We start from the raw sequence: 138,706 nt of genomic DNA, 5'->3' as shown, positions 1-138,706 counted from the left end.
CATCGCATTAATAACACGAAGATGCAGTGAAACCAGCGAATATCTGGTATCTGGGAGGTGGAGGCGAATCCATCAGTGGGCCCAGATGGAGGAACAAATGACCGTCAACACTCCGACGGGCAGGGCAGGAACAGAACAGTGAAGCGGGATGTGCAGGAACGGGGAGAAGAGGGAGAGTCCACACAGGAAACGGGGATCCGAGCCTGAACCCTCTGCACGTCAGCCGGGAAACGGCGCGAGTGTCGAAGGATACGCATCAACATCAGCAATAAAACAACATCTTTCCTTCATTTGCTGCTGTCTTCACACGAGCAAACAGCGGATTAGACCATCTCAATCAGCTTGATTAATTAAATATTCACCATACCTTCTATAATTAAAATAGCTCTGACAAGCAGATCAGATTTTGGAAGAATTTGGCAGGATTTCTATGAGCATACAGGAGGATTTTGTATCTTTTCCAGCTCGAGGAGAGAGAAATGGCGATGCTAAGTGGGAGTCAGGGTAATATGTCCATTAATAATGATTAACATCAGCACTAATAATATCAGTGATAAGATAGCAAAAACCTCCAATGTAGCTCCGGTTGCTTAAGTCAATTAGAAAAAAAAAACTAAAATAAACTGTAATTATGGACAAAATGAGGCATCCCTTCTCCATAGCAACCATATGCTATCATGTGTGAAAATACGTTGAAACATCAGAAATCAAGCACCAAGTCAATTTGCTTTTCTTTTGTATTTCCTTCTTATTGTATTCGCTTGGTTCTGAATTTCCCTCCCTTCATATTTGCTGTGAATCTTTTCAGATTGACTCTGCCTCTGAGAGGAAATCCTAACAAACAAAGTAAAACCAGATTCGGGGCTGTCGTGACAGTAGCGCCAGAATCTGATCTGCCCTAATTGCAGCCTGTGATACGACTATAGTGTAATGAAGACGCTCTGTAAGTAAGCTGTTATTAACTGGAGCATCAGTAGCTTTGTTTGGCAGCGTGCTGTAGTTTCAGTTTCAATTACATTCACATTACCACATTTTTGTAAGCGACTAAATGAACAATGAAGATATGCGCAACGTTTTGCTAGTGATGCTGTAAACAGTAATAGTGTAGTGGTTTCTTCAACAAACTGTAATAAAAAAAACACATCTGGAAAAAGAAAAACTAGTCGGTTTCTTGGCCTTAACTTGCAGCTGTCATTCAGCTGCAGTCATTCAATCTCTTTCTAAAGACACGACATCGCCCCCTGCTGGCGTGGAGACTCATCACCGCCCCACGAGCATCGTCGACAGGATCGGATGTTGGTTTTTGGTCCTGTCAAACAAAGTAAAACCAGTAGGTCAGTAGGTTCTTGTACTTATCGTGCAATGGGAATCTTAAAATAAGAAAAACGTAAAACCACTGAATTAGAAATAAGTCGTTTGTAGTTAGTTAGTGTAAAATTAAAAATAAAATTAGCAGGTGATGGTTTTCATGTTGCATCAAATAGAACAATTCTGCCAATAATAACTACATGTGCTCAGTAAAGGTGAGGAACAGCTTCCAGTGGTGGCCCACATGAATAAAATGTAAGTTGTTTGACATCCTCTTGGTGTTCCCAGCTTAAAACCACAATATCTGCTTCCAAATAAATTTGTCCATCTTCTGACAACTTAAAGTTGCATCTAATGCAGCTTATTCAGAAAGCAATTTGCATTTAAAACTCGAACAGCTTCATAACAAAACATCATTAACACTCTTAACACTTCAAACACTTGCCTTTTTCTCCACTTTGCTGACATTGATTCACATCTTTTGCATCTAAAACATCTCAGGAAACACCAACCTTTCCTCGCTTTCAGTCACGAATAAGTAAAGCAACAAATCTTCCTCCTTTATTATTTTAATTAAACTTCCACTGTTTTCAAATAGTTTATCAGTTAAGCATTGTTTTTCCCCACAAACCTGAGTGTGTGTGTGTGTGTGTGTGTGTGTGTGTTTTGCCACATCTGTTCCTGTGGTGTGAACGACACAAACGTCACTTGGAGGGAAACATCAGGTGGGATCTCTGATTGTCAGGTGGACCACAGGTCAAACTGTGACGCTCCGACCGGAGCGTCCGCATCAGATGTGCCTCCGGAGTCGGATTTTGCAGGAAATGTGACAAAAGTTGTGACTGCGTCAAAGGGCGCTGAACTTGAGTTTAATGGCCGCTGGGCCCTGCGAGGGGCCCCGGTAGACGTGTCATTGTTGTAGAAAGATGCCTTTGACTGGAAGTATGGAAGCTAGTGTTCCCTGTATGACTTATTTTATTCAATATTTGTTTTTTATGTACTGAAAGTACTTTTGGGAACACAAATCTGGTCATTTAATGTGAGAAATGTGATAATCAGACAGAATTCGAATGAAAGCAAAGTATTCCACGTGTTCAATCATTCAATCAACATGTGTCCAAATACTTATGCAGTCATTTCTCTCCTGGTGAAAGGATGCGTATGACGGAATTCCTTCCCGTGCCAGCTGTCAATATGACATTAACATTACGTTACATTACATAACATTTTTAAAGTGATTCTTGCAATTAACTTTGCAAATCTTAAAAAAAAGAAACAACTTAATTGCCGAAGAACTATGAAGTTTAACCATAAACAGTAAACTAGCCATGGTAAATACGATGAAATCATTCTTTTAAAGATAACTGTCCATCTCTCATGACTCACTCTTGAGCCTCCCCCCCGTGCACGCCAACAGCAGGGCCTCCGAGCAGATCCTCCGTCACCTCTGTCAATTTCCTGCTGTTTCCGCCACAGACATGAAGGTTCGCCCTGTCTGAAGTGACATTTAGCAACGCTGAGCCTTAAAATTGTTACAGCAAAAATCGCAGGTTCTGGTTTATGACAACAGAAACAAATGGCAACAGGTAGATGAGACCAAAGGAATTAGCTAATAGAAGCTAAAATAAACAATAGAGCCAGAAAAAAAAGAACTTCAGACTTCAGGTGCTGAGCAAGGTACACATCATGATGCAATAATATTTTCTGTTTTATAATAAAACAACATTCACCTTGTTTTTATCTGTTTGCGGAAATGGTCACTGGGGTAATTTGGTGCCTCTTTGTGTGGTAATTGCAAATTTGACATCCTGTGCCATTCTGGGGAACTGTCGGTCGACAGGAGTGTGGTTTCCATGGGAATAGGGCGAGTGGAGTAGGCATTCACTTCAACCAGAGGTCCACCTAAATTACCTGCATCCTGCTAAATCGGGGGTTGCTATGGAGAGTCAATTACCTTAACCTGTGATTGTGCCACAATAATGTCCCCTTAACATAATAACAGAAAGACTCTTCACCGTTGGAAACGGATTGGTTTAAGGCGACCGTGTGGAGATGATGCCGTGGTCATCTTGGTTATGCCGTGAGTGTCAGCTTTCAGATGGGATCCCTTCCGCTTGCTTCCACTTGATCTCTCAGCGTCAGAGACCCAGGTGCATCCGTGCCGCTCATCACACGTGGCCCCACTTCATTCTCCTTACGACCACCTGTCCAGCCTCCAAAGGCACAAACACGGGCCGTGTTATCTCAAGTAATGCTAACATTCGGACACAGGTGACTTGAGAAGGACCGGGCGCCGCCGCCGTGATACTGATCCTCTCTGACTCGCCACCTGCCAGGCAGAAGCATCTGAGTGGGAGCAAATCCTCATTTAGATCTCCATTAATTCTATTGGAATATTTCCTGAAAGTGGGCCGCCGGTGGAGAAAACGCGGCCTGCTTTGGTCTCTATTCACGGCGTGGATTAAATCAGTTCTCATCTGCCGCGAGAAATGGGATTAATCAATCGTAGACAGTGCACCTATCCGCCAATTAAGACAGGCGCTCATCACAGAACGCACAGCTGCTGTTATTTTGGTGACAAGTCGCGTGGGCGGATTTCTCTCGACAAAAGGGAGCGAAATCGCACAAATCTCAAGCGGATGAAGTGACCATGCAGCCTGTGTGGGCCAGAAATGACGCACTGCTGCAAAGATTTAAGACGCTGAAAGACTGGGCGTTCTAGCAGATGATTCTAGGAGTTCTCACCTTCTCCCCAGGACTGTGTGGGTTTTCTCCAGGTGCTCTGGTTTCCTCCCACATTCTAAAACCATCTACATTACGTTGGTTGGAGACCGTAAATTGCCCCTCTGTGTGACTGAGTGGCGTGTGCGCGCTGCTGGTGACCTGTCGAGGGTGTATTCCTGTCTCGTACCCAGTGAGCTGAGAAATAAGCTTCGGCAATCTGAGACAATAATTAGGAATAAGCAGCGGTTGATGGGAAAAGAGCAGAAGTACGAGATGCTATGACTCCTGCTGTCCACATCAGGATGATGTCCTGTAGGGAGAAGCTGTCTTTGCTGCCTGTCTCAGTCATTTTCCCACTCACATCACTGGCCTCCAGTCACGTGCGCAGGACGGACCAGGATTGTTGCTGTGGAGCAGCAGACGGAACGGTTCAAACTTCCTGGGCTGATACGGGAAGCATATCCGCTGCGGTGCCGCGTTGGAGGGTGAGGTCACCATCTTCAGGTCGGGAACCGGCGGACGATGGCTCCCAAAGACTAAATAATTTCACCACGTTCTGGGTACATCTGGTTTTATTATACAACAACTTCAGGCGTGCAGCATAGGCGCTACACTGTTCTCTGCTGCCCTCACATGCCTCTCACAGGAAGGTTTACAGGATTTCCCCTTCCACAAATCTTCCTTTTAAAGTCCATGGCAGACCTTACCAACGCAACATCCCAAACTAGGAAAACACGTGTATCATGTCATTTGAAATGGATTTCTCACGAGTTGCTAGTTTCCAAAGAAAGATAACCTTCACACAAGGAGCTGAACCCTGTCAGTCCCCCCATGGCGGCATACGGGACATCCCGGCCAACTGGTCGACCACGTGCCTCCCTCTCTGATTTGGTCTCAACCTGCCAAAAAAAAGGTTACCATGGTTTCAACTTAAAACCTGTTTTAATCGAGGGACTGTCTGGATTTTAGAATGTACTCACCAAGGTCTGATGAGCAGAGCTGGGCTGCCCACACCCACAAGTCATGGTACTCTGAAACCCCCTACAGGAACCACCTAAAAATAGTATTGAAAATCATTTTAAATATTTATGTGCTATTATTCTTGAGGCGGTGGAGATTTTGGACGGACATTTTTTGCAAATGTGGTCAGCAGTTTCACCGTGATCCTGGGGTAAATGCTTGCACTTGCAGCGGACATGGTTGGAGCCAATCTGAGGAACATATAGATAAGCAGAGCAGCGACACCCTCTGACCCTGCATGGCAGGCTGAGCGGTCGCTCACATGGAATCTCCTCAAAGTCCACCTTATGCTGCTTGTACCTGGACAAAAAGACAGTGTTCTTACATTTGGTGTGTTTTAAAATACAGAGAAGAATTGCAAAATAATTGGTAGTACTGGATGTTACCTATGTGTGCAGAAGCACTGTGTCTCAGGCCCAATGAGCTTGCAGTCTATACCTCCTGGCACACCAAAACTTACATACAGCCGGTTCTTTGCTCGCTGAGGCACAATTTTGCTCTTGTATGCCTCATATTCCTCTGGTGTAAAAAGTTTTCCTCCATCATCATCACCAACAATTCTTGAAATGTAAAGAAAAATGGGAGGAAACCAAAAAATCTACTTTAATAAAAAAAATGTATGTGTGTGTGTTTCTGGGCAGCTTGGCGTGCATGCGTTCGTGTGTGTGTGTGTGTGTGTGTGTGTGTGTGTGTGTGTGTGTGTGTGTGTGTGTGATCCTAATGTATTCAACATGCATGCAGTATTATTGCTACAACAGGCTGAAAAAATAATTCCGACCTGCAATCAAAAGACAACGGGCTCTAGTAGCAAGACAAACCTTTTGTATTCCAAATAGTCATCCACGGCCTTTTGGGCTGATTTGTCCAAGCTTATTCTATTCATTTTTCAAATCCATCAATATTCTCTGAACAAGGGCAGCGTTGACAATGCAGTTAAATGTTGTTGAAGGGCAACTTGAGGTTGCTTGGAAACGGTTGTAGATGCCCCTCTAACGGTGGACAACGGAATTACGCCAGATTACCCAAAACGTGCACAGAGCGCAGGTGATTTCCGCAGGTATTGCGACTTACACCCGTAGTATAGTTTACATACTAAAATATAGGCAGCAGGGTTGCACGCCATTGTAGGGCGCTTTATGAACAAAGCCCCTTGCTGTCTTTGTAGAAGAGATCATATTCCAAAGATCCTCCTGGTTCCGGAACATCATCAAAATCATGTGTTCCTTGGACCTTTCTGAAAATTAGATTAAAATCTGTTCGTATTTTTGGGGGTTATTTTTGTTTCCAAACGAATAAAGCACCGGCTGCCGCATAAGTTTTGTGACTTCATTTCCCACAATGCCACAGTATGACGCACGTGAAAGACGTCCAGGGTGCCATGACAGTCAGCATAATTTCTTGCGTGGAGTTTTAGCTACCGACTTACGAGAGGCGATGGATCAGTGGAAGTGAATGCCAAGCATCAGTGACGGCTGTCTCTGGATTATGAGAAGTAAGTTTTGCGGAGTTCCAACGGATATTTATTCTGGCGACAGCCGAGACAGCTAAGGGCCTTCCAACGTCAGCCGTTCACCGGAGCCAGAGGCGCAGGCTGCAGCTGCAGTAGCGCCGCTTCATCTCCAGCTCTTTTGGCATTACTGACACCTCAAGGTAGTTCCACACTCAGACAACTCACTCAGCACGCTTGCGCTGGGATTTATCACACTTGTGGTTGGTATTTTGCGATTTGTTAAGCGCAAAGTTTTACCTTTTTAACAAACGCGCTAACGTGCAGTGAATTTTAGCTTCCAATCAGCTCGAGCAACTACTGACTGTTGATGCTCATTTCAATGTTAACATGCTTTAGTTCGTTTTATACCTCGTGTAATGGCTTTACACTTTACTGTGTGTTTAGAACGGTTGATTACTTGGACATTTATTGAATATTCACGTAGTAAATAGTTGTGTGTATCAGCCGATTGGTCAGCTTGCAGACTGTTGAGTGACATTTATTTAACCTGCGTTTTTAATGTGTAACTGTTAGAACAGATGGTTTACTGCCAGTCTGTGCTTTATCACAGCCAGTCATCCCATTAAGCACTCATTTAAATTCGCTCCTGAACAAGTCAAACACCAATTGCCTAAAACTGCTGTAGTTGTGGTTCTTCATGAATTAATGATGTGGCTCCTACATAAGCTTCAAGGCGTTTATGCACACTAGCTGTAGGGCAAAGAGACTTTTAGGTGTAGATTTGTAGATGCCACATGTTAACACATCTGCAGTCTGTTTCGGAACTTTTGTCTGCTTTTATCGCCACTTCTATCGTGGCCTCTTTTTCTTTCCCTTGGGTTCAACAGCAGATTATTTAAATGACACGATACTGGGAAGAATGGCTCAGAGGATACTGTTACATTTCTTTTCATAATTAATTCCCCAATTCACTGTCCTCTTTTTCCTCTCAATAGGTATTGTCACTCCCACCCCTGGGAGAGCAATGATAAAGAGCGTGGTGACAATTTTTTGTGAAGTGGGAAATTGGCTTGTCTTTAGCCCTGAATCTAGCTTCCTCTGTGTGTGCATTCTTCAGCCACACGCTGTTTGTCACTCAAATTACCTTAGTGTTAATTTTAAGAATAAAATACCTCTTGACCTGTACATTATACTCTGTCTCTGGTGTCGCAAAGAGGTTTTTGTGAAATCTAAACCAGGAGAATGGTTTCTGTTCTGTCAGGGCTGATAGACATTTAGAATGGGCTATTGTGATATTGGCCTGTCTGAGATAAGCACTTTAGTCTAGCTAGGACATCCCTTTTCTCTTGTCACAGTGCCAATAATATTTGGGTTGGGTTTGTTAGTCTTCAGCATATCCAGAAATCCTCAGTCATAGTAATACTGACCTCTGTTTCTTGGTTTTCTGTCCAGATAGGGGATGTAGGGGTCCAGCTTTTCAGAATTGTAATGCATCACCATTGCTGCAACACATCAAACACATCCATGTTGTGGTGAACTTTGGTGTTTTTGTGCGACTCGTCGATCTGCTAGGTGTGCAACGGTCCCTCCACATTTTACCTCAAGGACGACAAAAAAACTTTTATCACCCTAGTTATAGGATCTTCGGGATAAACTAATATATATATATATTTTTTTTATTTATTTTTTTTTTTTGTCTTGTTTTTTTCTCTAATTTCATTCATCTTGTTTCTCCAGCACAGCTCACCATGTCCCTGGACCCTCTGCTTGAATGCCGTGTAGGAGTTTTGGAGTCATAATCTGCACCCAGGGCACCTTTCCAAGATCCCATGACTGCTGGAATTACCTAGTATTGCTTGGAAGTGGGCTGCGCGTCTATAGGATTAGCTGGTGTAAGACACTCTTTCCACTGTATGGATGACAGGCTAACACATTTATTTTGAGTGAGGCTCTAAAAACATGCAGTTTAAATTATGATTTCTTATTGACAAGACAAAAGAAGAGATTTTTGCAGCAGAAATTTAAAAAAAAAAAAAAAAATTCTAGAAAACGTATTGATATACGTACTGTGTGAGCCTTAAGTTTGTACTTTTTAGCTGACTGTCACACTGTACAATGCTGGGCACGCTCCTCCGGAGAAATATGTCTCAGAAGCTAAGCCTGCTGCTGCTGGTATTCGGACTGGCGTGGGGACTTATGCTGTTGCGCTACACTGTGCAGCAGCCCCACAATCAGAGCAGTACAGAGTTACGTGAGCAGATATTGGAACTGAGCCGACAGTACGTCAAGGTCCTGACAGAAGAGAACCAGAATGCGCTAGGTGGGCCGCAGGGAACCTCTATGGCTGGCTATGGTATGAAATTAAATATAAATAAGGATTAAAGGTTAATTCCTCATTAAATTCACCTTCTTTTCTGTTGCCCACAGCTGATTTGAAGAGGACTATAGCCGTGTTACTGGATGACATTCTGACGCGGCTGGTTAAGCTTGAAGGGAGGATCGACAACACAACCTCCACCAATACTTCCCATCCAGCAAGGGGCGCCAGTTTGCCTGGTCCTGCTGCCATGTTGAGAGCCAAGAGGGAGACACCTGGCGGCCTGCTCGGGACGTCACGGCTTCACCAGCCTGTACCTGTTAGACCCCATTAAAAAAGGAAATCCCACTGCGACGGACAGGATGATCCGTCTGTGATTCTGAGCACATTAGACTTCCTCCATTGTTTATTGATGATAAAAATCATCAGTGAATGGAATGCAATACTAAGACTTGGATAATGCAGATTTTTGCGCGATAGATCTGATCTGCCTGCTCAGAGACATTAAAGTGGACTTCTTTGTTCTATTTTCTATCATATATCAATATTTATTTATGCATACCAAGATTATCTATTTGCACTCTCGGTTACTTTGCCTTCATTTTTTTAAATGCCATATGTTGATCTATTGACTGTTAAAGCTAATTTAGCTTATTGTTTATTCTTGAAACTGCAGATGATTCATACTATCACAAGAAAAGTTGGAAGTTGTCCCATATTTACTCATTAACAAGGCTGCTTCATTAAGTTCAATTTTACTATCTTAAAAATATAATGGGTTTTAATAGCCTTGGTTTCTTAATACAGTACAGAAGATTGTACCTTATTGTACAACCCTGGTTTATAGAACAGCTCAAGCATAGTTCATAAGGAAAAGATAACCCAAAGAATATTTGCACTCTATCTGATGAAGTTCATCATTGCTGAGTGTTGTTTAAGCTCTTAGGATGCAATGATTCCTGTTTGATGCTGTATACATGTTGAATGCTGATGAATGAGGGGATATGGAGGAGTGGGTCATGTTAAATGTATAATGTGAGCAATTTTGTAGCCCTGAGTTGCTGTTAAGATGACTGCTGTGCCTTGTTCGGGGTTCATCTGATGCTGACAGTCATTTTTAAATACAAAAGAAACTTAGGCTTTAATGATACCTGAGGGTTGTGGACATCAGCTTATATTCGTTTTTATTTTGTACAGGACACATTTCTGACAGTCGTTTTGATGAGTAATGGTTCCAAAATGGGACACTGTTGAGGTTAAGACATTTTAGGCCTGATCCACACTTGCTAAATAAATAAATGCTGAATCTACAGAAGAGGTAAAACGGGCAGCTTTTGTGAGAATCATTCTTATAGTATTTTCTTTAGACTTTGTTTTAAAGACACTGCAGTTGTATCGTGGTCTGATTTTTGAGTACCGGTATCTTAAAAGTAGCATTTTATGTGGGCAGACGAACGTTGGGACCGGTTTTAACAGAGCACTTCCGGATTGCCAAAGAGTAAAACGTGCCCGGATGTGACGTCAGCACACAACCACTGTCCAGCCTCGCAGCATCTTCCGTCGCTAAGCGGTCAAAATTAAACTGCACAACACCGAGGAGCTGTTCACTTCCTTCATAAATAGTCATTTCTTAAATGCACCGGACACCAAGTGGCAAGGAAAGTGGAAATCACGAAAGGCTGGTGAGCATCCTGTTGAATGGTACAAATATGCGAGTTGGTTGGGTTTTTTTTTAGCGCTTTTCTTTTCTTCGGTTTGGCTGCTGAAAACCGACACTTAGAATGCAAAATTATTGAAAACTCAAAACGTCGCAGGAATTATTTAATTGCTTTGAATTATGGTTTAAATCACTTGTAGTTTTGCCTCGAATCGACAAACTAGAAGACGGCATCCGATTCATTGCCTTCGAATTGGGTATTTAAGGTGGATAAGAAGCTGCAGGCTACTGATAAAAGTAAATACCAACAGTTCCCGGCACAATTCTGCAAAACGATTAAATACGGAAACCCAGAATAAATCTTCAATCATATCCTTTGCAAAGCAGTCGAGAAAATCTGACTAGAAGAAATGCTGAATATTATTGCAATCACAATTGTACTTTAAACGGAACACAAGTAAATACAATTAAATTTAAAGAGCCCCTACTTTACACCTATGATTAGGTTGCGTAACTGTAACATCGAGGAATGAGAATCTATTATAATTTAATTTAAATTTAACTCTAAATCCGTTTTTTTTATTTCTATACTGTGTATTTGAAGGTAATTCAGTAAATTGTGTTATTTAGAAAAGTGGTGTGCACCTCATGTTTGCATTTTCCAAAAATCCTCTGCTGTAGTTTATTTTAAAATGGTTTATACCAAAGCCCAGGATACTAAAGAAAAGCCTGTGCAGGAAAAATTCTTTTTAAAACAGAATATGGTCTTAATTTTCTTGAGTCTTCTTTTTTCATTAAGGTTATTAATCATGAAGGATTTGAAGAGATTTATCCATGAAAGATGAAGGAAAAAACTCTAGAAGGCTAATGAAAGAGCAAAACATGGAAGTGGAACGAGAGGAAATATTGTGATGGAAGAATGCTCTCAGATAGAAGCACAGGAAAGGGAACAACAGACCCGGGATCGGGAGCAGGTCCCCCCTCCCGGAGCCCATCCAATCATACAGTATTCAGATCCCACTCAAGGTATGTTGTTATTTCTTCGTCCTTTTGCAGAATCATTGTACAACCACGTGCCTCCTATAGTGATTATTTTGCCGCATTTGTTGTTTTTAACACTGAGAAACATTAAACCAGCTGCTAGGTTGGTAACTATCAGCTGCTGTGTACAGGCGGCCTTTCTGAGCACATCCTCCTCATTTTAACCCTCATTCTACAACTTACTTATTTACAGTCGTGCAAAAATCTCTCCTCAATCAGTGGTTTTCATGGCTCACTCTCGGAGGCACTTAAGTCGCCACTACAGCCGTCCGGGATCTCAGTTCCCATTCTTTCCGGAGGGGGTCGTGTTCTCACTCTTACGGCCCAGAACACTGCTGTTGGAGCAGCCGCAGTATTTCTCCTGAGTCGGACCGGCGCCACACTGGCAGCAGGGTGAGTGGAGAAACATCAGAATTGACAGCGTGGGTTATTAGACTGGGATCATTAAACTAAACCTGTGCGTGCAGCCATTTTCAAAAGGGTTTTGGGTGGTGGGAGATTTGCTGACCTTTGGCAAATGATTCCGTTGTCAGCTTTTTCACTATTCTTTGCACGTTTATGTTTCTGCGGTCATTATTGCACGGCCCTGGATTTTATAGCCTTTTATAACCTGCCTCTTTTAAACGGAGAGCTGCTTTCACACCTTAATCAGAGCAGTAAATCAGCGGTGTGATTCATGTTCAGCGGAGAATCGGAGCAGGTTGGAGCTGTAGTACAGGACAGAGTGCACAGCTGGGGGTCTCTGCGATGGTGCCACCTAAGAATTGGGATTTCCAGAGCGCTACTGTGTTCAGTCTTCATCTCGACCCCTCCAGGTAAAACCCGACACCAGCACGGGTCTCTGTGTGCTCTTTGCGAGTCTCAACACCTCAACACCTGAACGAGGGGTTCCCCGCCATGGTCCCCTGAGTGGGGGGGGGCAGTGCGGTGTGTCACCAATGCTCAGGTCACTCCTGTGGCTTTGCTTTCATTTACATTAAGGATTCCAAAGAGGTAGGAGTTAAATTCTTCTTCCTTTGCTCACAATCTGCACGTTTTTGCTTTGTAAAAATGTGGTCAGGTTGTGATTCCAGGACAGCACCACTAGGTGTCTGCCTTGCTACTGTTCTCACTCGCGCATCCTATACGAGGAGGTTTTTGTAATGTCAGAGGGCTTTTAAAAGCATCTTTACCTCCAGCCATGGTTTGTATCTACCTGCCTCTTATGTTCCACAGGCAGAGGAGCAAGACCACAGCATGGCGCTAGACAGTAGACAACAGGGCCGCCCAACTCGGTAAGACCAGCGCCACATTTAAAAGCGTCACGTTTTGGGCCACACGATTTAAAACAACTGATGCTACTTGTGTTGTAAATAAAGGCCTTTTCGTTCCAACAGTAGCGGCGGCGGCAGCAGGTGGGGGAGAGATTTGTGCAGTCAGATTCTATGAGTGAGGTTGCTGGAGCAGGTGAGTTATTCATGAGCAGAAGAGGTAGTCTTGGAAGGAAAAGCATTAAATTCAGTCTCTTTGCAGAAGCAGAAGCTCTCCTTCACCAGACTACAGCCGATACAGGTCCCGCTGGCGGTCTCGCTCCGAACGGGCTACGTAAGTGTAAAAAGGAAATGCTACAGGCATCGCAGATCAGCGCTCTGTTGCAGGACCTGAAATCACGCAGCTGTTAGCACAAGTAGTGTCCTTACGGCTTTTTTTTTTTTCCTGTTTTAAGGGCGATATGAAGACGCTTCCTCCAACTTCCCAACAAAAATTGAAGTTCAATCCTCCGGGGTGTTTCTGGTGGGAGGGTTCATGTGAATTGGTTGGTATGATCAGAACTTCTCCATTGGTTGAGGTCTTTCATGGTCCTTTTGTAAATACAAATGATCAAAAACTCTAAAATTCAGTGTTGTTCCTCAGTCTAAGGGTGCATGAAGCTGAGCTGTGTTTGTAGGTGGGAGCGTTTCCCTGAAGACGACCAGCACTAAGGTGTAAAGCATGATAGGTTATACTTTATGAAGGCGTTAAAGTCGCCCCGGAGCCACGCTTCCAACCCAGAGGTTTCTCTTATTGAGGCTGCCCAGACAGGAATGAACAGGCAAGGACTTCTCGAGAGGTTTTCTTGATGTTTATTGTAATAATCAGACGTTTCACATTCTGCATACATTCCACACATGTTTGATCTGTTGAAGATGGAGGTGATGTACATTCTATATTGGTTTATTTCAAAACTGTCCACCTAATGAGTGGGTGAGATGTTGACATTGGACACAATCCTGAAGTTCCTCACAAGTTTTAAAAGAAAGGAAGGCTGCGAGTCAACCTTCCACCCCCAATTACGAGACTCTTCAAATGAGGGTAATCACTGCTGCTGTGTCATGGGGGCCCCTTGTCCTTTCACACTGGCTCAGAGATAATGCATGAAGAACCAAGGTAATTGTTTGTTCGAAGGGTCAAAGTATGAGGTCTCCCCCCACCCACTGAAGATCCAACACATGAGGATCTGTCACCAAGGTTTCCGCTCTAACTGGGTTAGAATCACCGGGAATTCATGTATGTGTCTGATTAAATCGGTCGACACGACAGATTTCAGCTGATGTTAATCATTTAAAGTTATGCAAACATTCCTCAGTGGAGTAAACTTGGTTCAGGCTGCAGAAAACATGGATTGTATGTGTCGTACACGTACAGCGTTGTCTCACCTGTGGTGCTCACTCGTTGGACGCACACACACGTGGGTTTTGGGTCAAAGAAAGGACACGCATCTGCTTAAACACACCGCAGCCGTAAAGAATGTTTGGAGTAAGTGCATGTTCCAGTTTTGGTTCAGGAGCTTCATCAAGTCGTTGGTGCAGTTGTTCCTGTATGCAGGTTAACGGCACCACCTTGATGTTGCTGTTAAATCTTTAGGTTGCTGTCCGGTGATCTTGGTTGCCCGGTTGCTTTGGACCGTCAACACAAGCTGAGTCAGCAGTCAAGCTTCAAGGAGGTGCAGGTCCTGAAGAAGACTTTCCAACATTTTAATTTATGCTCACTTAAAGTTTAAACGGTGGCAAAGAATGCAGCATAAATACATTAAATATCTCCATGTTTGATGGACAAACAGCTTTATTGTGCCAGAAGTGTTGATTTTGAACTAGTGTGGCAAAATATTTAACCATACATTTTTAGTTGGGTAATTAATCTTTTTCCTCACAACAATGATCCAACAGCAATGAAACAGTTTGCCAGAACTTAGTACGTCTTGTTTTTAAAATCCTTCTTAAAATGCCAGTAAACATTTTTTCATTAAGTTAATTATATAAACAATATGCCCTTTATGATTAAATCATAAATAACATCTATTAAAAAAGAACAACAACTTAGAAGTCAATTAAGATGTAAATATGTTTTGTAATAAGATCAAGCTTTTTAAAAATGCAAACATTGAAACCTTTTTCTTTTACATATTGACTATTTTGGCACATTTTTTTTTCTTTTCAAACCCTTGTATAAAAAAAAAAGCAACAAAAGGCTGAAACTAGTAAACAACAACACGTGAAATATTCCCATACTGAGGAGACAAATCTGCCAAAGGTGCTGTTGCGATGCGTGAGTCTGTAAATATTCATCCAACGGTGCGTGAAAACATCAACGTTGTTAAACGTGTTAAACTGCCTCGCAGCAAAAATTCACTGCCTTTAATCACAAAAAACTACATGTGGAAATAAAAAGAAAACACAAATTTTCCAAACATTTCTGCGTCTTTACAACTGAATCAGTTGGCTTGCAATTAAACGTTTTTTTTTATTTTTTTAAAAAGTGGAAATAGTGCAGCAAAATGGTTAATATGATTTGAAAGTTTTTTGTTTTTAAAAAAAATATCTACCTATTTACTGAAAAACATCCGTCATTTAACAACATTTAATTCTCTGTGTAACTTGCTGATCCACAATGTGTAGATACGGATTTTGACCAAACTTTTGTTGAAAAAAAAAAAAAGGTAAAGAAACTTGAAACAAACATTGATCTCCAAAATAAGTTGTTATATAATCCAAACATAATTAAAGAGTCATATTTAACTTGTTCTTTGGACAGCTGTTTGAAAGAAAAGTATTTTGAGGCCATAAAGTGTTTTGAAGAGGACATAAACCGCCATTTTCTAATGAGATGAAGGGTGTCACCCCACATGACGGTCTGAAACCACTTTCTTTGTCTTGGAGATTGCTTTAAAGTTCCTTGGTGGGGACCAGAAAACGCAAACTGCCGTGTCTGGACTCCAAGAAATTAGTTTTTCCCCATTAACCTCGCTGAGGAGCAGCATTTCCATCAGTCATCTGCAAAGTTCCAGCTTCGCCTCAACATGGCGTTCACCACAGAGCTCCCTGACTGTCCGAAGCGGTCAGGCAGAGGATTTAATGCTTACTATTAAAGTGGTGGGGTTTTTGATTTGTCCCCTACACAATGCAGCAGGAAATAAATATAAAGCATTCTCACCAGAAAACAGAAATCCTTTGATTCAGTGGAGCCTAAAGGTCTTTGGAAAAGAGCGAATGGCGACGTAGAGCCTACTTCTTGGATTAAGTCCAGCATCTTAAACTTTCTCTATACGCCCAGATTTACCTTAACAATATTTAGCAGCCCCCATCGTTTAAGGGTTTCTTCAGTGATCCCTGGCTATCTTAAACCTCTTTTTTTCCTCCCCTGCACAGACATTAGCCGCAGCTACTTCCCCAAATATAGGATGCAGTCGAGCCCGAAACTTTATGTCACTTTGGCCCTATGGAATTTGTCCATCGCGAGGAAAATGGGGGCGGGGTGACTTTTTCTGTACATTCCTCGGCGATACATTCACTTCTCCTCCTGCAGCCACATGCGGAGGAGCTCCGAGGCTGCAGTCGTGCATCCGTTCGTTTAAGCCGACTAAGCTCAGGCGAGCACTCGCATGACCGCCCGAGCTATACGTTACATGCGCCAAAACAAGCGATTCCTGCAGCGGCTCGCATTTGTGACGCGTTCCTGCGCGCCCTCCGCTGTTTAATTTAAAGTGAAATATTTTAAATCGGTACAAAAGCGGTTAAAAACTGTACGGGCGTAACTAGGCCAAAGGGGAGCCTTAAATGATTAGTATAGAACTAATGCGTGTATAGAGATGTATAACAGATGTAAAAGCTATTTCTAATTGGGGACTGGGTTTATTTCTATATGACATTTAACCGTAAACAATCAGCGCATTCGGCTCTATAAGTTTATTCATCTATATTCATTAAATAAGTTTAGTAATATGTTTGCCCCGCCGAGTCTTAACTCCTCCAAAATTGTGAACAGCTGTTGCGCCAGCATCGAATTGGGACGCAGCCTTGCTTTTCGTTTCATCTTTACAGTTTACAACAAAGCCGGAGGAAGCAGAGGAAGCACGGGAAAAACGCACAACTGGCGCGCTGATTCATATAGAATATTCGAGCCGAGGAGCCAATGAATGAGCGCGCTGAGGCCGAGCCAGCAGCGGTACTGCGGAGCGGGCATGGAGGCTTGTGATTGGACGGCGTCCCCGACCAATCACACGGCTCGCTGTGTTTGCACAGCAGCAGAGGGGTGAACCCACCGAGAGAGCCGTGGCCCCAGTCCGAGCCAGTGGCCGAAGGGCGCACTAAACCAACACTGGCTTTGTCACCGGCTCTCTCCACACCTATGGGCCCATTCAGCGCGGGGGACGCGACACATCACGTCTGCTCCAATCGTGGCTCTTCACTGACAGCTGCATGACAGTTTAAACATCACCAACTGTGATTTATCAACTTTCCCCCTATGCAACAGTTTGAATGACAAATACTGGGATGTCAACTGCAAAGACATGCACTGATAATTAATATTATATATGAAAGTTGTAATATGTAAATCAGGCTACCTTCATATTTCCTTGTAGCCTGAACAGTAGAATTCTCTGGGATTAAGACTTTTCATTTGACCTCCTTGTTCCTGTTATGCAGGCCATTAAACTTGGACGCCATATTCTAAATTATAATGCATCATGTGCATCAATCACACGCAAAGACTTTCATAGCATGAAGGAAAGAGAATAAGTTGAACTCTTATAGGGAATCAACACACCAGGTTCGTATTGTTTAATGCATATAATCAAAACAACCCTAAGACAGACAGACAGGCGGACAGACAGACAGACAGGCAGAAGCCTGTGAGCTGGAGACCCCTCCCACCATTCCTTCCCTCCCCCAGTTAATGCAAGGCCACGCAGGAGGTATGGCGGAGAACGTTGGCCATGTGCTTTCTGTCCACATGCTCACGGCCTCCTCGCTCTGCCATACGCCCTGAAAGTTGGAGAAAACATGTGGCGGCACACTTTTGACTCACACACACCCCTTCGCTGCCACCCCATTCAGGCCTGCTGGATTCTGCGTTTTGGGTTTGAGGCGGGCACAGCTTGTGGAAGAACATGGATGCCGTCATGTGAACGGTAATACGTGTCACTTCCATGTTGCGCAGAGGAGGAGGAGGAGGAGGAGGAGGGTCTTCACCGGAATCCAAAATCTCAGATAGATCAGATGTGCAATTTAGCAGTTAGTGACAGTATACTAACTGATCATTTCTGATTGGTCCCACCCCCCTTTTCGTGCTCCCGTGCAATCAGCGTTGCGCACTTATCGCAGCCGTGCGCAAAAGCCCCGCAATAACAGCGTCTCCCCGCCATGGGCGTGCGTTAGCGCACCGCCGTCTTACTATTCTCCAACCGGCCAATCAGAATCCAGGGTTTGCAGGAAAAGGCACAGAATGTGATTCTAGTAAAGATACACTAGGTTCTCACGGAATCCCTTTACGCACACAGCTCGCCGGGTTTTTTTTTCTCTCTCCCCCCAACGCCAATCCACGCTCCCCCTCCTTTTTTCTCCACCCCCCTCTGCTGTCCCCACCCCAGATTCCCGTGCAATTTTCCCCAATCCCAAACACTTAATTGAGCAATTGGGATTCCTCACGTGTGGGCTGATTTGTAGTTTGAACACGTGGCTCATTCAAAAAAGCCGGAATAGCAGCGGATTTTTTTTCCTCCCCCCTTCTTCCTCTTATTCTAGGCAGTGGAGTCAGAGGCGGGCGCCAGCCTTACCGTGTGTGTGACATTCTCTGTCTCTTTGCCAGGGGGTTTGGAGGAAGACACAAAGTAGTTTCTCCTCCTTTTCACCCAGCCCGCCATCGTTTGGAGAGACGAGATTAATAATTGAGCATTTATTTATTGCGCGATAGAGACAGAGGGGCGAGGGAGAGCGAGCGCACTGTGAGGCTGCCAGTTTAAATCTATCTGTGGCTACAACGACCAGGAGGCACGCCACAGCCACTCCGTAGTAGTAAAGGCGATTTAGGCTCCAAACACTGCACAGCTGCGCAAGCAAAGAACTATCTCCTTCAGCGCAACGATTGTCCCCCCTTTTCCAGCGCAGAACATGAATAAGCTATACATCGGCAACGTGAGCGCCGAGGCGAGCGAGCAGGACTTCGAAACTATCTTTGAGCAGTGGAAGATTCCGCACAGTGGTCCATTTCTTGTCAAAACCGGCTATGCGTTTGTGGATTGCCCGGACGAGAAAGCTGCTATGAAGGCCATTGATGTTCTTTCAGGTGAGCTGGGTTGGGGTTGGGGTGGTGGTGGTGGTGGAGGGGGGGGGAAGGCAGCGAGGTGGGGGGGTGAAAAGTGATGATCTGAAAAGACGCACGAACTGCTGCTATTGTGGAAATTGCCTCTACTTCAGCCATGTAGGGTGGCGGGGGTGTCGCAAAGCAATATTTCCCCCGCTCTCCCGCAACCTTTGCTTGGCCTTTTGACACCGTGGGTCCCGACTAACGGGCTTCCTCCGTCAATTTCAGTTTCGTACATTTTAAAAGTGTGTATTCAACCCAAACGGCCGGGAGTGTTTTGGGCTTCGCTGGCGCAGGTTTGGGGGGGCACAACGGCGCTGTGGACGCCGTGAAGTGAACCTCATTGTGAGCTTTATCTCACAGCCCACTTTGGCACGATGGGGAAGCCGGGGCCGCGGTGTGTTGCTGCTTTAACCCGTTAAAACACCAAGTTGAGGTCTCGTCTAGTTTGCAAACTACGGGCCTCCTCCGTTGGCTTTATTGTGAAGCCATTTCGTCCATTGTTACAAACCAGGTGGTTTAAACGTTGGTCAAATGTAGGCCAGAGTAAATCACACCGCCATCCGCTCCTTTTAAACGTATATTTTAACAGGGTTCGGTATCACTAAACTTGCATTACGCTTTACGGTCAATATGGTTTAGTAACGAAACCAAAGTTGGGATTTTTCGTGCTGAACACGAAAGAATTGACGCAGAATCCCGTTTGGTTCCTGCGTCCTGATTTATTTCAATAAAGGAAAATAGCCGTATTGAAAATAACTGCATGTGTTTTGCTTGCGCAGCAAGTTGCATAAAACGGGCATTAAAACTTAAAATAAGCGCTTTAAATGCAGCCACGAGCTCTGCCTCGGGAGGTCAAAGAACACACCACACTTACTGAATTTATTTTTCATTTATTTTATTTTTTATTTTGTAGGTAAAGTTGAACTTCATGGGAAAGTTCTCGAAGTGGAACACTCGGTCCCGAAACGTCAAAGGTAGGTCGAGTTTTATTTTATGATGCTCGGGTCAAACTCGTGGGACTTGGGACTTTTTCAGAAGAAGCCATTTTCCACCAACTGGCGTTTGCTGCTGTTCTTAACGGTGTGTGTGTGGTGTGTGTGTGTCTGTGTATGTATGCGCACTGTAATTTAGTTTTAATGTCATTTTTAAGAAAGAGGGGTCAAATAAAAAAGGGGGCGTATGGTTCGTCTATAGCTCTACCCTCCTCCTCCTCCTCGTGTTCCAAAATCGTGTGTTTGCCTCTTTTTTTTGGGAGCACATGTCTGTTTTCGCCACCATAGCTTTTCGCCCAGCTGACATGGAGGCTCCAGGCTCGCTGGGAGCCGTGCACGGTGGTAGCACGCTGCTTTGAAGGCGCACAGGCCTTGTGGTGTCGTCCATTTGAGAAGGATCTGCCCGTCATTCCGCCTGCTTCCGCCCTCTTCTGCACATTGTGCGGCTGTTGCATGAGATGGACTCCCAAACGCGTGTGCGTTGGGAGGTGTTTTGGGGGCCCAGGTCACGGAAATGCTCGGGTGGAGACCGACCCTGGTGTGTTTTTTGAAATGTAGCTTTCCCCCCCTGAGCTGGACAGCAGTCTGTGTTCGCAAGGTGTGCGCAATCTGCGCCAAGGACGTTGTATCATGCGCCTCTTGGCGTTGCTTACGATCTTTATGTGGGTGAGGCTGTTCGGTCATGTCTGTAAATTTTCCTGAATTAAATTTCTAAATTATCTCGCTTGCTATTTTTTTTTCCCCCCTCAAGTTTGCTGGTAGAATTACGCAAAATTTGGACTGATTTGTGTGGGGGAGGAAATGCGTTTTTTTACGCAATCGAAGAGAGAATTTATTGTAATTTACGTTTTAATCAATCGTATTTATTTTAGAAACTCCCGACACAGTGTCTTTACAAACATTAATTCTTGTATTTCGCCGCAAAATGCCCCTACAGCTTGTGACAAGCTTTACCAGTCAGCTAGCGGGTAGATCAACACTGCAGCTCCTTCAGATACACCAGGTGATCTGCCGGTGGTCTCCAGCAGACCTGGAGACCTTCTCCAGCTTCCCCTCCACTGCTGAGGTTGAGCTTCCAGTGCAGCCAGCTTTGTTGGCCGAAGCAGAGTCGAGTTTCACCCTGACTTTAAAAAAACAAAACAAAACCTAAAACACTAGAACAAGATGGGAGCAAAATTCAGGCTATAGACTCAACACACACACACACTTGTACGAGTGGGGGAAGGGGGCTGTGGCCCTCTGCATTCCAAACCTGCAAATAACTGGGGATAGGGACCAATCACCGCGGTTTAAACTTTGAACCTGGCAGGAAGGGGAAGTGCTGCAGCAGATGGCCAACAAGATGGCGATCGAGGGCTCATCTGAATTGGATGAATGGTCATAACGTTGGTGCATATCTGCTAAAACATGGCCGCCTGGCTTTACGTCTTTTCATAGCATCTGTTGCTATCAGCACCCGTCCAGTAAAATAGGCTTTGCTCATGAATTCTTTGAATTACAGTTTCAGCCATTTTAGCTAAATTTACGTGTAAATTTGCGTGACTTACCCCAAAACGTCTGCACATTGCTGTTTGGTTGTTTGTTTTTTTTCCTCCCCCCCCAATGACATTTAAAGATGACACCCACACACTCCTGACAGCAGCTTGCACTTTTTTATCCTGATGAATCATGTAAATAAAGTGGAAATGATCAAAATAAAAAAAATAAAATCTGAGATTGAGCACAGCCTGTGTCGGTGTGTTTGGTTAAAATGCATTGACAATTTTTATAATTGAATCGTGTGTTTTTAAAAATGACGTCTATTCTCTTGTGCCGTGTTTTGAAAAGAGTGAAATGTATTTAGCTCTTTAGTAGCACGTTTTAATATTAAATGGACGCATAAGTGTCATTGTGCACGCAGTTTCTGCTGGAAATTCTTTGCATTTAACTCCACGTGGCCTTTTTTTGTTATCTTCATATTTGCTGCTTTGAGTTTGGTATTTTTGGCTTCTTGCAAAGTTTTAATTGCAAAAACGCATCTGTAAATTGAGACAATGGTGCAGATGGAATTTGGTGCTGTTTTGATACTTTCTGCCTCTTGTCGTCAGAATTCTGGGTCATGGAGTAACCGTGGGGCCCCACCTGCAAAAAAAAAAGACCCATTTTTGGCAAATGCAAGGGGGGGGGGGTGGTATCGGGAATACAAATATGCCCCCTTGTTTGAAACAAATTCTCTGGTTTTCTCTCTTGGAACGTGGACAAGTGAGCAGTTGTCCTGGTGGAACTCGGGTCATTAATTTCTGATGGTGGACTCGCTGGAGTTCTTGAAGGGAATTCCAAACACGTGTGCTGACTGTAGCTCATTGGCCGCTCGGCGTGTATGTAAAGGCTGTGACGGGGCAGCGGAAACCAGGCCGCGCGAGTTCAGTCACTCATAACCCCTGCACACTGCGGAGGCGCTGGCTCTGGAGGACGGCTGAGCACATCCGCGGGTCCCTCGCTGTCCCTGACGGTGTTACTTTCCTGCGAGCGTGGACAACAAGTAACGGCGTGGCGCCGCCTCATCCTGCGTCTTCAAACACCCGCTTTTTGGGCTGAACATTATGGCATTTTCATTATTAAGCGCATAAGGAACGCAGCCTTCTCCTGGCCATCACATGAGCCAAACCCCAGTTACTCCTGGCCCTCCCCCTCCCACTTTTAACCTCACTCTCCATGTTCCTGTTAGTGGACTTATTGGTGTCCATGGAAACGGGGGCCCCACCCCCACGGGGCAGAGAGGGCCCTTGTTACCCTTGCCTGAAACAGAGCTAGCACCCCCCCACGAAAAAGGGAGGGGAAAAAAAAAAAAAAATCAAAGGCTGGGGACTTGGAATGTATACTACCCCCACCCCATAGCCTAGCTGAGTTCTGTGTGTAGGGCTATACGTTATCCTGGAAGCGCCTCGTGCGCTTGCACATTTCGCATGGCGTTCCCACCGCAATGCAGAGCGTACACAACGTACAGGGAGAGGGGGCCGGATAAGGGCTGAAATACCTCTTGGAAATTTAGTTGGGAATCTTTTGTCCAATTTGCACAGTTTTGTAATGGTTCAACTTAAATATGTTAATGGGCTGGTGTTGCCTTTACGGTGAAAGGACGAAGCCAAGGAATTTCAAGTGCTTTGCCTCTTGTTGCTCATTTGTGGCAGGTTTTGCTGCGTAGATCTCTCCTCTGCACTCCAATCTTTGCCCTCTTACCCCTCCCTTTGTCTTTGCTTAGTCGGTTTAGAAGTGCTTGTTTATTTTCGACACCACAAAATAGAAAATGGCCACTAGTAGCGGGCCAGCTGCATTTAAGGTGTCACTTAGCAGCTTGGGGAGGGGGGGTGGCGGCATGATTTGTGGCAGTAATGCACCTCTTCAGCTGGAAGGTGACAGAAAATGGTGTCTAGAAAGTTTTGGTACTGGCCGAACATTTCAGGTGCACGAGGAGCTTCGGAGCTATATGTGAAGTTTGTTCTTGATGTGCCAACAGGGAGGGACCTTAGCACGGCCTTTACGCTTCCTTACATTTTTATCCAGTTTGCACATGCAGGCGCAGTTGTGAGTCTTGGTGACTCACAAGTTGCGTAGTCTCGTGACCTCCACGTTTCCACTGTGCTCGTGCTGCTGTAGTTAGCTAAGGCTAACATGCTATTTACGCGAGTGAATTGGAATTAGTCGGCTTTGCTACCAGTTACAAAAAACAAAATTCAGGATTTATTTTTTTCTTGGTCTCCTGTGCGTTATTTACAGCAGCAGTTACTATTTATGAAGTTCTTGACTGTTAAACTCCAACAAAAAAGTAATGTGGAACATTAGTGCGGTTACTCGCTGCAAAAGGAACTAGATAACTGGATAAACGGGCATAATAAAAAATGTGCACAGTCCGATGTGCTAACTTTAAAAGATTTACCGCATTTATCTTTTAGAGCATGCCAAGTTTTATTTAAAATTTAAAGAAATGTTAACGCTGGATTGGAATGGTAAATAACAGATAACCTTCCCTTTTACAGAGAAATGGAATTTTAGGCCCATTTTCTTAATCGCTATAATTGATAAGATTTTTTCCTAATCTATGAACCTTAACTGGAGATCCTGGTTATTTCAGTTCGTTGTGTTATAGGTCTCATTTCCTTTAGTCTGTCTTTGGCGTTATTTGAATGGCCGCTTTAATGTCAGGCCCCCAATCTTTCTGCTGAAACAAAGCCTATGAAGCTCCCGGATTCTCCACAGGAATAGAATCTGCATCTGCCCATCTGTAGTTGACCACCAGTGATTCTGAGCTGTTCAGATTAATGGTTGTATTTGAGTGACACCGTGTGTCTCTATTGTGATTGTTCAACCACTGTAGCTTCAGGCTTTTATCTAAATTATGTCATATGTGGACTATTCTGCATGACCCTGTGCCTTCCTGTATCAAATCCACCATTTTCTCCACCCACTGTGTGCACGCGTGAATATATTTAAAACGGAAACAACTTTACTGATCATTTTTATTCCACTCATCTCTCGGCATTGTCCACCGTTTCCTCCTTTCCCCTCTTTACTTCCTTCCCTCCCTTTTATTCAATCCCATTCTCTCCCTCTCTTCTCTCTCCAGGAGCTGTAAGCTGCAGATCAGGAACATCCCGCCTCACATGCAGTGGGAGGTGAGTGCTAACAGGCTGCTAACTGCTTCCAGGGTGGCCCATTATCAGGATTCCCAGCTAGGCTCTTGTTCAGGGGTCTAGAGTCACCTTCCCCTTACCTTCTTTTGGGTTTCTATTATGGGGTGCTTGATGATTTCCCCCCTCTGAATGCGGTGACAGCGGTTCAGGTTCACGTACTGAGGAGCAGATGGAGCTCAGACTGGTGGCGCAGAAATGATTTCAGGGTGGATCTGTTGGGCACAATTGATGCTGTTTGTGGGGAAACGGGCTGTCAGGCCATCCCTCGGTAAACAGGCATTAAAAAAAAAGTTCTGTCTTTGTCTGTTAATGTTGCATGAAAGGGAGGGGAAAGTGTGTGTGTGTGTGTCTCTGGCATGTTTGCAAAGTCTTTGTTTTGAATTGATGTGCGTCTGATTTATGGAAACATGTGACTTAATTGTAGAGTCATGGTGTTGCCAGCACTGGTCACATGTACTTGAAGTTGCACAACTTTAGTTTTTATTCATGTATTTTTCCTAGAAATCCAAAAATATATTTGGCCAAACTGTGGCGAGGAGGGAAAAAAAAAAAGTGCTCCCAAAAGTGCTATCTTTTTAAAAAAAAATAAAAAAAAATTCAGAAGTAATTCCTGACATCAATACCAATTTACTTTTTATTCAGAGACCATGTTCTTTTTTTTTTTTGGTTGCAAACGCGTCATAGCAAAGTAAATTGTCCGATAAGCTCCATCATTGTGTGATTTAAGGCCACTGATTGTGTAACAGTGATTGTATGATCCCATCTGCCCTCACTGATTTGTCAGATGCCACAAGTGTCGGCTGTTTACATTTCATCGACGTCTCCTATATTCTTGGAATGTTCAATGAAAGTTGCTGGTGTTTTAGATTGAGCTGAACTTCAGTGAACAAGGTTGCGTTGCTGGAGCCGCTTCCCTTGTGTTGGACGAGCCTCTGATACATATTTATGAGAGCGACTGTGGGAAACGTTCGTCTTCACGTCTGGAATTCGACTGCAAGTTATGACGGTGCTTCTTCGTGTCTTGCACAACACGAGCCGCACGCCGCCGCTACACTTGGTTGAGGTGCGGAGCAACGGCCACGTTTTGTGCATTGCGTGTCTCCTCTCTGCAGGTGATGAGCCTTTAATTTGAAAGACTTGGTGTCGGCGTCACATACTGTAATTTTCAGCCTCAAAGTTTGACAAATATCACAGAAATGTCATGTGACAAGCTGAGGATCCGGTTAAAAAAATATGGCGGTAACATGTTAGCTTTGCTCACTCGCTGTGAGCAAATGGCCAGAGACGGACTTGGCGTTTAATTGTGGGCTTGTTGCCCACGCGTGTCCTTCCGCCACAGCCTTCCCTCCTGCCTTCCTTGTATGTATGTTCAGAGAGCTGAAATCTAACAATAGGATGGAATAGGAGCCTTTGTCAGAGGCCTTGAATGTATCTTGTCAGGTGGAGAAGACAATAGGTCAGTGTGTGCGCGTGTGTGGGGGTGTAGTCTTCAGTTGGAATCAGTGCGACGTACACAAGCGTGAGTGAGTGGGTGGGCCTGGACTGTTTCCCCTTCCTTCCATGTGCTCTTGATTCACAGAATGTGTAGCATGAGCTCATACCCCTCCCCCCCCAGCCGTCGCTTCCTGCTGGAGCGAACCCCACCCTTTCCTGCCTGGCCCGGATTCTCATTGGCCGGCTCCACCAGATGGGCGGGCGCTGCTGCCGCCCAGCGAATGGCGGCTCCTCTCCCGGAGCAGCCAATTGTCGGGAGCGGAGACGGCGGAAAGGCGGGAGGCCGGTTTTGAGTAACGAGGAGCTGGAACACCCTCCTGTTGGCTGGAAAGTGGGGTTGAGCTTTTTGGGGAGTGTGTCCCTGCCTTTGACTAAGCATGATCGGATGTCTTGGCTTGGAAGCCCCCCCCCCCCCCCCCAAAACCACCACACACACACTTGGTCACATTGGACTTGAACTCAATAGTCTCCAGATTTAGACATGCGACTCCTTTGAGTGCTCTGCTAGCTATATGTTAAATATCTTTAACATTTTACTGCTCTTCCATTTATTTTTTTCTTTACAATAACTTGTTCTCAGAGGGAGAATTTTGATTTATCCATGTGTTAGGAATTCAGTTGGTTTAGCTCTGTCTCCCCTTCATTCAGGTGTTGGATGGAATGCTAGCTCAGTATGGAACAGTAGAGAGCTGTGAACAAGGTAAATGTTTACATTTTGGGTATATATATATTAAAAAAAAAACATTTGCTGATTGTGCAATTTGAGTGGAATTGAATCTTTCCTGTAAAACTGCGGTTTAATGGAAAAAAAATCGACCCGACTCCATTTAACCCCTAATATTTGGCTGTTTTTAAAAGCAGCATCTGGTGTTAAGTTGTGATGCTGTGAACTGACGTGTGTTCTCCCACAGTAAACACTGACACAGAGACGGCGGTGGTTAATGTTCGATATGCAGCCAAGGACCAAACCAGGCTGTGAGTATTTTTATTTATTTATTCTATTTAGTTTTTAGCATTTAAATGCTGCTGATTTCCTCATGCCAAAACATTTGGGGGTTGTGTGTGTGTGTGTGTGTGTGTGTGTGTGTGTCAAGTGAAGGGGTGTAAATGGTAAATTAGGCATTTGGTGCCCCCTGTTGTCCACAAATTATACATTTGTTGCTTTAAAATGGTTGACGGAGGCCCCAAGTGTAATTACTTCTAAATCCTGGAGACGGCATGTCCAGCCCAGCATGTTCACACACAGGACGAGTGCTACGTCTACCTGTTGGAGGTATAGCGTGTGTTTGAAAGGCATGAACAGCATGATTACCAGCATCAGCCTGGTGGTCAAGACAAAGGGGGGGGGAGAAACTGAAGTTTACAAATGTACCTGCCTGTAAATCCTGTGCAGTGAGCAGAGCCAGACCCTCTTTGCTGTCCCCCAGGGCGATGGAGAAGCTGAACGGATATATGATGGAGAACTATGCGTTGAAGGTGTCCTACATCCCGGATGAGACGGCCAGCCCTGAGGGTCCTTCAGAGGGTGGCAGGAGGAGCTTTAACGCCCGCGGACCCCCTCGGTCCGGCTCGCCCAGCTTGGGTGCCCGGCCAAAGGTGCAGTCGGACATCCCGCTGCGAATGCTGGTGCCCACGCAGTTTGTGGGGGCCATTATCGGCAAGCAGGGAGACACTATTCGGAACCTAACCAAACAGACCCACTCAAAGTAAGTACGGAGTTCAGGGCGCCATGCTACAATGCAATGCTGCTGTATCTAAATGGGAGGAAATGAAACTGGGTATAATGTATGCAAACATCAATGCACAGAATGGTTCCAAAAAGCAACCAAATATAGGTTCATTATCTTATAACTGCAGGTAATTTTGCCATTGACGCCCTAGAAATGCTGTAAACCTTTAGTAACTGGCTAAAAATAAGTTGCTACATTTTTAGCTTCCTGATCTATTCTGACAACAGATAACGTTAGCTCGGTGTCGCGGCGCTTCGTCTCGCTGTCCATGTGGCCACGCTGTTGAATCCTTCAGCATTCCAAAGTTCCACGTTGTGCTTTCAGCTTTACATCCAGCTGATGAGCATCATGCCCTCGGGCCGGTTCCCGCATTAAAGAAGCGCGTACGTTTTCGTCTCATCCTCAAATGTCTACCGGCTTTCTCAAATATTTCCCGCATTGTTGTGAAAGTGTGCAGATTCCATCTCCGACCTTTGCTTCTGAATCACTGCTGCCATCCTTTTTGAATGAAGACTCAAAGGAAGACGTTCAGCTCCTTTGCTAACACCAGCCTTTTCTGCCACCTTGTGGTTGATGATTGGGCTTTTTGTAGACTGGCGTAACGGTTTCTCAAAAACCATCTCGACCTCCTAAAGTCTTGAAATGCATTTTTTTTTTTTTTGGTTGGCGTGCCAACGGTAAAATAAAAACAAGCCGAATTGGGCGCTTAAAGGCTGTTTGACTGTTTAAGTCCTGATTAATTTCCCCAAAAGTTCCAGAGCGATGCTGGAGCTGTTCTCCATCGGTCGGCAGAAGATTCTAATTTTCGGGTCAACTATTACAGGCCCACATCGGATTCGTGGCCGTATTTTAACGGAGCTTAAGTAGACCTTCAAATTCAATAAATCCTATCCCTGGTGCTGCAGAGAGAATTTTAGAGTTTTCAACTGTAACCTTCGTTCTTTTATTCCATGAAATGGTTTAATTGGACCCATCTGCTGTCTCACTTCAGACCTTTGTGCCTCTGCTCCTATAAGAATAGGAGTGCATATAAGCTCGTCTCTAAAGTTGTATCTTGTAGGTTATTTTGTATCTGGAAACGTTCGGTCAGGAAATTGCAGCGCCAACTTGGTCCAAATGTTTTCTAAGCCTGGTTAAGGAACATTTTACAAGGGTTTATTCTACATTTGTGACTCCTGTGAATCCTTTCATCCAAAAAAATCTGTCATGATGCAGACAGATTTGTGACCAAAGGTGCTTCTTCTCTGCTGCAGGATCGACATCCACCGGAAGGAAAACGCAGGCGCGGCAGAGAAGCCCATCACGATTCACTCCACGCCCGAAGGTTCTTCCAACGCCTGCAGGACCATCATGGAGATCATGCAGAAGGAGGCCATCGACACGAAGTTGTGAGTAGATGTTCTTCCAGCAAATCGGGCTGACCGGAATGGCGTTAAACATGTGGCTCCGTCTCGTGCAGCACCGAGGAGATCCCGCTGAAGATACTGGTCCACAACAACTTTGTCGGTCGGTTAATTGGGAAGGAAGGACGCAACCTGAAGAAAATTGAACAGGACACGGGGACCAAGATCACGATATCATCGTAAGACGCCTCCGCTCCTTTGATGGGACGTGCAGCCGTTACTGAGTTGACCTCATCCCCCCGCCCCCCCCTGCTCCTGTGTCCAGGCTGCAGGATTTGACTGTGTACAACCCAGAGAGGACCATCACGGTGAAGGGCGCCATCGAAAACTGCGGAAGAGCCGAAGAGGAGGTGATGAAGAAGATCAGGGAAGCTTACGAGAGTGACGTGGCTGCTATGAACGTAAGTGGTGGGAGGTTTTTTCCCCCCATTAAACTTTATTCTTAGTAAAGCAAAAGCCAAAAATGTCACTGTTGCTCGTATTTACGTGGGGTTTTTGGCTGGAATTGTGACCAGTTGATGCTCAGTGTTTAATAGAAATGTTCAAATGTCTCTGCAGCTCCAGTCCAACTTAATTCCAGGCTTAAATCTGAACGCTCTGGGTCTGTTTCCCAGCGGCACGCCGGGCATGGGTCCCTCGATGTCCAGTCTCCCGCCTCCAGGAGCCCATGGCGGATACTCGTTTGGCGTGAGTTGGCCTCCGTTCCTGCTGATGCTTACTGCTGAGTGTATATTTTGGTCAGGACAAGCTCCTGAAGCTGAGATGCTGCAAGACGTGGGGCAGATTGCTGTCGCTACGACACAGTAAAGTGTGTCATGTTTCTTTTTTCCTTAGTGCAGTCCTTATGGGGTTGAGGGGCCACTTTGGGCTTCTATGATGCCGGCGAGCAGCCAGCCCCCCGCTGTAAGTCACCCGTCAAAGTGCTTTGCACGGCTTGTGGCTGCTCGCTGTGGGGTCAGTGTTGATGCTTTAACATAGACTAGATGTAGGAATGTGGTTTTAATATGAACGACCCACCCTTCATGGAGAAACACTAGTGTCTCCCAATGAGCATTAGTACAACTGGTGACAGTTTGTGTTTGAGGCTGTTTCGCCCTCGTGAGGATGGACTGGTGACCTGTCCAAGTGTTCAGTATTCTGTCCCGTCACGTGGTGACTGTAGGGAAAAGCCTCCAGGGTTTCTCCCTGGCGCCGAATAAGTGTCGGTGAATGGAATGGAGGGATCGGTCCCACTCAAATCAGAGCTGAGTGAGGTTTCTAAAAAAAAAATAGTTGTAATTGCTGGACGCGAGCTGCAAAATTGTGCAAGGTTTTTCCATTTAAAGGGGCGTCATCTGTGATACCTCTTCATGGTAGACTTGCCCTCCGGTGCTTAGGTTTGGTGCTAGCTGGCTGGATGGAAGTCTGCGAGGCGTTCTGCGGCGCTGCGTGTGTGCGCGCGATCTGCTGCTAACGTGCTAACGTGTTTGTGTGCAGCAGGGAAACCCAGAGTCGGAGACGGTGCACCTTTTCATCCCAACGCTCGCCGTCGGGGCCATCATCGGGAAGCAGGGCCAACACATCAAACAGCTGTCGCACTTTGCTGGAGCGTCAATCAAGGTGCGAATTGAGCTGCTCTTATTAAACCGGAAAGGTTTTTAACACTGCCGGTCTGCTGTCCTTCAGATTGCCCCTGCAGAAGGAATGGATCCCAAACATAGGATGGTCATCATTGTTGGACCTCCGGAGGCTCAGTTTAAGGTCTCCCATCAAATTTAAATGTAGGCCTGATTTGAAGAGCGGCACATTTCATGTTCTCTACTATGCACCTGCAGGCTCAGTGTCGCATCTTCGGGAAGCTAAAAGAAGAGAATTTCTTTGGGCCCAAGGAAGAGGTGAAGCTGGAGGCTCACATCAAAGTTCCCTCCTTTGCTGCCGGGCGAGTCATTGGGAAGGGCGGCAAAACGGTAAAGCATTCGCTGACTGGGTGACTGCGTGTGAAGGAACGACCGTGGAAACGAGACGAATCGTCTTCTCAAGTTGTCGCTCTCCTGGTTGCAGGTAAACGAGCTGCAGAACCTGACTTGTGCTGAGGTGGTGGTGCCCAGGGACCAGACACCTGATGAGAAGGACCAGGTTATAGTCAAGATCATCGGACACTTCTTTGCATGCCAGGTGTGTTTCTGAAAGGGGGTTTTCTACCGAACCTCTTTAAGTCTAAATAAATTAGGGACAGGTGGGGGAAATTGTATTTAGGTTCATAATCCACTGACTGAGGTTTGCAGGAAACTGCTGTTCTTGGTCCTATATGAAGCAAAATTTATGGATGAGCTGCGTATTTGTGTGGAATCTACGTGGTTGCAGCCATTGCAACTGATCATTGTTGGTCTTTTACCAAGTATGAGAGCTAAAATCTTGCTCCTGGATCTGTTGTTGGCTCAGTGGGTCATTGTAAATCCTGGTATTCCGCTAAGACACCTTTTTAAAGGTTTGTGCTGGGATCTGATTCATCTCATTTGCTTCTTGTTCCTCAGCTGGCCCAGAGGAAGATTCAGGAGATCCTGGCCCAGGTGAGGAGGCAGCAGCAGCTCAAGCCCGCGCCTGGAGCCCAACCTCCACTGCCCCGCAGGAAGTAGAGATCCAGCGGACCTGGAGGAACGGTGACTGAATCTGCCGGAAGACTCGACAGATGGACAGATGCAGCAGAGTCCAGTGGGAGAAGAACAAGACAAGGGGTTGTAACGCTCATCTCAGGGGTCAAAGGTTCCCGGGAACCTCGGCAAACATCTCCCCCCCTCCTTGTCTCAGGTGTGGCTGAACCCGCTGCCTCTCAACTCTACCCACCTCGCCTCTCTGCATCTCTGAGGATGTGCTTCTGAGGGCTCCCAACGACGTCACCTGCCCTCACGTGTACTCGCCCCTTAACCGCTCTCCTCCCCACCATGGGTGTCTTTTTGTTCTCTCTCCCCCCCCCCCCCTTGTTTTACTCTTTAAAAGGAAAAAAAAAGCAACAAAAAAAGTCACACAGAATCCCTCCCCCCCCCGCCACCTCCTCGGTGTGGTACTTCAAACCGGACCTGAGATGTTTTGGTTGATTCGATATTTAGTTTTTTTCCGTGTTTGGTTGGTGAAGCTTTCTCATGAGTTTTTCTGTGGAAAGGAAGGCATTGCTGTCCAGGTCTGGACTGACAGGTTTATTTTGGGGGAGGGTTGGCTCAGAGGGTGGGCCGTGTTTAGGGGAAAGAATCTTGTTTCACAACAGGACCCCCTGAAGGGTGGATTATATTGGGCGTCCTGCCCTTGTAACGATAGTGGCATTTTATAAAATTGGATGCATTTTATAAATAGACCTATATAAATAGATGAATATATATATATATTTAGAGGTGAGGGCAGTGCCATGACTGACACTTAAAGAAACTAAATGCTGCTGCCCAGGAAAACCAATTTAATATGCATTTTACTTGACTACCTCAGGATCTAGTACCTCAGAAGAGAAAAATGATTATATATAAATATATATGAAAAAAATGTTCCTTTTTTTTTTTATTTTGCTTTTGTGGTATTTTGTATACTTTATAAAGCTGATAGTCTTTGAACATTTTTATTTTTTTAAGAAAATTAAAAAAATTTTGGTCAGCTGCCAACTGACCTTGCCTTCAACTCTGGTGCTTTAGGTGGCATTATTCATGTGTGTGCACGACTTAAGCTGACCCTGTACATAGCAGCCCCGGAGCCGAGAGTTGGCGCCCCCCTCAGCTGGCGGCTGACAGGAGTATCGAAACTCGTCTGTTTTTCCCCTGAGGGTCCACCATCTTCTGAAAATTACAAACAACTCTGACATGCAGTTGATGCCAACCGTGCATAATTTCAGCAATGCCATTTAGTTTTGGAATCGACGTTATTAATGGTACTTTTTTTTTTTTTTTCCCCCCGGCCTTAGGATGGCTGTCGGGGTAGCGTAGCGAGGACTACAGCGGTCTTAAGCTGCCCTGCATTGTCTCCTTTATTTTCGTCTTGCCCCCGGACCATCTGCCACCTTTAACAAGTGTCTTTGCACGGTCCAAGGCCGCTTCGGTTTGTCGTCAGGGCGAGGTTCCTCATTTCCGAGTGACCCTTGTAGCCAGATCAACTCGTTAACGTGCACGCATGCATGGTGTGGGCAGGGGGAGTCGCAGATGAACACTTTTTTTTGTTTTTGCGCAATAGAAAGACGGCTTAAGTGAAGGATCTCCAGAAACCTGCAGACGCCACCGGGAAGAGGGCGAGCGAAGCCTCTTGGAACCCAAAACTCTTACGTCATTTGTCTCTTCATGCTGAATGTAAATACGCTGATTGTGGTCAACGTGCTTGAGTGTACCCATGCTTCCACAGTAGAACGCCGTCTACCTCAGCTGAGGGGGTCGGGGATCGGGTTGGCCGTTGTTGTGGCACTAAGCACCCCCTCGCCCCTGCCCCCACTGAGTGCCAGTGCGCACCGATACCTCAGTCCCCCCCCCCCCCCCCCCCCACACCCTGGAACATTTGTCGGCACGGGCACGCCATCCTAACGCAGCGCTGAGGGGCACAAGTGACACTTAACTCATCCTCCCGACCAGCCAGACTACCACCACCCACCACCCCCCTCCTCCAGTTTGTTTTCATCTACCTCTTTAGATGCATATTTGAAGTTGAGGCATTCTTCTGTTTGTTAGAAATTACCCCCCCCCCCTACCGCCCTTGATGCATCATTTTTTGTCCCCCATTTAAAACTAAAAAAATAATCATGTGCTGTTTAAAAATGACAGAATAATTGAAAGTGAAACAGTTTTTTCCTCTTTGATTAAAACCAACTATCTGCTCTTTTTGGCTTAAATGGAAAAACATCTTTCTGCTTTCTAATTTTGGTGGTGTGGCTTTCATGTATTGAACTTTTGCTTGGGTTTTTTTGGAAAAGGTCAAATCACGTGTTATTTTTGCATTCAGTAGTTTAAGAAAATACAGCTTAAAAAAAAAAAAAAGGCCTTTTTGTTTTCTGATTTAAGACTTCAAAATAGATACAAGTCATGTCTTTTTTTTTTTTGTTTTAATGCTACACTCACTTGCTAATTCTTTTAGTAACTTCTTAGCTTTTCTTGGCTGTAGTGTGGAACGTCTCTTGGTATGACAGATGTGCAGCAAGAGGGACTGGATTTTTTTTTTTTTTTTTTAAATCTTTGGAAATATGATCTATGGTCGGCATGATTCCTTCTCCCTTTCTGCAAAGATGCTTGTGCCCCTTCACCCCCCCCCCCCCACACACACACACACACACACAGCTCCACTTGTCAAATGCCTCTGAATTAAAAGAGAAAAAAAAACTTCTCCTTGTTTTTTCGTTGTCCGATCGGTGATTACGCAAATGCGGTGGTGACTTTTGTGGTGCCAAGAAAGAAAGGTTTGTTTTCTTTTTTTTTTTCATGGCATTTTTGGAGACCTGCTGTGTTGTGTAATCATTAAATGCATTTCTCATTTGAAAGCATTGGTGATTGCATTTTTGTAATGTTTAAATACACTGCCATTCTAATCATTTTCCATTTTTATTCGTCCAAAGCATTTGGGCAAAAATTGATTGGTTTGAGTCAGAAGTGAGTAACTAAAATTGGACAGTTGCACAAACAATTCTTGGCGTAACAACCAGACAGCTGCAAATTTACCCTCTTCTAATGATTGGCCAAAACACTTAGAACCCCTTTAATAACTCGTAAGGGTATTGGTTTGAAAGACGCCAACACTCTGCTAAAATCTCTGCCACAAAACGGCACCGTTACAGCCTTCATTAGCTAATCTTTCATTTGGTTAGTATTCTCACTAAAAAGGTCGGAACTGCGTTGCAGCGTCTTGAGGCGCCTACACGGGACGCCTCTCGGTCAGCAGGTGATGGCTCTCCTCCCTGGAGGGGAAGAGCGTCTCCCTTAGATGCACCACACGACCCCTGACCCCACCGCAGCGCATGTTGTCCAACAGTGGCCCCCTAATGGGGCGGTACACCTTGTAACGCCTGGAGAACAGAGGGAAATATTGATACATGGGTTCTAGTCAATGGATTTGTTTTTTTAAGTTGGTGCATAGTCCAGATTACTCACCGACACATCAGATAAGCGATAAACGCAAAGACCGCCATGAGCACAGCAGCTGAGGAGAGCGCCACGGCGGCGTTAGAGCCGCGGGACGCTACAGGGACACAAGCAGGACGTCACCTTTCTACATGCTAAACACTCTGACCATGCATAGATGGGAAGAAATGACCAACCAGGTGCATCCTGGGACTTGTTGATGGTGACGGTGGTGCTGGTTAGGGCCATGCTGCTGGAGTCCTCCAGGGTGATGTTGACGCAGTAGGTGCCGGGCTCCGCAAACCGCCGCCGCAGGTACACTTCACACAATGAAGACGGCGGGACGTCGTCGCACGTAACCGCCCGCACCTCGGTGCAGCTGGGGTCCGACACGATGGTGCAGGCCGAGACGGGGATGCTGGGGAAGAAGGTAAAGATGTGTTAAAGATGAATGCAGAGCTGCTTTCAGTGGGGGGGGGTGAGGTATTTAAAATAAATGTGGTAGCGTTTATGCTTAAAGCTATAATGCTCTCACTTTCCCAGACATTTCACCCGAAAGCTGATGTCTGTTTGGGTCACGCGGGAAGCCGACACGTCCACGATGCGACTTTTTGGCTCGCTCTTTAGTGAGGACGGGGGCTCTGGAGAGCAGACGGGGGAGAAATAACCACTAAAAATCTGTTTAGTTTTAGCGTTGAATGAATTTAGCGTCTCCACCCACCGATTATGGTGATGTTGCCAGAAAAGGTGCCGTGGGCGTATCGGAAACACTCCTGGCTCCTGAGGCGCCTGATGTGAAGCCAGGCCCGGGTGGTGGGGTCAAACTCCGGGGTCACGCTGGCAACGGTGGATGGCAAAGAGTCTGTGGTTAAGGCGATAGAGGTAGACGAGGCCTGGCTGGTGCTGGGTTGTCCTGGGGGAGGGCAAAAACAGATCTGTGTGATGCACCTGTGTATCAATATTTGGTCCCCCTCAGGTATGAATTTCCTGTTTGTTGGTCACCTCATGGAACTCACCCTGGGTGGTGTCCCGACGTATGGTGACGGCATGAGTGGGGATCTCTGGAGGGACACAAAAATGCTTTCATCACATAAAACCGCTTCTGTGGACGGGAAATGTCGGGAGCGGATTCGACCGTTCCGATCAAGTAATTTTCCTTTGCTAACTCGAACACGACAGATCAGGAAACCCGTCATGTGAAATGTGTTCACGCGGCCTGGTTCTGTCGGTAGGTTAGCTGCTGTCTGAAAAGAGGAACTTGCTTTTAGTAAACTGGGAACAAAAACCAGCATTGTCATGAAGACAGTGGTGTCCTTTGGGGGGGGAGCTTCCTCGCAGGGTCACCTTATTTGCTAAGGCCATGTCAGCCATGGGCCCTTGGATTGTCCAGTGTCCATATTTAAGTTTCTCTCAGTACCTGTGGAGGGGGCGGAGGTGGGTGGACATTCTACCGGGAACGCCGCCTCCACCACCAGCTTCACGTTCATGGTGCCCAGCCGGCTGTAGGTGTGCGTGGTCACGTTGCGGTGCGTCACCAGCTGGTTGCCGTCCCTGAAGTCCCAGATGTAGTCGAGGGCGGCGGCCGTTTTCAGGTAACCGCTGGGGTCGTGGAGATGGACTCCGAAGACCACGTCCTTGCCGCGGAAAAAAACGTTCTCCGACTGGTTGACCGCTGCCTTCTGGGAGATGTGGACGGCCACGGGGATCTTGTCTGGGAAAAGGTGTGAGAGACTAATGAATTCTGAATTCTCTTGGTTCTGTAGATAAAAAGGGTCAAATGTGTCTCCACCTGTCACATAGAAAACCGTGTTGTCCACACTGAGAGGACTGTACTTCCTGCGCTCCCGTTTCCTGTACACCATGACCTCCATGATTTCTGCTCCCAGAGGGATGTTGGTGGTGTTGATGGTCACACTGGAGGAGGAGCCGTCGCATGTCTCGTAGTACTGGCCTGGAATCGGGAGGAGACGAACGCGAATGTAATACGTAATAAAGAAAAGGTGAAGTGGTCCGCGGTCTCACCCATGGTGTGCCAGACGTAGACGTAGCTCTTGCGTCTCCAGTCGTTGCTCTGAGGGAAGGGCTTCCCGTCTGGGAACACGTTGCATTTCTTGACGTCCGGGCACTTTCCAAAGCCGTAATCATCCAACCAGGACGTCCAGTTGTACACGTAGCCAGAACGGAGCTGCCCATTGGCTGCTCGGAGAGAAGGGAGAAAAACAAACGGTTCTGATGATGTCATTTCCTAACGTGCATATTTACTTGGGTTTATGTTTGTTTTGATGAGGTGATGGTGTTGAGGGGCGTGGCCTGGCTGGGCTCTGACAGCACCTGAGGCCTCCAGCTCCGTACCATCCTCACAGTGCTCATCCCAGACCAGGTCCCCGTTGGCGTCCTCCTTCTGACACGGCGGATACTCCAGTTTGGCGGTGAAGGTGACGCAAGAACCGTTGAGGGCTGGACTGTCGCTGGTCAGGTGGACCTTCGGCTTACCTGCGCAAAAGTTTCAGGTAAAGCAAAACATCCAAAATCTAAATCCAGAGGAAATTCAGCGACTCACTGTGGTGGCGCGTCAGTTCATTTGCCTTTAGATTCAGTGGGGGGTAGAGATAATCGTCCCATGGTTTGGTGTCAGGGTCCCAGCCAGGAATTGGCGGAATGGGGAACGGAAACTTGTTTGATGCATCATGTTTGTGGGGAAAAACGGCACCAAATGCTGCAGGTGAAAGAAAGTCCAGTTAAAAAGAGGCTGAAAAGAGGCTGAAAAGATTCCCTGATGGCGGGAAAAGAGACGGCAACTCCAGTAAAGCCTCTCTTTTCCAATGGTTTTCAAAGGGAACGATAATGAGAATCATCCGACTCCTTCAGTGGTGTGGCACACTGTACAGCAATTATGAGATGTGGGTGGGGGGGATTAACTTTCATCTAAAATACTATATTTGAAACAGAAAGTGTTAAATATAAGCCCTGCACTGGGGGGGTCAAATAATTTTAAAAGCTCAACAGTACTGGCATAATTAATTTAGGGCAGTCAAAAATAAATGTCAATTTAAGGGATTTTAATAATTTTAATAGAATGTTTGCTAATCATCTAAGGCCTTGACAAATAGGTGTCGATCTATAAAAATGTATAAATGTATAAATTAGAGCGCAACTCTCAAACTCGGGTGATCTGATTTCGCAAAGCTTCACCATAAACTCATGGTTCAAAACTGACTTTATCATTTATTTAGTGGCAACGGCTCACATGAGAAAATTTAAAGGTATTTGGTCATCTATTCTCACCTTTATTACATAAATGAAGCCAACTTTAAAGAAACGCCACTTACTTTTGCGTCCATCTGCTTGGCAAAGAAAAGAGGCACCGATCAGGAGGAAAACGCAGCGGGTCGCATCCATCTCCGCACTCACAGCAACAAAAATAAAATCAGACGATTCTGGACTTGATTTCCTACTGGACAGTCCTCGCCCTTCTCTCTGCTCGTCCAGTTCTCGCAGTACTTTCCCTTATTTGTCCTGATGTCGCCTAATTTAATGTGAGCGCACAAACATGTGACGTTTCCTAACAAGACGCAGCTCATCCCTCATTAGTTTCCTCCCGAGCGCAGGAAACTCATGAGGAACGCGCGCATATGTTCACGCTCGTGTGAGCCCAAAGGTCACTTGGGAAAAGCTCAGTTTAAATACCAGAGAGTTACAGAAATATACCACCGTTAATAAATGCTTGATCTGTGTTTTGCAGTATAACATTGATTGAACATTGAAATCGCAAAGTTACATTGCTAGAAGTTTGTATTTAGACCTTTTTTGGTGGCTAATAACTTAAAAACTTTCGTGTGATCACGTAGCACATGACTCAACTATCCGATGGTCTGTGTTTTTGTCATCCAACTGAGTGCCAGATTGCGCCATGACGCAGCGCATCCACGAAAACCAGTCGGGCAGCGTGTGTCTGCATCTTCTCCCTGCTTCATCATGTGATAAAGTCCTTCCACTATCACGAGGAGAATTTGGAAACTGCACCAAAGGGCTCCCCAAAAATTTGTAACGTGACTTTTAACTGGCGTTTTTATTTAGAGAAAAGGGTGAACGCCAACATGCCAAATGGGCAAAATTGCAGAGATCGATGGACTCGTTTAGTTAAGAAAAGGGTTGAACCAGACTATGGTTTTTCTGATTGCTCCACCTTGAGGTTTATTTTATTTTATTTTATTTTTTACCCCCGTTTTGTCTCAAAAACACGCAGAAACGCCATGAATAGTCAAAGTCTCTCCAGTAGAGGGCAGCACCTCTCCGCAGATGCGTTCATGGTTCGATTTCTGACTCCCAACTCATCAAACTGAGGACTTCAGTAAAATATGACACTTTTGGAAATAGTCCGGCCTACTGTTGAGAATCTGGCGACAATTAATTATTTATACGTTTTAGAAAGACAACTGCGTTGTTGGACACCAGCACATTTAAATCCTTGAAGTTATTAACTTATTTTAATCTATTTCTGTGTGTGTGTGTGTGTGTGTGTGTGTGTGTGTGTGTGTGTGTGTGTGTGTGTGTGTGTGTGTGTGTGTCATGCTTCGCCCACCACACGAGAGACAGTGCTGGCTCATATGTGAGCTTCGGAATGCAAAAAAAAACAAAAAAAAACGGAATGTGGCCTGTTTTGTTGGCAGTCGGGGGATAAAAAAAAACTCCATTTCATTGTGAGCTTTGGCTGCGTGTAGGAGACATAGTTCTAGATTTTTAACTGTGCAGGAAATACTTTGAATCGACCTGGACGCTGACCATTTTCTTCAGAAGTTATTGAGATCACAGCTCCAAGTGTCTGTAGGATCTGTGCAGTTTCTCGTACTACCACAGGGGGGCGACATCACTCGTCTACGCAAAAACAAAACAACAACAACGGATCTTGACAGTTTATGTTGATCTAAATTCTTGTACCTGCCGAATGCGGAGAGTTTTCATAGTAATGCTTGTCCACGTAAATAAATCAGGACAGCACATAATTCAAATTTTAAAAACTGCAGAGACGAATGTGATGAAACTGCCCCATCAAAGAATATTTGCACTCCTAAAAGTTATCTAAAAGTGGTTCATTTCAAGTTAAGTAGTTGAGGTTTTCTTTTAAAACAATGGGGATAGTGTGTAATAAAACGTGTTAAAGCTTGAGTTAGTGGACGTTCTTGGTTGTGCTCTTTCTCATCGTGGCCCATGAACGTACTGTTTTCCCACAGGAACAGTCAGACTCCATCTCTTCTCTGATCTTATCTTCCTTTTCATTTCCACCCTAATCTTGTCTTCTTCCAACCCCTTTTTTTGTGCTTTTAACTTGCCCGTCCTTCTCCCCAGGTGTCCCCTCCCTTCTCTCCAGACCATAATCACAGAACTGTCTGATTGCTTTCCAGTCTGTCATCCTGAGAATGGCGGGGAAGGGGGGGGGGGGCAGTATTGTTGTGCATAATGGTAGGAAGAAAGGAAGATGCTTCCACTGACCTCTTTTAATAACAAGGGTCACCAGTCATCACCAGGGTCGACGGGTGATGGGTGGAAACTGTTCTCATCGGCCTCCAAACTGGCTTCAGCAGCCAGACTCCAAACGGTGACCAGAACTGCACTTGGCCACACAGATCCGAGTTCTGTGAAGCTCATGTGTGTGTGCACACAACTCTGCAGCCTGACCTCCTCCTCCAAAAAAAAAAATCTAACCCTGATGTCCTTTGGAAAATATTTGTCAAGTATTTGGATCCCTCTCCTAAACTTCTTTCTCACTGTGGGATTTTTGTGGCATTTTCTTCTCCGGGCCCGTAATCAACTTGGACACAACAAGGCAACTTTAACCTTTCCACTAAAAACAGAGATAAATGAAGGAAAACGCAGCAAACCGGGGCTTCTTAGGGTCTCCGTTCAGCTGAAAACAGCTGCCTGCATGTGCTGGCAGGGACTGAGGCGACTGCCTCACTTCCCAGCATCAACAGACGGTCATGGGACTGCCAGGACCACCGCCAGCTGGCAGAAGAGAAGATCTTTGATGTGTGACACACCGGGGAGTTTTCTGCTGAAAGAAAAACTCAGAAGCTGGAAGTAATGAAAGAAGAAGTTGTTGAACAGCAGGGGGCGCTTGTTCCAACCGAAGGAGCGTCTGGTGACCTGTCAATACTTACGTTGATGCATTTGTTTTGAAAGTAGTGACTCCTTTATTCCTCCAAAACTAACAGTTTATAGAACATACTCTGTAGAAGTAAACTGCAGATTAAGAGTGTGTTATTTGTCCCCCGAGGGTCGTTTTTACCCGTGTACATAAAGCAGGGCCCAGTCACCACTCGTAACAGGAGAATCAGAGACTTCAGGGTGCAGGTCTGTCTGCTGTGGGAGGGTAAATCTGGGGGTCTGAACCCTGAAAGTTCAGGTGTTTCGCTTTGACCAGGATTCTTGAGTGATTTTATAGGTGTAAGTGTTTTTCACTGCAGACATCTTGTGTCGTGCAGACATTCACTTGCTCCATTTCTTTGTTTCTTCATAGAAACGGACATAAAACAGCGGTTGTCAACATGCTTGCAGGTGTAACGACAACCTGAGAAACATGGTTATTGAGGCAACATAGGCAGACAGACCATTTATGTTGTCCTTTTGGAATAAAATCACTATTTTCCCAGAGTGAACTCTTAATATTTTCTACTCTACTGAGGCCTTCAGGTAATTTCCCCCAGAATAATTTTCCATAAATCTTTGTAAAACTCTGACTTCTTCTTGGATCAAGAGCACATTTTCACATTTATAGGCCCCTCTTTCCCCTGGAATGGACAAAGTTCCACCGACGTAACACATTGCAAATTTTAGTTTTACTTAAAAAAAACAAAACAAAAAAAACAACCTCTGACTTGTTTATGAATTTGATGTCAAAATGAGAAATATGATTCCTTCTCTCCCATGTAAGATTTTGTTTTAGAGGTTTATTGAATTTCAATGCATGTGGATATTTTAGAAACCAGTCTTTATAGATTGATATGAATAAAGCAATTGGAGGCTCTTTTTTGTTAGATTTTTCCATCCAGCAGAACTTTTAAAACATGTTTTCAAAGGGCTGCTATCGACCACCGTGTTAAAAGAATGAAGTTTACTTGTAAGCAAATCTCTTGGATTTCTCGGAACAGATGTTCCGGGGCTGGCTCGGGCTTTAGGACCGCGGGATGAGCTGGTTCAGATACAAACTGCGCACCTTCGCTGTGCTGAATCTCGGAGTTTGTTTTTTCGGTTCCTTGACGCTCGCCCTGTGACATGATGCGCTTCTCCGTCAGACTGGGGGAAAGTTTCACTCCTTTGAGCTGAATAATCACCTCTTTGGTCGAAAGGATTCGACTTTAAAGTTGAGCCAAAGTTCCAGAATGAGGAAATGCAGCTTTGGGTGAACTGAGGGCGGCAGCGGTCTTCGTGATGGGGCGGTGGAGCAGAGCTGTGCGCAGGAGAACCTTCTGTCTCTGGCTGCTGCTCCTCGGCTTTGCCCTGTTTACTCTGGCGATCTCCGACCTCTTCAGCAGGGAGCGGGATTATAATCCCGGCGCTCCCAGCCGGTCCCTCTACCGGATTCCCAGTGCACCCGACCTGGAGGTCATCGTGGACTCCTGGGACCCCGCGTTAGAACTTGATGTTGGTCTGCCCCCGCTAAAATCTTTACAAGAAGATCAACTTTTATTCGTGCCATCTCTGGAAGGCACCAAGAACCCGTCGCAGAAGAAGGGGGGTTACAAGGTGCTTCTGCCGGGAACAAACAAAGAGAACCGCGACGTCGCGTCCGCTACGCACGGTGAAGTGGGTAAAGCGGCGCGGCTCGATTCGGAGGACACGGGGAGGTATATGGAGCCCTCTTCGGTGCAAGAATATGGCTTTAACGAAGCTGTCAGCGAGGGGATATCGGTGCACCGTAGACTGCCAGAGGCGCGCCACCCCGCGTAAGTGCGGATGCCAAAAAGACCAGATCATTAAACTGTTTCATTGCTGATGTGAACGTATTTCCCACTCATCAGGTGTTTGGAGCAGCACTTTACAGAATCCCTGCCTTCGGCTAGCGTTGTGATCTGTTTCCATAACGAAGCTTGGTCCACGCTCCTGCGCACCGTGCACAGCGTGTTGAGCACTGCACCCAAACAGCACCTGCGGGAGGTGCTGCTGGTGGACGACCTCAGCCAACACGGTGAGTCTCCCCGTCTCTCCATATTCGCGTAAACTCTGATCATCCGGGGACTGCAGCGTGTCTGTCCGGCTCCCAGGTCACCTGAAGAGCGTGCTGAGTGAGTACGTGTCTCGCCTGAGCCGGGTGCGGCTGGTTCGGAGCGCCAGGCGCCTGGGTGTTGGAGGATGCCGCTCTCTCGGTGCTGCCAAAGCTGAAGGAGACGTCCTGGTCTTCATGGACTCACACTGTGAATGTCAGAAGGGATGGCTGGAGCCACTTTTACAGAAGGTGGCCCAGGACAGGTATCTTTTTATTATCATTAGTCGACAGTGTTTGAGTGACTGTGGCTGTTCTTTATAAACTGCGCAGTTAGTCTGAACTCTCCTGGAACCTGGGATCAGAATGGTCTCCAGAGACCAAGCCACATATTTGACTCTACTCCAATCTTTTTTTTTTCTTTTTTTTTTTTAACCATTGCCTCTTTCTAAAATCACCATTTTACATTTGGCTTCTTTATAGAAATATTTCAACCATAATATGAACCAGTGTGCTGCCTCCTTTCAGGACCAGAGTAGTCTCTCCCATCATTGATGTGATAGACTGGCGGACCTTTCAATACAACGCCACCCAGTGGCCAGTTAGGGGAGTGTTCGACTGGCGACTGGACTTCCATTGGGAGTCGTACACTTGGATGCCAGACGGAGACCCCGACGCTGCAGTTCAAGCTTTGCGGTGGGTTAAAGGTCACATTTGCAGGGCCTACAGGTCCTGAATCATGCATACACATGACAGAAACAGCTCATGAAGGTGGTGCTGATCGCGTCTGTGCCAGGAGCCCCGTGCTGGGAGGTGAAGTCTTTGCCGTCGACCGGCATTTCTTCCAACGTGTGGGAGGATTTGATCCAGGGATGCTGCTCTGGGGGGAGGAACAAATCGAGCTGTCGATCAGGGTAAAGCAAATATTTTTCTGCCACCAAGCCGCATTTGAATCTCGACCAAGACACTGAGACCGATTTGGACTTAACCGATTTAACTTTAAGACACAAAACAGAAACAAACTTTCATTTCCATGGTCTTAGGTGTGGTCATGTGGGGGCTCCATGGAGGTGGTACCCTGTTCCCGTGTGGCTCATCTGGACCGTCACCACCTGCCGTATAGCTTCCCAGACCAGGAGCTGCTTCAGAGCAACAAGATCCGGATTGCAGAGATCTGGATGGACGTCTATAAGAAGATCTTCTACAGGAGAGACACGCTCGCTCACTTCATCAGGCAGGTGGGTCGAGGAGAGAGGTCGCAGGTCGACCACCTAGGGCACATGGGTAAAGGTGTAATGTTGGTGTTTGTGGTGAAGTCTGAGAGCCCCGGAATATCCGACCGGCTGCAGCTCAAGAAGAGCCTCGGATGCAAGAACTTCCAGTGGTACCTGTCCACAGTTTACCCACAACTTTACATCCCAGAGGACAGGCCTGCACTGTCGGGCGAGGTGTGGCACGCACGCACTCACACACACATGCATGCGCACACACCAGACATACTAACCTGAGCTATTTCTTCCTATAAAGCTGTACAATGTCGGTACAGCCAGCTGTGCTGACCACCCCCGGGGGCGGGGCCTGCAGGGTGGGGTCATGAACATCTCGCCATGCAGTGGGACTGGCAGTCAGGTACCCTGAGCACCATTGTGGAGGTCAAGGTAATCATCATGAATTCACCCTGGGGGTAAAAATTCTCCTTCTGGCTATTGCAGCATTGCGAGCTGAACTCAGAGTCTGAAATACGTTGGGGTCCACAGGGGGGGTTATGTTTCGACGCCATCGGAGAGCGGGTGGTCTTGTCTCGGTGCCCCGCGCAGCGTCCCGCCAGCAGCCGTTTTCAGTGGAAATTTGTGAAGGTAACTCCTCCGATCTAAAATACACCCACCTGCCGGTATGAGAGGCTGTTGGAGCTGATTCTGCGTGTTTCTGCTGCAGCTGAGCGGTCAGCTGGTTCACCTGCAGTCCCAGTTGTGTCTGGAAGCTGTCCCTGAAGTAGGTCTCTCACACAGCAGCCCTAAAGAAGCCAACAGCCACTCCGGAGAGCTTTTCCTCCGGCCCTGCACCCATCACCCCAAACAACAGTGGCACTTTGATCACCTAGTAGAGTAGCTCCGAAAGAAGGCTTAAAACGTCTATAAGGGCTAAAATAACAACCAATTTGTGGAACGGAGCATTTTAAGAGAACTTCCACTGCAGGAATTTTAAACCAGTGAACTCTGTTCAACCTTGTAAAGTGTAAATATAGAACTTTTTGCTCCCTTCTGATTGCTTGATATACTTGAGTAACTATTATCTTCAACAGGGTTTTTTCCCTTTATTCTCTAAGTTATTATTTTCCTGTTTTAGGGAATATATGTAGAATTCATTATGATATGACAGTGGTTCCTACCTGTAGGATTTATATCACTTATGGTATTTGAGCACAAGCCTGATGATACAGAAATGCTAATTATATTGCACACAAATGTCACGTAATTAATTATTTTAACCACCAGCAGTGTAAAATCAAGGTTATTTTCGGTGGTCTCTAGAGTCCCGGACAAAACATTGAAGGTGTTCCATTTGTAGGAAGCGATTCCAGAACAGCCTCATGGCATCACCGAGGTACCCTTGAGCAAGGTATCGAACCTCCATATGCTCACATAGGTTCCTGAGATACACTCCGGGGTGTACGCTGCCATCTCCCCTGTCCAGCTGGGAGGGGCTCCAGTGCCCTGTGACCCAAATAGAGAAGCGAAGAGAAAATAAATTAGGATAAACTCTCAAACCTTTGAGAAATGATCTAAAATCTGAATACAGGTACGTGTTTACAGTTTTTATATACAGGTTTTTGTAATCTATATAATTGCATTTACAGCACAGACACTGAGAGCAATGCGCATACCGTGAAAATATTTCTGGACTACAGTAAGTGCTTGGATTAGACTTTTGTACATGTTCATTTTGAAATGCTAATCAAACAGTTTCATTAAAATAACATTTCTGAGGCGATGACAGCATTCATCAATAAAGATATAAATGAAGAAACACTGAAACTATATAAAATCCTTACAGAAATGTTTACGCGTAACGGCAGTACCATCTACCAACAGCGGGGGGCGCACTCGGTCTTAATAATCTTTGTGACTCTGATGTGATTTCGATTAAACAGAATTATTGAGTATGGAATCCATATGGCAACACCATCCATGTATAGTGAGGGGAAGTGGTTTATACAGCATTTTACTGCCAAACCTGTGCATCCAGCAAAATTATGTGTTTTGAGCCTTATGAGCATTTCAGACATGTGAAGGCATCATTTCTTCCATTCAGCTCAGGCTTCAGCCCTGGATTCCTCTCCGTAGCCCACGGGCATCCAGAGCCAATAATCGCAAGCTCTCCATCCCGCTTTTAACCCCTGCTTCACTTATTCCAGACTAGGACGCTGCATCTTTTCAATAAAACATCAGTCATGTGGCATGCGCTCAGCTTCCAGGCATAGGTCAAACGCTTGGCCAAATAGCGTGTTACTGTACACACGTTGCGTAACTCGGTTGCTGTAGGAGAAAAGCGCTGTGATACCTTTTGGAGTGAGGATGTCGCGGTGTGGCCCGGCTCCACGTCTGCGTCACACGCGAGCGATCAACTCGGACTATTCGCATCATGATTTCATCAGATGTGGACCAGTCTATGAGGACTGGAACGGCAGATCGGATCAGGGATATATTTATATATTTAACAGGTGCCAAATGTATTATATTTGCAGACAGGAGGTTATTCCATCAAAGCCATGAAAATGGATCCCGTCTGACAGCTCCAAACATTCCTCCCACCGCCTGCTTTATGGCCTAAATCCTTCTGGGATCTCTGGTGTCTCTTGCTGTTCCAGAATATGGTAAAAGATGTTTTAATGGCCCAACAGAGGGCATTACAGGAACCTGTGAAGTAATGACAGGCGATCACTTTGGTCTCGTTTAGTAAGAGAAACGCAGCCTGGGAGGATATTTGGCTTTTTTGACGATTATAACACGCGACAAATGGAGACGCCATCAAACTGTCATTTCATGGCTGCTATTAGGTTCCACGGAAAAGCGGCGTGTTGGAGGAGGAGTGTGATAATTAAGTCCAGCTAACTGGGGACAAGGAGAACATGTGGAGGAAGGAGAAAAAAAACCAACTTTTATAGTTTGTGTCTAATCTCATGGGAAATGGCGTATTATCTTAATCAGGCGGTCACAAATCAATCTAAATCAGTGGAGACTTGGTTTATTCGGAGTTAACGCTGCTTTAAGTCACGCGAGGAGTTTTAGTCTTCATTAAATAACCCCTCCCCCACCAAAGTTTTTCGTGAGCTGGCAGAGATGAAGGTGGTGAAAGAATTGTTATGTGGTGTACGATTTTAAACGAATTATTCATTTTAGAACACGTCTTTGCCTTGTAATTGCATGACTATGGTTTTTGTCTCCTCCTGTCTTGTGCTTGAAAATGCCAGGTGAGCAACAAAGGAGCTAAATTAGCAGCCAGTTCTGGTATTCTTGGCTGACGGGCACATCCGGCCCTGCACTTGTGAAAAGAGGGAGCCACCATTAATCTCCACTTCTGACATGCGCATTGTTCTTCTCGCCCCTTCCACCATCGTCACCGCTTGTACAATAGCACTCAAGGGAGCAGCTCAGTCTCATTTATCAAACGCAGGAGATGTCCCACCAGGTTCCCCCTCCGCCCCTTCCCCCTCTCTGCTTTACATCGATGCAGATATGAGTGAATGGATGGGCGGCATTGACCACTCTCGGGAGCAGGAAAACGTCCTTGGAGCTTCCTCCACATGTGCTCTTTATATACAGAACATGGTTACTTTTTGGATGCGCGCACCTTTCTGCACAACTCTGGTCTTTTCCAGTTACAAAATCTGGGGCAACGACAAATACAGAGGCGCTTTACACTTGGCTAAAGTGCTCATTTAAACGGAAGAGTGGGTTTGTAACTGTTCAGACGAAAAGCAGGGATGAATTTGCAGCTGTATTTGGGTCAGGGCCATCATTAAACAATATGAAAAGAGTGGATTAAGTAGACAGGCTTCAATAGAGGGACTGACAAACAGCGTTAAATGTACGAGAAGTGCAAAGTCGTCATCGGTTTACGCCTCGGTTTGCAGTTTTCTCAGTTTAGCATTTGTGCTGCACCTTTTCTTTTGCCCACTTCCTCCTCTTGTGCCGGATGCAATCAAATATCAAGTGGCGGGAAGGTGGATCGTAAAGGTGCAGACAAAGAAGGAAGATGAGCCACAATTCGCTAATTGCTTTTTAAGGCAGGCGGTGAATAAAAGATGAGTTTTGGTGGCAGATGGATAAAATGACACTTAAACGGCTCTGATGGGTTTGTGTGTAGATCATTAAATATGGATGGGTCGGCTAGACCCCGGGCTAAATAACAGCATTCCCACAGATGGGCTGAAGGCAAAGTTAAATACACAAATAATCATCCAGAGCTCACATGCCCACGCCCAGCAGCGGTGAAACAGACCACATAAAAGTTTGGTAACGTCATGCTGCCTGTTGCCCACCTGTATCCCCGGCAATGATGGCCTCGCTTTCACCTGCGTTGAACCGTAGAGACGCCCGGGCACCATCAACGACAAATAAATATTACCCAATATGTTCTTAAACAATGTAAACATCACAACTCTTTACTGTCGTGAGCTTCGGGTGCCTTTAGCCACGTTAGCAGCCTGAGAATGCTCATATTTTCTTTGGCAGCTTTCACATCGGATTGGTTGAAATTCCGTGCATATTTCTGTGCCCCTCGGGATGAATTCCTGATGGCGTTGGCGACCATGAAAGCCACCAGTGATTCCTTACATGACAATGACAGCAGCATCGGCTCAGCTGTTCTCATGTTGTGCGCTAATTGGCAGACATTAGTGTGACAACAGCTGAAATTGAGTACGTTTACATGCAGTTTATTGGAGCTATGGTTAAAATTAAAATTTGGCTTCCCCTTGGAATTGATTAGTCATCCCAGTTAACAGGCAAAATAAAAAAACGTGTCCTCCTCCTCAACACTAGGTGGCGATGTGCATCTTTTCAGCGTGTTAATACGGCCCCCTTACGGAAGACCGTCACACAACAGGACGATGGATAATCGCACCGCTTTGTTAATCTCGTGCGTAATGTAGCGGTCCTTATTGTGCTGATGCATTCTATCCCTCGTTGGCTTCTTCTCTGACCTTCGATGTTCCTTAGATGTTTTTGATCCGGGGTCGCAGGCCAGGCCGGAGGTTGGGAATCATGATCACATGTGTCGTCCTGCTTAACCGACGAAGGCATGCTACCTATCGTATCATCTGGGCGTCTTGGTCAGACGCGGAGATAACCGATCTCAGTCAGACTAAGGTGTTTACCTGCACTTCAGTTGTCCACATACGGTCGGATTGAGGCCATAATTTGTCGTGTAACCGTAGCGACTGAAAACATATTTATGTGGTTTTGTCTTTTTCCGCTGTTTGAGTCCAACAGTGTTTCGTGACCATTTAGCAAAAAGCATAAAACAGACCATAACAGTCATATTTGTCATTTATTAGCATAACAATTGCCTTTTTCTAATGGATATCAAAATGTAATGCGCAAAAAGGTGTTTGATTACAGTACATTCCATCGCAGAGAAGCAGAGTCAAACCTACATGAATTTAAATCAGACCCGCGGATCTGTCGGTGACGAGGGTTCGGACCGTGGGCCTGGTTCACGATTGCATTGGCTGGTACCGGCAAACCGCCTCGGCTACCTGTACAGTAACGTGTCGCACACGTTTGCATTATTTGAAGTAAAAAAAATACATCTTTAATAAGGATACATTCATAGAAATACAAAATTATTGTGCTTTATGTGGGGATATTGCCTTCACTCAGAACTGCTGAGAAAATGAACCTCATATCGGGTAACAATCAGGGAAACGACCAACTGTGATAGCTGGGGGTCACGGGCCAATTTAGTATCGGTGCTTGGCTCCAGGCAACAGAACGATGGCGACTCCGCCGTGCCTGAAATTAGCCTGCCGTTTAAGGTAAGCAAATGATCCAATATATGCATTTGTAAATGTCAAGTTTAGAGATTAAAAGATTGAACTGCTTCCTGTTAAATAGATATATAATGTGGCAAGCTGGGTTTCCACAGGGTGACATGCAGCATGTTAATGTGTGTCTACAGGCAGGACGCAAAAGGCTCCGAAAGTCATGCAGAGAGCAAGAGAATGAGGAGGAGGAAGGCGCACGGCGCAAGAAACATTGGAAATGAGAACCAGCGAGTCCCTGGGCTCAGTGTGACAGACGACAGCAGGGAGTGTGCTGCCCGAGGCACCCCTGTCTCCATAACCAACACCGCCCCCACCAACACCGCCCCCCCTCCCTTCCCCTCCGTCCTCTTTCCCGAGGGCCGGCAGTAAAGAGCACAATACCTCTTGTCTAGCACCCTTCCTCACTCCCAGTCTGATCAGCCTCAACTCGGCGCCCACTGGTCCACAAAATCCAGAGCATCGGGGATGCTTGAATGAGCAAGGCGGGGGGGGGAGATGCGGGGGAACAGGGCATTAATGGCACTCCTTACTTCCAAAGCCCACCTCCACTTATCACGGTGCTTCCCCGCCATCCAGCAAACCAGTCAACCTGAAACTCGCCGGCAGCCAGTTGTGTCCCACTTGTCCTCCATTATGACATGATCCTGCCTCAAGATGGAGAAGCCAGTGAATTGTGGGCAGGCAGCGCCCCGGGCCTGCCGTTGTGCGGCGTGCTACTCCTTTATTTCCCTGGAAACCCATTGTTCTCCATCGGACCCAAACACCATGTCTAACATCACTACATTTGTCTGAAGTAAAGCTAACGAACCTAAACCTTCGGTACTCGGGTTGCCATGCAATGGTGTTTTTTTTATTTTTTTAAAAATTATTAATATTTTAACGCGTGCTTTGAAAACAGTCTGAGTTGCTTCCCTGCAAATGTCCTCCTACGACATGAGGAACCTCAGGTGATCAGTTTGATCCATTTGAAAAATATATCCCAAAAAAAGTGCCATTTTAGGCTATGTCAAGTCCCCCCCAAGCTCAGTTTGCGTAGAACCCCCGGAGCGAACGTCTCCCTGCTCTGGCATCAGTTGTCTCGATGCGATCGGGCCAGCGACGTCATCTCTGCGTTGGGACGTTGCTGGTGGGCTGGCGGACGAGGATGAACAGCGAGTCTCCGTGAGAATGGGTTGAAACTGGAGGGCGAATGAATTGGAAGGTAAAAGGGAGCCGGGTAAGACGGGACATCCCATCTGGAGGTCCTGTGGTCTGAGAGCGTCTGTGTGGCACACGACGCTGTGCTGCTGAGGTACAATAACTGGAGATGAGGGCAGCGACATGGGGGTGTCCATCGAAATGGAGGCCACCTGGGAGGAGGACGGCGACGGAAAGGACTGGGCAGGGTTGGGATGGGGCAAGTAAGTATGGTGTCCTGGAGAGCAGTGCGTGGGGCAGACTCCTGAAGACGGTGGCAACGATGGCAGGAGGGTCTCCATGAGCTGGACCATCCTCTTCATGACTTGTCTGAGATCCGCCACTTCCTTTCCGAGGTTGCTCACCTGCCGACACAAACAAGCACAAGTGTTTAGGCTTCCAATCCCCCGCGGGTTGAGGGTAAAACTCCCAAGGAAGCCACCCGGAACTAAAAATATTTGGAGCTATCGTCCTGAACAGTCGTAGAAATTAGGCGCAAATGCAAACAGGAAAACTAGCCGATGCACGCTAGCCTCCATAAGCGTACGTTGGGACTGGTTAGCACTGGTATTGGCAGCGATCCGACTGGTGAGAAGCCGCTCTGTCCAGACACGAAGCCCTGCCAGTGTGCCATCTGCTACTGCCAGTCAAAGCCCCCGTGACCATTCATCAGGCCAATCATGCACATCAGCGCTAATGTAGTGTACACGCACCAGCCTGCAGCTGTACACACAGAACTGCTGCAGCGTGTGGCCGCACTTACACCGTCACGGCAACGGGCCGTCGCGCACGCAAATGAACACGTGAATCTGACATTAATCTGTGCTTTATTTGTGTTTTTGAAAAGCTTCGATGTCCTTCATCTGCAATACTCTTTCTCCATTTTTTGCCACCGTTCTCTCTCGCTGTAGTGGCCGATAAAAGCCCGGGTCTAAACTCTGGCTCGGATAAAAATAGCAAAAGTCGAGAGCAATGGGAAAGGTCCAATCTGAAACGCTGTCAACACGATTTCAGAACTCCTACTTCAGAGCCAATCATCTGTGGAGAAGGGCAGATGGATACACACAGCCATCTAGAGCTCTTTGTAATTAGCTCTGGTTTTATTTGGACAGTTTAAATATAGGAGTAAATGTACACAGCTGAGTAATTCCTGGTGGATGTTGTCCAGTAGTGGGTCCAGCCTCTCATCCTCTCTTCCAGGAACCAAGATGGATGATTTCATCTGAGTCTCATGGGCTCCATCACTAAGTCGCCACCTCTTGAGTCTGTTCAATCATATCATGTGGGGAAAAATGAACACGAGCTCGGAGTTTGACTGATTCCTCACACTCTCTGAGATAGGAGACAGACTCATTTCTCACCAGTCGTAGCTCCTGAACTTTCTGACACTTAAATGTCTTTCTCAGACAGACATTTCAGACAGATTATTTCCGAGAGGAGAGTGCTTTTCCCTCAGTCCCTCCCTGCACAGAAAGTTTACAACACTAAACTCCACAAAGAAATGACTTAGAGAGATTTCTTATTTTAACGAGTTAAACCAAAACATACAAAACTGCTCTAAATTGAGAGTCGTGTCTCTTCCTGCCAGCAGGGGGGGCGTGAAGTAGCCCAATTCCAGCTGGAGCTCCCACCAACCTCTGTCACTCTTCACCCACTTTACGCCTCTTATAAGGGAGCACAGCAGCACCAACCACAGCGTGTGCACCACGGCATGCTACACGTTAGCCACGTCACACCACATAGAGCTCTGCATTCACCTGCTGCTCCTTAACCTTTGTGAATACATTTAAATGTTGGAGAGGAGATAAAAACAGGTTTTTTAAGCTGCGTTATGACAGGTGGAGCACTGGGCTCCGCGGGGAACGGCCCTCTCTGCAGATGGCTTCCGTCTCGCGTGCATCAGCGTTTTCTGGTAGCTGAATTCATTTTCCTATTCCCTGGAAGGACACGTTCACCCCGCTGAGTGACTCTATATCTATATTTTCACTTCAGTATTGAAATGCTCTGGCCGGTGATTCACGGTGCACCCTGCCTCTTCCTGAATGGGAGCTGGGAAATGTTCCAGCCTCATTATATCCTGGGATGGATAAGCGCTCACAGATATTGGATGTTCGCGGTGACAGCGGCCGGTCACACCGACAGAAACAACCGTATTAGTCTTGATATCCTGTTTTATACTTGATCGAAGCTTTCTGGGTTTAGTTCCTCCTTCCAGGTGGGAGCCATTCGGAGGTACCTCCCAGTGTACTTTTATGTGCACTCAGTAGAATTCTGTTGTCCCTCTGAACATGGAATACACAAGCGACCATATGTTGCTGATTTAATGCCTAACTCAGCTTCCACTAATGAACCTTCCGGTGGCTTTGACATAAGGTTACACCTGTACAGGTGAGAGGTCAGATGAAGCAGGGCTCGAGTATTCCTGCAGTTACAGCGTTTATGGTTCATTAACTTTCTCCCAGCTCAGTGATGTTTAGGACCACATCAGCAGAAGGATGAGATGGGCTGATGTGTATGAGAATCTGTCAGTAAATCTTTTGATCCGGTTTCCTTACGGAGAACTGAGTGCCCCACCTGCTGGTCCAGGTGTCGCAGTTGCCCTCTGGTCTCCTCTGCTTTAGCTGCCAGCTCCGCTGTGCTGATCTGCAGCATGTCTGCAACACAAGCAGAAAGGACAGAAGACCTTAACGCTCTTCACAGCGCCGCTGCTGGAATTTGTCGGTATTTTTTTAACCCCGTTCTCTGGAATTTATGTTGTTTGGAACTGAGGTGTGAACGGTGGAATTGAAGAACCTGTGGCAGATGCTGAGGCACTGGTTGGTTCATTAAAGGAAGAATCTCTGCTGGTGCAGAGAGGGAAGGCCAGAGAACTCTCCGTCCCTTCACTGTCTTCAGTGCCGTCCACTGTCCTGCAGAGAAAGTGCACAGTGATGCAAGGACAGGCAGGAAGTGGCTGGAGAACCTGCTGCAGCCCTTTACAGCTAGCATTTACTGAGGCGATGCTGCATGGGCGTCGGCGGCATCACTGAAATGTCAAGTTTCATTATTCGATTAGTTGGGAAGGAAATTGAAAGGAAAAATTACAATAATCGCTCTGTTCCACACAAACAAACAAAATGAATTCCATTTTTCATGTAAAAATGTTAGCCAGGCTAAATGACTGCAAGCAGAGCCGCGGATTTATTTATATTTGAGTACTTCACATAATAAATGTTGCTACGGTTGTTTAAGTCGCAAACTAACGTATGTGTGTTTATTTGTGGGTTTTATGTGCTAACGCAGGACTGTTATATTAGCCATTATATCTCCCTCCTACCGCCGTTCTCTGAGGATTGGATGTGAAATCACACGTTTTTAATCTCTGTGACAAACAGACTTCTTCAAATCTGTCGAGTCAAATGTTCAGAGTAGACAGCATGAGTGCTTCACCTGGGGCTAAGGTTAGAGGCGTCTAAAGAGGCCAGACTGACACTCTGGATCTTCCTCCCAGATCTCCTGTAGCTCTGTGCCGCCGTCGTCGTGGCCTTCTCGCTGTCTCGGGTCAGTGGAGAAATCCCGTCTGTGTCCCTGAGGTTCAGCATCCGGTTCCGCTCCGTCGACAAAGATCCAGACGTGCCCTCATCGTTTCCCTTCTCCTCGTCCAGCCCGTGCGCCTCGATGATGGGTGGGTATCCTTGAACCACTTGTCCGTTTCTTCTAACCCCAGACTGGAAAGCGTACGCGAAAAAAGATTTAGCGGGATCACCGGCGATTAGGATCAAAGAGATGTAAGTAATTGATTGAAATGTGTGGATATCATGAGGCATGGAGGTAAGACGAGGATGAAATCGGGCAGCGGTAGGCTTCTAATCAGCCCACTGTGACCCCGCCTCTTCTGGGGGAACCTGAGCTTGAGGTTAATGGTTGCTACAGCGGCGACGACCCATCCTAATTTGTGTTTTTCTGTATAGTTTCCCAAAAGGTTGCATTTAATGGCCTCTAACTCATTCTTTAGAGGATTGCTCTCCGTGACCCCCCCCCCCCCCCCCCCCGCCCCCCCGCCCTACCCTTACAACAAAGAACAAGATTCATTAAATCCAGTCTGTTATCAGAGCTGCAGGTCTGCAGTTGCCCTGCAGACTTTCCACGAAGAGAAGAAATTAAATTTAAAGTCCATTATTTTTGGTTGTGGGCTGAGTACATTGTGTGTCTTGGTGTTGACAAACAAGAATAAAGTGTGGGCCATTTACAAGTTTATATTAGCAGCTCTAGCTAATATCTGCCCCGTTATCTGTGAGCCATCGATCAGCGTTTGCAGCCGGTTACCTGAGCGGCTGCAGATGTTCTGGCCTTCACCTGGAAGAGAAGCAGAGAAAAAGCATCGATTACCTGGAGGCAGCAGAGAGCAGTCAGCCTTCATTTTTCTAAAGAACTTATCAGATAAGCATAATGTTAGAATAAACACCATCAAAACACATGAACCCTCTTGTGCTAATATCGATAAAATGTCTGTTTGCATTTGATTTCTTGGCTTCATTGGGGGAATCTGGACACAGTAGCAAAAACTAAGGATAGCCCAACTTTTTTCAAAAACATTAGCATTAGCACGCTAGATATATATTGTGTATAAATCCATCACCCGATTGGCAATTCTAGCACTGACTTACATGCGTTTCCTGCCCCTCCCTCAGGTTGTAGGTGAGGTCCTGCTGGATGTCCTGCACAAAGTGGTGCGAGTACTCCGGGTAGAGGTCCAATACCTCGTACAGGCCCTTCAGGTTGATGCACTGCAGGTCACAGTAGGTCAGCGCCTTGACGTCGGCATTGGTCTTTATCACTCGATCATCCAGAGCCACGTTGGCCCCGATCAGGTCCCCCTTCCCTGCTCAGAGAGAGACGCGGTTCAGTCGTGACTCCTTGCTTTCACATCTTCTGATTTCAAAGCTTATTTCATCATTTAAAGGCTTTACAGCAGCAACAGTGTCTTGTAAGTTTTATTGAAGCCTATCAAAGTTTGGAGATCAGATCAGCATTTTAATGAATTTATCCATCCATCCACGATGAAACATGCACAGCCCCCTCCTTCAAACCCTTAAATACGCCATTAAAAACACCCAGGAGGAGGCGGCGGATGGAAGGTTGTGTGTGTTTACAAAGCCGTTTGAATCCTGTCCTCTCGTCAGCAGCTGCTTCCTGTTGTAATAACGCATAGGGGATGAAGCTAAGTGGCCGTTAGCGTTAATGCTCTTGGAGCAATGATAAAATATTCATTATGGATACTGTGGACTGTGAATGCTGCTCAGTTACACCGAGGCTGGCGGAGCAGTCGTGACTGTTCTTCACCCCCCCCCCCCCCCCCCCACCATCCCACCCGCCCCTCTACTACTCTTGCTCCTTGCTCTCCACTCTTACTCATCCTCCTCTTCTCTCTATGCCTCTACAGATGTCTGATTCTCCCGCTTTCTCTCATTTGCATTTTTTTTCTAGCTTCCTCAGATTCCAACTTGTATAATTGTATTTTATTTTATTTTTTTTTTTTTTTTGCGTGCGCCACAGTTTACCTTCATGGTTTGTGTTGTTTAAAATGTTTTTCTCAGTTTCTATTATTTATCCCTGCCTTTTCTCCTCCGTATCATTTCTTTTTTAGCGCCACACCCTTCTTACACGCACACACACACACACACACACACACACACACACACACACACACGCACACACACAAAGAAGAGAAACAGAAAGAGAAAAGGCTTTTTTTCTCCTTCAGTCGGGCATTCAATGTCAGCCCGACCTTCAGTATGTTCAATAGGCAGCACCGAGACAATACTCTCCACCTGTCAGGTCTCCACACACCAGCACCAACCCACGTACTAAACACACACACCACTCTGTGCACCAGTAAACAATTCCACCCACTCGAAGCGCAGACCCGGACACACAGGCACACTTTTTTTTTTGTCTGTAACGAGAACGGCTGCATGCAGGCACCAAGATAACAGTGTAACACGCACACGCGCACTTTCACATTTGTTCTACACGTCTGTGACATGAAGGTCAGATTTCAAAAGCCATTAAGGTCAATCTGAGGTTTGCATTATACAGCAGACGAGGAGAACACAGCCGGACTGAGACTCTTTGCATCGTTTCAAATGCATTTAAATGTGTTTTTCGCTACGTCAACATGGGCAAATATTCCACCCCTCAGATTATCGACTGCATATTGAAGGAATTTCAGTAGGTTTCTGCAGCCGTCAGTAGCTTCCAAAAACAGTCCTCCAGTTTAGGAGCGTTGGGGTAAATGGAGCGGGGAAAAAACACAGTGGTAGCAAACCTAACTTATACCGTATTCAACATGCTGATTAAAAAATAAACTGAGTTGTTGCTATTTTAAAAAATATAATTAGCTTTATAGAATTAACCTGCTGCATGAACAGCACAGCACATTCTATAAAAATGCTTATTAATTCATAAAAACTAAAAACTTTCTAAGCTTGAACTGAGGAGCTGCAAATATTTTGAAACCTCCTTCATTAATGTGAGAAATAGCCTCTTGAACTTTATTTCTGCAACTGTTTTCAACCGAAACACACATTCTTTCTTTGGTTTGTATAATGCAAACAACCCTAATGAACTGCTGCCTTAATTAATCAAACGACTGGATTTCACATTAAAAACAATAAAAATAAAAGCACCCCTACAGTTTGTGTGGTGGACTGAAACACATGGACCTGTAGCCTGGACCAGAGGTGATATTACCTGTCTCTGGTGAATTGGACTGATGAATTGGACAGTGCTGAACCACACAAGAAAGATTAAACCAGACAGGAAATAAATTATGGTGCCGAACACACCATAGTGAGCTGGGCATCACGAGGCTATAGCCTGGCTCAGCTTGTATGGAATTAGACAACATTGGGTTGATCTGGCTTTCACTGCGACACTCAGTCCTTAATGTACCCAGGAAAGGTTTGGAAATTCAGAATCCAGTCCTGGGATCAACTGTGCACAGTTGTAGACGAGCCTCCTTCCTCTGTTATTGCTGCAACACATTGAGAGTAATGGCATCTTACTTTTGCTGAAGTTAAAGAAGCAGAAGATGAGCTCTGAGAAGGGACCTTAGCCTTCAGCAGAGCATGCTGGTCCAATTTAAACACAATGGGCTCATTTACAGAGCCACAATGAGCCCTACAGAGCTTTATTATGAGGATTGCTGCTGTGACTTTTGTCTTTGTGAAACAGAAAATAATGGCATCTTTCCACGCCACCCTTCCCCGCCAGCTCCACCTACCCCATCCTTAATCGTACCTAGGATGGCCAGGACGGTGCCATCTTTCAGCACCTCCATGGAGCCCGAGCAGACAAAAAAGATGGCTTGGAGAGCGTCACCCTGCCGGAGGAGGTACTCCCCGGGGGCGCAGAAGGAAGTCTTGATGTGCAGCGACAGCGAGCGCAAGCAGCCGCGACTGGCGGAGGCAAACAGCGACAGCTCCAGGATTTCCTTGTTAAGGTGCATGGTGATGTCGGACCGCAGCTCATCGGGGAAGTCTTTCAGCAGCTGAGGAGACAGCGCGAGGGAGGAAAGGTGGGGTGAGGAGGCAGGGGAGAGGGAGGAAGAGCAAGGGCAGGTGTGAAAACAACATCAGGTCAGTTACGTAACAGAAAAAAATCAATAGAAGCGAAGTAAAGGAAAAAAAACCCACAATTAATGGACTTGTTTGTACAGAAAACCAATAGCTTTTATAGCAAGATGATTTGTGCTAAATGGAAGTCTGTGTCGGTCAGAGATATCTGATTAATTTGCCTGTCTGCAAGCAACATTTATCAAAAGGTTAGGGACAGATTGGCATGAAAGTTGAGTTTGATCCTGCCAAGAAATGATTAAAGTTCCAAGTTCAAATCAGGAGCCAGGGGATGCAAATGCAAGGTTATTTAACAAACAACAAAGAGAGCTACGTAATGGCCCCCTATCCGGTTTGATCATTAACGCATGCAGACTTCCTTTAAAGTCCGTATCTGCCCAGTTTACAGATGATGCACAAACTGACTGAGGCAAAGAAGGAGGGTAGGTCGAGGGTAGGAAGGATGGTAGGTCGAGGGTAGGAAGGAGGGTAGGTCGAGGGTAGGAAGGACGGTAGGTCGAGGGTAGGGAGGAGGGTAGGTCGAGGGTAGGAAGGGAGGGTAGGTCGAGGGTAGGAAGGAGGGTAGGTCAAGGGTAGGAAGGAGGGTAGGTCAAGGGTAGGAAGGAGGGTAGGTCGAGGGTAGGAAGGAGGGTAGGTCGACTGCTACGTCATCCCAGGTCTCACTCCCGTGCAAGCGTCTCTAAACCATGATGCTATGATGAATTATGGCACTATGGGACAGGCCTGTTGTTAATTGGCTGCAGGAAAGACAAACATGGGGAATATAAAGCACAAATGGTGGCGGGCCAAACTGAAACCCAGCCTCCACGACTGCTGCACACCTGCAGGAAACCACTGAACAGATATAGAGAAGTCCAGCATTCTGCTCTCAAACACGAGTCTTTCTCTGTGGAAGGACCAACGTCTCTGGCTCGGTGCCACATAGAGTCGATCAATGAGTGCTCAGAAGCAGGCGGATTTTAATCAAGGGCCCATTTATAATTCATCTGTCTGGAATTCATCAACATCATCCTCTTCGTCATCATCATCATCACCTCATCTGAGCCCCAGTCTGGAATCTGACAGCCATATCACAGACGTTCTCAGCAGACTAAACGCCCTCCTCTTTATTGAGGGGCTTCACATGCTTGTACCTCAAGGTGGCAATTGAAACAAACGACTTGCAAAGATGGCACCAGGGTCGCCCCCTGGTGGTGGGCTGCAACACAACAATGAGAAAATCCTTCCAAACTTTGCTTCTGGTTTTTCTTTAAATGCCATTTAATTAAGCTGGAGCAAATCTGGGGATTTCATTTTACTATTAACAGGTTGTCATTTATTTTCTTTAATGTATACTTTTGTTTGTGTAATGCCACACTTGGCGAAATTTCCCATTTATTTTTTGCTGCTGTTGAGAGAACAACGGTGTTTAAAAGAGCCAGAAAGTGAATGAACAAGGAGGATGAAATGAGGAAGGGCCACGCAAAGAGAAAACAAAAAACGTTCCTTTTCGATTATTTCTCGGGGGTTCGAGCAGAAAAACACACCAACACCTCCGCACAACCTTGCAGGAAGGTGCCAAAACACTAAGACTAAGAGAAAGCACAGAGACGGCCACACACGCCTAGAAATCAGTTCATGTTGATGCTGTATTATCTCCAAAATAAAAAGAATCATCAGCATATGCCCGATGGTCACATTGCCGTCACTTCCTATTGAAACCTGCAGATCTCAAGGACAGAAAATTCCCACATCATCCACATTTGAGCCAGGCGGCGCCTCCATTTTTCACTCTCCTTTTGCTGCTCTGCTTGTCAGTCAGGGCTGAGCAGCACATCAGGGTCTCGCAGTGTGAAAGATCATATTGATCACCTTCTGAATGTGGCCTACACGTGGGGAGCCAGAGTGACGCGATCTCGTAAATGAATTATCGATCCCCGTATGCGGAGCGATCGGGTGTCTAAATGATAGGTTAAGTGAAAAAGGAGGATGAGGATTCAGAGCAGTTTAAGTCGAAATGCGTTCCATACCTCATTTGAATCGATGCCATTATTGACCGACCAGGTTGTCTGGAAATATTCCAGCATTCGCTGCTTGAGGCTCTGTGGGAGATGATGGACACGTATGAAGTCCTTGAGGTCTTTGGTTCTGGTGTGGTACTGGGACCAGCGTGAGTACATCCTCTGGATTATGGCTGTCACATTACCAAAGACTAACGCGTGCATCAGCGCTGCAGGGGAAAAGAGACGGGAGAGCGAGACAAAGATAAAGGAAAGAGCTACAGACTCACATTAGCAGAATATGGGATGCAGGATGTAGGCCATTATTATTAATACCATATTAAAAATGCCTGTCTCTTTCAGGATCATCTTCATTGATCACTTTCCCAACGCTGGACTTTTACTCGAGGAGAAACAGCATTTACAGCCGGAGGGCCAACACAAGGAATACGGCCACAATCACACCACCTTTGCTCCGCCCACTACCCACCCTGGAACCGACCGCTATGATGGACAGCGGATGTAAATATTGGGGTTCTGCATCTCTGTTGCTCTACCTCCGATAAGCATGACGCACACGGAGAAGATCTTCTCAGCATCCGTGTTGGCCGACACGTTGCCGAAGCCCACGCTGGTCAGGCTGCTGAGGGTAAAGTAGAGCGAGGCGATGTAGACGCTGCGGATGGACGGTCCGGCATTGGTCCCGTTCACGCCCCCTATGATGTAATAGGGTGACTCCAAGCGCTTCCCAAGCTCATGGAGCCATCCTGATTGGACAAGGAAGAAAATCGTAATTGTGTTATCTTGGACACGTGGGTGACCATGATCATAAAGCCAAAGGTAAAGGGATTACACTTTTAAGATATAATTCTCCGAATCAAAGGACATCAAAGTCGGCCATTTAAAGCACGCAGCATTGTTTCCCAATATCCTTTTTTCCCTTTTTTCCCGCAAGAGATCAGATGCTTGAGAACCAGAACTGATCCCTGGTCTGCTCAGTGTGGAGACATGCAGCTGATCCCAGGAGAGGTATCCCGACACTGATGAATGGTAATTGGATGGAGGCCCCTCAGAGCCGCATGACTTCAACACTCAGTTCAGCATCACAAACGCATAATTAGGGCACAACGCATTAATCCTGCCTCGTGTCTCGACCTGTTATTTTATGACACACAGATGCAGTAATTGGTGAGGAGAAATCCGCATTGTTTCCACGGTCTGGTCAATGCTGACCCGAAACCAGTCGGAAAGACATTGAAGCAGGTAATTGCAGCTCATCAATATGGACCAGAAACCAGCCCAAGGGGGTCTCATTATATGAAGGACCTGGAAGCTGAGGGGAAATTATGAGAGGAATCTAACTTGCACAATTAGATTCAAAACACACACACACACACACGCACACACACACACACGCACACACACACACACACACACACACACACACACACAGGTAATGCAGCTGACACATATTCTATTCAAAACACAATTCACAGCATGTTTTAAGCCAACAAAATCAATGTGGGGTCATCATATATGTAATTAGTCATTTTCTATTTTAATAAAGGGCCAATACACAGTGTGACGTGTATTGGCCCTTTATTGGCCCTTATGGTGACTTTAGAACATGCACACATGCCAAAGCCTGTTTGAAATTCATGTTTACATCCTGTACATTATTGAACAAGGTCACAATACCTTGGTTTTTACATGCATCTTGACTTGTGCTTTATTATTTTTAATGCTTGAGGTTGGTGTGAACATCCAGCGTAACAGCCTAACAGAGGCATGTGATTCAGGATAAAGTGTCGAGCTAACTATCTGCGCCGCAACAAACAAAAAATACAATGGCAATATATCCAAGGTCGTACATGAAACGTATTTGAATCATAAACGATGAGTTGTAGTTGTATTTTTTATTATTACACTATAATATTTTAGATTTATATACATTCTTAATACATAAGCAATGAATTATTTATTCTGCTGATTCTTCACACGACTGCTTTATTTCTATTTGTTTGATACGGGACAAAGTTGGATATGAGTCCCTCAACACAGAAGGAACATAAAAAGGTAAACACCATCTGGTGTCACGACTGCAAAAGCCCCAAACGGTTATTTGCACATCAACTGTAAAAACATCGGTGTATCAAGATAAGAATATCCTTTTTTCCCCCCAACCTATTGCTGCCTTGCATCACCGCAGCCGCTGACCCCCCCCCCCTCTATTCCCGAACCATCAAGAAGGAATGTTGACATGGCCTCGCTGCAGCGGTTCTCACCGAAGCCAAGGAAATTGTATGTGCTGGTCATTTAATTTCAACACTCATGTGAAGTCCTTCTCGGCCGTTTTCCGGAAACAGGTGAAGCGGAGTCAAACGACGCTCCCGCTTCCATGGAAAGATTGATGTTCCCTACGGCCCCCTGTTCACTGAGGTGGCCATGTCTTTAACCAGACATGGGTCAATAATCTAGTTTTGCTGGGGTGGTTTTGGACTTTCTGGTACAGTAACATAATTTACTCACCGATATCCCAGTTGTAGGAATTGGCCTCCATCTCCATCTTGCCAATGATGTACCAGATGCAGGCCATCCAGTGGGCCAGCAGGGCAAACATTGACATCAGCAGCGTCAGCACCACCGTGCTGTGCTGCGAGTAGCGGTCCATCTTCTGCAGCAGCCGCAGCAAACGGAGCAGACGGACTGTTTTCAAGAGGTGAACCACGGACACCTTGAGAGAAAGACGGAAAAATCGAGGATGGTGGCCAGTCTCAAACCCCCCCCCCCCCCATTGTCACACTGTATTTTTTTTGCTTTTGCATAGCAACACTGCATTAACCGCCCTCCTCAAAACATGCATGTGCTCTAAATACAACACAGACGAGGAAGTGTTTTAATTTCCTGGACCAAAATTGACAAAAGCATCTTAATCACGCATCCCCCCCCCCCCCCCACAAGCTTCATCAGCAACACCTTCCATATTTCTGAGAGTGCTCCAAGAAGAATGACCTTCCACAGGCAATCAAGCTCTTACTGGCTTACTTCGTTTTGTTTTTCAAACCTTCAACATAAAATCCTTTTCTTCTCCGTCCTTCCTCTACTTTTCTATGTGTTTCTGGCCGTTCTTCTACTCTTGGAACAACTCTCGCTGGTACAGCGGCAGATGTAATGAAACCTCCTGCTGATTCCTGGGGTGAAACTCCATCTCCTCTACACCATCTATCACCCCCCCCCCCCCCCCCCCCCCCCCCCACACACACACACACACGCGCGCACACACACAATAAAACCCTCCTATATACAGTTTCTCCCACCCCATTTACGTGTCCTTCAAGCAACATGAGCGTTAGATATAGAATATATCCACGAATGCTTTAAGCTTCTCGCTGAGTTGCCTTCCTCCTCTAGAGGAAACAGGATCATGTGTCAGGATAAACCAAACTCGTACAACGAAGGCGAGCCCACGGACGGACGCTGCTGGGACCTCTCGGCTCGTTTGAGTGAAAGATGGCCCCTGTCCTCAATGGGGACACCAGTGCGACTGCTCCATCCTCAGTGAGGACATCATGCAGAAAGGAAGGCAATTAAGGGCCAGCTGCATTCTCCCCGGTGATGATGGTAGCAGGGGATCAAGTGAGCCACTAGCCCTATAACCAAATCCTGACCTACAGGGAGCATGTGGTATTTCCATTAATAGCGTTTGGAACCTTTGCCTGAGGCTATCTGTCACTGCATCCATTTCTTCACTGCTCATTACCCCCCCCCCAAAAAAAAACCTTTTTCATTTGGCTCGTATCAAATCTATTTCTGATTCATCTTCACTTTTTTGCCCCACCCCCTTGTGTTTCTTTTACCTTTATTTTCTGCCTCCTTCTCCAAGTCCCAGTCGACTACTTTAAATTCCCCAGTACCCAAAGACACCAAACTGTTTCCATCTGTGTATGTCCACATGCACGTTCACATATTGCTCCCCTGATTCCCGTCATGGTTGGAAGCACTCGGCAACATGAAGCATCTCTCTGTCAAAATTGAGGCCAAAAGGCACAAACACCCACCGCTGAGCGTCACCCAACGCTGCTTGGTTCCTAGTGTGGAATCTCAGTCAGACAAGGACGCCTGCCTAATTGTCCGCAATTTCTGTACGTCAATCCAACTGTTCTTTGGGGGACTTAAATTAGACTCAAGCAGAAAAGCCCAAAACAACACAGCTTTGATTGTTTCTCAGCGCTTGTACAGTATGTTGAATCAATAAGCAGAATCAACAAGGGGCTGGAGCGGTGCTCCAATCAATCCGTGCTTATGAAATATCAAATGTGCCGGAGGTTGTGCATTTTACAAAGCGCCAGCGTGCTGACACGATTGGACTGCTGCAGGGCTGTCAGGGTCGAGTCCTGCTCATTTAATTACCACCAACTGAATTACATCAATTCAAGTGTATTGTTGATATTTGGGTACAGCATTTTGATTTGGTCATTAAAGGGAGCTATTTTGCCCTTTTTCAGATCTTTAATTGTTCTGTCAAAGTCCGCTAAAGCAGCATGTTTTGATGCTTTTTGACAGCAGATGACCACGCTAGCAAACCCTGGCGTCTATAACAGTAGTGAGAGCCACTGTAAATGTTCCAGGGGGGTCACGGACTGTGTTCTATATTAAACTCCAGGTTAAGCAACAAGCCAATATTTACTCACCACGCTGACTTTGAAGGCATACAGCAGGTCAAAGGGCAGCGCGGCCACCAGGTCGATGATGAACCACGTGGTCAGGTAATGAATGCAGATCTGCCGAGCGTCAAAAATCACTTGGCCCGACTTGCTGACGTACGTGGTACGGAAATTAAAAACAATATCTGCTCGGATAAAACACAAGCAAACAAAAAGGAGTTTTGGGCGTAAAGTTGGGTCTTGTGAAGCAAATGCACGTTTCTGGAAAAAAACTGTCCCACCGATGATGAAGAGTATCTCCACGGCAATATCGCTGACGGTCGTGCTGCGAGTGAGGTCGTCGTCGTCGCCGATGAAACACACGTTGTACGGGACCGTCACGGCGACGTAGAAGGTGGCGAGCAGGATCAGCCAGTCCCAGCCGGCCTTGAATGTGCTGTAGTGGAGTAAGATGAATTTGGACTTTTTGACGTCCGCGACCTTGTACTCGGGCAGAGCGGGCAGATCCCCGAACACGTTCTGAACAAAAGAGGGAACGTCAAACCCAGTGATTTTATGGATTTTATAAACTCAAACACAATCCCTGATCCAAATATCTGTCACAAAAAGCATGTTTTAACTCGCTGACTCAGCTTATATGTTGGAGCTACTTTCATGGACAATTTGGTCATAAATCTCTTTTCCTACAGTCTGGCCACTAAAGCACTCTCAGCTACATTCTGTATGTTAACAGTAAACTACCATATGGCTCACAAAGATACCAACTACACACTTGTGGAGAATTAATCACACTAATGCTCCTGTCTGCCAGAAAATAGAATCTTTCCCAACACGCTGAAATATAATAATAATAATAATAATAATAATAATAATAATAATAATAATAGGAAATGTGTCTAAGGTTACATTGCATTGGCCTATATTGGCATAAAAAATCTGGCATTTTATGCCAATAAAAATCTCCTGCTGAGTCCTCCTGTGAAAAAAGACAGTAAATACACTTAACACTGTCAACAAAACTATGATTAATAAGTATTGAAAACACTTGTTTATAGCAGCTTTCTTGTCAATATGACCCCTCAATGCACTTTTCCTTCATGACCAGGTGTCCTCTTGTCCACCAGAAGAAATAACCTTTAAGACCACGGGGACCAGGGATCAAACCGGCAACCGCTCCTGCCCTGGCCTTCAAACGCAGCCCCCCCCCACCTCCCCAGTCACCTGACATGATGTGTGCATTACATCCCGACCTGTCCTTTGATACCTTGTTCAGTTTAATCTTGCTCTTCTCTCTGCTGTGGAGGTGACCAGAGATGTGGTAGAGCACCGTGCTGCTTCTCAGACGAGCTGAGCTGACAGACGAACCTGTCCTCACCCTGCCGCGTCGTCGCTCTGGAAACGCACGTAGAAACAGACGTGAGTACACACGCCCTCCAAGTTTTGACCCCAATGAGTGAGTCAGTCACCGTGCCTGATTAGATACATAACAGATGGTCATGAAAAGGAAACCATCAATACTTTAATCTAAGCAAGCAACCACATTAAGGGAAGCCAAACGCGAGCGTCGGTGACCATGTGCTAAGGAAATATTAGTTGATCTATAAAATGTGGACTAAAAACAGAGCAATTTCCAGTTGCAGTCATGACTGGGCCCAAGAGGCAATTAAGAGCAGCAGCCTATGACAGATTCTCTATGGTCGATTGGCTACAGAAGTGGTGTTGTGTGCAGGGCACTTGATGGCACACCTCTGTGTGTTCTTCCTCTAAGATTGTGGATTAAGTAGATAGTGCCGGAGTGATCCTTTCTGAGCAAGAAGTTGGGTAATAGGAGAAGGCACTTTATAGCTGCTGGGTTTTTCACTGTGGGAAGAGGCCCAGGCCAGATTGGCTTGAGAGGGGCTAACAGTAATAACAAAGCTGCAGAGTAGAGGTGATAACTGCTTTTTGAGCATCCACTGGAAAGATCTTTTTTGTGTGTGGTGTGCGCTGAGAAAGTGTGAATGGACCCCCAGACGAAGTGCACAGACAGGGCCATCCATAATGCGCCGCAGCCTTGGGGGAAGTGCCACGGCAGGCGCTCAGGGACAGAGACATGCTTATTTTTAGACCTAATGAATTTCCCTCTGCTATTATCGCTATTCTTTTGAGGGTATGGGGAAGGAATATTTAGGGTGAAGGCATGTAGGGCAGATCAGGGGAGGGGGTGGATGTAGTGTTGATGATGCTAAATTATGTGAAATAGAGGTAATGGAGGAAAGACAGGGGTGATGGAAGGACACAGGAACAGCAGGAGGGGGAAGTCAGGGGTCACGACAGAGGCCGACGTGCGCTAATTTGCTTTCATTCGCTCAAAAGAGGTGGGCGGCCTCATAGATCTCTGTCCATCAAGGGTGCTTATGTTGCTATTATTATAGATGGTGTACAAAAGTTTGTCCAATACCTCTTCTGCACTGTGAAACAGCCTCATGCTCATTCAACTAGTCTGACTCCATTTATGTGTTAGCTGCTGTAAAAAGGAGCGCTGCGTCAGCCATTTCACAGAAGTCAAAATAACTTTGCTCTCTGATCTGCTTTATTAACAATGCAATTAATATTTAATGAGTCCATGGAAAGAGAGACAAGTGGTGGGACAAACCAGCCTGCTGACTTCACACGTACACATTTCGTACAACCAACAAATCTACTTTTAGAACTACTCTAGCTTAGCTGTTGTCTTCAAGCTCTGATCTTTTTAATGAGATTAATTCAAGAGCCGCTTTTACAACTTTGTTGCTCATTTTTGCAAAGAAGCAACATAAAAGTTGCACCTGAAGGGGTAACGTGAGCGAGGACTTTGAAACAGGAACTATTTGCATCTATATTTAACCTGCTTTTTTTCTTTTAGCAAACCTGTCTCTAACATAAGTTATGTCATGTTAGTTATGTTACCCAAGGTGTGGTACCCGCGTCCCGCTGGTCATGGACTGATTAGCAATCATACATACTGACCTTCCTTCTTGTCTTCATGGATGGCTCTGACCTTAGTGTCGGTGATGTCCTTGAATGAAGCCAGAAAGAGAACCACGTCTCCCTTTTCGTTCTTAATTGGCACGATGTCCAGCAGGCACCAGAACAGCATAGCTGACAAAGAACAACAAGGCAAACCGCTGTCATCAGCAATCTTTGTCTCAGGTTAAATAGATGTGCGGTTTATTTGTATAACCTCTGTTAGGGTGTTGGTGTGTGGAGCGTCACAACCCCAGTAAGCCCACCGACTCTACATCCAATCGTCCCTCTAAAGAGAAACGGTGTCTTTAAATAGATCAGGTTGCTATTCCCCAGGCAGAGCAATAGAAGAACCATTCTCTAAGATCCAATCTCCTGTTAGATTGCTTTTCAGACCAACTGCAGGTTATCATGTGTTGGTGGTGCGATTGTTCTGACCATTTTATCACATGTACAAAGATCGACGTATTGAACGAACCATTGACTCGTCTTGTCGGAAGCTGATTAATTTTTGGTTGGAAAAATGGCAACGTCAATATGTCATTATTACGCACATGTGCAAGGTTCGGGCGCGAGGAGGTCGGTTTCTCTTTCTGCAGACGACCCTTTGTTTCTGCTTGCTGGTGCAACCAACGTGATGTGGGAGGATTTTTGAGGAAATTATTGGAGCGTACTTCGTAACTTTGTCCATTGTCCGTCAGTCTGTCCACAGTCGGCCAGCAGCAGGTCGTTGTGTGTCCTTTAATAAACAACTGGAGCCTGTAACTGGTGCCACAGCACCGTAGTGTTCATCATAGCAGCGCTCTTTTAGAGACCCTCTGGTTGGTTTATGTAATTGATGCTGGGAAAACACCTACAGGTGCTGATTCTCCATTAACGGTGGACTTGAACGCTGTCTTCACACTTCAGATGGTTTCATTGCACGATGAATTGTCCTTAACCAATACATAACGTGTAAAGTAAATACCTCCAATCTCAACACTCCTTAGCATTTTTATGACTTGTTTATAAGCTGTTATTTGTTGGATGCGAGCTGCAGAAACACACACGCCAACCGGAGAGCCTCCTCAGGGCTTGACTGATCACAAAGTGGAGCCAGAGAGACTAAAGATCAAACTTGCATCCACCACATGACCAAAGCTATGACTAAAGATTTATGATAATCTAGCAGGATGTGTGGGCAAGAAGGCGAGTCGATTGGCACCAACTCAACGTGTCAGTATTTAGACTTTTTCAGTCTTGTTATGGTTAATTAACTAATCAGATGAAATTCGGTCTAATCGACAACATGCAGGGGCATCAACCACGTCTTTAGCACTGGAATATGTTTGGCAGGTACAATTTCTCCTCTTCTCATTATCTAATACTAATTTAAGTTTTTGTCAAATGGTTTTCATTACGCGGATCGGCTACAAAAACAGTCTTTACACTTGATTTCTGAATTCATATTTGTGATTTTATTACCAATAAATCAGTATTTTCTACTCTCTTATTTTCCCGTCTTCAGTTCAATCACATGAAAACCAGGCTTAAGGGGATTTTCCAAGGAGTTCCGACTCCAACTTACTAAATCTTCCCCTGCTGATGATCACACAATCACCCAGAGAGAGAAAATATATGCATCACCATCAAACCCATAGTGAGAAAAACAGCGCTGCTGATTGAGAACACACAGCTTTCTCTTCTCGAGCTGACAGATGGAGACCAAACCGAGTCAATCAGCTACATTTGCTTTCAGGACACTGCTGTGACAGAGAGGCGGATGAGCCGGCATAAAAAGGCTAAGAAGACAGACAAACTTGCAACAGAGAGGAGAGAACGACTCTGGCACAGTACACAGAGAAGACAGGGAGGAGGAGGAGGAGGAAGAGGAGGAAGAGTCAGCTGTATCTGTGATGGCTTTAGCTGGCTGTCTGTGCAAACACAGCACGAATCTGCTTTCTAAAGAAAGGACCATTTATTGACAAAGCAGACAGTAAATACTCAACCCTCCATGACTGTCATTGTCCAGTCACACACACACACACACACACACACACACACACACACACACACACACACACGCAAACACACACACACACACACACACACACACACACACACACACACACTTTTACCAATTTAACAACCCCGTGACCGTCCTCTCCTCCACGGATGTCTGGTCATCTTCAATCAAACCCTCTGGTCTAGAGCTTCATCAAGTCATCAGGCGTCCCCCTTCATCACTCCCATCAGTCCCTCTGGAAGCTCTGAACTAAACTCATTTCAATTCCGCCCCCTCTTTTCTTTCCTTTTTCCTTTTTTTTAAATAATTGGGCTTCTTTAATCATTCAAAAGTACGTTCCTTAAAGCATGAAATACATTTTCTTCAAATCACAATAGGTGACAATGAAAATGTGTAAAAAAATGTGTTTCTCTGGGAAATCTGGGAAAATCTGACCTCATCTGGTTGCCATTGTTTTGTTTTTTCAATAGATGAAATAGTTGCCTCATTAATCAAACCAAAATGTTATAAAGAAAATGGAGATTAATAAGAGATGCAAAATAACTGGCCCCAGCATAGTGATTAATCAAGAAAGCAACTGTTAGATAAATGAAAATTAATGGTGAATTGTGTCCCTGCAAACACTGTAAACACGCTGTAAAAAATCACGCCAAAAATTTAGTTTTGCAACAGCAATAGAATTCTGTCAGCGGTCCGAAACAACAGACTAAAACAGAAACTGTCTCAAAATAACTCAGAAAACGTTATAATTAGTGGTCAGAGGAAAAAGATCCCACTAAGGTTTTATTCCATTTGGTCATGTGAAAGTAGCAGATTTATTTGCATCTCCGCTGAGGTTCCTGTTTTTAAAGCTGCTCTGAGGAATGTCTGTTCAGGCCTCTTCATCCCTGTTGCCGTGGTGCCGTAAATGTTTGGAATTCCATTGTTCCTGCACTTTAAATCTTTCTTATTCATTTTGGTTCTGGGAGTGATGAACAAACTTTGTATGAAATGATCAATGCTCAGCACAGAAGAGCAATAAGGAGAGCTGTGCATTAACCCTGCGAGGGGACACGGCACCAGCTCCCAGAACAGCAAGCATCTATCTGCATGATGCTAAGATGGGCTCATTATTTTCATCTCTGTTTTGTTCACCAGCCAGCTAGTTAATCAGCCAAACACTGGCCAAACTACCCAGCACCGCAGCCGATGGTAGGAGACAGGGTTAAAGAGTCAGTAGCTGACAGCTATGAAAATTTAATGCGTATCAGCATTAATTAATAATTTGAGGACATTTGGGATTGATTGCTTTCTGTAATCACCATTTAATGAGAATGGTCCAATAAATAAAAGTTGTGCATCCATTTAACCAGCTTTTATCTTGGGCCATCTGGGCCAATTGTGATGTAGCTTGCTCAGAAATGGCTGCAGCCTGTACAGGTACCGCTGCTCACCTGTCTTTTTGTAAAACATGACCTCATCCTTGAACTCCTTGCGCTCCTCCAGGGCGTCGCCGATGCTGAGGATGATGCTTTCGCTTGTCTCCGGTCCATACAGGAACTTACAGGCGCAGCTCTTCTGCATCACCTCGGCCCGAGAGAAGCCCGTCAGCTCGCAGAAGCCATCGGAGCAGTAGACGATGGGGAAACCCTGGGACACCTGAGCATTGGCCAGGATGAAGTTGCTATCTGAAGAGAGGAAAAAGGGGAAGGTGAGGAAAGAAAACCAAACGAGAGAATCCACAAAAGTGACCTGCAGGGTGGCAGAGTGCTCAGCGTTTCTGTATGTTGAGTTTATTTAAGGAAACCTTTTAACCGTGGCTGCATCGTTATTAAGGCGGCAAAATATCGGGAAGATGAGAAAACTGCTCCACAGAGAGGTTAGGTCGGGTGTCAATGACTGAAGAGTCTGCCTGGAAAATTTTGTTTTCTAAAAAATCAAAAACTCTGTGAAGTGCCCATTAAAATAAAGCCATTCCTCTCCTTTATGGTACCAGACCAGGTAATATAGTTCAAGTGCTTCATACATATTTGATCAGTGTAGATTTTTTGACCTTTAATCAACTTGAAAAGTGCAATAAGAGCACAGAATGAATTTCACAATAATTTCATTGTGCAGAATCTCCCGAAAAAACAGTTGTGGGTTTGACCTTGAATTAATCTACAATATTACACCACATGATGTGATAGATGCCCGAGTGGGAGCCCATCAGTTTTATTGAGTTTAATTTAACTTTTGCTAAAAACAAGGCTTTTTCTGATGATAACGGACAGTTGATATTGTAAAATTGAGGAGTTTTGCTGCTTGTGTACAGTCTCGTTATAAATAACCTTTCAGACCTTTGCACCTAAAAGGTCATTACATGTAAAAGTCAAGGTTCTGTAAATGGGATGGAATGCTAAACATCATTCAGGGAAAAGTCTGAAAGATTTCAGACAACTCAAAGTGCACATCTCAGAGGCACTGCTGGGATTTGAACCCAGGCTCTCCTGTTTACTAGACAGGTGCTATAACCAACTAAGCCACAGTGTCTGGTCCAATAGAGGACAAAGATGGACGATCAACACAGCCTCACTTGGCAGGAGCCCCCATCTGGGCAGCACTTGCCACCAGTTTACCTTTAAAATACCTGGTGAACTTTTCACCCTGCACTTGGTCAACTTACACCCAACTAAATCCACCCCATCTTTTGTGTGAATCCCTTCAGCATTGCTGCGGTCACCACACACCAAGAATTGTCCCATATTGGGCCAGAGTGTACGATCTGTATCTGAATGTGGTTCTGATCAAAGATTTGGAATTTTTTGGTATGTTGGATTTTTTAAAGTCAACTACACCGAAGTTGGAGATAACAACCGCAGCACCCACCGGAATTCCAGCTTTCATCAAGTGCATGGCACTCCACAGGGTCCTGGATAAACCCATCAGAACCTCCCTTCTTCTGATAACCCGATAATGGAAACACATTAAACTGGCCAAAAAGTGGCTTCACCACATCACTCTCATTAGCCACCGGGGTTAAAAAGGATTTTTACTACGTGGCGACTGATGTCTGATGGAGTTCACAGCTCATGTAGATGGAGGTGTGTGTGTGTGTGTGTGTGTGTGTGTGTGTGTGTGTGTGTGTGTGTGTGTGTGAGAGAGAGTGTGTGTGGGCTGTAACATGAAGGTAATTCACCTCAATAGAGGACTGAGTCATCCACAAACCGGAGAGTCACAGAATGCTGCTCTTGTAGCTAATTTCCTCTTGTCAAGGGACTGACCCTGAATCTATTGTGCTGTTTGAGAGAGCAACAGTGAGGAGAGGTGATATGAGGAGCAGAAAGTGTTAGCAAAGAAAGAAAGGAGAGAAATAAAAAAACCAAACATGGAGGCGAATCAGCATAAAATGAGCTTGATTGCGTTTAGCTTGGTCACAGTTTCGATGGAACGTCATTATCTTGTCTGTGCCCATCGAAAAACTTTCAGCTGAAGAGGACCAGTGGCTTATGTCTATTTACACACACACACACACACAAACACACGCACACAAACACACACACACACACACACACACACAAAAACACACACACACACACACGCACACACACACACACACGCACGCTTGAGTGTTTACATTACAATGTCCTTTGTCCCAGAGAATAGACTACTTTATTTATGTGTGTACGTGTGTGTGTGTAAGAGAGAGAGAAGGAGAGAGAGAGAGTGGTGGGGCAGGTGTGTGTATTTGAGCTGTAACTTGATAGGCAGTCAAATCTGCCCGATTTTGCAGACTATAAATGCTCATTGTGATGCAGAGTTTACAGATGAATCTCTCTCTCTCACACACACACACCACACACACACACACACACACACACACACACGCACACACACACGTGAGATAGTTTATAATTATGACTCACTTTCAAAGCATCTTGTTTCAGTAAGAATTCATCTCGAAAATCAATTTTCTGCACCACTAACCCCCACCTTCATGTTTAATTGTTTTCTGTTGTACATCAAGCCTTGTTGAAGGAAACCATTTGAGACTGGAACTGGGAATGCAGAGGCAGATCAAAATAAGAAAAAAACCAACAGAAAAGCACCTTGTACTCATCCATCCAGCAGAATGAGGCGAATGTTCCCCCCTGTGATCCCAATTGCTTCCACGCGTTTGCTAGCACTCGCTAAAAGCTATAATTTGTGTCATTTGTCAGAAATCCGAAGAACGGAGAAATGAAATTGGATGATTTTAATGTACAGTACCTGTTTATTATTTGCCTCTTTTGCCGGTGATTCTCTTGGTATAGTTGAAACTTTTAAAAGTCTAAATCAGTGTGGATTGTTGTGTTTGACCATTTATTTTTCATGCTAGCGAAGTCAGATCACCCAGCACATAGAGTGTCATTTTCAATCTATCATTTTTATCTGTGTAAAAATGAAATGTCAGCGCACCTCAATTATTCTTTCCTAGAAAAAAGAACCACGATAATCCATCATTACCCCTTGTAACAATGTTGCTCTAATCTACTGTAAAAGTATTGCACCAACACGTGATGAAACTGTGACATTGTAAATAACAGGATTCTGTCATATCTCTCACTGCCCAGTGACAGGGACCCCCGTCACAAAACAGAAAAACAATGCAAGTGCCCTGCCTGCTTTAACATTGGCTGTGTGGCCCCGACAGATGGTCCGAGCGGGTCTCAGCATCGGGACCAGCTGTCAGACGTGAAGCCCTCGGGGCACCGGGCAGCGGGAGGAGACCGACAGGACCGGGGGTCTCGCGGGGAGCCGGAGCAAAGGCCTGACGCCCGTCTGCCGGCCGCTCCCGGAGCTCCAGAGAGGGACTGACGCCAAAGTAAAAATCTAATTTTGGATAAGTTGCATGTAAGTACACGTGCAGAGGAGATTGCGCTGGATGTTCCAACAGCTCTGAGCACATTTGTTGTGATGAAGATGTTTGAAAGTTTCAGGGGCTCCAGCGTTTGATAAATCACCCCTGTGATATTTGTTAACATCAGCACAGTGGGCTGGAGCAGAACAGGTTCTCCCGCTGTCCTACTTTCTCTGACTCCTTGTCTTTCCTTTCCACCTTTTTTCCCTCTCTTACCTGTGTAATCTCATTTTTTACTCCTACTCCTCTACCCCCTCTTTACCCCCCCTTCCTCGATTAACCTTCAGTCCTTTCTCTCCTCCCAGCAGTTTTTTACATCCATCCCATTTTGGCTCCATCCATCTAATTACGCTGCATCTCCTCTCTACCCTTGGAAGTCCTCTTTTTCCACTTTCTCATCCATTTCTCATCGTGCAGTTTCTGCTTTTATCATATCCCCACGATCTCTCAGTTTTTGCCGCTTGTTTTTTCCTCAAACTCTGGCTCATCTCCTCCGTTTCTCCACTGTGACCCCCCTCTTTCTCTCCCTCTCCAGCCTGAATTTCTTTTGGCTAATTGCTCCATACTGTAGAAGCCCATAGATCATCTCCCCTTATGCTCATACTTCTGCATGACAGCTGGTGGTGGGAACCCCACAGGGACGTAGAGAGCAGGAGAGAAGGAGGAGAGATGAAATCATGGATGGGAGGAGGCCAGCAGAGGAAGAAAGAGAAGAAAGCGGAGAGGTAATGTACAGAAACTGTGCTTGTGCTATTAATAAAGGCCAGTTTCAAGTATAAATAGACCAGGATGAGACCAGCGATTCCTGCAGGTTCTGCGGGAAGGAGTGATGACCTGTGTGTTTTCAGAGATAAGAGTTTCTGCTGATGGCCTCACCAGTAATGACTGATATAAACTAGACAGCTGTAAATGCGTCTGAACCCATGTCTGAAGCAGTTGGTCACAATAGTAACCCAACATTTCCCCCAGATGCAGCACTGGGATGTCACGTGTGTTCAGAGGACCTCGGACGTGTGACCTCGACAGGGTGCATCTTTGACTGAGGAACTCACGGTCACTGCTCACATGGCGCCGATCCATTTCCGTGTGTCAACGGGTCCCATAACATCCCAGAAGAAGTTGACACTTTTGCAAGTGTTATTAATCTGAATGCATGCAGCAGTCCTGCGGGGTGCAGGTGATCCTTTTTCATTTTCCTCAGTCACATTTGCTCTGCGCAGCACCTGCCCTGTTTGGGTCACGTGTGCGTTCTGCTTCGTTGTTTCACCCGTCTCGTCTCCTCTCTCTCGTCTGAAAACACACGGCATCAGTCCAGACACCCAAGAAGTGCTGAAATGAGCCTCAGTCTAAATATCAAGCTAAGCTAAAATGGTAAAAATGGCAAACATAGAACCTTTTTTTTTTTTGCTTGCTTCGTGAAGGGAAGGCTCAGCCAGGCAGAGTTGCTAACGTGTCTCTGGGGGACGGGTGGGCCAATTTTGGTTCCTACCAGGCACCAGGGAAGTGGAATCCCAGGTGAAAGAGATGTCGACTGGTAGGATAGAAAATCTGTCCCTTGATGACTGCATTCGCCCACCCATGCAAGAGCCTTTACTGGTGTCCAGTATGTGGATAATTTTCAGGGACAAAAAGAGGGAGCTTGTTATTAGTTTGAAGGACACGATGAGCCCCAGTGCTCCAACAGGTCAGTCTAAAGTTGAGTAGATCATTTAGTGTTCCTTCATCCAGAGTTTTCACAGTCAGACACAACCTGGTGTCCCCCTCAAGCAATCCACATCAAAATGTACATGAGCGACTCTAAAAAAGCAACAGAGACGTCGGAGAGGGAGGGGAAGAAGCAGCGGGGAGGAGGAGATGGATGGCAGAAGGCGAACAAATGAAAGATGAGGAAGACGTGGAAAGGTAAGGAGAAGTGATGAAGCAGAGGCAGACAAATGAGGTCGGGAGAGGGACCAAGGATGAAAGGGTGACACGAAAAGTTGCCAGCGAAGGAGATGGCGCGGTGAAAGGTGGGATGATGAAAGATGGGGGGAGAGAATTGCTGTGGAAGTGGGGAGATGGATGGAAAGACCCTCTTCATGCGTGTTGTGGCCTCAGAATAGCAACCAAGATTACAGCTGCACGGTACGTCCATATGGTGCCACCGCACTTACAAATCATAGTTTTTCCCTTAACACATATGTGAGGACATCCAGGACACGCTTGCACGGACTCAAACATCCGTAATCGGCCCAGTTTAGAACTGGAGAGGGAAGATCATTAGACAAATCCGTAGCCTTAATCACTGCTGTGGCTCTTGATTATACAGTCCCCCAGGCAACCCCAGGAGAAACACCACATTCCTGTAATTTGTAATCTGGCCTCGCGCCTTTCCCCGCCGTTATCTCTGTCAGTCATCTCCTCACCTTCCACTGACTGTTACTCATTAACACTGCTCCTTTCTGTTGTTGAAGTGTTTCCAAAAGGGCAGATTTCTTTAAAGCGACCCCTCGAATGGCGACTGTTGTTGGACAGGCCATTAGCGGCCTCATTACGCAACCGTGGCTAATTAGGCAGTTTAACGAGGCAGAACAAGGAAGTTCTCACCTAATTCCCAAAGTTTGGAGGGCTAGCTAAGTCTCCCCATTAATTTACTGTAGTAATAACAATAATAATAGTAATAATAGTAATTTTTGACCTCACAGCAAGGACAGCACTTGTCTCTTGAGTACATATGGATGGCTGACGACTTCCTTTTTGTTACTGTTAACTCGAAAACAGTTTTGCACACTCTGATGATGCCTTTAGCTTTATTTGACTGCAGCGAGCAGGTCGGCAACAAGAATCCTGGTTTTTAAACGTTGTGATCTGGTACAAGCCGATTCTTGGTTAACGTAAAGTGAAACATGTTGTCTGCAGCGTGTTTCACCGCAGTACTTACATGAACACCTGAAAAGGCCCCAAGTAATTCAAGGTTGAAGGTGTGAGCTCAGATTTTAACCTGAGTAGAGTGGAAATGGATAGTGAAGTGGACCAAACATGAGCTCCAGTGTGAAAGCACCCCGAAGGATCAAATAAAACACACATGTACCACTAAGTACACGTGAGCTGTGCAAGACCTAGGAATGTCAATATATCAATATTAAGACACAGCGCTCCCTTTGTTTGTCCTCACAATGAAGCAATCTCAATATTAATAGGAGAAAATGGGAATAGTAGCGGTGATCCATGGATGGAAAATAAGAGCCCCGGCAGCACAACAGTCAATGATGATTGATTACTCCTTCACTGTACCGTAACTGCACTCATTATTTCACTCGTAGTCATAAAGACGCGGGAAGATTACAGCCGCCATGTCATATGTTTTCATAATCATTCTTTAAAAATAAAGACGGGGTTCTACTGAGAGCCTCTGAACTCCCTGCACCCTTATTCTAAGGGACTGGAAAGCACCAGTGCCCGCTGCTCTGGCAGCGTCTGGGTGAGGAGCAAAACAATGTTCACCAGGCAGCGAGTGTCATTCGCACGCTGAGATCCCACAGCCGCGTTTTAGCAACTTAATTAAGGGTGATGCATTTAAGTCAGTCAGTGGAGAGTAAACTTTAGCATTGCTAGCAAAAACACACAGGTTTGGTGTAAATAACACAGTCGATTCCCTTATTTTTCCTTTTTCAGATCTCTCATTCACACACACACACACACACACACACACACACACACACACACACACACACACACACACACACACACACACACACACACACAATTAAATTTTCTGACTCGACACGGCTGTTCCAAGCCTTAACATCAGGTGGAAGTAGGAAATAGTAGTGTTGTAGAATGGAGCAGCATAGTGCAGCAGAGCAGAACATACTAGAACCTGATATATCGCAAATGGTCTGGTAGAACTGTATCGCTCTCCCCAATGAGCGCCATTACTGGCTGGCGCTCCTATCATGTCAGCAAGTCTGGGTGATCTTAATTACGGGTTCAGCTCAAAAAATTAAACATTCGGCATCTCAGGGATTATAGTGGCAGCTGTACAGCCGTCATTAAGAATATCTCCAAGTTTAAACATTAGGGTGGTGTTTTTGTTGCCTCGGGTCTTTTAAACAGTCAAGAGAGTTAAAAAAATAAATAAAACCCACTTCAATAGGTATGACAGGCAGATGGATCTTTCCAATCACCTGCATAACAGAGGATCTATCAATAATTGACCTGAAGTGAAGCCTATATGGATGAGAGGATATGAGCTCAGACCGGAGCCCTGGGGCACACTGCAAGAGAAAAAGGCATGTGGAGATGAAAAAGACGGAGAGAGAAAGAGTTTCAGTAAGGATGGAACCTGTGTGGAGGCCAAAAAGCAAGGTGAAAAATTAAAATTTCATCAAAATAATCTTCCAATGCTAACCTAGTGCTAACTCAGTCATTTAATAAGATGAGATAAATAGCAAATATTACATTTCATATTACATTTTACATCAGCTGAGGAGGTCATGTGACAGATAGCATGTTTAAAAACTTTAGGAATGCTGACAATGGGCAAAGGAAGAGCTGATTACATTTTGGTGTTGTTCTGGATTCCAGAGGGACTTTGACCTTTGATCCTCCCAAAGCTCAAATCCAAGGGGCTTTGATCATAAAGAAAAGCAACCGTGATGTGCGTTATGTTACCTGATTTTGCGGGGTTGAATCTGCTAACTTTAGCAAGATAAACATGCCAGGGTAAAGAAAAGAGAGCTGTTAGGGCTTTCGACGTAAACGGTGACGTAACGCGTCCCCTCAGAGGGCTGAACACAGGTCGCACAGTCATGTGACTACAGTGGTTACAGGAAGCTTATTTGCTCATGTGTGAGTGTAATGAGCATCAGTGATGGACAGCGAGTCCCACCTTGATAGTGTTCTGTTATTGTGGTGACAGAACCTGTCATAACATCTTCAGTTATCATCCTGAGGAGCTACACACAAATGTTCTTATTCCATCTGCCGAGCAGACATGAAGGCACACGCCACCCGACAGCGAGCACAGGAGCGCCGCTGGTCTTTGCAACGTCGCGTACTAAGAGGTGACTTTGTTTCCAAACTAAAATATATTCTCCAACTTGACAGGAGGATGCTGAGGAAACATTCTCAGAAGCGAGGCAGACTTCAAAAACCAGTTATTAAGTAACCGCTACATGTTTGTTCTGACATATCAACACGATTTTATAACAGTTTAATCGAAATGGGCCAGATGTGTCGCGATTCTTACTTGTTGGTTGTGTCCGTTACAGCCTGGAGGAGTTTTATTCACATATATAGGAGAACGTCCGGACACAGGAGGGAAACATTTATCAGCACTGAAACATCAACCAAAGCCCACATTTGTGACCTCCTGCTTTAACTTTAATCCGTTCTTCCGACTGTTCAAGGTTTGACCTGCTTGCCCAGACCTTGGATGACGTCAAAGAGGACACATAGCTGTGAACTCAGCACTTCCCCCCCATTTGTCTCGATGGTATCCTGCCAAAGCAGCTGGTTTGTTCCGTCAAGCTCCAGTGCCTGCAGAGAGCCTCATCTTGAAGTTCAAACCCAGAGTTAATTTCCTTTTTTTCTACTGACTCTGAGACAAACTACCTGTATTCTCCACCAGTAATTCCATCCCCTTGTATTGGGAAAGCGCTCCAGCACAGGCCGCTGTATGTTTCCTGTCACTCGGTATGTATTCTGTGCTGCTTTTATGGCAGTGCTAGTGCTAGTGTAGCAGAGCTGGGGGTTAAGGAAGGATTGATGTATCTGTTTGAGTTGTTAAAATGCAGCAAATAAAACTCAGAAATTGAGCTGGGATCTGGATAAGCTCACCAAAACACAGAAGAAACTATTACACAGGTAGACTCACACTTTTGATTACGAAACATGAGGAATGCAACTAAAGCCGCATTTAAGACCTTATTTAAGCTACAGATGGAACAATAGCGAGGGAAATTCCAGAAGAATAGAAGTAAACATGCTGCGAAAGTCTTAATTCTTATACCCCGGATCTCTGAGGAGAGACAGCCTGCTCATTAGGGAAATGGAAGAGCTGCTGAAGAGTTGTTGTAGAAATTTTAATGACTGTGTCTCAGAAAGTTCTCTCCAGTCTGTCAACCTGACGACAAACGCTGCAACTTCGAAACAAGCGGTCCGGGTGCGCGGAGCTGTCCGCGGTGCTGAGGCAGCCTCAGCACCGCGGACAGCGGCTCATCCTCCGCCACTTTTTAGCGTTCGGATCCCGAGAAATACAAAAGCACGTTGGTTTGAGCCCATTTAAAGGGACATAAATGGCAACTCTAACTTAAAAAAATAAACAAATAATAAGGTTTTATCCAGTAACACCAATGCAACCTTAAACTTTAGGATTTTGAGGATTTGTTACCTCTGAATAATTAAAAGAAAACTTACGAGTGCCATCAAAGCGTGTTGCAATAGTATCCAGAAACGTGTTCTGAGGCGCCAATAATCCCTTCATCACAGGCATTTTCCTGACGTAATGTGGAGTTCCCCATCAAAGTTACTGGGAGGAAAAAAAGGCGCAAGATTTCCAAATGTGTGAGCTGCTCTCATTGAAGCATTCTGGACAAGGCGCGATCCTTTCAACTCAGCACAATGGGATCCTTGCTGACGAGGAGTGCACGCCGGGCGCGTACCCGCGCTCCCGGAGCCTCTGTTGCGTGAGTCGCCAATATAACGCGGATGAAGTCCACAGGTGCAGCTCAGGTGATGCAGCCAGGGAAGTCCGTGAGAGCGAGACTCCCTGTCAGCGGTTCCATTATTGTACCGCTGGACTCAATGATCATCTCTCCACAGTGCGCAATGGTGGGTAGCGTCCATCACCTTAAACGGTGGGTGTGTGTGTGTGTGTGTGGGGGGGGAAGGGGGGGGGGGGGGGGGGTGGTTACTGCACTGACATCACAAATGTCAGAAAGACAACTTTCATTTTCACTTTGTTTCGGGCGTCTTGCTTCCATCCACGGTTTGTCCCAATACCTTCGATGGAATCACTTAACTTTAATTAGTGCGTCAAAGATTCTGTTAGATTATGTGATCGAAGGACCCCGCCCCCCATCCACCCCCCCCGAGTTAAAAGCACTGGACGTGACAGCTCTTTTTATCCTAACCACAGTTGCAGCGAATCATTTTAATGGTTTGAAACTAAAGACAAATCTTTATATCATTTAATAATCGCTGACTTTTAAAAACACACATATATATATATTTACACATTATTGTTCTATTTTCTTTCAGAAATGCACATTGTGCCGTGCAACTATCTTTGATCACGCAGACCAGTCAGACCAGTTACCAGCCACATTGGCGCCAGCTACGGTTCTACCGCCACCTACTGGTGAAATGTAGTCATTACCAGCATTAACGTCATACCTGGAAGGACTGTTCTTTTAAACAGGTGAGAGCAGGAACGTTCAGGAGTGACGTCAACGTCACCAGAGCGCCTCCAAGAGTCAAAACTGTAAGCAAATCAAGGTTGTGTTGGTAACTGGGACCATTATCTGGACACTATTGTTTGACCACATTGGCTTCCACCCATCCGCTTTGAATATGCAAACTTTACTACCCTTTTTATAACATTTGTATAACACTATACCATTATGCCCACTAGGATAAGGCTAGAAAAAGACATTAATATTCCAAATAATGTAAAGGTACCTTAAAAAAACTTAAATATGATCATAAAATCCCTATTAGTCCATGTTTTGGACATCACCCAGTCAAAGGCCTGCTGTTCTAAACACCCAAAGTCCCTGAAAACAAACACCCACCCACCCACACACACACACACAGCAGTGCTGAGGTCACCCAAGGTCAATGGGGTTTCACACAAGCTGACTAGTGTCAGTGAAACAAACAGGAACAAACAGCAAGAGGGAACAGAAATGTGAGTCGAGGCTCAGATGCTTCCATTAAACTGTCGGCTAATAAAATTAAAACAGGCAGCAATGTTTCACCTGAGTAACTGAGAGTTTCACGCATCATTGAAGCTCAAACATGCGTTTTGTTTCAGGGTGTGTGTGTATGCGTGTGTGTGTGTGTGTGTGTGTGTGTGTGTGTGTGTGTGTGTCACAGTTCAGTTCACTGAAGCGACAGTTGAGCAGATGTGAGTAACTGTCGGTATTTGCCTCACCTTTATTCCACATGCATGAATTGGGCACAACTATGTTTTAATGTCCAACAAACAATGAGTCTTTATTTACTGAAGAACATCTGAAACACACAAACACATAAAAAATGTGCTAAGATGTGTTGCTGCAAAGGCGGAAGCAATAACATCACAAATGGAGCTATCACAGTACATTTAAAATGACCGGCCAGCAGACAACAGGAATCTACATGGCCATAAAAAACGTGCTGTCTGACATATATTTGAAAAGTTTAGAGCCCAGGAAGTGGGGCCAAAATAGAGCCAATTATAATCAAAACTTGATTATACGAGACAAAATCATGGTGGAATGAAGGCGTTTAAACCCAAATTTGACCTCTGAATCACTGTTTCTGTGATAAGGGCAAAGCTCCTGTGTGCTGATAAATAAACTGATTATTTGGATATAATTTTCATTTTCCTCTCCGCCACACGATTCCTCCTGTGTTCGGAACAGATGTCATTATTAAACCACCACAAAAAGTCCCCAGAGGAGTGCTGAAACTGTAAATGTAATGGGGAAAAACTGAGAAAAGAAACAAAGAAGAAAGAATCAGTCATGCTAATGAAATGCAGGGTGCACCATTTAAAGAACCGCAATGGTTGTACCTGCAGACATTTAGTTTTGCATGAGTGATGTGTTGCCTCTGCTCTTTCAGCTCCACTCCATCTCTCTCCTGTCCTTTTGTTTTATTATAAACAGTCCTGCTTAAACTCTAATCTAATCAGACCTCATGCCTATATAAAATACAGTCATGCATTCGCTCTTTAGGGCTCCCCTGCTGCATTGCAGAGCCGACACAGCGCAGACATTTTAAGTTAATGCTTTTTACAATGCCCCCGGGTGCTATTGAAGAAGTGGGCATGGCTGTTTGGAGATACGGCGGGTTCATTTCACTCACAGGAGTTTTGAAAAATCTAATAGCGCACATTGCATGTGCAGGAGGTGCACAACAACAACAACAACGTTCACATTTTTCACAAGATCGTCCCAACACGAGCAACGCAGGAATATCACATGACATATTAGGTCATATATGCCAGCGCTTCCTGTCTCTGTTTTCAATCCTTTCCTTTGTCTTCACGTCTCCAACAGAACCTGCACAACAAACCAGTTCACCCAGAGGTGAGACGCAGCCGACGCCAAGTTCAGAATCTAATCTAAAATCTGCACGTCCCTGCCTCGTGCCCTGTTTTTCACGCCTTCCCATGTGCAGTTGATCGATTATTGATCACCTGACCTGCTGACAGCTGCTTCTAGTTTTATTAATGGTGAAGCGACAGGAAAAGCATACAGAGAAAACAGAAATCATAAATAAAACCATACAAATTATCCCACAGAAATCCAAAGATTGCAAAGTGTCTGGCATCGCTTATTTAAATGTAAATGAAAACTAAAACATCTGTTCCTTTAAACTACTGTACACTTGTGCTTTGTGGTTCAAAGTTGGCTAAGCTGTCAACATTTGCATGAATACCTGTGTGCTTTGCATCCTGCCATGATTAGATGCTGCCGATGTGCAAGCACACTCGGGAAGTTATCCACGAGCAAAAGTAACAGAGATGTGCAGTTCTGGGAGACGGCAATCCGTTTTCCCCTCTAACACACCAACATGATGCCTCCACCCATCTAATGGCAGCAGGCTCACTAACCATATCACGAGTTTATAATAACCACATCACATCCATGCCGAATGAGGTAGAATGAAAAACTAACCTAATTTAGAGAGATACACGACTGTGTGAGTACTAGGGTGTCCCCTGAGATGAGGCTGCGATTGAGGGAGCCGTGTGCTGCACTCCCAGCATGCTCTGTGAGCGTGTAATGGTCTTAATTATCATTTAGCATGGCAGCCTCATTGACAGAGTACCCAGCCAGTGATAATACAGTGGAGCAGAAGCTGGTAGAGAGAAGTTGTGTCTATAGATCAACACTTAAAGGCACAAGTACACACAGAAAATAGTAGCAAATGTATCTAACACACACACACGAGACAGTGAACCTCTAACAGGATACCCAGAGGTGTATTGCGAGTCACACACACACACACACACACACACACACACACACACACACATACACACACACGCACGCGCACACACAAAGTTCCAGGCAGCTGAGTGACATCTCTCTCTCTCTGAATTAGTCACGATGAATGATGTGTAACCAACCATGGCTCGTTCTGGCTGGGGAGATATCTAATTCACTTTGTTTAATTAGTCAAAAGTAGTAGAGCATGCTCTCCCTCCCCAAACATGCTCTCTCATTGCAGCGCATCCGCAGCCCGTGCCTAAAACAGACGAGCCCCCCCCCTGATTGTGCCAAATTGTTGGATATCTCACCTGCCGGGATGGAGGATATCTGACGCTCCCTTTCTCCTGCTTCCTCTCACAGGAGCGGTGCACAGCGAGCAGCCGACCTCCACAGGTGGAGCGCAGCCGGAGGAGGACCGCTGAGCCCCGAATGCAACTTTGGAATTCTACAAGATTGCTTGAAGACTTTAGAATTCATCTTTTCTGCCTGAACCAGCTTTTAGAAAACTTTGAGGTACAGTGAAGATATATTTGATATATTTCCTTTGTGCCTTTTCAACATACAAAGCTCACTTAATACTGTTGCATCACAATACATAGAATTTTTTTTTTTAAAAAAGAATGCCAGTCTAGTAAATACTGTATTATTCTGTACCATAAGGTGGTGACTATGTTCCGTGCTATTAATATAGGCTGTATTCAGTAATCCATTACTGTATTAATACTCTGCTGGTAACAGACAGCAGACATTTATCAGTTGTATATAGCAGTATAGCTATAGTAGTATAGTATAGTAGTATAGCTCACAACATCACCACCTGGAGCATGTCTTGTATAAAATGTAGACTAGCATAGTGGGAAAAAGTAGGTTATACTATAGTACTATAGTATTTAGTATTTACTAAATTTCTGTGCAATATTTCTAGCAAATGTTATAATGAAACATCAGCATTCAAAAATTAATATCCCAGCCTTTTCCACCTTCTCCCACTTTGTTACCATGGAGAGCTCCAATGCCCTAAAGACAATAATAAGTGCGTGCACCGCATGCGGCAGAAAATAATAAATAGATTTATGCGCAATTGTCACATTTAATACATTTACGGAGCGCGCTAGTGAATTCATTATTACACCATATGCTAATGCATCTGGGTAACGTATTTATGAGCCTGCGTGTGCGTGTGGGGGTGTGCGCCTCCCCTTTCTCTCTCTCTCTCTCTCTCCAAGTGCAACCAACTGCTGTCCCGGAGTCAGTAACATAATATATGAGAGAGGATGGGCGCCTGGAGCTCTGAGCGCTGCATTGTTCTCGGCTGATCCCGATCCAGAGCGTCTCCCACCGCTCCGAACTTGCGCACGACGCAATTATCCGGAAACCAACGCAAACTATTTGGTGACCACGGAGAGAATTATTCTATTTTTGAGCAAACGTTCAGCGCAGAAGGACGCGTGCGGCAGAAGCGTTTCGCCTCCGTCACCGGAGATCAATGGAAGCGGTGGACAACATATGGACCCGGCCGACGGCTACAGGAGCGGCTTGTTGAGGCGTGATGGCAGGTCAGACGTGCGCGCTGTGCCGAAAGAAACAGGTTGGTTACGTCCCGATAAAACTTCAGAATCAGACGTGGGACGATTAGTTTGCGTTACCGGATGAAGAGGAACTGAAAGGGCTCAGAGCAGCGCGCCAAATGACAGCGGGTTTATCATGGGAAACTGTGCTCTAACCTTCCCTGGACTTTTACTGGATTTAGAGATTCATCTCTTTCGCTGCCTCTGGCTGAAGGTCATCTCTGGATAGCCCTCAGAACGCTGTGTGTGTCAATATTGTGCTTTCTTCGTTGCTTTTGTATCAGATATGCAGGACAATCAGCTTTCAATTTTCTTAAAAAATGTACTCAACCGAATTCACGCTCAGTTTAATTTATTTGCTTTGACTGCGTTTGATCTTAAGCATCTGTGTCTCTGCATTAGTGTGAGCCCACAGATGGATGCCCTGTGTAATGGAGTCAAGAAACCTGAGGGCACTGATCCCACTGTAGACCCCCGACCCCCACCTGCCAAGCTGGCACGTCTGGAACAGAACGGAGCAGGCCCCTCGGGTCAGGAGCAGGGCAGCCAGGGGAGTCCTGTAGCCAAAAACCCCTGTGTGGCTCAGAAAGCCGCCGCGGTGAGGCCACAGAGCAGGAGCCTCCACAGCAGAGGTAGGCAGCAGGTTTTCCAGGAAATACCTGTTTAATAAGGCTTGAAATCACAGGTTGCCTTTGCTTTTGGTGGGAAAACTTGGATTCAGGGAGCTCGCTGCCCGTGTTCTGTGTGGTGGAGCACAAGGAAAACCCTCTGGAGAGGGAGAAGATAGAAGAACACGCCGAGTTTGTCTTGATCAAGAGAGATCTTCTGTTTAACCAGCTGATTGAGATGGCTCTGCTCACGCTGGGATACTCACACAGCTCCGCAGCGCAGGCAAAAGGTAAAACAGGAAATAAGGCTAGGAGCGGCGATGTGCCGCAGCTCTCCTCATCGCTTCTGGTTGTTTGTCTTCTTAGGGTTGATCCAGGTGGGCAAGTGGAACCCGCTTCCTCTGTCCTGTGTGACAGACGCTCCTGACGCCACTGTGGCCGATATGTTGCAGGACGTCCACCACGTTATCACTCTTAAAATCCAGCTGCACAGGTGGGTCACGCCTGTTCACCATCACCTTCTTCTCTTTTCTGACACCTTCTGAAGCCTTAGACTGCATCTGCTTCTAATCTGTGGTAAATATATCAAATAGCCAAAGAGCGTGGATCAAATCACAGCCAGAAAATTGGAAAAATTTTTTGTTTGCAGTTGCCAGAAGATAAAGTAAAATCTCATTTGATCAACTTTAATGAGGGATTATATGTGCTCAGTGCAATGAATATTAATGAACACAGAAAAACATTAAAAGTTATTTCCTGCAACACTGATAAATGTCAAGGGCCCTTTTTTATTTTACATACTTTAGTATTTTCATTGCTATGCCTCATATAGCATCCAGAATTTATTCTGGGCCTTCTTTGTTTGACCCGTCGTAGAACAGACTTAATGGCACAATGACTTGAAGGATGGTTAAAGGTGGATGCGTCTCTGGGTAATGTTATTATTTATCAGACTGTCTGCCGATGCCACCAAATTACATCTATAACATTTATATCTGTCTGTCGGACTGGAACCTGGTTCTGTGGGCTGCTGCCCGTTACTTCATTCCAGACATTAGGCGAGAAATTGCATTTTCAAAAGGAAAATACGCCCATTTTGACAAATGTACTTCTTTTAAATTACCATCAATCAGCCTGTAACAATCAGCAATCATACTGAATGAGCCCGGGAAAATCATTCAAATTGACCGGAGACTAAATTACGGTTTTAGCTAAATGTCGATGACATGATTTAAGGTACTGTCAAGTAAATATTGTTCTTTATGTTCTTTTTAAAGTTGTCAGATCGCAAAATTTTAGTTTAATCTGTTCTTTGTTTAGCTGTCCCAAACTGGAGGACCTGCCAGCTGAGCAGTGGAGTCACTCCACCGTGAGAAATGCTCTAAAGGAACTCCTCAAGGACATGAACCAGAGCACCTTAGCCAAGGAGTGCCCACTTTCCCAGGTACGGCGGGAAAGGGGGAATTTGGGTTCATTGCGTGTCTGATATTTTTGCCCTTCCTTGTGCCGCAAACAGGCACGTTCGCCTTAGCACGAAGCCGACCGAGCGTGCAGCGCGGACCAATATTTAGACAGGAAGTCCAGATGCAGAGGAAGATAAGGTGTGAGGGGAGAGCGTGAGGGGGGGAACAGATAGAGAGATGCTTATCTCTTTAAAAGCCTTACCGCCTGCTTGGGCTGCTTCCTATCTTGATTCCTTTTTCCGCTGCCAAACCTGTCAGACTCAGCCTTTCTCTCCCTCCCTCCCCACCTCCGTATCTGTCCATCTTTGTCACTCACTCACTCCCCCCCCATCACCCACTCCAGACAGATTCAGCAAAAGTCTCCAAATCTGGCTTCAAAATCTCCATTTAAGACGTCTTTAATTAAACAGCGGCAGAAATCATTTCACATTAATGACGCGGTATCTGGGGAAGGTCTCTTTATGAATAATACTAATTATCATCTTAGTCTTTCTGTTATTTTTGCCGGGGGCTGCGAAGGACATGCACTGTTTGATATAAAACAAAATGCACATAATCTCCCCCTTCCTTCCTTCTCTGCACATCTGATGCAAGCCAGTCCTCCCTCCCCCTTCTTTCTCTCTTTTTCTCTCCTATCAGTCTTTTTACCCCTTCTCTTGTTTGCGAGAAGCAGATTAAAATAAATATGAGAAGATGAAAGATGTAATCAGATGGAAAGATTGCAGAAGAGGACGGTCTTCGGGGAAAACTGTGTTGTGTGTGTATGAGCGTGTGTGTGTGTGTTTGCGTGAGTGAGACAGACAGGCAGAGAGTCTCTGATGACCTCTAATTTTTATTTATTTGTTTTTGTTTTTTTTTACAGCTATGCGCATACATACAGCACGGGGGCAAAGGCGTGTGCACACATACATCCATCCATACATGCAGCACACGCACTCATTTGTCTTTATTATCCTATTTACCTGGGGGTCTTTTTAATAACACAGATCCGGGTTCATTAATATCAGATGTGTGAACAGCTGAGACAACCAGGCCGCCCATAGCAGGAGCTGAGAGAATGTAATGAATTTCTTTTGTCTGTTCCCCTCTGTTTCAGAGTATGATATCATCTATTGTAAATAGCACTTACTATGCAAATGTGTCAGCTGCCAAGTGTCAAGAGTTCGGTCGGTGGTACAAGCACTTCAAGAAGAACAAATGCTTCAAGGGTAAGTGTTCCGAGTCCAGACTACCCGCCCCGAATGTGGCTGATGCCACTTACATGTCAATCCACGCTAGAAAGGAATAAAACCTATAAGCAGGATGCATATTAAGCAGAAGATGCTCGAATGCTGCAATTAAAGTTGAAGTTTAGGTCACAGAAGAGGTAACCAACCCAGAATACACTTTATTCCACAATTTGTGGCTGAGGTCTCGAATAAATCTGTGAATTCTTTATTCTTACACTCCTGGAAAATAGCACATGTTAAAAGATACAATTAAAATGTTTTTTACATCATTTGCGTATCGTGTTGCCGAGTTTTGGAACTACCAAAATGTCCTCTGACTTACTGGGTGAAAGACTTCTTCAGACACTTTTCGGTGGCTAGAGAAAAGCTTTGCACTGCGTTAGCTTCCATTTGGGGTTGATGAATGATGCGTTTCTTTCTGCTACAACAGAGATCGACAGCTTCTCTGATCAGCCGCCACACATGCCCCTCACCCAGCAGCCAATCACATGTAGCCCGGCAGACCAGAGCTCCACCCTCCTCTTGTCTCGAGGGGAAGTAGCCAACATTTGTGGCCGCCCCCCCCTCAGCCTGCACCCCCACAGGTTGGTACCGCAGCCCCTTGGCCCCCAAATGGTCAACCAGCAGCTTGTGATGGCCCAGTTTCTCAACCAGCAGTATGCTGTTAGCCGCATGCTAGCTGGTCAGGGCATCTCCCCATCCCCGCAGCAGTACCTCAACCATCCGCCAGCTGGACGGGCTCCTGCTAAAGTCTTCTCCAAACCGCCTGATTGTCCAGTCTCGCAGAAGGTACACTGTGACACGGGGGGAGGGCCTGTAACTGGGCTGCAAAACCAGGCACCAACGGGGCCTTCTGTGGGACCGACAGACGTACCAGGCGACATCTACCACTGTGTGAGGGAAGAACTGAAGAGGGCAGGCATCTCGCAGGCAATCTTTGCCCGGGTTGCCTTTAATAGGACTCAGGTACGGAGCCCACGCCTCTCATTGACTGTGTTTTAGGGGTTGGCATTGCAGGTGTGTGAGTATGTGCATGACGGTTGGCATATTGAATGGCCTTTGCCGCAGTGCCCCCTCCCCCATGTAATGTGTGTTTGTGCCAGCTCTCTGCAGCACAACACTAGTGCCAACAGTAAAGCAGCTGTTGGGCCAGCTAATCACAAACCCTCAGAGAAATTCTGTCTCCAGCCATTCATCCATCTTACAGTCCCTCCATCTTGGCACCTTTTACTCGGCCAGCCCATCTGGCTAGTTCGCCTCTACCTATAACCAATAATCAATGCTTTTATCAAATTCCTTTTTTTTTCTTTTTCGAAATCTAAAATGCCGCATTATCTGTGCGCACCATCTTGCATGCAGTAACACACCCACAGAAATGGTGCTCAGAGGACCGGCTAAACCCATTGCTATTATTATTATTATTGCCGTCATTATAATTTTCATCACAGTAAGCAGAGTTAGTTATTATCCTCCCCCATGTTTCCTCGTTGCCAAGTCCAAGGTGCTTTTGTGCCAGCCATACAAGTCGGGCACGGAGCCAAGATGTCATATAGACATGAGGCGAGCATTCTTCATTTGGCAATTCGCATTGTTCACTCCGTCTGTTTGGAAGGCGGGGGTTCTGCCGGGTGGATCCGAAGATGATCCATGATTTGAATAAAAAGGCCGTTTCCTCTCTTTCGGTCTTCCACACTAGTGTGAAATCTGGTTTTATTTTAAGGGAAGGAGCCCTAGAATTAGCCTGGGATATTTGAAGGCTTTACTGCTTAGAGATCCATCTAGAATAATGCAGGCTTGACAGGAGAGAAGTGCTCTTAGCGCTGACTTGGAACTGGCACTTTGTCATTTACAGCTTTGAAAAAATAAATCAGGAGAACATGAAAATGAGATCCTGGGTTATATATGAGGACCCGTTGCAAAAATCCCTTAACTGGGAGCTTGAGGTTATTCTCTGGTGTAGGTATTTCTTCTTCGTCTTTAAACGAATTGCTGAAAACGTCGGGGTTTTCTGGATTGTGATGCGTTTAACATTAAACTGAGCCGTGCGTCCAACAGGGGCTGCTGTCAGAGATCCTGCGGAAGGAGGAGGATCCTGTACACGCCTCCCAGTCTCTCCTGGTCAACCTGCGGGCCATGTACAGTTTTCTGCAGCTCCCCGAGGCCGAGAGGGAGCGCATTTACCAGGAGGAGAAGGACAGAAGTCTGACTGGATTCACCCCCACCTGCAATAAGACGCCACCCAGACCAACACAGGTTCACAAATCCTTTGCAAATGTAAAAAAAAAAAAAGAATCAATAACCAATCGGAGGATATCAAGTAAATCCTACCTATGACCTGGCCACCGTAGAGTCTGGCAATCGTATTGATTATACATACAAACTGCAGTCATGCTTTATTAAATCTGGAGAGACTTTTTTAGAATTATTTGAGGGAAAATCTATTATCTAATCTTTGAAAATGCAGGGCAGAGCCAGAGTTGTATCTGCTCCCTATCGAATTAATTTCCAGCAAATGTCCCCTTAGATAGATCCCCACTATGTCTCACTTAAAAACCTAATTATCCCGTCCCCTTGTCCATCGTTCAGGCGAGACTGTCCCCGGTTATTGGAGACAGAGGGCTGAGGACAGACAGCTGCGTTCTCAATGTCAGTGCTTCGATCTACGAGGAGATTCAGCACGAGATGAAGAGAGCGAAGGTGTCGCAGGCGCTGTTTGCAAAGGTCGCCGCCTCCAAGAGTCAGGTATAATCAATATTAAACACATCTGCATGCATATTTAACCAGTGGCTAATTCTTGAAACAGTGACATGCCGTGTGTGCGCGCGCACGTGAGTGTGCGCATCTGTACTCATGAGCCCAGATAATCAACCAGCAGCTGTACTCTGCAGAGGACTATCATCAGTGCATCAGACTGCTATTGTGTCCTAAATTATCACTTTAATAGTCGCCATACATAAACACATGCACACAACACTTATTTGTGCACACAGACGAGCATGTGCGAGCGCGCCATGCCACAAACACACAGCAGCAAACAAACGCTCGGATACACGCATACACGCAGGCATGATTTGACTGTTTATTGTTCTCGTTTTTATGGCCGCCCCATAAGCTTGTTATTGCCTTTTGTTTTGAGGATAATTTCCCTTCATGGAATGGGGGGATTTTAGCTATCTCATTTTCTCTTCATCCCATGAACGTCTCCAATTTTCACCATTCCTTTCCATCTCTACAGCGTTTCTTTCGTTTCATTTTGTTTTTCCATCGCGCAAATGTTTGGAGGTCAGTCGGCGGTCACGGCGGTACAGACAGGTGGTCCAAAACCCCCGAGGTACTTTCCTTTCACAATGTTCTCCCTCTCTCCTCTCTCTTTCCATATTTCCCGGCTGTTTGGCACACAGAACCGGGCTGGATCTCTTCTTTCTATCTGCACTGTGCATCTGGATGGTATTGTGTGCTAGACTTGGGCTGGGGCCAGACGTACGTGCATGAGAGTGGGTTTTTGTCAGTCTGCGTGAAAATGTAATCACTCTCCAGTTTGTGAATCTGAAACTAACTTGGCTTCGCCTCCCTAAATCTGCCACTCTCAAGTTTCAACCCTCCTGATTTAGGAAAAATCTTTACCCAGTAGAGGATTGTATTAGTAAATAGTCCCAATGAATTACAAAAGCAATCATTTTATGTCCACAGCAAAAGTAAATTATTGAATATTTGTACTTTATTGACCTTTACGTGCTCTATTTACACACCTCTTTGCAAAAAAAATGGGAAACCAGAATTCGGGACTTTATTGTGTAAAATCCTGATTATAGATTTGTATGGAATTTATTGTCCACCATATTTATATTTAGTTTTTATAACATCATGAGCCCACTGTAAAATAATTGATGTCAGTTTTAGATTTCTTCTAAATGTCCTCCCCAAGCATCATAAAGCGATTCCGTACCTGGAAATCCACTTGAAGTCCGTTAATCTGTATCAGTTAATTCTCTGGGCGTTCCTGCTTGTCATCATCAGCCACGTGCATTAAAAATTCCTTACCTTTGAAGCTGTTTCCTCCTCACATCAGCAACATTCAAGTCATGTACCTCATGAAATCAGCTGATTTCATCTGAACTAAATGAAAGGAAATGATATTCTTTAGGCATTGAATGAAAGCCCTTTTGTATACTCACAATATATCAGCCTACACACGTACACACCTGTATGTATGCAACCTATAAGTTCATCACCTCTGCAACCTGTAACGCTGCAGGCTCCTTACCTGGTCTCAACTCTGCACCTTCCTACAGAAGCATCTTTGAATCACGGTCCATAACCTGCAGTCCCTCGAGTACTCTCAAATAGGCATCGTGGGCCAGATTATACCGTCCAGATGTAATTTCTGTGCTCACCAACCCACCTGTGTCTGAAAGTGAAGGATTACGAAGGTGTTTATCTTCTGACTTTCGCCTCAGAGATTGTGAAGCTATTTTCATTGGACTAGCTAAAACCTTGTCCGAGCAAGAATGCAAAAAAACCTCTAATACAACATTCTGTGAACCATTTTCTGTTCACATCCCACTGTTTTTCACAGCTCACTTAGGCTGTAAAGTCATTGCTCCGGTAATGCACCATTGTGCCAGTGCTCACCACCATTCGAACACCTGGTCTTACAGGTAATGAGAGCTCCGTTTCAGACCGGTTGTTTGCGTGTTCAGCCAAAAACACAAAACCCATGAATTAATGACGCAATGTGTGTATCCCACTGTGCAGTGAGACCACAGGCTGCAAGGCAGAGCATGTACCCTCTAAATCTATCAAATAGCGATACCAGATGCATCCATTGAGCTCAAAAGTAGGCAAAAGCCTCAGTATTGAAAGGTAGGAGAAGAGATGCTTGTTTGCATAGAAATATGTATCGATTAATGCGCCAATCAAGAGAACTATTTGCTTAATTTGCATAGAGAATGGAGGTGTTTATTATTTAGTGACAGCGGGACATTAGGCAGGTTTTTTCGCCAAAGCATTCGAGTTTATCGCGGCAAATATATTTTTCTCCCTCATTCGCCTTGTCACATGAGCTCATACACATAAATCCGGGCATCGGAGTGCTCAACAACAGCGCCGGCATTTTCCTCTATAGACATAAAACAAGAGTTAGAATCAATATAGCTTATCTTTTATGTGTGTGTGTGTGTTTCTGGTTGTGTCGCAGGGCTGGCTGTGTGAGCTGCTGCGCTGGAAGGAGGACCCCAGCCCCGAGAACAGAACACTGTGGGAGAACCTCTGCATGATCCGCCGATTCCTCAGCTTGTCTCAGGCGGAACGAGACGCCATATACGAGCAGGAGAGCAGCAACGCGGCAGCTCAGCAGCACTGCACCGACAGGCTCAACCTGCTCAGCAATGACAGCACACTGGTGAGGACACGAGGACAAGATAGCTGAAAAAGATAACACAATAACTTCTGCTCACAAACAGATATACTGATACTTAGAGATATTGCTTGAGGAAAAATCCATTTTTTATTATTACTTGATACAAGATTTGTTACCAGATATAGAATGAACGGATTGGACTTTAATAAAAGCGAGCCGCAAGAGCTAGAAGACAAATAAGGTGTGATTTTCAGCTTAGGGCGTTTGTGTGGAGTTTACATGTTGTTTTATTGTTTATGAGCTTTATGGTATGTGCAGTTGGCATGATGGTTGGATGGATGGATGGATGGATGGATGGATGATGGGTGGATGGATAGATGGATGGATGATGGGTGGATGGATGGATGGATGGATGGATGATGGGTGGATGGATGGATGGATGGATGGATGGATGGATGGATGGATGATGGATGGATGGATGATGGATGGATGGATGGATGGATGGCTGGGTGGATGATGGGTGGATGGATGGATGATGGATGGATGGATGATTGGTGGATGGATGGATGGATGGATGATGGATGGATGGATGGATGATGGGTGGATGGATGGATGATGGATGGATGGATGGATGATGGTTGGATGGATGATGGGTGGATGGATGGATGATGGTTGGATGGATGGATGGATGATGGGTGGATGGATGGATGATGGGTGAATGGATGGTGGATGGATGGATGGATGGATGGATGGGTGGATGGATGGTGGATGGGTGGATGGATGGCTGATGGATGGATGGATGGTGGATGATGGATGGATGGATGGATGGATGGATGGATGGATGGATGGTGGATGGATGGATGGATGGATGGATGGATGGATGGATGGATGGTGGATGGATGGATGGATGGATGGATGGATGGATGGATGGATGGATGGATGGATGGATGGATGATGGATGGATGGTGAGGTTGGCCATAGCTTCTAAACAGATCTCTGTGGAATGAAAATGCAGCAAAAGCAACAGCTAACCACCAAATATGTAACTAGAGGAGGGATAATGAACTCATTTTCCTTTCAGGTCATATAGAATACATATACTGAGGCGTTCACGTGCACTGGTTCGTCTGTGGCACATTTTCAGCATATTTTCATACAACTGATCCAGTCCAGTCAACACAAAGTGTCAAACCTTTGTAAATGTTAACTGGGACACTGAATCATGAGCCTGGTTGTCTTTAGACTGATTTTAATTGTTTTGAGCCTGACTTGAGTTAAATTATACTTATTTTCATTACTAATATTTCTGGCAGCTATATGTGTGGTCTTTATGTTTTTTTCTTTCTATTTCTGGATCAATTTAAAGACATAAAAGTGTTGTTTTTTTGTACTGTAATTGCTTCCAATCTCTCTCCACCTCTCAACAGTACCAACGCAACTCTCCACTGCAGCAGCACCACCACCATCTTCAGCCCCATCAACCCCTGCAGCCTGAAGCAGTGCCTCATCTGTCACCACGGCAACCGTGTGCTGCATCACCAGCTGAGTGTGAGGCTGGAGGCAACTGGGGGCACACGAGAGTGTGCTTACAGGGCCGGGGAAGCAGCAGTCATGATAACGGGGAGCGTAAAGACTGGGATGAAAGGGGGAGGGCGGAGAGGAGCGGTTTGGGAGGGGACTGGGGTTGTACTGGAAGGCTGAGTGACAGGTGTACAGAAAGCAAAGAGACACGAGATGGATGCATGGATGATGACGAGGTTCATGAGCATGCTGGGGCCAGCAAGGAGGGCAAGTTTAAGCTCGCTATGAAGTGGTCTGGTGTGAGGGATGAGGACCAGCACAGGTCCGAGGTTTGTTTAGAGGCAAACGAGGGCCAATGTGGCGATGAGGCCCAAGGCGAGGGGTTGACGGTATCCCATGAAGCACTAGGAATCCTGCAGAGCTTTATTCAGGATGTGGGCCTGGACCCGGATGAGGAGGCGGTCCACACTCTGTCAGCCCAGCTGGGTCTGCCCATACACACCATCCGAACTTTTTTCAACAGCCAGGACCACGAGCAGTACCAGCACACCAGCGACATCCTCAAACAGAGTCCGGAGACCCAGCGAGGCAGCACAGAGCCGAAACCTCCCCAGAGAGACACGACGGCGGAAAGCGAAGGGGAGGAAAGCGACGGGGAGAATAAAACAAAGGAGACGGAGGAGAAGAAGGAAGCAGGAAATGAAGCAAGCAAGATAATCATTTTGAAAGAATCTGATGTTGGCACTCAGACCATCGCCCCTGTGAAGGAGGAGCAGGAGAGCAACATTTAATCCAGACACACGCCGGACAGAAGTGCTTTTGCTAGCAGGGCCGCTCACACATGCTGTGGAAAGATGGAACTTGACATGTTTATTACCTTTATAGATCAGTTTGTAAAGCTGCCCGTGCAAGGGCAGAAAGTAACTATTCCTACGTGTGCAAGCGCTGTCATTAAATGTCTCTTGTGTCTAAAATGGGTAAAAAGGAAACAAAAAAAAAAAGATCTCATCGTCGTGTTTTGTTGGCTGGTGTAAAGTTTGAGACCCAATGATGCCAGAAATGCCTTTTGAACGTGTTAACTGCCAACCTCTCACTTTCCTCGCCGCCGTTTGGGCCGCTTCCGTCACCGCTCACGAGGTTCTTGTTCGGGTTTGTCTTGTTTGTCATGTTGTGTTCAATTTGAACCCTCCTGGATTTGTTTTAAATTAAATGATCTGAATCTGGGGAAAGACGCATACGTAATGGGGGATCCTCCGTGCTTTGCTTCACCGCGGTGCTGTGGACTTTGGCAGTGAATTATTGTTCCCACTTTTCAACCTTTACTCAAGTTTTGTCAAAATGCAATTTGCTCCGCGGCACACCATAGTTTACAATTATATTTATATTGATGCATGACTATATACTTGCCAGAACAGCTATTCCATTGAGTGTCATTTTTACACATCTTCTTGTCGTCATGTGGTACCGATTTAACATTGTACATACAGCAGAGACGGAGGCATGAGGATGAAGCATTAGGAAAGTTCCCTGGAAAGTCGTTTTCTATCTTATAGCTGCCGCTGAGTGCACAAGAGGGAGCGCATAACCTCTAATGTCTCCAAAGACTCGAAAAGAAGTCTGAAGCGATTAACTGTTTAAATAAAACGTCAAGATTAAAACACAGCACTTTCAAAAACCTTGAGGCTCGTTCGTAATTCTGTTGTACATTTCAGCAGCATCATTTAAGGAAACTACCAATTCAATCCATTTTACGTCTGTGCCACGAGTTAAAATACTGTAAAATGAATAAAAGCACGTCTAAAAGACACACAAACGAGAAAAGAATAGAGGACCACACAAGTCTCATCCTAAAAAATGTTTAGAGGTGAGTTTGAAGAAGGATAGTGGGAGGGAGGTCGTTCCAGAGTTTGGCAGCTTTTGGGACAACCAACTGTAACTGGCTGCCACAGTAAAGACTTAAAGGGGTTTAAATCTTTAACAAGAAGACGAAGGAAAGGGGAAGCCAGTGTTCATGCCTGTTAAAAGACAAGCGGACGCATTCAGGACTAACTTTAAGCCTGACTGGAGGCCTGGTTAGCACCAATATTTAGCTGATTACAATAGTCCAAGCAGGCTGAGTCAAACATCATTACATATTAAATGTGCACTATAGAAACTATAGAACTGACCCCTTTGGTTGCACTGAGTCCTGAATTCTGCATTAGTTACTGTGCATCTAACCGAATATGTGAAAAATCTATAGGCTGCAAAAATCCTCTATTAAAGTGTTTCATGTGACCCATCTGGAGTTAGACGCATTCATGGCCACATGGCTCATTGTGCAGAAGAGCGGGGTTTGGATTCTCAAGCATTCGTTATGCATAATTTAGGTGCAATCTTCCGCTCACTGGCAAAATTTGCAGCTTGCTGAAGACCCACCCAAAATAGATTTCTCACTGGCCAAGTATCCAGAGGAACTGGCAGGAGCGGAGTGGCAGCCAGCTCATAAAAGAAACTTTAACAGTCTTGGCCTTCAATAAACCACAATCGGCTACTGTTTTAAAGACGCTTTTCTTCACATGCAGCCATTTTTATACAGACAACAGAATCTCTTCCCGACAGCGAACAGGATGTTCGAAACTCCTCGTGATTGACTGAGATCACACGGCGGCTGAAATATCTTGAAGGGCCAAACATGCTATTTGTGCTTTCCAGATATATAAAAGGTGCATGTTTTCACCCAAAGGAGCAAATAGAGCAGATGGCATTCGTACTTTTTACTGTTCCAATGTTGCACTGATATGTTGAGGGTGAAAAGCGTTTTGATCGGACCAGAAGGGGCGACAAGAAGCTCGTTTTATTATCGTAAATGCGTATTAGAGATTCACTCAATGGTTCTGATGTTCCTTCTGTGTTCTGTATAAAAATAGAACCATAATATGCTCCTTAAATACTTTCCTCTAATGAAATGATGAATAGTTCTCATTGTTTCCAGCCACCAGACAAAACTCTTCTGTACTGCTCCCGATCTCTGTAGCAGCAGGTCTGTGATGGTCACGCGTCCCTCAGTGCTTTATTATTTATCTTACACGTTTCTCTTTCTAGATTAAAACATTTAAACCACCATTGATGCTGCCAGACTGCAGCTCTCTAACTGGGACTTTTTATGGCGGAACATTCAAGCCCCATTTGGTCAGAATATCTTTATGGAGTAATTTGATAAAGCTGTGCTCTTTTCTGTCATCTGTTTCCATGGCAATACTTTAGTCGGGGCCAACAAAAAGCCATGAAAGCCTCATCATAAGTAATATTAGCTATAATAATGATGATAATGGTGCCACCTAAATGCCATTCCTCTGATTATGATGGAAATGGTAATGATGACTGCTTTATGTTACCCCCCACCCCCAAACACACACACACACACACACACACACATGCATGCACACATTGTTATTATTGCAATCTAATGTTAGCATTGGCCTTTTCTTTACGTTTTGTGTTTTCCTCCCCCATTTTTCTGCCGGTGAGACTCACTTTAAAGTGAAGCTGCTTTATAAAAGCACTCTACAGAGAAGCTTGTCTTGTCTGACCTCAAAAATTGCTGCAATTAAGTCCCAGTAATTAACACTGTGGAGCCATGTTCTGGCTCATTTGTGATGTGTGTTCAGAATGGTGTGATCATACCGCAGTGCGTTGCTATCTTTCTCTCTTTTCCTTTGAAACATGCAAAATTAGGGGTGTTTTAGCCGAGGATGTAAAAGTTTAGCATGAGCTTTATCAAATAAAATGTGATGGAATGGAAATTAAGTGTCAAAAAGCGAGTTTTGGTGACACAAATCAGGGCTGTGAGGCATTACTACGCGTTAATTAAAACAAATATAAATGTATATTTTGATCAACAGGCCATCATGTTGATATCTAACATCCAGCTCATTCATATTAAAGAACATTGATAAAATATTAGAATCATTTGATGTCATATGATAGTCATTTTCCATATCTATTATGAATTGCAAAAACTTGGCAATGTTTTGGGATATTATTACAATTTAAATGTAATTAGAGTCAGTATGGAGAGTGTGAATAAATGGCGTGTTCCTGCTATTCCATCCTTTCAGTGTGTAGTCCTGCATCTTTCCGCTGGGATCCAGAACTCCCAGTATCCTTATTTGGAATAAATGGAGGTTGACAGATGGATGGGCGGATTAATGACGATTAATTCCCATTCATTGATAATAGTGATTCATTTTGTCAGGGAAAAAAGATTTATGGCAGAAGGCAATATAATGTATGTATGTATGTATGTATGTATGTATGTATGTATGTATGTATGTATGTATGTATGTTCAGAACCATATATTGCTTTGCAGTTTCTCATTTATGCCACTGGCGGCGCAAGTTCGAGCATCCAGTGAAACAGAAGAAGACGATGTTCCTTCTGTTATTCCATCGTATAGATTTCTGTTTCACGTTTCCATACCGTGTTAGACCATGATAACTTGAATATAAAAGCGTTGAATATTAAAACATTACGCCTGGTTAATAACCAGACACTTTTGTGCTTGGCTGACAGCAACACGCTCCCGCATATCTGCGGTGCTGATCGCAGGTGAACAAATACCGGACCGCGGTACCAGGAAGTTCTACCTGCAGACAGAGAGAGAGGCATCGCCTCCCTCAGGTCACATGACCAGTCAGCTGATCATCCGCACATCCGCCTGACCTGCTACTGTTTACAAATCAGCACACGGTCTACAAGAGCAGAATGAAGAGTCCTGCATGATCTATTCAGGTATCTGGAAATTCTATGACTATGTGTGTACCGTCGCACTTATATTCACGTCATCTCGCTCGCTAGTGCATGTGTTATCAGTTGGTCTGGGCAACTGTGTCCGAAGTAAGAACAGGCCTGCGGACAGATTGGCTTGCAACTTGCTAACAGCCGAGCTAACTTCACGTTCGTTTACTTACTTCCTGACACAGTCAGTTACAAATTGGTCGACACCAGCAGCACCTTCTGGTCATTCTGTGCTTGTTAGGGGACTTTAGCCGTGGCTGTGCGTGTTTATCCCACGCTGGCTAGCTAGTCGCGCTGTGTTCGGACGTGTTTGCTGTGGTTTGTGACTCGCGTTGCTTTACAGACGAATTACGCCTTCATTTGAAATGATCGTCTTATCTTGAGATTAAAAGAAACACGTTGTCTCTGCTGGTAGATGGTAATATAATTGATGGTGGTTACAATCTGGGCCATATCCTTGGTTTTGAGCTGGGTTTTCCAGGCTGATTTTGCCTGACAGCTCGGAGGATAAATCCAGGACAGTGCAAGTCCGCCGACTCTTTATGCAGACTAACTAGTACATGTGTACTGGGACAGAAAGTTTTCAGATACTAATTCCCTCCTTCTGCATTAGAAAAGAGTGTAACTAGCATCTTCTTCACGTCTGCACTGGCTGTCACTATAGTGAGAGGAAATAGGCTGCAGAAGAGGTTTGAGAGTTGTCTTCTCATCATTAAACCTGACAGATTAATTGCTCATTCTGACTCTTACAGTACAAATGTATTTTTATCGGTTCCTCTTTTTAGGTTGTATTCTTGTAAGCATGTGTTGAGATGTTGCAGCTCTCAGACTTAATTACTGTTGGCTGTGAACTCAGAAAATATGCAGCATTTTGCCAAGGTTAAGGTCTCAAGCATGCTCTCAACCACTTGCTGATCATGTGACTGTGAAAGCTTCTGGGCTCATGCTGCGTGCAGAAGTAGAGGCATGTGAGTTTATTTAGTTAGGGTGTTGCATTCACAGTAACTAATTTGCAGTCTTGGGCTCCAACTGTAAATACCAATAAAGGCGGCGCTTCCTGCCAGATTTCTCTCTGCATATTTCTATGTGAACACTTTATGCCTTAAGGACACCACTGTCACTGAGGTAATGCTTAAATGTTAAATGTCAGCTTGTCTGTAGTTACATATCATTTGCATGTCTTCCCGGAACCTTTAGCGCACTTCAGTAAAACGTACGTGATACTTCAGCAATTTCACGTAATCTGACTTTAGTTTCAGACTTGGTGAACAAGTCTTGGTCTGTCCTCTCTGGTGAAGTTAATAATGATTCAAGAACATTGCTCTGCTTATCATCCTGAAATTTGCTCATAGGGGTTTGATAATAATATCATAAATAAGTTCTACCCCTTTTAATACATAATAACCACTTAAATTAATGGAAATTCAATGTTATTGTTGAATAGAAAGGTTCAAAGTGGGATCAGTTGCTTAAGACTTGTGCCTCCAGTGTTGTATTTACATAAGCAGCACACACAGAGACACACATGCACACACAAGCACAGACTCGCTTACAAATTGGCTCCCCAAATTAGAGTAAGTCCAAACAGATCTTCTACCTCAGAACAGATGGATGCAGTGTTATTTGTCTCCTGATTTATTTAGGCATTTCATTATGTATTGATTTGATTATTTCATGAAAGGTTCGTGCTTTGAATTATTGAAATGTCTCCAGGTGCTGAGGATTAAATTATGCACAGGCTGATTTGCCTCCATTTTTTTTAACGCAGTAAAGTTAGAATGTCACTTCGTGTTCGACTCTGAGAGGAAATAATCAAAATGGGAGATGACTCACTTCAGGCAAGGTTGTACTAGCCTGTGTGTGTTTAACCACATCATTCCTCCGTCATTCATAAACGACGCAGAAACGCAAGCGCACGATGCAGCTTTTAGGTATTTCGGAACGCCTTTTTATTTTCAGAGAGATCGGACGAAGCTCTGGATGAGCGTGCGGATCTGTAGGGAAAAATGCTCCTCAAAATATCTTTTGACACCTTTTTTGCAATTCAGATTCGGTCATAAGATGATGATATAAATTAATATTCTTTGTGGGTTGACTGTTACTCGGGAGAATTTGACAAATCTTTTCATGCCGAGTCTTTGAAAGCAAAACTCAGAAAAACAGGCTATTATTGGCGGCACCTATTTGGAACATTTCTCTGTCTTTCCTTACAGTTACGGATTAGTTACGAGTATTTAGTGGGATAATATCCTTTTTAACAAGGGAAGGGAGGAAAAGCCCCTCAGCTTAAAAGGGAGTATTAATCTTTGAGGAGAACAGATGTTTCCAAAGAAAACAGGCACATACATTATGCATATAAAATTATTTCTATTTTTTGATGGCTTGTGTGCCTGATTTATGGAGCCAGAATTCCGTTTTGCGTAGTTAATAGGTTTAAGAGATGCCTTTGTTGTGTTATTTCAACAATTAATAAAGCAGCGAACGGAAAAATCTGTTTGGAAATCCGCTATTCTTTACGCCCGTGTATTAGAATCACGTGGCAAAGTCCCAAAATGGATGAAGAAGGCTCTGTTAGCCTAGATTGAAATGTTTCTGAGGAAGCTCAACTTTTTCAGCAGTCGGGTTGTTGTTAGCAAAGTTTGGGCTCAGAGATGTTTGAGTTCTTGGAATTTCCTAGTAGATTGGGTCACAGTTTTTTCTTTTTTTTAACCAAACTAAAGGCTTTTAACCTGTTTAGGTGTTGATATTAAAACCAATTGTGTCTTAACTGCTGCTGTGTTCAACAATTTAAGGAAAATTGGCTGCATGCCTGTCGTAACCCCCCCAAATCTGATCTCTCAGTATAATAATACTTAATTTTGGAGGAACAACAGTCTTAAGAGGACAATGGGAGACACCATGTGCCACCTTCTCCTCCTGGGTAAACTTACAAACTGATTAGACTTCACAGTTTGTCGTGAAAAAGTATTATTTGATGATAGGACTCAAAGTATAATTTATTGTTTTATGACACAGCCTGTCCTTAAATCGTTTGCATGGTTAATCTCATTAGCTTATTTGCTACTGTTCAATAGGTCATTATTTTTTTAAATTATAAGGCATCTGTATGGAAATCACTTTCAACTGTAAATGAAAAGATTCTGATGCTCTCTCATTCTCCAGGATGCTATTTTTAATTTTAGATCCACATGCTCTTTAAGTCACCCGCAGGCCCTTTTAAGACCCTGTGTTCTGTCTGTCTCTGTGTTCTGGAGTTTCACATTTGTTCCTTATTCTTCTTGTAGAGTCATCTTTTTTCTTTCTGCGTCTTGGCTGAGGAGAATCACAAGACCGGTAAGTAAATAGTGTGAGGATAAACAGTTTCAGAGGTCTGTATGATGACAGCAGCAGGGGGTTGAGGTGTTTACACTTAGATTCTGGATACAGTCAGCAATCAAAGGTCAACCCCCCCCCCCCCCCCCCCCCCGTCATGAAGTATTGGTGTGTATCTAAAAAAAAAACTGAAGCCAGTTGTGATGGTTTAAAAAATAATCATAAAGAGGATGAGATAAATGGGTATTTGTTGTAACCTGTGCCTCTTATTCATCAGGTCTTGGTGGATCATGCAGCACCCTAATTTGGAGACCCGCCACCCGCTCCAGGCAGATGAGGAGACGGGTTTTGACCCGCTCCATGACTTCAACAAGAACCACAGCAGTACGCAGCCCTGCTCCTCACGGCTTACATTAATGCAGTGCTAAAACTTCTATTCTGATCTGGCAGATGGAGGAAATCATCTATTTATTTGCATACATTAGCACAAGAGAATATATATAAAGACTCAAATCAATTTCTTTCCAATCAAGTCTTTATGTTCAGTCTTTTTCCGTCGTTTTGGGAACATTTGTGTGCTGCTGCTGGTCCAATGATCAGCTGTAGAGCAGCAGAGTCCCAAGGGACATGCAGAGAAGACCATTTAAAAGACCCAACGTTAGTGCGTTGGGGAAATGTGAGTCAGTGGTGTGGCTGATAATGCCCCGGGCTGAGGTTGTTTTTCTGCTTTGGAGTTTGCGCATGTGAGCGAGAGAGATTGTTGGGGGCTGGCATGTTGTGGAACTGATGAATATTCATGCTGAGTGTCCCTGTGGAACGGTCTCCTCCTGTAACTAATGTTGATAGACAGCTCTCTGACTTGAGTGCATGTTCACCTGCAGGCCAAAATTAGACTTATTACCGCCATTACGAGCAGTGGAGAGTTACTCTCTGTGCTCTTCTGCTGCTGGCACTTTTTACTTTGCTCATCTACACGCTTAAGAAAGTAACTGATCGCTCGTTTGGAAGCAGTGAAAAAGTTCATCAGTCCACTGTTGTGTGTATTTGTGTCCTGTTCCGTGAATGCTGGATCGATGTGTTGAGTTTGGGGCTCTGTGTCTCCAGGAGGATCTCTGAACGGCAGAAGCTCCCAGCCTCAGTCCACTTCTCTTTCATACAGGTGGGTTGTCCAGAACCTGGTCTCAGCTCACTGCTTCCGCCTGCTCGGCTGCTGCATGATGCATTAGCTGGAAAACTGTGCCTGGTTCCTGGCCGAGACGCTCATAAATCTCCTTTTCCTCCCCGCAGGAAAGAATGGGATGACTTGTTCCTCAACAGTAATTACCTGGCCAGGATCCGGCAGGCAGGCATCAGCGGCCGGCTGAGGAGCAGCCGCTTCCGCAGCGTATGCTGGAAGGTAACTGCCAAACAGTTCGGGACCGTGGCTCAGGTCCGATTAAAGTGGCTTTGGCGAGGTTCTACTGCAGCATACAGAGCTGCGTTTCTGAGCTGCTTTGGTGAGGCTGAGCCTGCCGCTTATGCTAACCTGCACGCTGCTGTCTGCAGCTGTACTTGGAGGTTCTTCCAGAAGACAAGAGTCAGTGGATCAGCAAGACCAGGGAGCTGCGGTCCCAGTATGAGAAGATCAAGGAGATGGTAAGAGCGCCCCCATCGGGCTCAAGTCCTCCACAGAATGACAAATGTGATTCTAAAGATGACAAATAGCCACGGTGGCTTTTTGTGTTTTTGCAGTAATTTGGTTTAATTAGTAATATATTACACTTATTTATTTTACATTTCTGTAGATATGGTGATTAAAAGTTAATTATTTGTGTGCTAAATTATTCATTTCCCAATAAATTATGAAGGGGCTGCTAACTGATTGAGCTGAAACCAGCAGATTCAATCCAGACTGGAGCCTTTTACATGGCAACAGAAAATCATGTCACATCGTGGGATTATGTCTGCAGCAGCACCAGTTCCTGACATTTTGTTGTCTTTGTAGCACATCACCAACCCCCGCAAGGCCAAAGGTCAGCAAGATCTGGTGGTCAACAACCCGCTGTCCCAGGATGAGGGGGTGAGTGAATCCTTGTGTGCTGTCAGCCTACTTTTCATCATTTAAAACGGTGACGCGCTGCAGCTGTAGATTCACTGATGCTTTGGCAGAATTTCAAGTTCTTTTTACTTCCAATTGAGTCCACTTTTTATTGGGGCGCTTTCCTTGTTCTTGTGTGAATCTAAAACAATTTTTTTAAGTCAATCCTCTGCAGTACTACTCTCAAAACCTCTGGGATTGCTTGCGTTGCCTCCTCTAATCCATAAATAAACCAGGTTATTATTTGTGCGCTTTTGTCTTTTTTCCCTGCTCGTTGCAGAGCCCGTGGAACAAGTTCTTCCAAGACAAAGAACTGAAGGGGATGATCAAACAGGACGTCTTGAGAACGTCCGTATCACAAGCATTCTCTGTTTCTTTGGTTTGGAATATACATATTTTATACTGTTTTTTTTGCAGTCGACGTTAAAAAGATCTTTCTGTCCTTTTCTTGCTTTCTAGCTTCCCTGAGATTCGCTACTTCCAGGACGAAGATGTGAGGACTAAACTGACAGACATCCTGTTTTGTTATGCCAGAGAAAATGAGCAGTTGTTGTATAAGCAGGTAAGACTGAGATGCTTGAAAACCTGGGGTGTTCTGCTCAACCATGCTGACAGTTATGAAGGCAGCCACAGGATAGAAGTGGGAGTCCGGCCAGTTCAATCTAAAGAACAAAACACCTCTGTAATCTACCCTAATCATTATCAGTGTCTGCAACAGGTGCCAAATAAATAGACTGCCAGTAGAGCGTCTTTATTGCAAACTGGAAGTGACACGTGGCCGTGCCGCAGCTAACAATATCAAAATTAAACCTGCCACCCTGCATTAAAAACCTCGTACATCACTATTAAACAGAGACCGACCACAAATGAACCATCATTTTTTGCTCTCGTTCTTGCTACATGTCTTCCTTTGGCCTCTCCCTCTGCCCACAGGGGATGCACGAGTTGCTCGCTCCCATCGTCTTTGTGCTGCACTGTGACCATCAGGCCTTCCAGCACGCCAGTGAGACGGCCAGCCCCAGGTCCGTCCCTCCCAGCTGCGAAATCTGCACGCTCCGTCGATGCAGAGGTAGAAGGATGTTTGCATTTATTTGCATTATTTTTGTCTCGCAGTGAGGAGATGAAGTGCCTGTTGAACCCAGCGTACCTTGAGCACGATGCTTAGTGAGTAGAAATCTTTTCAAATCTAAATTGGTTCCAATCCTCCCCTTTCGCTCCCTCCCACACGCGCTAACCTTTGTCCGCAGCGCCATGCTCTCGCAGCTGATGGAGACAGCAGAGCCTTGGTTTTCCAGCTTCGAGAGGGAAGTGAGAAAGGTTCGTCCGAGCTACAATCATGTCGCGGTAGATCTACTTTGAGTCGTGAAGGAACAAGTGTTTATTATGGCGATCGTTTAGATGTGTAACATGGACGATCCTCCTGCAGGGTAAAGAGGAGATGCTGACAAGCATTCCGTTCTCTCGGCCCCAAGACGCCGGGCCGTCCGTCGCCATTGTGACCAAAGTCAACCGCATCCAGGACCAGCTGGTAAAGAAGCACGACATCGAGCTGCACATGCACCTCAACCGGCTGGAGATCGCGCCCCAGATCTACGGCATGTCAGTATCGCCACCCGGAGTTCAATATGTGCCAGACGCTCTCCTCGGGGTGCTAACCGCCACCTCTGGTGTCTCTCCTGCAGCCGGTGGGTGCGTCTGCTCTTCGGCCGGGAGTTTCCGCTCCAGGACCTGCTGGTGGTGTGGGACGCGCTCTTCGCTGACAGCATCACTCTGGACCTGGTGGACTACATCTTCGTGGCCATGCTGCTCTACATCCGAGACGCGCGTACGTTCCCTTTTGTTCCTGGACGAATCTAATAAAACCACGTCGCAATTTCACGAGGCACACTTCACTTCAGATTTTCAACACCCTTTTTGGATTAGACAGAGATGTATTTGTGTCTGGTTTAATGTGTTTAATGTGTGTAATGAGATGGTGTGTTTGAAAGGCTGCGTATTTGATGTTTTATCTGTTTCAGTCATTGCCAGTAACTTCCAGACCTGCCTAGGACTCCTCATGCACTACCCTCCGTTGGCAGACATCAACTCTCTGTTGCAGAAAGCCCTTTTTCTCCGAGATCCCAAAGTAAGCAAACGACCTCACTCCTGTCACTGATTGCACAGTTTTTTTTTGCAAACTCAACAATCTGAGTTAGTTGCGCTTCCATTTCCCTTAAAGGGTTTACACTGATACACACCGTGTCAGGCCGGGAGTCAGTTTTGTACAAAGCGCTGCCAAGTTCTGTCACTGGAGCTACACTGGTCCAAAGAATAAAGGCCAGGATTTGTACCGATGTCTCCGTTTAGGGGGATCGTGCTCTGAATCGCTCTGGCCGTGCACCACACAGTAACCACTGCTTCCTGGTTCGGTATTTCTTTTTTCCCCACAATGCCACAGTTTGATTTCAAGAGAGACTGGGGTTCGTTTGGCCATATTTTCAAAATAAAACCCTATCAGTGTTCCCAATGATATGCTCAAAACAGTTTCGTTTTATTTTATTTTTTGAAATTCCAACTTGTTATCTTTTTATCATTAATGAACCTAGACTTGCAGTTTTAATCACTCCTGAGACATTCACATGTGCATACCTTCATTAAAGCTGTCTCACTGAAAGCTATAGTCACTGCAGACATGAGACGAGATGGAAAGACCAAAAGGGTCACGTTTAGACTGTGAATCAAGTAAACAAGGCTGTTGAGGAGTGATAATCTGATCATGTAAGAGTCTCAAATAGTCTGACTGTGGATAATTAAATAAGTTAGTACCCATGATATTGTGGTGGGTTGACACACAGATGTAAAGAAACCTCAGATTTTGGTTCCCTATGGAAACCATGCGGTAGCTCTCCTAATGATGCAGTGCTTAGTTTTACCACCTGGGGGCACTATATCGCACAAAAATGAAATTCTGCATGATGAAACTACTTGTTCTGGATTATTCTGCTCTATTGATATCAAGTGAAATAGAAAGATAAACCCTATTCTCTTTAATCTATAATGCTTTCTTCAATAAAGCCAAAAATTCTTGTCCATTACAATCATTTTCACTTCCGCAGACACCATTTGGAAAATTGAAAGTACCTCTAATAAACACGTGAAGCGGAAGAGCAGTTAATATGAAAAAGAGAAGCTCCAGATATACCATACATAGATGCCACAATGTTTATCACTGAAAATCTGGAAATGCCAACATTTTGTCACCCCAGGCTGCTGTCATCAGTGCATTTGTTGAAGTTAGCAAGTACGTACTTTAATTATTGTTCTGCCAGTTATAATGTATGTGTTACAATTATTATTGTTAGTTTTGTATTATTATGAGCTTTATAAGCAGTCTTAGAGCCTAAACCGTCTTCGTGTAAACCAGCCGCCGGCCGCATTTCCACGTGTCTGATTTGTTTATGACCTTTGCTAATGCATCGCTGTCCCAGCACAATATGTTTGTGTTCTTCCTCCGAGTTCAATGAGCCGTGCGCTAAAACGGCTCCCCACACTTTTGTCCGTCATTCTCCCGAGATGAGTATCCAGATCTGCCGTGACAGCGATTCCCCCCCAGGTGGACGGCCGCGTCACACCAGATTGGCGTCACGTGTAACACCTGGGGTGGCGTGATGGCATCATCCACGATAGCGGATGGATGTTGCTGATTCGCGCTGACTCACAAACATCCAGGCGTGCATGTTTTTTGCCTTACGTTGTCGCCTTTGCTCTGACTTTTTTCGAGGGATGGGTATTGTGCTCCTCAACACTCGGTGTTTATGTGCCTCCTTTTGTAGACCCACCCACGACCCGTCAACTACCAGTTCCAGCAAAATCTGGACTACTACAAAACAAGGGGCGCTGATCTGATGAACAAGACCCGGTAAGGTCCAAAAGCAATGGCAGGCTTCGGATAAGCTTCCACTTTTAAATGTTTAGCTCATGAGAAGCTCAGAATGAGTGTCTGGGCTAACCAGTAAAACCCAGACAGTCTAAAAACAGCTCAGGCTGGATGAACCTGGGACTTCTTTAATAACCTTTGAATGGCCGCATCTCCTCCAGGATAAGACCACGGTCCTGAGGGTGCTGGTTACAAATGATTTAGCACTTTTATGACCAATTTAAAGTTTGAGCCAGTATCTTAAATAGGTACCAAAGTTAACAGCACACAGCTGTTCCAAGCATCATATTTTTAAACTTTTGCTATAATAATTATTTGGCGCCAACTAAAACCACAAGGTTCAGAGGCTAAAGAAAATCTTCTTTCTTTTCTGCTCACTTGTAGCTCCAGCTCCAGCGCAAAAACAGCCCCTCTCAACATTAACAAGGTCTCCAGCAGCCTGCTCAGCTTCGGCCGAAAGCTCATCGCGCCGGCCATTTCGGTCAGCTCCAGCACCGTCACGCCGATCAACACTGAGATACACTCCTCCTCTTCCTCCTCCTCCTCGTCCCCACCGTCGGCGCCACCCGCCCTGCCTCACCCACTGGCCGATCCCTCACCTGCTCCCGCTGCTCTGCTGACTCAGAGCCACGGCCAGTCTCAGCACTACCGCCTGCTCAAGTCCGAGAGCATGCCCGCCCATCTCAGCAAAGGTGAGCAGAAGAGCACACGCAGGTCCAGGTTTGTTCCAGCATAGATTTATGTTTACGGCTGCGTGTGCAGATTAACCCTAGTGAGGATAAACTTCCCCCAGAGGTTTGTTCGGCATCGTCGATGCTCCCATTTCAGTGGGAGTCCTTTCACCCAGACTCAAACTGACACACATAACTGCTACCATGGCAACTGCTTGTGTGACATCCCCCCTCGTTTCTCCCTGTTGCATGTCAGGATAATTTCTGCTTGACTGGCAGTTGATGGGTGAATTATTACACACGGTGCATTGAGTAGCGTGTAGTACCTCCTCTTGGCCAGCAGAGGGAGACCACTTCTTGCTAAAAGGAAATAAAAATGCCTTTAAATTGTAAAATAATAAATCTTTATTTATACAGATGGATCAGTTAAGAACATATATCATAATTTTTAATGATTACCTGTGGGTCAAACTCACCCGATTGCCTTTTAATGGTGGGGCAACCCAGAGGTGTGTATGTCATGGAAATACTTAGGTTCAGTAATTTTTTTGGGTCTTACCTCTCTGCCTACTCAGGCCAAAGCTCCAGGACAGCCAGCACTTCTCCCAGTATAGAAAGCCTTACTGGTGGCCGGGGCCAGTCCACGTCCTCGCCGCCTCCTCACTCCTCTCGAGGAAGCGACGTCAGCGCCTCGTCTCCTCCGCCATCCGCCAACAAAAAGGAGTCTTTCTTCAACATCACCCGCTCTCGCTCCCACAGCAAGTCCATGGGCAAAAAAGAGACGGTGAGTCATTCCCTCTTCCCTTTTTCTGATTTTCCTTTGACTGTCTTATTCAGTTTGTCCCACACCTTCACCTCCTGCTGTGTGCCCATCTTCCATCTGCAGGAGGAAGACCTGGAAGCGCAGGTGTCCTTCCTGCAGGGCCAGATCAACGACCTGGAGGCCATGAGCAAATACTGTGCCAGGATGATGAACACTCACATCTGTGAGTCAAACCTGCCTCTTTAAATCATCACTTGTGTTTAATAATGTTACGTTTTGTCTCCAAATGTCTGAGTTGAGGAGCCGCTGCAGTATATGGAAGAGTAAATCAGAAGATGTGGAAGTTTGGGGATGCTTCTCTTCTTCATTAGTGGCTTCTTCTCTTCTTCTTGCTACACAGGTAATATCCAGGAAGTGATCCTGCAGGAACGCATAGAGAAGGAGGATGAGGTGCTGGTGTCACTGGCTGGGCTCAAACAGGTAGGTCTGCTCTTGTTTTACACGCATTATTGTTGTGTTGTGTTTCGAGCAATTTTTCTCTTTTGTGTTTATCTGTCAGGTCAAAGACATTCTTAAAGGGGCGCTCCGCTTCAATCAAAGCCAGCTGGAGACTGAGGAGAATGAAGAGATCACCATCGCCGACGATCACTACACTTCCACCGCCTCTGCCGGCGACACAGTTCTGAGCAGCATCAATCACCGTCCGCAAGGAGGCGTCGCGCGAAAGAGGGATTCCGGTCTGGACGTCGGATCGAACACGAGTGAGAGAGAAGAGGAGGAGCAAGCCACGACGCCTCCACAGCAGCAGGTTAATTAGCCAGTCCTCTTCTGGGCTGCTGGACTTCTGCACCTGGAAACAGTAGTTCCTTTTTTTTAAATGTAACTAATTAAAGTGTTTCAGACTTGTTAATCTGTCTATTATTTACCTTGAGGATTTGTAATGACCACAAAAACAGAGAAAAAGCTGCGTAGAAGAACTCTGGTATTGGGAAAGGACTAGCCAACTATGCTAACGTGTTGCAATGCTAAAGCCCCTGGCATTTACAAGATAATAAAGATATTTAAATGTTGACATTTTTCCGAAAAGATAGATATGCCCAGCGACCCCGCTTAGGGATATGCGGTAGAGGATGGATTATATAGATACGTTAAATATCTGCCTCATAGTGTCAAAATGTGTGAATAATGAAACCAAGGTAAAGTATTCTGTTGCATTAAGCTGTAACTTTGGTTCTTCCTCTTCTTCATGCCTAATTTAAACAGTTCTGCTTGAATGATACCACTTAAGTTCTCCCCAGAGAAAGGAGGCAAAGCTGCGCGTTTAGAGGAGGCGGGTGGGAGTAAATAGAATCCTGCTCCGAGTTAAAGGTGCAGGATCACTGCAGCACTTTAAAGATCAGCCCAGGTTTCTGTTGACGTGCTTTCTCCAGATTTAGGCTTGTAAAATCACAAAATGGTGTTGTGTTGATCGTCACTGTGTGTTCAGGTGGCTTCCTCCCTCGGCTCTGATGGGAAGAACTGGGATGACTACATCCTTGTTTCCCAGGACGGAGATCTGCAGCCTGCGGACGGAGCCGGAACGGCCCCGTCTGACAGCACCCCTCCCGTCAGACGGGGCCGGGGGTTGGTGCGAATGGAACCGGAGGGCGCGGCAGGAACTTTCCAGGACCCGTTGATGGTGGGCATCACTTCGGGCTCCTCCAGCCCAGACGAGGGCTCCACCAACAGCAAGGACTCAGACTTTACCATTGTGAACCCAGCCGACCTGTGAAGGAACTCCCTCTGTCCGCTTTAGTTTTCTTCCATCGAGATGTCATGATCCAAAAAGAAACTCGGCAGGAGGAGGTGGAGGCTGCAGTGTTTGGTGGAGCAGCTGCTGTTAGCTAAAAGTTGCACATGTGGACTGTGACACGCCCGTCACAAATACCTGATACTCTGTTCCTTTTTGCCTGTCTTCTGTGCCACTTTATTCCTGTCTAACCTGAGGCTGTATGTTAGCGACCTAACACCTGTAGCTCCTTATATTCAACTGTCACTGGACTGAAACAGGGCGTCATGATCATTCTGAAGAGTTGGACCTCAAATTTTAAATTTTTACTCACCAGTAGATGATTTTTCCACGCTTGAGCGTTGTGTAATGTTTCGGAGGAGGGCGGAAACGTGGTCGCACCTCTGCCTGTCTCTCTGCCTGTCCTCTTGTCGGCTTAACCAGTGCCTCTGACTACTTTATCTCTCAATGAAAACCTGACTGATCTGTTTAGTTTAGTTTTTTTAAAAATATGTATATTTTTAATCTTTTGACATTTATTTTCATGGATTAAAAATTCATCATGGAAAAAGTTTTTTTTTCCTGGTTCAGTCTTTAAACGGCTTCGTATGTGGATATTTTAATGTGGTAATTGACAGTTTAAAGTTACATCTGAGTTCCTTTTTCTTTTTTATTTCTGTCCTGTGGGAACCATGTAAAGCAGCACATGCAGAGATTGTCCTTGCTGGCACGTCGGTATAAATAACTCCACACCAATAAAAATATATTGCTATTGCAACACTCTGCATTTACTGTGTCTCTGAGGAAGTTGTGATGGCTGTGTAGGCGATGAACAAACCATTTCCTAGATGCATGTTTGTGTAAATATCAGTGGTAGATCATTAACATACGCTGCTCTATGCAACGTCACCATCGTTGTAAATTAGGTGTCGTCACAACTGATGATCAAGCAAAGGGGTGTTTGTTAATAAGACCTTAATCAAAACTATGTAGCCAACCTGATTTTCTTTCTTTAGAATATGATTCACTGATTATAAGCGAACATATGTCAAACAGGACTATTTTACTCGGGTTGTTAAACCTCAGATTTGACACTAGAGGTCGCTGCGGCTCACTGCGCGACGCGACCATAAATTAGATCTAAGATACATTTTCTCATCAACTAACAAATGTTGCTGGGTAGTGGTGTTGTCGTTGTTCTAAATACCTTTTTTATTTGTTACATTGACCCCTGCACTTTTCTTCACTGTGATTTTAGACCTCACCTTCCTGTTCACTGGATGATACCGTGTGCGCATGCTCAGTAATGAGCAGCGGCGCCCAATTAGGAAGACCTGGGGGAGGCAGCGTCTTATAAAAGCCAACGTTAATGGGTTCACAATCCAAACTTGCTGTCATATTTCCCATCAAGAGTCAACAGTTTAGTGTGGGTTATGAGAGAAAGGTGATTAAGGAGGAAAGATTGCAGCTTTTGTCTTCAAGCTTTACACCTGATGAGTAAGTTATCTTCCATTATTATGAGGTTGTTTTGGCTTGTTTAAACTTGATTTGGTTTCTTCACCCTAAAACATTTTTGTGACCAACCAACCAGCGACCAACCTGCAAGTATGGAAACAAACAATTCTTATTGAATTTAGGCTCTTAACAATTTAAATCTGTATGAAGAAATAATAATAATAATAATAATGAGGATCATAATAAAAAGTGTCACAATGTCACACGCCATTCAGTCCAATTAAAAACTACTTTATTAGAACTTGAACTGGAATATCTTTCAGAGGTGAACATGTCATCTACTGCACCTAAAACATGAATCAGGAATGTTATCACTGAAGATTAATAACTTATATAAAATATACTTTACAGCAAAAGGATAGAATTACTTATTAAAATACTGTACAGTGTTCAGCACACAAATAAAGCACTTTGAACTTAACAGAAACTGTTGCTCGGGAGGCAAATGTTTCCACGTACGGAGTTGATCTTTAGGAGTGATACACCAAAATAAAAGCATACTGTAGAAGAGACAACTCACAGACACTGAAGTGGCAGAATTCTTGGCAGTATAAAGGGTCAGTTAAAGGTGTTGAGTTGAGAACAGGGATGTACAAAAAACAGGCTGAAATGGTCAAGACAGACAGACTTTTGACATACACAGATATCTGTTTCTTTATTATTATTTAAAAACAACAATAAAAGCTTTCAGCGTGGACGTGAAAACCTCAGTTAACAGTATCTTTGTCAAGCAAAAGCTGCTTAGATGTGGAACCGGCAGTGCTTTGAGGGTTTAAAAGGGCGTTCCAGGCATATTCCACATAAGGAGCAGTTATTAGACTTTTGTATTTACAGTTGGATACAGTACGGACTGAGCCTTGGCTTTAAACCTCACTACATTCATCTCTCTGAGTCCCGTCCTTCTGAAGACGCCCATTTAGTGGAGCTGCGGTGGTGGTTTGCTGGCATCTTCTTTCACTTGTTGGTCGTTTGCTCGCTTTGCGAAGGGTTTGTCGTCCTGAGCTCGCCGGGGGAGGGAGTGGACCCTCCTCACCCCGACGCCCTCCTTGGTGAGGTTTCCGGTCAGAGCGGCGTCGTGGATCTGCTTCATGTTCTCCTGGACTTCAGCTTTGGTGTGTTGCAGCAGGTCCGCCTGGCCCTGAAACAGGAAATGGGGAAATTGGATGTGCCACAAAATGACTAAAACAGGTTGACTTATTTTCTGTCTTTACTCTTTTGCTTCCCTAAAGTTTTTATTTTCTTAGCAATACCGATTGTTTTCATGGTTTCTAAATGCGGCAATAAGAACTGCAGAATTTTATGCATTTCCATTAAGAGGAGTTACGATACGCTCAGCTCTTGTTTTCAGAGGTTATTTTTAGGTTCTTGGCTGGAACGTGTGATTTAATTCTGCAAAAAGGGTTCAGAGTTGATGTTGGGGTGTTTCACAGGTGCATACGCACCCGAGTGGGGCCCTTTTATAGTACCGTCACTGCTTCTGTATGAGAAGAGAACGCCATGGGTGTGACAAAAAGAAGTGAGGCGTGAAAAGTGATGCACAACTTGGAGCTGGATGTGCAGTGTCGCGCTGTAAAGTTGCCTGTTTATCAGCCAAAACCCAGAAATTGTGTTGGGGAATAAAAGCTGAAGAATAAATGTTAACGGAGCAAATTTAGATGAACAAATAGCTGAAGGCAAAAAATGTTCTAATTGCCGTGTGTGTGTGTGTGTGTGTGTGTGTGTGTGTGTGTGTGTGTGTGTGTGTGTGTGTGTGTGTGTGTGTGTGTGTGTGTGTGTGTGTGTGTGTGTGTGTGTGTGTGTGTGTTGTGTGTGAGACCTTAAGGATGGTGATGTTCCAGCTGAAACTCTCCAGTGCCCGGGTCACCTTGCGACCTTTCAGCCCCTCCTTCGCCGCCAGACTCTGCAGCTTTTCATGAAATTCCATGGCTGCAGATGCAAAAGCAGACAGGCAGATGAGAGGACACCGTTTAAACTTCAAAAGAAGTCAAAGATCGATCAGGAAACTGACAGCGTTACCTGAACGCAGGTAATAACAGAACCTTTCACGTGCTGATGAGCAGCATTAAAAGCTAAATGTCAGACAGCGCTAACATGCTAACTGGAAGGATCACCACTTTTTAGAGGGGTCAGATAATGTTCTACAGATTTTAGTCCTTGGGGATTTGACCATTTCCCACCTGATTGTGGAGAATCTTGATTTTGAAGATGGCAAACAGAGTTTAAAAAAAAAAAAAAAGAGCCAAGAAATTATGGAAATTGGATAAAGTCTTAGGGAGCGAGGACAGCTATGTCACACAGGTCAGGCCGCCGTGTGTGACGAGCTGTGTGCCCGTGTCTGTCTTTGACTGACCACCCTGGGCCAATGTCCTCCTGTTACCATGGAAACCCGGAAGTGGGTTAACATGAGGCATTCATCACTATGAGCCACTGAGGAGATAAACACACACAACTGTGGAGTACACACACAATGAGAGGAGTAGATTGGATGTGAGCATAATTTACCTGTTCTCCATGCATAATCCCTCTCTGTGAATGTCTGTAACCATGGTCACACACACACACACACACACACACACACACACACACACACACACACACACACACACACACCCAGCTCCCTGCTCCAGAGTCTCGCACATGCACCTACACAAGTTGCCTGAGTAATAACCTTTACTGCGCTGTTGCTAGGCAACCCAAAGCCTACGTGCCCATGAAGTGTTAGCATCTATTTCCCTGTGAATTCAAGCAGAGCCGGTGGACGGGGAATTTTTCCCTCAGTAATACTGGGCCACTGTCTTATGAGCAATGAGCAGTGACACAGTCGACTCTCCCCCACTGCCAACAGCCTCTTTCTGAACCTTGTGCCATCTCCACCTATCCTTGGGGCCCTAATTCACACTGTGAGGTGTAAATCCCTTTCCCGTTTCCATCTGTTCCATCGGTGTTGAAACACAAGCCAAAGCCCTGTCCTGAGTCTTCTGCTGCCATCTTCAAATATATATATATACATATATATACAGTGTATATATATATACACACACAACTATGTGAGCAGGCGTTAGCAAAATTTGGTTGATTATTGAACGCATAGTAACATTTATACTTTACTTATTTGTCTACTGTGGGCATTTTGTTCCTCTGTTACCGCTGTATTGTTTTGAAAAGTGCAATTTATTACTAAATACCGCAATGCGGACCTTTTCAAAGCTGCCGCCGAACAATGCTTGTCTAATATTTCCCAAATGCCACAATAACCAGCAGGGGAAAGTATTTCTAAATACTTGCAGATGTATGAGTTCCCACAAAGTGAATTGATTTTCCACTTAATTTCATGAATTAATTTGATTAATTGCTACACGCAGATGCACTTTCTGCTGGAGACAATACTGGAGAAAAGTTGTTTTGGAATCGCTCCTCATAGTTAGCAACAAAAGCAATGCCAGAAACTGGGATTTGGACATGTTTCCATTAACACGTCGACCATCTTCACTGCAGTTCCACTATGCTTGTAGGTTTTAATAACATGAGCCCTTTAAGTGCTTAAATCTGAGGCCTGAGTACACACAGTAACTCGGCGATCCTTGTGGATAAAACCACCCAGGGCGCTGCACAAAACCCCGACTTCCTGTCCTCTGTGTGAACCACGAACAATGGTGATAAGGAGGCACCGTCTTCCAGGCTGATACCACAGGAATTACTGAGGCCTATATGTTTATATGGATGTCATGAAGTGTAAAATCTATAGTGCTTATTCATGTCATGTCCCTGGAGGAGGACCAGCTGCTCAGCCGAGGTTATTGCACGGTCAGGCTGCACAAAACTACAATACAGCCTTCATTTGACAATCCAGGCTGCTTTCTAATCCCAAGTATGGGACTAAACATGGCTGCAAGACCTCAAGAAGGTCAAGCTGCTGCGACAAATAGCATTGTAGGTGAAGATTATCTATGGTGATACGATTCTTTCATGGTTCCCTCTTGTACCAGTTGTTCAATGATTGCTGCAGACGTCTGTATGCTGTAAATAATCTGATGTCACTGGGGTTGTTTTGCTTTGTTAATAAAGCGAAAAGGGGGCAGATAACCAAAAGTCAGGGCAAATATAAAACAACTGAGAGCCCATTATTGCGGCCCTTGAAGTAATTATGCTCAGTTTGGATAATTTTGCCTCTTACTTTCCCGCACACCACAACACTAAAGCTTGTGTGCTTTCACAGTTCTCTGCAGCGAATTATCGCTGGTACTTTTTTAGTTCATCCTTACTTCAAGACATCTTTGTCTGCCAGGGGTCGTCCTACGGCTCCTCGTGACTGAACATTTTCTGCTTTCTGGCTGCCCACCCGGTCCTAGCACACTAGGAATGTGTCCTCCAGCTTGTATCACCTGACTGCTATCTTTATTCTTTGCACAGACAGAAAAATCTTTGTTCCTAGGATCAAAATGACAGACTCTTCGGTATCTCCTTATCAGATGATCACGCTGGATCAACACCAAAGGCTTAACTAATCGCTCGTTCCCATCGTACCTTGTTTATGTGGCGCGTACATGGAAGAAATAATATCTTTAGCTAAATATCAGACAGACTCCTAGCAGCTAATGCCATGGAGGTGTCATGGATTAACTGAAGATTGAACGCAGCTCTGTCAACCTTTCATGGAGTTCACTGGATAACATGCAAACAACATCCATCTCTGTCAAACAGTCCCGCTTTCACAACTTCGGCCACTGTTAAAACAGCCTATTCTGCTCAATTTATCACTCCAGGTTAATCAGAATTTCTCCCTGAAGTCGTATACATAATGTATGTCCGTAACTCTGATCCCTCTGAGGTGCTATCGGCTTGATGTGAACCGTCAATGGGCATCTCACGCGTGACCGTGGCCGACGTGAGGATGGTCGTGTGCGTGTGTGTGCACTCTGATGTGTTTCCAGGGTCGTCAGTGTTGCAGTCTGTGTGACTTATATCCCATAATCCGAGGGGCTCTGCTGCAGTAAACAAACCTAGGGCTGAGATTTCAGAAATTAAGCGCAGGTCACACCAGACTGATGGATGATGGCTGGCGGGGCCTCACTCTTGTATAATATACATTTCAGTTTTTCAGCCTGATATATGTGGACCTTTAAAACATGCAGAAACAGACGGATGATTGATAGTATGTAATGAGTTATGAGGGATAATAACGCAGATGCTAAAATTCACTATATGTTTAGAGTTGCTTTGAGGGTTCCATTGTGTATTCTGCTACATGAGCACAAATGTCTCTCTGTTGCTGTCTGTTAGTTTATGTCAGGCAGCCATGAATAAAATACCCACCCACTTAAAGGGGTTATATAAATTACAATAGCAGCCACTGCAAAGTTGCACAGCTGAAGTGTGCGTGGGAGTTTTCATTAATGCAACAGGAGCGTGGCCATAGCCGTGTTGTTGTTCACACATGACAACACGCTTCATAGAGCAGCTTCTCTTATGAGGACTGAGATGGGCAAATACACAAACGCCTACACACCCATGGCTTGTATATGCTGTAGCCTGTTGTTGATTCCGTCAGAAAGCTCCGTCACTGCTCTGCAGGCCTGCACCATCTGCAAACAGGAAGACATCTATTAGGTGTGAAATAAACATGCAGATGTGCATGTTGCGTCATTTCACCGTCCCGCTTCCATGTAAATCCAATGGGAGAAGAATCAGAAGCAGTAAAACCTATATTGTGTATAGGTTAGTGGCCGTTAAAACGTTGGAAATGGAACACCTGCAGAAACTGATGTGACAACACTGTTGAAGCAATAGCCACAACGTCCACACACGCGCGCACACGCACGCACACTTATTACAATAGCAAAAGTTGCTTGCTTCATTAGTTCTGCACCTCGTTTCAAAAACCCTGCTGGGAAACGACCTCTCAGAGGTAACGCAATATGCAGTTTGACAAATATCAGATTAACTACAGTACATTGGTTAGAACAGACCTGCCTTTTTTTTCCATCTATCTAGACGGATCTAGAAAAAGTGGTGCAATGTTGTTTACTACGGCACCACTTAAACAGGTCAGGCCGAGCTACCGCTGCATCGAGCGTTGGACCACAGCTTTAATGAAACCACTTATGATGGCCCGCCACAATCAACCAGACACGGAGGGCAAAAACAGCAAGGGTAGACAGAAAGATGTGTGATGTCAGAATCTGCAGATAAGCCAGATGATTTCGAGGTATTCTTGGCTTTGATGCGACCCCCTACCCACTACATGTGGAGAAGATGCATAAAGTCGTAGCGATAGTCAGCTCTGAGCCCTTCTTACAGTTTCATAGGTTGAGATGACACGTCGTAGGACTTCTGGTAACGGCCCCTGTGGCTCCAGGGTGGGGTAGTGGTCCCGCAGCTCAAACAGTAATAAAGGTGTCCCGTCAGGTGCGGACACCCTGGAGCCCAGAGCAAGAACACACTGCATGAGGTTAGACACTGCTGACACCCCACATAGCTCCCTGAAGACTGCCACTGCATTCTGAAGAGAAGAGGAAAAAAAGGAAATACATCACACTTTAATTTGTACTTTGACCCTGATGGAAGACAGAAAATGTCTAATACGAGAGGTACTGACATTTCCTTTTTTCATGCTCACTTCATACTGGGGCCAGAAAGCTCCATGTTTTGTTTTGTTTTTTGCATTCATTTGCCCCTGCAGTTATTTTCTGTCACAGTCAAGGCACAAATTGAACCAACATGCACCCACAGACTAAATTAATAACAGTCTCAAAAAGGTTTGATCATCTTTTTATAGATGCAAATGTGAAGAAGTCTGAGAAAGAACAATTTCTTTATTCTCCACAGAAAACGAACAGGAATGAACCAAATTATTTTGAGATGATCATGTTTTTTAAACCTTAAATGAACTGATTCATTTTGATGATTTGTTCATTATGCAACTCAAAAATATAAAAATGTCACTGGTTCCCCAACCTGCATGTTTTCCTTCAGGTCAGTGGCTTCTCTCAGCAGGGGGGCGGCCATCTTGAAAACATCATCCACAGCCCGGATGCCTAAGTCCCTCAGAGCTGTGTAGTCCCGTCCCCTGCGGGCCTTCCGTACCGAGAGTCCCCTTTTATGAGGTTTTCCCCCACCTCTGCGGTTGGTCAGTGCCACATGAACAAAGAGTCTGGCGTGGGGAAGTTCTTCTCCAGTCAGAGATTGGAGGGGTATGTGCCGATAGCCTGGTTGAATACATTCCAGAGGGATGGTATACTGTCCTGTGGTGGGAAAAAACATATCTCAGGAATGTGAATTTAGTACAATTTCAGTGACTTTCCTGGTACTGACCAATGAACTCATCTCCAATGAAGTCGTCGTCCAGAACTACAAAGCGGACCATGGCGAGCTCAGGCAAATTGATCTGAAACTCAAAGCTCTCGTCAAAGATGGGGTTGTCCCCGTTCTGGGTCACTGTCCGAGTGCGGCGCTCTGTGCAGTCAACTGGAATACCGTGTATTTCCACATACACGTAGGGGTCCACTACATCCCCCTTTGCACCCGAACCCCTTGGCTTTGGCAGGTTCTGACCGCTTATTACCTGGGATTGGATCGAGGATTGTTAGAGAATAATCAATATAAGTTGAGATAGTCCTACTTGCTGGACTTTAACCTTTCATGATAAACTTTGAATGCATTCTGCGGTCAGACATAAAGCTATCTCACCTTTACATGGAGCAGCTGTGGAGAGACACCGGGTACCGTGTCTCTGGTGTCGGCGCTGAAATAAGACACCTCCTGTCGCATGATGGCCGGTCGCAGAACGTACCCACAGTTCCCATTTTGGCGAAACCAGGCCGTGTTCAGGTCCATCATCAATCCTGCTGTCTGAAAATTCATAGATACAATCTGGCATCCACACTTCCACAGATCCTGAGGGTTCATGTTGCTCGAGTCGATGCGCATGGGGCTGGGGTAAACCCGGGACAGGAAATGCTTGTTGTGATTGACAAAATCTCCTGGGCTCTCGGTAGCCAGACGTAAAGCCAGAGTCTCGTGAAAGGAGCACAATTCCCAAGTTTTCTGACTTTTAGACGATGTGGAGAAGTCGATGAAGCGGACTGAACGACACAGAGTTACAAGATCAGAGAGCTCCTTCAAGAGCTGGAAACGGTTCTGATGAAGATGAAGAGGATTGGACGCGATCACAGCTGTAGGAGAGGTACTTTTCAGTACCACATCTTTCTCGTTTCCTCCAGGTGTTGCTGATCCACTGTTAGATGCTTTCAACTTCTGACCCATTTCTGCCCCCTCATCCTCCTCGCTTACCTCCCCGTCCTCGTCATCTGTACCTGGGACCAACTTTTGAGCCTTTAGTAGTATCCGATGTCTGAGTGCATGAGGGGTTGGTAGGTAGGAGTCGTCCTGATTGGGGGGCTCAGTGTATAATTTGTCCCCAAGTATTCTTGTGAGATGTTGGTACATCACCGCCTGTTGTTGATGTGAACAGTGGTTCTCTATGCATAAGATTAAAGGGTAGTCTGATGCAACAAACGCACATTTTTCAATCGCTTCCAACACAGAATAGAAAGCCAGAGGCGGGGAGAGGGTGTGTCCAGTACACACCACCGGCTCACCGTCAGACCCGTCCCAAACATCCACTTCAACACATCGACAGCCCATTTTGAGGGCACGTATATAGCCAGAAATGTCAGACGGGCCTCGTATCTGGTCCTCAATGAGGTAGGTGTTGTGGGAGGAACAGATGTAGTAGTGAGACAAAGGCTGAGACATGTCCTGGCACACAGCATCGTGTTCCCTGTCAAAGAGGCGGCATTCTGGTGAGGTGAGGTAGCTGGTGAAGCCATCCAGTGACAGGTACCCTTGCTGCCGACCCTCTTCTGATGGCTCGTGGGCCTGGATGAGCTTCAGGCTGGTCTCCTCATTCACCTGGACGACATAGCAAGACAAGGGATTCAGAAACAAAGGTAGGAAATATCTGCGACTCAACTTTTGCCTTACGATTTTTGTGGGCTAATGTTTTAATACCCACCACAGTCATGCCCTGCTCGGCCTCAAGGAACCTCATCAAGTCCTTGGTGTCCAGGAACTCCTTGTTGCTGGAGAACTGCACCAACAGAAAGTAAATCTCTGGACGCGTGCAAAAGTCATGGAAGACCTCGATGAACTCCTGCTTGATGACTTGTTCTCGTTTCCCAATAAGCCTCTTGTTTTCCTTGTGTTCCTTGTCCTCAGCGCCATTGTCCAGAGTAAGGCTGCACATCCTGTCTCGAACCCTTTGAAGCTCTTTAAACCTTTGCTCCACTTTGCTGCCGCTCACACCCGGGTTCACGCTCTGTATCAGCCCAATGGCTGCCTGCAGAGAAATTCCTTCCTCTGCATCTTCCTTTCCATTGGGATCAACGGCAGAAGAGAACATCTGCTCCAGCCAGATGAGGCGAAGGCTGTCCTGACTGCTAGCAAGCATGTCAAGGGCATGTTTTCCATACTGCATCAGGTACCTGGAGAAGATTAGCAAAAAGAATAAGAGGCAATGCCTTGAACTTTTTGCTTCTGTCAAACACAAACCAAACTTCCAGCATTGTTTAACCTGTGTGTCAGCAATAATTGAACCACAACACATAAAAGTTGTTTCATACCTCAAGCCAGTCACCCAAATATTTGCTACCTCAGCAGAGTTGGCCACCAGGTCCAAGCTTTCATACATCTCTCCGTAGATTATGGAGAAGGCACAGTCCTCTGAAATCTGCTCATAAACTCCGCTAGTGCGGAAGGTTTCCGTGTTACGTCCTGTCCGTACCTAGAATATGAGACCAGAGAAGACCAAAGAACCAAAGATAGAAGGGAATATATATACACACACATTTTCTTGTCTTGGCTTTATCTTGCAACACTGACCTCGCGTATGGAATCGAGAGAGATCCGAGCTTTATCCGACTCCTTCTTGGACGGTTCCCAACACAGAGCCTGGAGGCCTGTGTCCAGAAGGTAGTAACGCTGGTAAACACGAGAGTTGGTTCGTATTTTCTTAAGCTCACTTCCCTCCACCTGAAACCAAAATGGACATGCCTCTGAGTTCTGACTCACTCCTGACAAGCTCCGTGGGGGATGGGGGCTTGACAGGCTCAGTGGTCTGTAATCCACCAGGAGCTCTTGATGCATGCATTGTACAGTAAATATTTAATGTAGGTGTATTTTATTTAAAAGGTCAGATTGTAGCTGCTGACCCACCATGGTGTAGATACAGTCTGCAGCACTGCTGATCTTCTTCTCCGACAGGCTGCTGCTGAAAGACACGGTCTTCTTCCTGTCCCGACTGGCCCGCGAACCATCCTGATGACAAGAGGTCAAAGACAGGCGCTCTTATTAACTATTCTCTGCCAAGTTAAGAGATTTTTTTCCTCATCTGGAATGTATCTTCAGGGATTAAATGTCATATAAGATTACATAACCACAGATTATGTGGTCCACGACATAAATGTCCCTGTTGCTTTGCTAATGCTCTAAGCCACTGCGTGCCCTTGGCCTTTAGCCCATTACTCATACCTGACCAGACAACAGTGCTGTGCTGCAGCATTCTAATGCTGCCTCACCAATCAGATTGTCTCAGCTCAGCATAACAGCTCATTCATCTGATGCACTGATGATCCGATGTCACCCCTGCACAGATCCTCACGCTGACAGATGAAAGCACAGCTATTCAGTTATGGATGTATTAGGGTCTGACTCTAACCAATTCAAAGAAAGGGCACCTAGAGGGGATTTCTAAGTACTGAATTAAAAAAAAAAAATTGATTAATGTATGTCATTTTTGGATCATTTAGTTTTCAAATTAAGTTTCATTAAAGTTGGTATGCAATAATTGCATGAACGTGAAGCCTACCTGCAGGTAAAGAACAAAGTCTCCACATCGAACAAAATGCTCAATGTGGGGCGTGGAAATAAGCTCTAATTAAAGCTTCGATTGTCAAAACAAAAAAATAAAATTGAGAAAAAGACATATTTTAGAACACAAGTTAGAACCTATAGCTGATATGATTAACAAACCTTTATTGCATATAACCACTCTCAAATACTCCAAATGACCATTTTTAGGCTGATCAACATTTCCATTTTCACCAGGAAATTCTGATTATCCTGAACAAATGGCAGATTTTCAGCATATTCATGTAAAAACCTCAAGAACACTTGATTCTTTAATAAAAGAGTTGAGGATCTAATCCTTGATAGAATTCTGGTGATGTGAAGGAGGTAAACAAAGACCCTTGTGTGTTTCATTTAAACAATATGGATGAACATGTGAAGGCTCATTTACAGGCGATGAAAAGGCTCTCTAAGAGCAGCGAGGGCACCTAACCATCACAAACCCTCAAAGGATTGCCTCATTATGATTGGAGAAGCGTTTCCAGGGGTGACTTTTGAGATCTTGGGGAAAGAAAACGAGGGAGGGAGGTGTTGCTCTAAAAATACCGCAGGTTCCTTGGGGCATGATAGACGAGTGGAAGGGGCGTGGATGGAGAGACAGGCCCTCTCCTTCATGTCTCCAGATAAAAGGGAAAAGAACAGCTCTGCAATTTGTGATTGAGATTTTATTTTCTTCTGTCACAGTAAGAACTCTGCCTCGCCAGTAGGGGAAGAGCACATTAAGAGCTAATAAAGTGTCTCTTTGCATGAAGAACTAGCCCTGAATAGTAACATACTCAGAGGAAAGTCAGCAGTGATGCAGAGGGATGCGCAACACAGACAGCACCAACCCATCAATCACATTCTCCGTTTGCTTCCCTGCAGGCTAATGGCGGTCTCAATCTATATGTCTTCTGTGTGCGACATCAGCCCTAATGGTTCCTCCACAGCTGCGCTAACATTACCCAGTTTGTGAAAAGCCACAAAAAAAAATAAAACATGGTCCCCATACAGTTGCACACCAACCCCGATTAATAGATGAACACTAAACAGAAACCAAGCAATTGTTACCACATGCTTGTTATTTTCTGCCATTTCCCCCCCACATTCGGAGAAGCTTGGCTAGGTTAGGCTAACAGGGACTCCAAGCAATGGATAAATGAGAGCTCCATCATCTTGTTTTCAATAGGACCAAAAACTTGCCTAAATTAGATAAGGAGTTGTCACTTGAGTTTAGTTGATTTAGCGGTACTGTAGCTTCTAAGTTAGCCTTCATGAAGTCAAGAGGAGGCAGCATTGAGGAGTAACCTGTTGTATCTAAAGAAGATATTTTAATTATTTTCATAAAGTGGTCACAACATGAGGTCACAGAAATTACTTTTATGATATGTAAATATTTAGTACTTGTAATATTATCATTATTTGCCACATATACCTAGATGGAATTTGACTTCTGTATTTAATCTGTACTTTCAAGTGATATGCACTAGCTAAGCACATGTATGCAGCAGGAGGTAGCCATTCTACCATGTTGCTGCTCACTTTCACCAGCATTTTATGGCGTGGACTTGAGCCGGTGACCCTCCGGTTCCCCAGCCAAGTCCCAAACCACCAAAACCACCGCCGTCCTGAAGCTCAGTTGATTGACAAATGGGCAAATGAAGAGGGCACAACTGCTAACAGATTAACAGACCACAGCTCACGGATAAAATTGTACTTTACATTATTATGTCTCCATCACAGCAATGGGAGGTGTGAGGGGGAGGGGTTCTCACAGTGACATCGAAAACCACACTGCCTTCAAAACAGGAAGTGGTGGATCAGCCATGCAGAGAGAACTTTCCTGTGACTTCTCATCAGTACAAAGAAAGAGACAGATAAACTAAAGGAAAGGAAAGAAAGAACCGCCGTTCACACAGTGACAGTAGGGGCAGATATCACTGTAACCATGTTTTGGCACAGATAAGACATTGGACAGAGATTGGACAAAAATAATAATGGACCTGCAAATCTAAAATTGTGCACTAGTAACACTTTTAGCTGAGAACTGAGAAACGTGTGATCGTGTTTAATTCTCACACTTTAAGAAGCTTTTTGGCACATGACTGTTTCACTTTAGGGCCTCATACTCAGACTTTTTGAGTGTAGCCTAAAGGCACAAGCGTGGCCTCTTGTGTTCGTCCCCGCTTGCGAGCATGTGACGATGTTTGAAAGGCCCCTGCATGTTTGCACAGATACAACAGGTCCCAACAGCAAATTACAACATCTTGTGGTTGTCAAAAATGAAGATGTAGGTCACTGGGTGGGTCTGGTGTGTGTGTTTGATCCACTAATTAAGACAGATGGAGAATTGGAGACAATTATAAACAGTGTGGGGGCAGGGAGAGCTGGGGAATGAAAACTGATGGATGGACGTAGCTGTCCTTTCAGCCTCTGTGTTTGGGAAATGCCCAGATGAAGGATGATGAATGACTTAGTTTATTGTGGTGACTCTCACCCTGGAGCAGAACACCAGCAGTAGCAGCAGCAGCATAGTTAAAGGCTGATTTACTGGAGAAAAATAGCAGCAGTTAGCAGTTTCTGTATATATGCTTCTTATCTCACCAGCGAAGCTAAAATGAATAGCAGATCTCTGGAATGCATCTCCAATCATTTGTACAGTCTTGAAAGCTGTTTCATAACTGTAGAGCTCTAGTTGGTCAATCTACAATCAACTGCATCTGCAGAGCAGAGCTAATAATTGGCAGTCTTGAGATGTTTGGTTATAAGAATAATTGTCTGTGGGCTTAAAGCACATCCCTCTAATATTTACTTAACTCTTTCAATCTCAGCCAAAGTCCAGAAAAGATTTCTGGGAATATGAATGAATATGTTATGCAACACAGACAACATTTAGCATGTGTGTTTATTCAACCCAAAAGATGAATTGAGTAGAATTTTTCCAGATTCTGGATGTCGATTAATTTTTGTGTACCACCTGATTCCATCAGCTTTAAGCTGTGCAGAGGTTAGCAATGTCATAGCAACAAGGCCCTGGTTGTCTGGGCTCAGGGGCCTTTCTATGTGGAATCTACATGATGTGTGGGTTTTCTCCAGGTGCTCCAATTTCCTCCCACAGCCTAAAAACCTGCACATTATCTTGACTGACTCTAAGTTGCCCCTGGGTAGCAGCGTGTGAGTGAACGGTGTGTGAATGATTGAATATTTACTGAAAATGAACTACTACTTCATATTCAGGGAGGCTTCTTACAAAAACAATGTCAGTATGTGTCACGAGGGGCTGAATGATGGATGACAGCACATCGAGGACCAGCAGCAAGTCTCTGAGTTACCAGAATGCTTCAGTAGAAACTGTGGTGAGCATTCGCAGGAACTGGAACACTCAGACTCATTCTCATTGTCTTGTGGCGAGCAGAGCGGCAGATGCTCTTTCGCACCTGACATTTCTCACATTCTTACGCCTGCAGGGCTGCATGTGGTCAGACACGCCAAAACGAAGTTACAGGCACAAGATCGACTCGAGACGGTGGTCAGAGCATCGGCTGCCAAAATGGAGAAGAAGCAGTCGGGGCTTTGGGTCAGGAGAGTCTATTTACACACCGTTGCGATGATACGCATGATTGTGTACATTATGAATGCAGTGAGCTGTAGATGAAAGTGGTAGCACATCCTGGAGCCTCTGAACGTTTACACCCTTCCTGTGGGGTCACAGTAACACAGACTTTTAGCCCTTGTCCGTGATCAGAGCAGCGGATTTGAAGAGCAGTAGGTGCTCAGAGAGAGATTCCGCTCTTGCACGCATGCTAACATCTCTGGTTGATGTTGAGACGCACGCAGAGACGATAAATCTGCACAAAAGCTACACGTAAAGTTAAAGGCAGGTCCTCTTGTTTTATGTGCTAGAAGAGGTTGGCTGAGCCCCCTCATGACCCCGCATGAATAATATCAAATGCTCTGTTTGACCTCATTAATAAACAGCTTTTTAGGGATTCCCGAGGCACTCATTCTCACACCGTGCCGTGCCTCACTCTTGGTTCCAGCTTGGGTTGTGAGAGATTTCAGAAGCGGATATGATTATTTGTTATGTCCTTGCTGGGTTTTGCTAGATGGAAGATCCTGACAACAACCGGAGTCGCCAGATGGTTATCTCCTGTGGGACACGGTGAACCAGAAACACAGCTAAACGGTCCACATTCTGCCGGACAGGATAAAAAAAGAGAACAGACGGCGTGACAAACGTGCGGATGAAGCGCATTTCAGGGCAGCCCACCGGTGTCTGAAAACACGTGTCCACACTCCGGACACAGTAAGTCCACTGACTCCTGTGAACGACAGACTGGAATGTCATGTTTCCTGTTTATCTGCCTACCAGCCACCAGAATCCTTTTGTGCGGAATCACAAAGTTAAGCGACAGACGCTGCTGCGTTGAGCTGCGCCTTCATCTTCAGCTCCATCTAAAACGACTCAGTCTAAATAAACACAGAACACCATTTCTGACCCTTTAATTTATGCCAGGATTCCCCAAAAAAGCAGAGTTTTTAAAGCCTTGTCAGATGGCTGCAAACTAAACAGTAAAGAAGTGAAAGCAGGCCTGTGCGTAGGCGACGAGGTGAGACACACTGGTGTGTGTTTCCAGTCAAAGAGGGAGGGGTGTGTCCTCACCAACTGCTCATGACTTAATAGCAATATTGCAACATGACCTGTGCGAGGAAATTGGCCAACTGGTGCGGCTTCCTCTTTTGCACACAAGGCCCACATGTTCCAGTCCAGCCTTGTGTTTGCAAGCAGCAGCCTGAGAACAGGCAGCGACCAGGGATCAATGTGAGACCACCCACACCATCAGACCCTCGAACCACGGATGGACAAACCCAGATGATGACTTATCAATTAGGGGTTAGTCTGCCTGCAATACCTTGACTGTGTTTGGGGTCAAAACCCGGCGTAGTGAGCTTTAAAGGTATTAGCGTAATGGTTGCTTTCTCCCCGTGTCGGTGGTGCTAATTGGAGCTGAGATGAGTAGAATGGATGCAATTTCTTAGTCTAATCAAAGACAGTTTGTGGTTGCACGTATTACTTCCTCCCTGCCCTCTCCACAGCTGATGAAGCACATAAGTGACATCACGCGTCATTCATTTGGGGCTTCAACACAACTGTGTCAGCATTTGCGGCTGCGATAAAAACTCTTCTGATTTAAGATAAACCCGGCTTAAACCCATCTAATGTTCTCCTGGCTGCAGAATAGTTCCTCACATCTGTTTCTTCAATGATGACATGTGAGACAAGGTGACTTAACATTCTTTAAAAGAAAAAAAATACAGGAAGTCGAGTCACACTGGATTAACTGTGGATTTGTGATGTCTGCTCACATTCTACTGTTTAACACACGCACTCGCGCGCGCGCGCGCATACATGTGGCGTGTGCTCGAAAAGGACACGCAGGATAAATGTTCACCTTTTATGGACAGAAAAAGAAAGCTGTGTGGGTAACTCTCCAGGAAATGACTGTGATGTCTGAAGTGATGGTTAAAAACAGAGCTGTCTGTATCTTTCGACATGTTCACTTCAATGACACCTCCAGGATCCCTCTTTAGCATCCTCAGCAACAGTTTGCATGCGTTCTACGCACACGCCGCCTCCGTGACGGGGGGCCTACCCACCTTGATCAGACTGCTGCGTCGAGGGATCGTTTTGGCGGATGAATCCGATCCTGAACTCTCCCACGTCGGCGATTCGCAGATGTCGGTCTGGAACCTCCTCACGGTGTCAGACACGGCGCATTTCCCGTTTGACAGCGGCTCTCCGCGGTGCGTCTCCAGGCTGGTGCCTCCACCTCCCGGCGCGGCTCTCCGGCTGCCAGCAACCGGAGGGGCGACCTTGTTCTTCTCAGCCATGAACGGTGTCGCCATGCGAGGCTTCTCACCTCAGTTCTGTAGGAAACGTCTGTGCCCTGAACGCAGCAGCGCTGTGCGCGGACAAGGACGCGCCATCGTCTGAGGAGCGGCGACCGTGCGTCAAGAGCCAGAGCAGAGGAAACTAAACTTCTCTCCCCCCCCCCTCTCTCTCTCTCGCTCTCTCTCTCTCTCTCTCTCTCTCTGGTGACAGGAGAGGAGGAAGCCGAGTGACACACCTTCAATCTTATACATTTTTTATTTCTTTCTTTATTTTAAATTTAGATCTTCTTGAAATCTGCTCACCGGTGGACATGGCTGTTTCTCATTTTATATGTGACGTTAAAGGAACATATGGAAAGAAAGGGTGAGGAAATGGGGTTCCATTGATGGGCTTGTTTGAATGCCTCCAAAAACCCTCATGATTCACGAAGATTCAGGACTGGTGATGAAATCTCGATAGCAATGGTCCAAAAAGGCTCACATTCAACCTTACAAACTGGATGATTCAGCTTTGTTCTGCCACATAACGTTTGCAACTTTATACTTGAGGCTGTGTCACTTTTATTGATTTGAAAGCTCAAGATTTGTTTGCTATTGGATAAGAATTTAAGAAAATTGAGCATACATGTCAGTAAATTAACCACAAAGAACAGAAAAACAATAGGATACTTGCTTTTGTTCAAAGCAACTTAGAGTGAGAGACACAAATGAGCCGCTATGCATTGGAGACGAATGTGAATAAAATACTAACCTCAAGTCCTAAATGAACTGGTAGAAGAGCAAGTCTCAACAACCGGAGCAGAGCTGTGGAGAGGGAGTGGAGAAAGGTATAACCAGGAGAGAAGGAAAGAGAGAGGAGGAGGAAGAGAAAGAGAAGCGCTGTTAGGAGAGCAGGTGCTCTCAGAATAGCTGTGTCTTCAACAGCTTCTGAAGGACCAGCGGGTCGCCCCTGCTCTAACAGAGCTCCACCATCAGGGAACAAGGTGTGAGGATAGTCTGGATTGTTGAGCTCCTACAGAGGCTTTGACAGGCGACGATCATGTGTGGAACGCAGCAGACGGGAGGCGTGGACTCCAACAAGGCCGCTCCCGTAAGAGGCAGCATAATGTCGGCAGCTACAGGTGGCCAGTGGAGCCCCATCAGCACTGATGATGTGAGCCCCCTTTGGTTGGTTGAAGATGAGACACGCAGCTGCATTCTGGACCTTCTGAAGCAGCTTCCCCACACACAGGAACAGCGGCCCCAGCACCCATCCTTGGGGGACGCCAGTGGAGAACTGATGAGGAGCCAACACTGAGATTGCTACGACACCCTGAATGAATGCCCAGAAAGCTAAGATTCAAAGATTCCCACTGCAAGGGAAACGCATGAGAGAGAATAGAGAGAAGGATGTTGTATTTATTTATTTATGATCCTACTGTGAATGTTAGATACTGACCCAGGCCTAATAACAAGAGTTTGTTCAGGCCAATACGTTTTAATAAGTGTGTGTGTGTGTGTGTGTGTGTGTGTGTGTGTGTGTGCACGCCTGTTGCCCGTTTTTATTATGTTAAAATTGAATTGCTTTCAAGGACAGGGGAGTGTTTTCAATGGATCGGATCCAGCAGTACATTTCCTTGATTCGCCACTTAGAGGTTAGATGCTAAACTGTCTCTCTCAAGGGTGAACGCCAAATCAAATGAATGAGATCACCTTTTTCCGTCCCTTCGAGTCCAATTATCAGAACTCGCAGTGAAACGGGATCTGGAGCTCCGCGTTCCCTGAGCTGCATTCCTGCTCAGCGACGCCAAAGAGGTCTCCCTTGGTAACCAGCCGTGATGTCAGTCCCTTCAAAAATGAGAGACTTTTTTTTTTCAATTACACTGAAGAAAACTGATTCCCTCTGATTCCCTGTCAAAAAAACAAACCCAAAACAAAGCACAACAGCGTGTCACAAAGTAAAATCCAATAAGAGACGTTGAGTATCAACGCCAAATTAGCAGCGACACCCTTCAAACTGATGGAAGCTGTGCAGGTATGTATCTGAGACTCCTGATGTCCATGCACAGGACTGGGTTCAGCATCTTCTGGCACACACTGATCAGTTTTTCTGGAGGCGTCCATCTGAATGGAGGAACTTAAGGAGGCCTTGCTTCAAAAAAAGCATGATTTGACTGGAATCCAAACTTTAGGCCTTATTTAAAGTCTGGGACTTTAGAGGGTAATTTATATGGATTCAAGGTGCCACCAGAGTCCGTTCTGTTGTACACAGGTTTAATGTTTCACTACATGCACAATGATTTACGCTTGGTCACGTTAAGGGCTGGGGACAGGCAACACACCAGTTTGGTGATTTGTGGCACTCTGGGCAGTGTTCAGAGAGCAGCATCCCCCACGTGATCAGAGCATTTCATAATGAAGTCATCAATCATCCTGTTGGGACGGAAAATCATTCTTACACCAGTCACGGTGTGATGATGATCCTGTAGATCTGCCACCGAAGTAGCAACATTCAGGATCTAGTAGTTGAGGTAGAATTATTCCCATGAATCGTACTTGTGATTGATAGGACGGGGTAAATGCCGGAATATGCAGGATTAAATATAGAGTGAGAGAGAATCACAGACCCATATTCCCTGCAATGTTCCAGTCCTGCCCTCTTGTGTTTGTATTAATAATCATCTTTATTCTGTCCAGAAGTAAGGAATCTTTCTGTTTTCTTGTTTTGTTTTGGTGTGTGTGTGTGTGTGTGTGTGTGTGTGTGTGTGTGTTGGGGGTATTGTGATTGTCCTCCTGGGGATATAGCCCCTCCTGCTGGTAGAATAGTGTCAGAGCACCAAATATGAATATAAATTAAGTTTCCATGTGGCCTGATATTGCAACGACCCTGAAACTTTAAGAGTAAATAAGCCCGAATTTTTAGGATAACATCAAAACTCTTTTTGAAGCCTACACGGCCAAGCCTAACCCTGACTACAACAGTGGACAGAAACTTCCATTCCTCCCAGTCTGTGCTTGATGATGGGCAATGGATCGAAGGGGATGTTGGGAAGTGGCTCTCCCAGTAACCAGGTCCTCTCTGTCCCAGCGGGTCCATGAATAGACCTTTAATGTAGGCTTTGTCCTCTGGCTTGTGATCCACGCAGCTCTCTTTTTTGCGTGAATATCCTCCAATAATTGCTCAAATGATTATGATTTAAATCCAAAACCTAATGTAAATTCATCTCCCCACATAAATATATATATTTCTTCTTGCTTGACTGGATATTTATTTTTGCAGGCTTGATTTTGGCCTGCAGACAGTTGGTCTGGATGGCTTCAGACACTCGAGTTGTCCAAAAGATGGAGGAGCAGCAAAGCCCACTTGTCCAAAGGCTGCAGAACCCACTTCTTCCTAAAGTATTGCACAGTACCGACAGGAATTTTTTAATAGTTTATGTCTGCAAAAAAATGCTGCTCCAAATTCCAAGTTATTACCAGTGCAGACAAATCATAGAGACACAAAAAGGCATCTAGAAGTGTCATCGTTATATTGTTCATTAAGAAAAGTTTGCCTCAACTTGCTATAGCTGGATGTTATTTTGAATATTTCTATTCCAGCATTTTAGGTCTATTTCCAGAAAAGGCAGCAAACTGTTCTCATCTGGTTTGATTTCAACGCCCACAACACGGCTGATCTGTCAGATGATAAATAATTCACATCATATTAATGGGTCACAGAAGATCTAGGACACATGGCCCTTCCAACTCATCTTGTACTTCCTGTCTACCAGCGCCAGCACTTATCTACGGAATAAGGACTCTTCTTGCTGATCTGCTCCCAGCGAAGATCTTTGATTCCAGAGTAACTGACAGTTGTAAGGCAGGTGTGTCGTAAACACGTCTGTCTTGATTTTGGCCACATGTTCAGGTGCAGGAAGACTATAGAAGGACCTGTTCAGGTTCTTCAGGTTCTCCACAGGCTTCCTGTTTGAAAGGACCTACGAAGACGAGGAGTAAGTACTGCAGCCCTGCTCTGAACGCTCAACCACGTCAAGCTTCTAAAGGTTGTCAAATACAAAGAGTCGTTAGTGATGATGCGTATGAACGGACACAATCGGAGCAGGTTTTTAACTGAAACTGGGATAAAGTGATTGTAAACTAGTAGATACAAGTCCAATAAAGCGAAGTGAGAGAGTTCAAATGGACTTACCTTTAAATACGATCAGCCGTCTGTTCTCTCCGGATCGCTGGACCAATTTTATCGACTTATCGACAAACTTTTTAAGTTCTTGACCTGCCACCGAAAGACTGGAGGTTTTATTCTCACCTCATCTGTTTAGGAAGGAAGAACAGACAAAGAAAAAATGGCTTATTCCCATTCTGGCAAATATAAATGCACTTTGATTTTAGCCAAATGTGACGCATCATTTCAGGTGGAATTTGAATGTTCTCTTTGTAACTGGATGCACAACGAAGGTTTCACAAACTGCTGTTGGTTCAGAACAAACATGAAAACAAGAGTCCCCCCCCCCCTTTGTTTAGGACTGGGTTTTCTTCCTCTCGGAATGTGATCATCACGTCTTTCTGTCTCAGAGGTCACACAGGTCGTAACTCAGCAGTCACACTGGCGTGTAGTGAAGCATCTCCTTACACATGGTTCACGTTTCTGGGAGAAACACAAAGAATGACTTTAGAAAATGAACCAGACAGCAAATGAAGAAGGTTGGAGACAGGAAGGCGGAAAGCCTCAGCGAATTCTTTTGTTTCAATGCAGATATTTGGCGCTTTGCTTTTTCTTTTCTTAGACATTCACAAACCCAATAAATGAGATCCAGTAACTGCAACTATGTGGGACTGGCTGAGACAGGGGAAAGTAGAAGAACTTTTATGATTGTCGGTCAAATATCAGACACCAATTACCGACAAAAATGTGATCCAGGCTGTTTTTGGTGTTGTAACCTGTTTTTTGGGCTTTTTTGGTCTCTCACTGACTCTGGACAGATGCTGATAGGACGAAGGGGAAGACAGCAGATGAAAGATTTGTGAGTGGGACAAGTCACAAGGATGAGAAGCTAAAGAGAACAAAGCAATATATACATATATAACTTAATTATTTATCTTAGTAGTACCTATAAAAAAATGATGGAGAGAAACAGAATTAGAGCGAAGAATGTAAAAGTCAACAGCTGGTTGGATGAACTGTAAGAAAAAATAATTACAAGAAAATGACATAGCAATAA

General features: G+C 45.2%; 8 protein-coding genes, 2 long non-coding RNA genes and 1 other non-coding gene across 27 annotated transcripts; 6 read left to right on the top strand and 5 right to left on the bottom strand.

The window, feature by feature from the left end:
* Positions 1–4,586: 4,586 nt before the first annotated feature.
* Positions 4,587–6,037, bottom strand: fam221a (family with sequence similarity 221 member A). The gene is made up of 6 exons (XM_029845296.1): positions 5,871–6,037; positions 5,439–5,612; positions 5,162–5,352; positions 5,013–5,086; positions 4,829–4,931; positions 4,587–4,756 (listed from the first exon to the last, which is right to left on the bottom strand). The coding sequence occupies exons 1-6, from the start codon at positions 5,933–5,935 to the stop codon at positions 4,662–4,664; spliced, it is 702 nt and encodes a 233-aa protein (XP_029701156.1). The 5' UTR covers positions 5,936–6,037; the 3' UTR covers positions 4,587–4,661.
* Positions 6,038–6,374: 337 nt separating this feature from the next.
* On the top strand, positions 6,375–14,595 carry LOC101076425 (uncharacterized). Of its 7 annotated transcripts, none has more exons than XR_003890304.1 (11): positions 6,375–6,702; positions 8,240–8,855; positions 8,930–10,501; positions 11,276–11,502; positions 11,711–11,910; positions 12,333–12,510; positions 12,733–12,791; positions 12,894–12,963; positions 13,030–13,101; positions 13,223–13,312; positions 14,401–14,595. It is a non-coding gene; the product is annotated as an uncharacterized lncRNA (long non-coding RNA). The 7 variants fall into 7 exon arrangements; XR_003890303.1 differs by lacking the exon at positions 14,401–14,595 and adding an exon at positions 13,445–13,727; XR_003890302.1 differs by lacking the exon at positions 14,401–14,595 and adding an exon at positions 13,445–13,727 and having other exon boundaries at positions 13,223–13,316.
* A 3,805-nt stretch (positions 14,596–18,400) lies between these two features.
* On the top strand, positions 18,401–34,316 carry igf2bp3 (insulin-like growth factor 2 mRNA binding protein 3). 4 transcript variants are annotated; one of them, XM_011609381.2, is made up of 16 exons: positions 18,401–19,098; positions 20,033–20,093; positions 24,715–24,763; positions 26,924–26,975; positions 27,187–27,250; positions 27,703–27,981; positions 29,259–29,393; positions 29,465–29,587; positions 29,674–29,809; positions 29,967–30,095; positions 30,243–30,311; positions 30,888–31,007; positions 31,074–31,148; positions 31,223–31,354; positions 31,449–31,562; positions 31,922–34,316. In XM_011609381.2, exons 1-16 carry the CDS (start codon positions 18,924–18,926, stop codon positions 32,021–32,023), a joined length of 1,815 nt encoding a protein of 604 aa, XP_011607683.1. In that variant the 5' UTR covers positions 18,401–18,923; the 3' UTR covers positions 32,024–34,316. The 4 variants fall into 4 exon arrangements, with proteins under 4 accessions (XP_011607683.1, XP_029700792.1, XP_003969303.1 ...); XM_029844932.1 differs by having other exon boundaries at positions 30,885–31,007; XM_003969254.3 differs by lacking the exon at positions 30,243–30,311 and having other exon boundaries at positions 18,402–19,098.
* Positions 34,317–34,926: 610 nt separating this feature from the next.
* Positions 34,927–39,044, bottom strand: gpnmb (glycoprotein (transmembrane) nmb). Of its 2 annotated transcripts, none has more exons than XM_011609380.2 (12): positions 38,791–39,044; positions 38,022–38,177; positions 37,793–37,954; positions 37,484–37,657; positions 37,251–37,412; positions 36,879–37,172; positions 36,478–36,522; positions 36,183–36,374; positions 35,997–36,102; positions 35,659–35,879; positions 35,492–35,579; positions 34,927–35,406 (listed from the first exon to the last, which is right to left on the bottom strand). In XM_011609380.2, exons 1-12 carry the CDS (start codon positions 38,858–38,860, stop codon positions 35,256–35,258), a joined length of 1,821 nt encoding a protein of 606 aa, XP_011607682.2. In that variant the 5' UTR covers positions 38,861–39,044; the 3' UTR covers positions 34,927–35,255. The 2 variants fall into 2 exon arrangements, with proteins under 2 accessions (XP_011607682.2, XP_003969317.2); XM_003969268.3 differs by having other exon boundaries at positions 37,814–37,954; positions 38,791–39,041.
* Positions 39,045–42,496: 3,452 nt separating this feature from the next.
* LOC101078998 (polypeptide N-acetylgalactosaminyltransferase 15) lies at positions 42,497–45,926 on the top strand. Of its 2 annotated transcripts, none has more exons than XR_003890364.1 (10): positions 42,497–43,404; positions 43,480–43,646; positions 43,723–43,927; positions 44,190–44,357; positions 44,458–44,575; positions 44,705–44,899; positions 44,978–45,109; positions 45,189–45,319; positions 45,419–45,517; positions 45,597–45,611. XR_003890364.1 is itself a non-coding variant. In XM_011609379.2 (10 exons), the coding sequence occupies exons 1-10, from the start codon at positions 42,890–42,892 to the stop codon at positions 45,768–45,770; spliced, it is 1,920 nt and encodes a 639-aa protein (XP_011607681.2). In that variant the 5' UTR covers positions 42,503–42,889; the 3' UTR covers positions 45,771–45,926. The 2 variants fall into 2 exon arrangements, 1 of the variants encoding a protein (XP_011607681.2); XM_011609379.2 differs by having other exon boundaries at positions 42,503–43,404; positions 45,189–45,290; positions 45,374–45,517; positions 45,597–45,926.
* Positions 45,927–51,000: 5,074 nt separating this feature from the next.
* kcnh8 (potassium voltage-gated channel, subfamily H (eag-related), member 8) lies at positions 51,001–82,625 on the bottom strand. Its single transcript, XM_003969266.2, has 16 exons — positions 82,392–82,625; positions 72,568–72,801; positions 69,133–69,264; positions 67,409–67,536; positions 66,426–66,663; positions 66,172–66,329; positions 64,010–64,214; positions 62,038–62,247; positions 61,511–61,710; positions 59,167–59,416; positions 56,532–56,746; positions 56,191–56,220; positions 55,315–55,592; positions 54,679–54,794; positions 54,460–54,539; positions 51,001–52,250 (listed from the first exon to the last, which is right to left on the bottom strand). The coding sequence occupies exons 1-16, from the start codon at positions 82,465–82,467 to the stop codon at positions 51,711–51,713; spliced, it is 3,090 nt and encodes a 1,029-aa protein (XP_003969315.2). The 5' UTR covers positions 82,468–82,625; the 3' UTR covers positions 51,001–51,710.
* Positions 72,692–82,381, top strand: LOC115251721 (uncharacterized). Its single transcript, XR_003890252.1, has 5 exons — positions 72,692–72,824; positions 75,786–75,985; positions 76,610–76,717; positions 76,962–77,169; positions 81,383–82,381. It is a non-coding gene; the product is annotated as an uncharacterized lncRNA (long non-coding RNA).
* Positions 73,572–73,645, bottom strand: trnat-agu (transfer RNA threonine (anticodon AGU)). The gene has a single exon. It is a non-coding gene; the product is annotated as a tRNA-Thr (tRNA).
* Positions 82,626–86,469: 3,844 nt separating the features above from the next.
* On the top strand, positions 86,470–99,603 carry satb1a (SATB homeobox 1a). Of its 6 annotated transcripts, none has more exons than XM_011609376.2 (12): positions 86,470–86,692; positions 88,150–88,379; positions 88,469–88,645; positions 88,722–88,848; positions 89,676–89,799; positions 90,915–91,026; positions 91,478–92,013; positions 93,103–93,300; positions 93,634–93,789; positions 94,283–94,378; positions 96,245–96,448; positions 97,834–99,603. In XM_011609376.2, exons 2-12 carry the CDS (start codon positions 88,163–88,165, stop codon positions 98,716–98,718), a joined length of 2,832 nt encoding a protein of 943 aa, XP_011607678.2. In that variant the 5' UTR covers positions 86,470–86,692; positions 88,150–88,162; the 3' UTR covers positions 98,719–99,603. The 6 variants fall into 6 exon arrangements, with proteins under 6 accessions (XP_011607678.2, XP_011607676.2, XP_011607677.2 ...); XM_011609374.2 differs by lacking the exon at positions 86,470–86,692 and adding an exon at positions 87,413–87,735; XM_011609375.2 differs by lacking the exon at positions 86,470–86,692 and adding an exon at positions 87,413–87,767.
* A 2,961-nt stretch (positions 99,604–102,564) lies between these two features.
* Positions 102,565–116,001, top strand: tbc1d5 (TBC1 domain family, member 5). Its single transcript, XM_011609372.2, has 22 exons — positions 102,565–102,701; positions 105,992–106,040; positions 106,297–106,403; positions 107,124–107,178; positions 107,307–107,415; positions 107,565–107,654; positions 108,004–108,078; positions 108,377–108,444; positions 108,556–108,658; positions 109,030–109,118; positions 109,210–109,260; positions 109,344–109,413; positions 109,523–109,695; positions 109,779–109,921; positions 110,115–110,221; positions 111,909–111,994; positions 112,397–112,704; positions 113,259–113,467; positions 113,570–113,669; positions 113,847–113,926; positions 114,006–114,254; positions 114,933–116,001. The coding sequence occupies exons 3-22, from the start codon at positions 106,310–106,312 to the stop codon at positions 115,215–115,217; spliced, it is 2,544 nt and encodes an 847-aa protein (XP_011607674.2). The 5' UTR covers positions 102,565–102,701; positions 105,992–106,040; positions 106,297–106,309; the 3' UTR covers positions 115,218–116,001.
* Positions 116,002–116,939: 938 nt separating this feature from the next.
* Positions 116,940–133,647, bottom strand: LOC101078092 (inactive phospholipase C-like protein 2). Its single transcript, XM_011609371.2, has 12 exons — positions 133,272–133,647; positions 126,942–127,043; positions 126,609–126,758; positions 126,350–126,510; positions 125,743–126,211; positions 124,416–125,639; positions 124,041–124,290; positions 123,684–123,970; positions 123,025–123,228; positions 122,236–122,311; positions 118,546–118,655; positions 116,940–117,867 (listed from the first exon to the last, which is right to left on the bottom strand). Exons 1-12 carry the CDS (start codon positions 133,518–133,520, stop codon positions 117,646–117,648), a joined length of 3,504 nt encoding a protein of 1,167 aa, XP_011607673.2. The 5' UTR covers positions 133,521–133,647; the 3' UTR covers positions 116,940–117,645.
* Between the last annotated feature and the right edge of the window lie 5,059 nt (positions 133,648–138,706).

The sequence above is a fragment of the Takifugu rubripes genome, chromosome 12 (assembly GCF_901000725.2).
Source record: "Takifugu rubripes chromosome 12, fTakRub1.2, whole genome shotgun sequence".
Classification (NCBI taxonomy): domain Eukaryota; kingdom Metazoa; phylum Chordata; class Actinopteri; order Tetraodontiformes; family Tetraodontidae; genus Takifugu; species Takifugu rubripes.
Note: the sequence above shows the minus strand (reverse complement) of the source record. Positions and strands in the feature narration are given on the sequence as shown.

What these genes read in the sequence shown, in the direction of transcription:
- fam221a (XM_029845296.1), bottom strand. Translation starts at nt 5,935, where the DNA reads ATGAATAGAATAAGCTTGGACAAATCAGCCCAAAAGGCCGTGGATGAC. An exon ending in TGACCACATTTGCAAAAAAT is followed by an intron (nt 5,087 to 5,161) that starts GTCCGTCCAAAA and finishes TACTATTTTTAG; the next exon opens with GTGGTTCCTGTAGGGGGTTT. An exon ending in GTTCAGCTCCTTGTGTGAAG is followed by an intron (nt 4,757 to 4,828) that starts GTTATCTTTCTT and finishes GTGTTTTCCTAG; the next exon opens with TTTGGGATGTTGCGTTGGTA.
- igf2bp3 (XM_029844932.1), top strand. Translation starts at nt 18,924, where the DNA reads ATGAATAAGCTATACATCGGCAACGTGAGCGCCGAGGCGAGCGAGCAG. An exon ending in TCGGTCCCGAAACGTCAAAG is followed by an intron (nt 20,094 to 24,714) that starts GTAGGTCGAGTT and finishes TTCTCTCTCCAG; the next exon opens with GAGCTGTAAGCTGCAGATCA. An exon ending in CTCCGGAGGCTCAGTTTAAG is followed by an intron (nt 31,149 to 31,222) that starts GTCTCCCATCAA and finishes ATGCACCTGCAG; the next exon opens with GCTCAGTGTCGCATCTTCGG.
- gpnmb (XM_011609380.2), bottom strand. Translation starts at nt 38,860, where the DNA reads ATGGATGCGACCCGCTGCGTTTTCCTCCTGATCGGTGCCTCTTTTCTT. An exon ending in CACGGTTTTCTATGTGACAG is followed by an intron (nt 37,173 to 37,250) that starts GTGGAGACACAT and finishes ACCTTTTCCCAG; the next exon opens with ACAAGATCCCCGTGGCCGTC. An exon ending in ACGTCGGGACACCACCCAGG is followed by an intron (nt 36,375 to 36,477) that starts GTGAGTTCCATG and finishes GCCCTCCCCCAG; the next exon opens with GACAACCCAGCACCAGCCAG.
- LOC101078998 (XM_011609379.2), top strand. Translation starts at nt 42,890, where the DNA reads ATGGGGCGGTGGAGCAGAGCTGTGCGCAGGAGAACCTTCTGTCTCTGG. An exon ending in CCAGAGGCGCGCCACCCCGC is followed by an intron (nt 43,405 to 43,479) that starts GTAAGTGCGGAT and finishes CCCACTCATCAG; the next exon opens with GTGTTTGGAGCAGCACTTTA. An exon ending in CAGAAGGTGGCCCAGGACAG is followed by an intron (nt 43,928 to 44,189) that starts GTATCTTTTTAT and finishes GCCTCCTTTCAG; the next exon opens with GACCAGAGTAGTCTCTCCCA.
- kcnh8 (XM_003969266.2), bottom strand. Translation starts at nt 82,467, where the DNA reads ATGCCTGTGATGAAGGGATTATTGGCGCCTCAGAACACGTTTCTGGAT. An exon ending in CATGTTTTACAAAAAGACAG is followed by an intron (nt 69,265 to 72,567) that starts GTGAGCAGCGGT and finishes GTTCTTTGTCAG; the next exon opens with CTATGCTGTTCTGGTGCCTG. An exon ending in TTCCTACAACTGGGATATCG is followed by an intron (nt 62,248 to 64,009) that starts GTGAGTAAATTA and finishes TTGTCCAATCAG; the next exon opens with GATGGCTCCATGAGCTTGGG.
- satb1a (XM_029845119.1), top strand. Translation starts at nt 88,034, where the DNA reads ATGCAGGACAATCAGCTTTCAATTTTCTTAAAAAATGTACTCAACCGA. An exon ending in TTGCCTTTAATAGGACTCAG is followed by an intron (nt 92,014 to 93,102) that starts GTACGGAGCCCA and finishes TGCGTCCAACAG; the next exon opens with GGGCTGCTGTCAGAGATCCT. An exon ending in GGTGGTCCAAAACCCCCGAG is followed by an intron (nt 94,379 to 96,244) that starts GTACTTTCCTTT and finishes GTTGTGTCGCAG; the next exon opens with GGCTGGCTGTGTGAGCTGCT.
- tbc1d5 (XM_011609372.2), top strand. Translation starts at nt 106,310, where the DNA reads ATGCAGCACCCTAATTTGGAGACCCGCCACCCGCTCCAGGCAGATGAG. An exon ending in CTTCAACAAGAACCACAGCA is followed by an intron (nt 106,404 to 107,123) that starts GTACGCAGCCCT and finishes CTGTGTCTCCAG; the next exon opens with GAGGATCTCTGAACGGCAGA. An exon ending in CGACGCCTCCACAGCAGCAG is followed by an intron (nt 114,255 to 114,932) that starts GTTAATTAGCCA and finishes CTGTGTGTTCAG; the next exon opens with GTGGCTTCCTCCCTCGGCTC.
- LOC101078092 (XM_011609371.2), bottom strand. Translation starts at nt 133,520, where the DNA reads ATGGCGACACCGTTCATGGCTGAGAAGAACAAGGTCGCCCCTCCGGTT. An exon ending in CAGACTGTATCTACACCATG is followed by an intron (nt 126,759 to 126,941) that starts GTGGGTCAGCAG and finishes TTTTGGTTTCAG; the next exon opens with GTGGAGGGAAGTGAGCTTAA. An exon ending in ATTTGGGTGACTGGCTTGAG is followed by an intron (nt 126,212 to 126,349) that starts GTATGAAACAAC and finishes AATCTTCTCCAG; the next exon opens with GTACCTGATGCAGTATGGAA.